Source organism: Solea senegalensis, linkage group LG1 (assembly GCF_019176455.1).
Source record: "Solea senegalensis isolate Sse05_10M linkage group LG1, IFAPA_SoseM_1, whole genome shotgun sequence".
NCBI classification, from domain to species: Eukaryota; Metazoa; Chordata; class Actinopteri; order Pleuronectiformes; family Soleidae; genus Solea; species Solea senegalensis.
In genome coordinates, this window is record NC_058021.1 from 8330407 (window position 1) to 8452436 (window position 122030).

Here is a 122030-nt window from a genome sequence, read left to right on the forward strand (position 1 = left end):
ATGTGCAACGTAGAGTGTCTTATATCCTTTTTTTCAGCACAATCTATAGGCAATCTGATGGGAAAAAAAAAACATTTTCACCAACTATATAAACACACATGAGCAAAAAGTACTCAAAATGTTCAAAAATCGGATTTAATTTGTGAAATTTGAAAATGTTAATTAATTAAATGTATTGTAAATTATTATTTATCAATAATTAGTGAATTAATATCTTATTTTTGTGAATTCTGGCCCACAGTTCGTTCTGGGAGCTGGAAATAATTTAAGCAGTAATCTTCCATTACATTTGCTATTATTATTATCATCATCATCGTTATTATTATTATTATTGTTGTTGTTGTTGTTGTTGTTAAATAGCAACAGAACACCGATGTAACCAGCGGTTTTCCTCCTCCCCAAAAGAGATGACTTCCTCCAAATCTGTGTGACTCTTTCTTCAAAACAGTCTCAGTTTCCTGCACAATCTTCCTGTCCTGATGCTGACGATAATGTGGTGCTTGTGTGACAAAGATATGATATAGTTCCTTATTTGTGAAGCTCAAACCAAAATAAAACTTCACAAAATGTGCCGTGTTCCTCATTTTGGTGACACAGTTGATCTGAGACTAATAATAATTATGACTTCATTCTCGAAAGATTAAAAACTGTTTTCTTCAGTTTGGCCCAAACACTCAAAACTTCTGCACCCACTGATCTCACAATAATCACAATATTTAATATCACAACATTTTAATGAATGTAATATCACACCAATAATTGAAACCCTACGGAAGCATATTGCATTCACTTGAAAAAAAAAATATGGTTTGATTTTCTGAGTAATTATTTCTGTTTTTTGGAGTAATTCATCTTTTAAAGATTATTTTTTTCATGGTTGGTTATTTTTTTCTGATTTACTGAATTTTTTTAGAGAGCATTTGAAACAATGAACACATTCATTCCTTTATTTAGAGTTAGGGTTAGGGTTATTTAGTTTGTTTTAGTTACACTGGGACATAGTCCTGTCCTTAAGTCACATAGGTATTACCATTAGTTTGTTGACTTTAAAAATTATCCAAAAAAAACAAACCAAAAAATGAATTACTCAGTTTTTTCCAAATGAATGCAATGTGCTTCCGTAAAAACCCTGAATATGAAGACATATTGCATTTCCTCTAATTGGAAGGCGTTTAACCTGATATTTTGGCCTCCTGTCAAGAACTACTTACATCACCACTAGTTTCATGTCTTTGATAGAACATGATGTCGATATTGTAAATTATATTCCTGTTGAGTGTGGCTGACAATTGGTATCTGGTTACAGGTGACATCTGTATGAATTTCCATTATGCAAAATGTCAACATGGTGAATCATGAGGCTTCAGAATTAGAGTTTGGTCTAAAAATATTTCCCACCATGACCCTGTCTGGGCTCCGTAGGGTTCAGATTCCTATGGGGAAGTCATACTTGGTTGCCGCTTGCTTGAAATTGAAATAAAAAGGGATTTTTGGCTACCGATCACAAGCTTGAATATTAAATATGAGTCTGGAAGAACGGGTCAGCACAACAGTTGTAGTTGCAGTAAGTCCAGTTTCTCTCTTTACTGCAGTATTCCTGTCCTCTGCTACGTCTGTGACCCTCTGACAAACACTTCTTCTAATCAGGTCATTCAGCATATTTTTAGACAACTGGACCACTGACTCCACTGGACCAGTCTCTGCTAAACTCTCAGGTGAATTACTGAGCATCCGCTGTATCAGGGAAGGCGTGGCTTGTTTCTTCTCCCTCCGCTGTGGAGATTCTGTTTTCAGTTAGTTTGATTTTCTGTTTACAATGAGAATAACTTTGGACGACATTTTGTGAGGATGGTGGTTGTGGCGTAAGGTGGAAGTGATTCTATTTTGCCATTATTAGTCCATTATGGACTGAGCAGAGGTCTGTGTTCTCTGAGTGTCTTCTCTTGTGTGACATGAAACTCTTATTTGTGTCATTTTGTAGTTTCACCTTATAGGAAAAAAGGTCAGAGGGCAATGGCCACACCGTGTTGAAGTAACAGAAAGGTAATAGTCACCATTGTTTACAACCAAGGTATGAAGATGAAGACATCTTTGAATGCACATCATATCAAACCTGGATGCAAATGAGCAACAGCAGCAATAGACCACACTGACCATTTTATTAGGTACATTCATTAAGATTCATTCATAATTAAGAGATAATATCTCATTTTTCTGACTTTGTATCTCATTATTATGACTTAGCATCTTATTATTATGACTATCTTATTATGACTTAGCATCTTATTATTATGACTTAGTATCTTATTATGACTTAGCATCTCAGGATGACAATATGACTTAGCATCTCATTATTATGACTTAGTATCTCAGTATTATGACTTAGCATCTCATTATTATGACTTAGTATCTCATTATTATCACTTAGTATCTCAATATTATCACTTAGCATCTCATTATTATGAATTAAGTTTGAAGCCTGTCAATCAAACCATTATAGATTCAAATCTGCAGCACTCAGTCAGTCGATTCAAGAGTGTAATACACTTAATATACACATAATACCTAGTGAAGTGAGGTGTGTCTGTAGTAAATGCAAACATGACGTGTCTACTATGTCATCATTGCTCACTTTTATAAACTAAAATAACTATACAAACATTATCTCTTCGCCCTAAAATTCAATATTATAAGAGATTATTATAAGACTGGTAGTACACAGTAACCCTTTCATACAATAAGACTTGAATGTATATACATATATGTATATATATATATGTATATACACAGTATGTTTATGGGAGAGAGGCTGAGCGGTCATTCATCAGTAAAGAGGTGGTTTTGTGAAGGACTTTATGATCAACAAATAAAGGATAGCAGTTGCAAAATAGAGGACTGTTTATGAGTTCCAAATGTCAAAAATACTTAAAATGCTGCTTTTGAAATTAGTCATGTTCCATATAATTTAGAAAAGACAACTATAGCATTTCCTGTTTAAAGATGATGTCAGTGTGAATACACTCGTGGCTGTGTCTTACTTTTAAACAAAACAATTCATCATAAATTCCTGTGACAGTCCAACCCATTTTCAGCCTGACACTGAAAATGAACTGATGCTGATCAGGTTATTCCTCCTCCTGCCGCCTGATGAGACCACTCCCACCGTGAGAGACGCAGGAGGACAGACAGCTGCCTCATTTAGAGACACTTCAGAGTCCACGTACTGACGGTACAAGAGGAGGACACCCTCACACCTGATGAGACAGAGACAAACAGAGACACACCCCTCGTCCACACAGAGGGTTTGACTGTTATTCCAGGGTCTGCATGTGACCAGCACTTCACCTCCTGTCCTCTGATGGAGAAGTAAACTTAAAGCGGAGAAAAGGAGCTGTTTATGGCACAAGACAACTGTGCTGCGTCTGTGCTGGATTCACACGGCGATGTTTGATGTTTTGCTGGTGAGTGGACTTGTTCCCTCGTTTGAAACACGTCTCTGTGTGTCTTACAATCTATTTATAAAAATGGTGACCTGGGAAATATGTTAGTGGGGTGGTTCACTTACACAGCGCAGCCGAGGCAGTGAGGTGAAGCTCAGAGAGAATTATTTGCGCTCCAGGGAAGGCTCCCTGTGTCAAGTAAGTACAGTGTTTGGAAAGGAATTACGGTGGAAAATCATGTTTAACTTGTTTACACAACGTTAACCTGACAACACCTTCACTCACCCAGTGAAACAGAACTTCTGCTGTTGCACAGCTGCAATAAGCAGTGACCAAAGCGCAGAGAAACAACACATTAACAGTTCAGATGTATACAAATACACAGAGTTACTAGAGTTTTCACAACACGGTCACCATGTTAACAGATGCCACGTGTAACACGAGCACTGTTTCTATCTGTACATCATCATTACACACTATTGTGATGCTGTTACTTAACAAACAAGATAGTCCAGTATTATACGCACGCAATAACTCTATGTTCCTCGCAGCTTGTTGTTTTTTATGCACATGCAAAAAACAAGTTATCTTCTTGAATGTGAATATAAGCAAGACATTTGGGGACATCGTCATTTTAAGTTTGGAGAAGCAGATTGACATCTGAACGACTCACTTCACACAGATTACTCTGTGATACTGTCTGTAACTGTAGTTTCCGCTGTGGACCCGTATTGTCTCGCGTTTCTTATCCAAACAACATGAAAGTTGGTGCTGCACGCGCTAATAACACCATCAAAGGGACACTTCATCAAAAAAAATATTTTATTTTTTTTACTAATTTTCAGAGATGCATGTGTCACGTGATCATCGAACGGCCGCTCTGACACACGTGTCCTTTAACAGACAACAATACTGAGCCTCTTTCAGGTCTTTCATCTGTTTCAGAATCAGAATACTTTTATTAACCTGAAGGAAATGGTTTTGTTACAGTTGCTCCATATCAGACTCAGTAAGAATCAGAAAGAGCACACAAGTTAAAAATTAAATTTTTTTTTTAAAGAAATTAAGATTAAAATGAAATAAAAATAGCTTCTTACATTATATTACATGTACATGTCATTTAGCAGACACTTGTATCCAAAGCAACTTACAATAGTGCATTTCGACATTTGGATCACAAACAAGAGCTACAAGTAAGTAAGTGCTTCAAATATGCCAAAGTGCTGTCCTGCACTGATCTGAGATGTTGACATGGTTGTAAAAGCTCGTTAGTAGTAGTATGGAAGTATGGAAGGCTGTTTCCGGCACATGGGGAAAAAAATAATGCATACAAGTCATAATTAAGAGATAATATCTCATTATTAGGACTTAGTATCTCATTATTAGGACTTAGTATCTCATTATTAGGACTTAGTATCTCGCTAATATGCTATAGTATCGCGTTGTGATGTAGTATCTCATTATTAGGACTTAGTATCTCACAATTATGATATAGTATCGCATTGTGACGTAGTATCTCATTATTATGACTTACTAATACATATTTTTATGTCAGTGGAGGAAATGGGTTTCCATATGTAGGCCACCTGCCAAGTTTGAAGCCTGTCAATCAAACTGTTATAGATTCAAATCTGCAGTACTCCAGTGTACTGTCTGATTTACTACCATGGTTGCCATGGTAACAGATGAGAGGCTTTGCAGAAGCAACTCATTCAGCTATACCCTTTGCATTTCTCCTACAAACACCGGATGGGCACTGCACTGCACAAGTGTCCCTGGGAAGTCACCTACCAAGTCCGAAGCCTATCAAACGAACTATTGAGCAGCTGACTCAGCATCACGTGCACGTCTCACAAGTGATACATCAGTGCAACATCTGAGCTGAGCTCACAGATCATGGCATCATAGATATGACGAAGCCAAATAATCCAATTTGTTAACAATAGAGGGTTTATTTTGTTGTTTGGGCAAACTAACCCTTACAGGCCGCCATACATCCATCCCTGATTCTATCGTACTCGCATGTTAATGTGAGGTGACAAGTTCATGTATAAAAAACAGGCTTGTGCTGTATGCTATTGCTTTAAGTTGAAGTGAACAAATGTTTCAAAGCAGGAGGCTGGTGTGATAGAGAAAAAGACATTGATGGGCAACAGTGGGACTCCCACATCCTGGGCCCATCATGACCCCCCTCAGCCTTCATTTTAGCCCAAGCGGAAGCAGGCTATTCTTGTCCCACATTGTGCTGCAGAGCTGTTCTGATGCTGTCCATTGTGTCCCAATGGATTTCCATGACTCTCAGCGATTTCAGTGGGTCTGCGCCTTTAAACCCTTCCATTATGGCCGAGTCCGTGTTGCAATATTTGCTGTGTAGGCTTTTGCATTCAGTCCCTTCCCCGGCCACTAACCTTTGACATTTCAGTGGACAGTTGTCACACAGAGAACGCAGAAACACTGAGTATACATGTATGATGCTGCTGATGTCAAATGCAAAAGCACAAGCGATGTTAAATATGCAAACTCCATTTCCACAGAAGCTGCACTCCTTACAAATGCTGAAAAACACTGACAAACAACTTTATGTGTTACACATGAACAAACATGAACATTTAAAGAAACTGATGAATACAACAGTTACACTTTTTAATTACACTTTTTAACTTTTTGGGAATTGTAGATAAGAATTGTTGTAGCTTTGCTATTGGAATGTTTGCCAGTCTTGCTTTAAACAAGACATCGCCAACGTCTGATTCTACTCCTCAGCATCTACATCAATGGTGCGGCTAGAGGTCGACCGATATATCGATATTTAGCATTTGTGCTTTGATAACAACTGTGCTTTGATTACCAACAGTGCATGCTCCGTACACACAGACTGGAGGTTATATTTATCATATTATTTATCGCATATAACAATAAATAGAGTAATAGCTTTGCCTGCTGGAAAGTTCTACACCTCCCACTTGGCCTATTGATTCCTGAGTCTAAGTCGGCCACAACTAATCCAGAATTTTACCTTTCAGATGTAACATTCACCCACAACTGGGTACATAAAGCTACTTTCTTGGGTATGAATGTGTTACACACAATATGGATAGCGAATACGAGTAACAAAAATGGAGGAAATGTAGTGGAGTAAAAGCTGCTAAACTATAAATATGGTCCCATCTTGACACATAAACCACACTTTTGTAGTCATAGTCACACAAACACTGCTCACAACAGTGCACGATAAGGTGCTTCAACGTTTTTGCATTGCAGTGCAGCGATTTAAATAATTTGTCAGATGCGGTGATGAAGAGTACAAGGCTTTGTTTGTTAGCTTCCTCGTTAAACCTGTCTCATTGATGATTATCATCGCATACAAGGCTGTGTAACACAACACATTTATTGTATTAATTGTTTGTTTTTTTTCGATCACAAGACTGTGTTTAATTTGGTTTGTAAAATCTGTCTGTTTACAACAACAATAAAAACATGCCAGTGAAAGGTCGTTGGTTGTTGTATGTTCTCTATTAGGATTATATCATCATGCATTTAGTCATAAACGTTTTTTCCACAAAATGTATTAGAGACATTTTATCTTGCATATATCTCATAAGTGTAGATCACGCACTAAAATCTAAAGTGGAATGGGCATATATGGGCTTTTTTTTTTTGCTTTTCCAACAAGTGATTCAACAAATTACAGATTTTAGTTTGTATTGTTTTTGGAGAAAGTGTCCCAACCTTTCTGGAAATGGGATATGTGTAGTTTAGTGGTTAAAACACAATTTGAATTACCCAAACACAGGTGTTTCCTCTTTTTGAGTTTGTTGAGCTAAAACACACTCAAACTAAGCTAATTTAATTAACACATTTAATATATTTTCCAATTGCAAAATACCAAACAACATGACACACGCTGTTGCTTCAAAATAGAGAAGATGTGGCCTAAACCAACATTTAGAAATAATGGTTTGTTTGCATTTCCTGCTGTTGAAATCAAGGGAAGCAGTTCTTTTATCCTGTGTTTGCACACAATTGTTGTTCAACTCTGACAATATGTGCTCTCTTGTCTCAGATCTTTCAGGCAACAGCTTTATTGGTGAATAATCTGCTGCTCTGGTGACTGTTTCCCAGCAGACCTCGTGGCTCCCATGCATTGCTGAAAGGGGAAAACCTAGGATGGATGAACCACCCCGTGCAGCTCTGAGGCATCACAGTTCCACATTGTCAACCGCAACAACTTCACTCTTCTCGGCACCTCTGCACACACTGACACAACCAGCTGCTTCAAAGCCACTGCTGACCTCAACACCGACACGGGGTGACGCGCTTTCAGAATGTTGTTAAGATTCCGTCGCATACGCCGATGCCAGTTTCTACAGCTGATGACCACCTGCCTGGTGCTGTCCGTGGTGATGGTTTGCTGGGAGCAGCTGAACACAAACGTCGTCAGCCACATCAAGTCCTACTCCTATCGCTACCTAATCAACCAGTTCATGGACATCAACAAGAGCTTCACCATCCCACGTGAGGAGGCGAGAAGGTTCAGCGACTTCCACTACCTGCTGGACCACCCGGATAAGTGCACTGGACAGGACGTCCTCCTCCTCCTCTTTGTCAAATCGTCGCCAAATAACATTGAGAGACGACATGCCATCAGATCTACCTGGGGGAATGAGGCCTACATCCAGAAAAGTCTTGGAGTGACAGTCAAGGTGTTGTTTGCCTTAGGAGCCCCTTTCACAAACAAGGACAAGCCAATGTGGAGTGACACCAGTGAGTTGGGCTTTCAAAAGCAGCTCATCTTCGAGGACCAGCTCTATGGGGATATAATTCAACAGGACTTCTTAGACACTTTTCACAACCTGACCCTGAAGCTGATCATGCAGTTCCACTGGATGCACAGCCGCTGTGCACACGCCCGCTTCCTCATGACGGCCGATGACGACATCTTTGTCCACATGCCCAACCTGGTGAGCTACCTGCAGGACGTGAGCAACAGGGGTGTCACGCAATTCTGGATTGGCCGAGTGCACAGAGGGGCCCCGCCCATCCGCAGGAAAGACAGCAAGTACTACATGTCCTTTGATATGTACCGCTGGATATCGTACCCTGACTACACGGCGGGGGCCGGGTATGTTATCTCCAGCGACGTGGCGGACAAAGTCTATCAAGCCACTTTGACCATGAACGCCTCTCTTTACATAGATGATGTGTTCATGGGCATATGTGCCAACGCCATTGGTGTCACACCGCAGGATCATTTCTTTTTCTCAGGAGAGGGCAAAGCACTTTACCACCCGTGCATCTATGACAAGATGATGACCTCACATGGTCACGTGGAGGATATCCATGGCTTGTGGAAGGCGGCAACACACCCGCAGGTCAAAAGGGGGAGCTCTGGAGTCTTTGGCAGGCTGTATTGCACAGCTGTGAAAATGGCTCTTCTTTGTAAACCTTACTATCTCAACACTTACCCCTGCAAAGCAGCCTTTTTGTAGATTATTCAGGTTTGGATGTGTGTCAGTACGTGCTATAGAGAAACTTTGGACCAGTGCTGCAATTATTACCTCAGTCGTTTTAGCTGGACACCCATGTCTGTCAAAAGACCGCCATGTGGTCCGAGTTGCAGGAAGCGAAGAGATTGCATGATGCGCTTTTCCACTACATAGTCCTGAAACGACACGGCACGACACGGTTTGGTTCGTCTTCCATTACTATAGTACCTCCTCAACATGGGCGGAGTCATCACTGCACGAAACCGCTGTGACTTCCTTTTACACGCGACACACTAGTGACTTGTAAAGCAGGTTCTTGGTGCACTGAATCATTCTGTTAATTAAAAAGATTGGTTCACAGAATCCTTCAGTACTTCCTGCATGACTGGAGCACAGACTCCGTCTGACTCAGTCACTGAACTGAAATACTCCGTGACGACACTGTGATGGATCAGTGGCAGTCTGTCGACGTGTAGTATCGGCTCAGCTCGCCTCATCAGAGCAGGTACTGTCGCTAATGGAAAAGCAACGGTCAAGCTGTGCTGGGACTATGTAGTGGAAAAGCCACATGTTACTGTCACAGAATGAGATCACTGACCTATCGATGACCTCTTGTTAATTGGAGTGAACATATAGAACGTGCTGAAATAGGTTTTAACCCAAGGCCTCATTTACATATTTAATAAACTTTAGAGTGAATTTATTATGCTGTTAAAAGCCCGTTTAACACCTGTGACAATTGTGCAATGATGAGTAACAATGTGTGTGTGGGCTGTGAATTAATAGAACACTCAGGAAACAGACTCTGATTCCATGGGTTTTACTGCATAACTCTACTTAATTTAATCATCATTTACCAAGAGAAGCTGTTGAGTCTCAAACCAGAATTCAGTTCTTTAAACAATCTAAAAGATGGTGCGAGACAAAGGTAACAGAAAGGGTTCCTCTGTGACACTCATAAAGACAAGAGTAAAAGTCTTTATGGATACAGAGAGACCACCCTACAAAAACTCCTACAACTCTTTCTGTGAAGAGTTTGCATGTGCATCATCTCACCTTTTTACTGTTTTATAACCTAATGCTTTAACTTATGCAATATTCTCTATTCAGTGTTTCTTTGCCCTGGAATGTGTTTTTTTTTTCCCACGACAGCTTGGACCGTATTTCTCAAAGTCAAACTAATTTTAATGAAATGTGTCTTTTGTTGTGCTGACATGTGTACGTTATGAGTGACAATCATTAGTGGCACATACTGTAGATTGTGTGAAGGTTTTTGCAGTGGTTGTCAATGATTGTACGGGAAACACTGAATAAAATGACGTTTCATTTATGACTAATGAGAACATGCACCTGCAAAGCAGCACTTCTGAAGCTATATGACATGGTACTGTGTAGGTTAATTTGGTCAAGTTATGTGAGCAGACTTCCTTCTGCCCGTTTTTGCGAGCTGCCTCCAAACTACTGCACATACTGTGTTGTCTTGTTTAACTCCCAACTGGTTGTTTTGGCACAGCAATTACAGTACATTTGGTTGGTTAGGTTTTTCATATCGTTTTCTATTAACCTAATAAATGATGTTGCAGGGCTGCACAATATATTGAAAATGCAATGTTTTGTAATAATAAGTGTACGTGCGTGGGGGGGTAGTTAAGATTTTCAATTTTTTTCCAATAAAATCATGTTGTTAGAATGGAAAGTAATGCATTTCATCATGTTAGCAGCGAACCCAAAGCAGAGATACTCTGCTCACATGAAGTGAAGAGGGTCAACTTTTCCTTTTGGGAGAATGGACCTTTAACTGAGTTTGAGATCACAAAAAACAAGATTTCTTTGTAATGTATAAATGTATATGAAATGAGTGTATGACATGATGTACTGCAGGTGTTGTAGGTGTACACACATCTATATGTGTGTATACATATAGTGTACATACATATATATATATATATCTATAGATATATATAGAGATGATGAACGTCAGAAACCTTCACAGGCAAACAAAGGTGGGTCTCATTTTTCTTTGTCCGTCATCCTTTCTGCTATGGGCACAACCATGTCCTCGCCAACAACACTGGCTGTTTAACCATGTCCTCGCCAACAACACTGGCTGTTTAACCATGTCCTCGCCAACAACACTGGCTGTTTAACCATGTCCTCGCCAACAACACTGGCTGTTTAACCAAACCACCTTCAGTCAAAACACGAGTAAAAATGTCAGCGCCATCTGCCAACGACGGCCTCTCCCCGTCTCTGTCTATATGTTTATTCATGGCACCTCATCCTGAAATGTGACGAGCTCCTGGATTAGCTGTTCTCCAAACATCTGCTCTGTTTCCATGGAAACACAGAGACGAAAAATGTGCACTGTGAATTTAAGGCAAACAGGTTTTCAGTTACTGATGACATGAACAATATGTGACCTGCTGAAGTCTAATTTCACAACAAAGATAACTTTACCTGTTTTCACTCAAGTGATCATCACTGAGAATCAGCCGCTGATTGACAGGTAAGTCATTAATGAAACTCATCATAATTCGCTTTAAGAGCGTGGGGAGGTGGCTGCATTGAAAAATAATTACGTTGACTGAAAGTTGGAATACTAAATATAGTCAATCGCTCACCACCTGAGCCTGAACGTGAAACTATAGCTTGTTCAAAATAACCTTTACAGGAATAAGACCTGACTCCATGATATCAAGGAGGAGTAATAAAAATTAAAATATACATCAATAAAGAATACATATAACGCCAGAATAAAAAAAACAAGTTACACACAAAATGAAAGCAGTATACCGTAAATATTCATACGCTTTCTGATTATGAAAGATTGACATGAAAGACATTAGGGATGTGGCCCATCTCATGTCAACAGATCAATGGTCCACAATTTAAAGGCTCCAGCAGCAAAGGTCTGATCACACTTGGCGAATGTTACGACAGACGAGTGCAGTAGCTGATGAGATGAGGTCATCAGATTGGGAGAGTGGGAGAGAGTAGGATATGAAGAAATGATCAGAGAAGTGGAGTTACAGTGAGGTTGACTCGTCGGATGACTGGATGTTAAAGTCGCACAAGTGGTGTTTGAAAGGAGGAGGACATCTAGTTCATCCAAGACGTCTCCCAATGGGCCTGGTGGACAGTAGATGACAACAATGGTTAGTTTTACTGGATGAGTTACAGTTACTGCATGAAATTCAAACAAGAAGTGTGGCAGTGGGTAAAGAGTGAAAGTCCAGTTGGGGTTGATGAGCAGACCTGTCCCGCCACCTCTGCCAGTGGATCTGGGTGTGTGGGAGAAAGAGTGGGCGGAGCAGAGAGCCTCAGGGGTGGATGTGTTGGACGGTGTTATCCAAGTCTCAGCGAGAGCAAGGAAGTCCAGGCATTGCTCTGTAGCAAAGCCAGAGATGAACTCAGTCTTGTGGGTAGCTGACTGGCAGTTCCACAGGCCCCCTGCGACAAGGTGTTGGGTGTGTGTAGAGATTAACTGTTCAGATTAAAATGAATTACAATCACAGTATTGCATCATGATTTGTGATGATATTTCATGGAATTTCAAAATAAAAGTCTTTACTTTTTTTTTTAGATGAACCAATATTTTAGCCCAGAACTCTCAAATTTTATTTGCAGCCAGGGTTCAAGAATGTTGCACTACTACCTACAGACCTACATCAAGGTACCCTACCCATCTTGATGTAGGTCTGGTCTGCCAGGCTAACAAAATATAGCACATAATGAAAAACATGATCATGACGCAATAAATAAATACATAGGAAAAAAAAACAGGGGCTACTCATAGTCAAGCAGAAGCAGATTAGAGCCCCTGCTAGGTCAAGGATTGGGGGGGTTTGAAACCTCTCCTCTAATATATAACTCTGATTTGTATGTCCCTATAGTCTTGGATAAGGCCTTACTGCTTACATGCCACTAGATGGTGCCAGAACACAACTCTTGTTTCACTCTAATAGGAGTTAATCAATGATGGCTCTGTTCACGTCAGATAGGACAGTACAACAGTGAGTCTGCTTGCACAGTGAATATAAATGGAGAAGCGAAATGGAACTCAGCCATCATTAATGTGATTATTTACCCCTGTGCTGTTTCCCAGTGTGACCTGTCAAAATATCTGACCAGCTCATTATTCACCACTGCCAAATGGCTTCTCAGGTTCAGTAGTAGCCTGAGGATTGTTTTCATGGGTGGATACTTTTAAATAAAATTGGGTACATTAACGCTTAACGCACAATAGATCAAAACAAAGTTTACTTACAGCAATCTGATTTTATTTAAACTATTACCAGGGACTATCTGCATTTTCACCCGTGACCAGGGAACTAAATAGAAGTACCGGGTAGATTTTTTTTTTGTTTCTGCTTCAGGATAGAACTTTGCACCTTGTTGTGCTCCAGCATTTTATTTCAGCCAATCAATCTCCACAATAACATGTAAATTCTCCTGGCTTCACAGCAATCAGAATTGTATTATATACGTATATACAATTGTATTGTATAAAAAGTAGTCACACGTTACAATCTACTACTGTCTGAGAGGGACCATTATATATTGTCATCTCACTTTTAACTTCAATCCAATCAATGTTTGTTTTTTTTTACCCTTGAGTACTGTGAGCACAATGCAGGTGGAAAAAACTACATTACTAATATATATATATATACATACATATATATACATATATATATATATATATATATACATATATATATACACACACATATATATACACATACATATATACATAGATAAAAAGAAAAGAACACTTATTCAAAATATGGGGCTCAAATCAGGTTGGCCACATTCATTGGCATCTCCTCCATGGTTGTGTTGTAAAATGTCGAAATGTCTCGAAGAGTCCTCTTGTCTTCGTCGGTCACAAAGTTGATGGCAACTCCTTTTCTGCCAAAACGACCACCACGACCAATTCTGGAGAGAGTAAAGGTCGAGTCATGTTACACTCACCAGAAGACTGAGCAGCTTATTTGGTGCAACATGTGCAACATTCTGATTTACCTGTGGATGTAGTTCTCTCGGTTGGTAGGAAGGTCATAGTTAATGACCAGGGAAACCTGCTGGACATCAATACCACGAGCCTGGCAACAAACAAAAAAAATAGACTTTCAATTGTGGCATTTCTGCTTTGGAGATAGACAAATGGAACACTGAGCACATGGTGATGTCGCCCAAGAATAAGTAACAGATTCCTACAGTAGAAGAACCCATTGTGGAGCATGAGCTTTACTCTCCCAAAAGTTTGGATTGCCAAGTCATTTTTGGACTGTGGCAGAATTTATAACCTTTTGGGTTCGATTTTCACACATGAATTTAAACTTGACCCAAGCAATCTTTCCACCATATTGCACCACATACTTACCAGAAGGTCAGTGGTGATCAACACTCTGCTAGAGCCAGACCTAAACTCCCTCATTATCACATCACGCTCCTTCTGGTCCATATCACCATGCTGTGAATACAAAGTCATTTCAGTTGGGAAAACTCAGCATGAACATAAAAACAAGCGACGATCTGACTGTCAAAGAACACTTCCTACCAAAGCAGAGACTGTGAAATCTCGAGCGTGCATCTTCTCAGTCAACCAGTCGACTTTTCTTCTCGAGTTGAGAAAGATGACAGCCTGAGTGATCGTGAGCGTTTCATAGAGATCACACAGGGTGTCCAGCTTCCACTCCTGCAGACATCATACAAACAAAGGCAGATTATGCTCAGGAATGCACCATCGACTGAACAATAAACCAGACAAAAACATGATGGAGATATGCAATGTAACGCACAGCACCTTGAGACAAAAGACACTAGACTCGTCTCACAGAGCACCAACTCAGTGTCACATTTCATTACCAGACCTCCCCTCCTCCTTCTCTCACTCAGCTCTCAGACGACTTCTTGGCATTTTTCAAAATCAGGCATTGGGCAAAGTTAGCCTGAAAAGGAAGGGTTTAGTCACTCTGTAGGTAAGAGGTCCCTCCGAGCCTTATTTCCAACACTGTGCCCTTTTCTTTCCTTCTCTGGTGTACCCATGCTGACACAGCGGGTGCTTGAGGGAGAAGGGACATTTATGACTGTCATACAGGTAAGACAAAGGACCGAAAGCGAACTCACCTCTCGTTCTACATTTATGTAGAACTGCTTGATGCCCTCAAGGGTAAGCTCCTCCTGTTTTACCAAGATGCAAACAGGTTCTCGCATGAACTTGTTGGTCACCTCCAGCACATCTTGTGGCATGGTAGCAGATAGCAAGACCACCTGGAAAAACACAACAGTTTTAAAGTGAAACTCAGCATTACACCTCTCAGGGTCCACTGATCAAAACTTCAGTGCAGCCTTTTCAAAAGTATTAACTGTATGACTTTATGGCACTAGACCTTGAGAAAGAGGCCAATTAATATTAAGAAAGAGGTTTGACCACAACTCATTTCTGGTACAGTGCACAACAGTCGCCTTCGACGCAATACTCTAACATTTTTGTGTGAAACAGATGAGATTTGGATCATGCAATCATAGCAGAGTTCTGTTAATGCAGAGAGGAAAACTTACTTGAATGTGTGTGCTCAGTTTCTGGAAGATCTCATAAATCTGGTCTTTGAACCCTCGACTCAACATCTCATCAGCTTCATCCAAGACAAGCATGTTGATCCTCTTTGGGACTATACAGGAAATGTGATGAAGAGGTCACAAGATAAAGTTTATATAAAAGCTTTTCTTGCTAATCAGCACCCATGATACTTACACAGATGTCTCCTGTTCAGCATGTCGAACACACGCCCTGGTGTGCCCACAACTATTTGAGGAGCCTCAGCCTGTAGCTTCTGTATTTCGCTCCGCAGATTGGTCCCCCCGATGCAGGTGTGACAGGATGCCCCCATGTAGTCACCCAACGCCAGAATCACTTTCTGGATCTAATCAGAGGAGACGAGAACAAACAAAACAAAACATTAATTGAAGACAATGAGGCATGATGGGACTTGTGGCTTCAACAGGTTGAAAATCAAAGTGATCAGCAAATGAAGGTAACTCTCCATTGTTATGGGTTTAAAAATGGTACCCTAGCACTTGAATCAAGTGTCCTCACTATGCTGTCTGGGTCTGAGACACTGATGAGATCTACATGACCTCAGGAACAGCATACCTGCTGAGCAAGCTCTCTGGTTGGAGCCAAAACCAGAGCTTGGGTCTCCTTCTTCTCTATGTCCAGCTGCTGCAAGATAGAGATGGCAAACGTGGCCGTCTTGCCAGTGCCTGACTGGGCTTGGGCAATGACATCTTGGCCTAATGGCAAGGGGACAAAGATTATTATTTGTATTTTTTTTGTTTGTTTTTTTTAAAAGCAAAGAAAAAAAAGATGAATTCCAATCCAATCACAACAGAATGTGATAAACTTACAGCAATCAATGAGTTATCCCCATTATTGAGTTGCGATGGATTGTTAAAAATCACTACTAAATGTAGTTTCTGTACCTTGGATGCAAGGAATGATTGCCCTCTGTTGGATGGCAGATGGTTTTTCAAAACCATACGCATATATTCCCCTGAGGAGAGCCTCTTTCAGGTTCATGTCGTCAAAGTTGTCTGTAATCTCATTCTGATTGCTCTGGATAAAATGAAAACATGAAAAGGAATAAAGATGAAAAAAGAACAGACTCACTAAACTCTTTTAAATCACTTCATAACGTCCTTCTCATTCTTCGTCTTTGTTTTTTCATGACAGTTACCATCAGTCATGTTGCATTACCGTCTGACTTGTTGTTCTCACCTTAAAATCCATTGTTTTCTTTGGTGTTTCACATAGGTTATTGTTGTTGGTGTTATACAGCAGTTGAGATTTGGAATATTGTGTTAATGCCTGCCTCTATTTGTGAATTCTTTGTTAGTAGTGGTGGTGGTTAACGGTGACATGAACGTATTTGGGGTTTAAGCAGCTCATAATCAGACATTTCAAAGCCATAACAGTCTTACAGGACATCAAAGCAGTTGACGATGAGATCATGTCCTTTGAAGAAAAGCTGCAGTGCACAGCCGATTCAATTCAATTCAATCTTACCTTTGCAGCGCCAAATCACAACATACATGATGTCATGGCACTGTACATAGTAAGGCAGAAAACTTTACATTATAGAGAGAACCAAACCGTCCACACAATGAGCAAATACTAGGCATCTGTAGAGAAAAAACAAACTCCCTTTTAATAGTAAGAAATCTCTGACAGAACCAGACTCAAAGATGTGTGGCCATCTGCCTCGACAGGTTGGGGTGAAAGGAAAAATGGGGAACAGGAGAGGTGGGGGACAGAAAAGGAGGTAGAGACAAAAGAAAGGGACCAGGTGCAGTTGTGAAAAACAAACAGCTGTATCTTATATTATAGGATTAGACAGGACATTTCTGAATCGGTAATGACGTGTTTATAGTCAATGTAATTTATACAACCAGTAGCAAAGATTGAAAAGAAAAAATATACTGACATAGCACAATACTATGACTGTTAATGATGACAATAGCCTCAGAACTGGATCCTACAGCCTGCAAGATGAGAACAGGGGGAGAGACAGACAGGAAAAAAGGCAAACTAGGGAGAGAAAGAACAAGGTAAATAATCGAGTACCTTTTGTGGTGAGGTTTCATGCGAGCCGAGCAGGTACTGTGCGGGGCGTCACCAGAATGCCGGCCACTGATTGGTAGAGCACTGTCATTGGAAGGGACGTCCACCACAAGAATCAAGTCGCAGAATGCCTTACTGCAGATCAGTTGGAAAGAGTTAAGAATCCTTATAAAACCATGGGTTTATCTAAGAATCACTAGGGTAATGTCTAAAATCTCAATATTTAATCAGAATTGTGTATTTAGCAACAGCACTGGTGATGATTCCACCACAGTTAATAGGCACTATTTTATAGTTGAAAACCAGCCTTAGTTGGTAATGGTGACACCAGTGGCAGCAAATACCTTCATTGAAATAGATAAATTTCTCTCAAAAACAAACATTACTAACAAGTTTACTTGTAATTTCAGTTTATTAAGACATTCATACAATTCTAGAAGGAATTCTGAAAAGTATTCCAGGGGAAAAACAGCAGGGTAAAACCACATCAGCAAAATATAACCAACCAGTGAGGAATTCTCATTAAGCAAGTGGGATAAAAATACATTTAAATTAATGCATTCACAAAAGATAACAAAAGCAAGTGAACCTACAATATAACATGACATGTGTCCGTTAAGCAGACCAAAACCATACCGCATATATGTTAGCATAACATAGTTTGCAGACTTTATACAGCACTTATACCTTTTAGTCCACAAGTAAATTACTAAATGTTGGAGAACATCAAATACACGCATTTTAATTGACCAAGGAAAGATATACATGAAAATAACTTTCATGATTTCAGACTCCATAGCTTTGTAGCTCCAACCAACCATCGAGGTTAGAATCTACAACTGTCCTAGAGGGACCACCATAGAAATCACCTCGCTTTTAAATGCACACCAAAAACCCGATCCAAGCTTTAGCATTGAGAAGTTTTTTCCCCCTCGAATAATAAGCACAATGCAAGTGGACGATCGCTATCACTGCATTAAAAAAATGATCTCAAATGTCGGACTCAAATCAGATCAGCCACATTCATGGGCATCTCCTCCACGGTTGTGTTGTAAAACGTCTCAATGTCTCGAAGAATCCTCTTGTCTTCGTCAGTCACAAAGTTGATGGCAACTCCTTTTCTGCCAAAACGACCACCACGACCAATTCTGGAGAGAGTAAAGGTCGAGTCATGTTACACTCACCAGAAGACTGAGCGGCTTATTTGGTGCAACATTCTGATTTACCTGTGGATGTAGTTCTCTCGGTTGGTAGGAAGGTCATAGTTAATGACCAGGGAAACCTGCTGGACATCAATACCACGAGCCTGGCAACAAACAAAACAATAGACTTTCAATTGTGGCATTTCTGCTTTGGAGATAGACAAATGGAACACTGAGCACATGGTGATGTCGCCCAAGAATAAGTAACAGATTCCTACAGTAGAAGAACCCATTGTGGAGCATGAGCTTTACTCTCCCAAAAGTTTGGATTGCCAAGTCATTTTTGGACTGTGGCAGAATTTATAACCTTTTGGGTTTGATTTTCACACATGAATTTAAACTTGACCCAAGCAATCTTTCCACCATATTGCACCACATACTTACCAGAAGGTCAGTGGTGATCAACACTCTGCTCGAGCCAGACCTAAACTCCCTCATTATCACATCACGCTCCTTCTGGTCCATATCACCATGCTGTGAATACAAAGTCATTTCAGTTGGGAAAACTCAGCATGAACATAAAAACAAGCCGAGACAAGTGACGATCTGACTGAACAGTCAAAGAACACTTCCTACCAAAGCAGAGACTGTGAAATCTCGAGCGTGCATCTTCTCAGTCAACCAGTCGACTTTTCTTCTTGTGTTGAGAAAGATGACAGCCTGAGTGATCGTGAGCGTTTCATAGAGATCACACAGGGTGTCCAGCTTCCACTCCTGCAGACATCCATAAAAATAAAAGTTTACAGACAGATTACAACAGACGTAATCCCAGAGGGGAGACTGTTTCGAAAATCCATCAAAACGCAGCTGACATGTAACACAGCATCTTGAGACAAAGAACACTGGACATTAAGAAAGAGGTCCTTCCAAGCCTCATTTCGGACACTGTGTCTTTTCTTTCCTTCCCTGGTGTACCCATGCTTACACGGCCACATGAGCTAAACCTGCAAGGTTTGGCTCCTGCAGTTTTAGCAGGGTGCTTTAAAGAGAAGGGGCATTTGTGACAGACATACAGGTAAGAAAACTGAAATTGTTACTCATTCAGTCTTAATGAAAAGTGAGCCAACCTCTCGTTCTACATTTATGTAGAACTGCTTGATACCCTCAAGGGTAAGTTCTTCTTTCTTCACCAAGATACGAATAGGCTCCCGCATGAACTTCTTGGTCACCTCCAACACGTCTTGTGGCATGGTAGCAGATAGCAAGACCACCTGAAGAAACATCAAGTTTTACCATTAAAAACCTTGAACTGACAATGAAAAGGTTCAACTTCACTGCAGTCTTTTCAAAAACACATTTCAATTTTGACTTTATGGCACTAGACCTTGAGAAGGAGGCCATCGAACATTAAGAAAGAGGTTCGACCACATCTCATTTCCGGTAGAGTGCACAATGATCTCCTTCTACGCAATACTCGGCTAGCATTAGTGCGTGAAACAGATTCAATCTGGATCACACAATTATAGCAGAGTTCTGTTAATGCAGAAGGGTATCCACCGACTCCTGAACTGAGAGGAAAACTTACCTGAATGTGGGTGCTCAGTTTCTGGAAGATCTCATAAATCTGGTCTTTGAATCCTCGACTCAACATCTCATCAGCTTCATCCAAGACAAACATCTTGATCCACTTTGGGACTATAGAAAAGAATAGCTAGGAGTGGGTCACACGATCCAAGCTCAGAAAAGCATTTTGTGTTGATCAGGTTATACTTACACAGATGTCTCCTGTTCAGCATGTCATACACACGCCCCGGTGTGCCCACAACAATGTGTGGAGCCTCAGCCTGTAGCTTCTGTATTTCGTTCCGCACATTGGTCCCCCCAATGCAGGCATGACAGGATGCCCCCATGTAGTCACCCAATGCCAGAATCACTTTCTGGATCTAATCAGAGGAGACGAGAACAAACAAAACAAAACACTAATTCAGGACAATGAGGGAAATGTGGCCTGAAAGGACCTGCAAACTTAACATGTAGATGTGTTCAAAGTGATCAGTAAAACAAAAAGTTAACTCTCCATTGCATGAGTCAGTCCCGAAAGATGGTATGCCATCATATCACTCCATTTCCCACATCAACACAAAGTGCAACAAATGAAGCCAGATCACCATTTAGACAAATGTAGCCATGGACAGAGACTACACCAGTCTGAAGAGGGCCCTTTGTTTCAAATTCTGAGAATTTTGACAAGTTTAAGAAAAATGGTACCTTAGCAATTGAATCAAGTGTCCTCAATATGCTGCCTAGGTCTGAGACACTGATGAGGTCATCATGACCTCAGGAACAGCATACCTGCTGAGCCAGTTCTCTGGTTGGAGCCAAAACCAGAGCTTGGGTCTCCTTCTGTTCTATGTCCAGCTGCTGCAAGATAGAAATGGCAAATGTAGCCGTCTTGCCAGTGCCTGACTGGGCTTGGGCAATAACATCGTGGCCTAATGGCAAGGGAACAGAGAGAAATAGTTATTTGTAGTAACAAAATAATTTTCTCAGACTTGGAACAGATCAATAACTTGCTGAGATTTCAGGCAGTAGGGCAAATAATCAATGCCATTGTCACAGGGCATTTCTCATTAGGTCAATTTAACGATATTGAGTGATCAGTGAGAAAATAAATTATCCCCATTATTGGGTAAGTCCCGAAAGATGGTAAAACATCATTTCACTCAAATGTATACCGTTAACCTTCAAATAAATTTAGGTTCTGTACCTTGGATGCAAGGAATAATTGCCCTCTGTTGGATGGCAGATGGTTTTTCAAAACCATATGCATATATTCCCCTGAGGAGAGTCTCTTTCAGGTTCATATCATCAAAGTTGTCCGTAATCTCATTCCAATTGCTCTGGATAAAGACCAAAAGGGGAAAGCTTGTGAGGGAAAACAAAAACTAATAGATCCAGTGAACTCTATTGAGTCACTTATTTAAACCCATTATTCTTCGGGGTTTTGAAGCAGTAGATATCCATAACGTATAACTGCCAAGTTTTTTTTCTTTGCACCCTAGCGCCATCCTTTGAACACTTGAATTACTAATTACCAACTACACTAATTCTATTGCTTCCGTTAACGTTACATATTTCACATTCATGTATTCACTTAGTTCCTGCTGTGCCACATTGTAGTAAAGAGTAATACATGCTTGAATCTGGAAGACAGTGACGCAACATTTTGGGACACCAAACTCATTAATTTGTGAAATCATTTTATTTATGAATCGAGTACTTGTTTGATAAGTTAAGTCAGAAAATGTTGATGTGTTTACCAAACCTGGATGTGTTTGCAAGTCTCGTTTTGTCCTCAACTAAATGATTCAGTTTTAATGATTTTGTTATATAGAGCAAAGAAACCAGAAAATATTCACAAATAATCTAAGAAACCGATTAATCAAGAAGCTTGTTTTTAATGAAAAAGCACTAAAACCATTTTATCAATTATCACAATAGTCGACAATTTAATGAGTAATTGTTGCAGCTCCGAATTAAATTATTCATCATAAATTTGAATTTCATGTCAACACTGACAAAGTCGATATGTTGTCCTGTTCTTACCTCGATGACACCATCAGGCTCCATTCCCTCTGGCCCCCCATGGTCTCTATCTCTTGAGCTGTTAAATCACAGAAATGGTCAATTTCACTTGATTTAACCTGGACATGTTTTTCACAGGACGAAACAAGGACTTGTGGTTTAAATCTGTTAACAGTATTTACATCCGATACTTATTCCCACCACGTGTCGACCATGTGGAGGCTGCATATAACAGTCAGAAAACGTGTCATTCCGCATTTAAAGAACTTACTTAAGTTACGGAACAACGCACCAGCGAAAGTACGAGTCACACCCAGCGTGTCTCATTACAGTCCGGGGCTTCGCTGGGCACACGTGTCGAATTGCACGAGTGGAGCTCCACTGCCTGCCCCCTTTATTTCCTAATTATCTCGTCAAAATTCTATATCGGTTCATAGAACAATTGAAAGCCACTTCGTCTATATTATTATATTACTCACAAGGATCAACATGGTGCTTCGCTCCATTGCCCGTTAGCCAACATGTCGGAAAATCGGGCCTGTGGAGTAGCTTCTGCCGCCTCAATTCTAGGCCGAGCTGCAGCCTGTCCCCACAATTCTGAATTCCACAAAAATTAGCCACAAATGCTAAAAACCTCAAGAACACACAGGTCTGAAAAGGCAACTACAACCGCGACAAGGCACACCTAACTACCTGGTGCGCAAAGGAAATTTGGAACTGCGGCGAAGCTGATTAGCTTCACGTCACAGAGCTAGCACCCATTTCGCTCTGACAGTTTAAGTCTTAAAGCCTCAAATAGGGGCCAATTCGGCAGCACACAACGTGTACGTCACCACAAAACGGTCGACCACACATTAACCTCAAGTATAGTTACAAAAACACCTCCACCATGTAACATTTACCTGTTGTAATCCGCAGACTCGCTAGACATGATCTGGTCCAAACCTCGGCATGCGATTGGAAAGATCAGTGATGGCGATGCCAACTGCCTTTATGCAGCCGCACTATTTTCACTGAGGAACTTAATGCTCGGTGGCAAAAACAGTTGAGTCTCAGTTGACTGACTTAATGATTGGATAACATTGCATTTTATTCACCACCTGATATCTACAATGCTGTTGGTTAATAATAACCGATAAAAAGTGAAAAATGTTCCAGACTATATTTCCCAGCGGAAGGATATTGCAGTAATAACTGGTGTTAGGGCTGTTACGTACGGTGTCTCTGATGGGTCAAACCTAGTGACAAGATTGCGCAATATTTCTCAAGCGCGGGTTCAAGTGGGGGCGATAATTAGGAATTCACTTCATGAAAATGAGACGCAGGGACAACGTGAGCAGGCTTGAAATAAATATTATTAAAACCATATTAGATTGGGAGTTCATTAAAAACAGGAAATGTCGTGGTGAATGCAGTATTTTACAATATTTTACCATTTGCCCTGCATTATTAACAGTGGTGTGCGCAGACATTTGGAAGGTCAGGGGTGAAAATGACAAGGTCACCAGTGGGGAAGTCGCCACTAGTATATGTCATTTCCCACATTGTCACACACCTGTGTATACCTACAAAGGGACATCCTTTACAGCAAAGCATCACTTTCTATCACCAAGATTTTGTGAATATCATTTCCTTTAAGGACACCCTTTGGGACACTGTCATGAAGACTGACTGAAAACAAGTTTGTCTTGTCTTCAGCATTTGCCAACAGAAACTAATTCCTCATACGTATGTCATATCTGTCTTTGTCTTGACCCAGTCTCTGTTGGTAAATGCTGAAGACAAGACAAACTTGTTTTTAATGTACTCTCAGTATGATAACTTAAGTCCACTCCACTTAAGTAACTTCAAATTACATTTTCAGTTTTTTCAGCCTCTCATTTCCACGATGTGTTAAAATGACATGTTTTGGGGTTTTTTCAGCAAGTTTTGTGATCAGTCCATATAATTCCATTTCTCAGCCATGGTGGACAAGCACTGTTATTTTAGAACTGCTAACTCTTGAGGTATATTTACTTTGCTGGAAATGTTTTAATGAATAATCCTACCACAATCTTCAAGAATATTTGTCTTGTTATTTCACAGCTACATATTTTTGACAGTGAGTTACTTGTTCCTTTGAGTTAGCTGTATAACCTAGGAGGCACAGCAAATGTCAGGTTTGTGTGCCTTCTTAAAAGAAAAAACACATTTTAATCCACCCATTTCTTAGGTGTATTGTCTACAAAAAACCCTGGATGGCGCTTAACTTTTAATGGGACAGGAGTGATGGTTTTTGGTGGCACCACTGCGACCCTCAGGCACCTTCCCACTCACTCAGGTCAGCTGTTTAGCTGCTTCTGTGTGAGTGTGCCAAGGACTAAATGCAAGCTCAGAGGGGACCGTGCGTTCACTGTTGTAATCCCAGTAGAATGATCTGCCTTTGCACATTAGACAGGACTGAAATTTTAATTTTCTCTTAAAACTCATCTCTGAGACTATTTAAGAAGTGTGCCTCATGTGAGCTCTTTTGCCTTTTATTTATTATTCTGTACAACATTTAAGTCCACCATGGTTGTTTTAAAGTGCCTATCAAATAAAGGATTAGTTTATATCTAAAACATGAGCATTCCCTGACAGTATTAGCTCAAACATCACATGCTGTTAACATATCATGCAGGCAATTACAGTCCAAATACAAATTATAATGTTTTTTTTAGTAATTAACGCTGTATATTGGGCAATTTTATAATTGAGTATATTTTCCAGATAACATATTTGTACCACAAAAACTCACTTACTCATCTTCTACCACTTTATCGTCCACATGAGGGCCACAGGAGTACATTTCAAGCAGTTTCAATTTGATTCTGCTTCTTTCATGTTACAATTAACAATGTGAGACATTTGTTTTGCCTTTATTCTTCACTTTATATTGTTGAGTGTACAAAAGAATGCTTTTGAACAAATAGTTGAATGCACACAACAGGGGGAGTATCTTGATTCTAATGCACAATAGTGTAGTAGTTGGAGAGGAGTTCCTCCCCTGCAGTAATGTCTCTGAGTGACACAAGGACAACACAGCGCAGAGGCCTCCGTGAGTCCTGGCTGTAGTTGATATTAGGAAGAAATTGGTAGAATTCAATAGGGAACTTGTCAGGCACATCATACTCCTGGTAACACACGTTTGCAGGACAATCATTCGAGCAGTTGTTCACATACTGACCCACGGCAAGTGGGTTTTCCGGAGTGGCTGTTAGCCAACTGCTGTCACTCATCAAGAAGGGTCCCATTCTGTCCCTGCCACTGCATGACTTGAACACCATTTTGGAGATTCCCTTGTCATTTCCATCAACCAAGACACCATCGATACACCTGAACACAAACGAGTTTCTGATAGACTGGAGGAGTATTGGCTCATGGGCTTGATAAACTGTGCCAGGGTACATGGCAACTGTGGCTCCTTTGGGTACCAAGCCTTTGGCGACAAACACGCCCGTTCCAGCAAAGGGCAAAGTGCTTGGCTGCCGTTCAATGTAGAATCCCAGAGAGTGTAACATGGCATCACGTCCACACATTGGATTTCCGCCATATTGGTGGTATTCTTCACGTTTTACCTTTGTGAGAAAATGAGTTTGAAATGCCCGGAGATCCCCCTGATGAGCGCCATGACTTGTGGGCAAAAGTCTGAAGAGCTTCAGCAGGCTCTGTGAAACCTCCTCATCCGGGACTACTTTGTCTTTACAGTGCTCCGTCACCTGCCGCAAAGTGTTCTCATTTTTAGACAAGTTCAGTACAACCCAGGGCACAAATCGGTGTCTGTACGATTTCCATATGTCCCGAAATCGTTGAAGAGCGGTTCTCAACATCAAGAGCGAAATGTGACAGACCCCGACGCAGAAGAGTGATCTTGTGTTTTTGCAATGTCTTCCCGAAAAGTGTTTTCAAAATAAAAGAAAGCGCAGGTTAATATTACAAACTGAATGCAATGATGTTTGAATTAAGACAGGGTGTTACAGAACAACTGGTTTAATGATGATTAAATTGTTAGGAACCCAATAAGTAAATACTTACGGACATGGTATCACCGGTGAGCCTTTAACCTTGTGCTTTTATATTTGAAGAGAAACCCTTCAACCGGAAACGAAAGTTTTTAAGTGACAAGTAAAAACTTGACAGATATTAGCTATCTGGATGGGAGGAGAGGGAGTCGGGCGAAGACAAACATGGTAAGAAATCACTCTTTCTTTTACTTTGGTGCCGTGATGCTAGTGTAAATCGCACCCATGCGTGTTAACTATCACGGTTGGCTTATTAGTATAGCTAAGAAACTGCGCCATTTTCTATTTATACCTCTTTTGTAATGAAAACAAATGTATCTCTTTTCGTTAGCTTTAGCCAACTAGCTCACTGTAAGAATAGCCTGCTTGCCTAGTTAGCCCGCTAAGCTTGCTAACATTCAAGCCGCCTAACAAATAACATGACGCTAAGTCAAGTAATGTTAGCTATGAATGGTTGTCATTAAGATTTAGGACTTGGTTTCTAGTCCAGTGTTGTCACATGTGTATAAATGGCAGTCAGGTAACAATTTATATATGCTAATTCCTGCCAGGATCGCATGTTTTTGCTGTTTTTTAAATGTTTTGCCGTGGTTCAGTGTCTATACATTAACTATATGTATGTATATACAGTATAACCAGCTCCAAGTCGTAGTTATCATGTGATATTATGGATGGCAAGCCGTGCGTTATCAATGTTGTGTGCTTGTCTTTGTGCAGAACAAGTTGAAGTCCTCACAGAAGGATAAAGTTCGCCAGTTCATGATTTTCACTCAATCCAATGAGAAGACTGCACTGACCTGTCTGTCACAGAATGACTGGAAACTAGATGTTGCCACGGACAAGTTTTTCCAAAATCCAGAGCTTGATGTTTCACATCTAAAGGGAGCCTTAGACAAGAAAAAGCTTGACCAGCTCTACAACAGATACAGGGGTATGTTATGCTTTATTAATTTCTTCGATAAACCCTTTAGAAGATTAAGAAAACACATGATGCAGTGCTAAGAACTGTCAGAGGTTTATTTGCAAAACACTGTCACAATTATTAGTCCATCTAATCACTCTTCATCTTCTTACTCCTAGATCCTCATGATGACAACAAGATTGGCATTGACGGCATCCAGCTGTTCTGTGACGACCTGGGTTTGGATCCAGCCAGTATAAGTGTCCTCCTCATAGCCTGGAAGTTCAGAGCAGCAACGCAGTGCGAGTTCTCTAAACAGGAGTTCATGGATGGCATGGCTGAGCAGGGGTGAGAATGTATTTTGTACAAACTTGGCTTCTTCTGGAGGAGGTGTATTGAATCATGATTTGACCTTTACCAACACTAAACACACTATCACTCGTGTGCCATTGCCCACTTCATTGTTTTACCATATTTGTTCTCACTCTACTTCTGAGTACATGCATGCCCTGCTAACTACAAATGCAGCTGGCCACTTGAGTGAGTGCACAAATCTGTATCAGTGTGCCAAGGTCAAGCCTATTGGGAGGGTTTCACTGTGGCTGTATCCAAATATACCTCTCGTCTGTGTTTCATGCATTTCTCATGCATTTCACATCAGTGAAAATGAACTTACTTCACAGTTTCAGCATCTATACTGACAACATATCCTGTTACTGTTTGAAAGTTTTAATTTTATTGTGAAAAGCAGATGTGCACTCTTCATTATAAAGAGACCTCCCATTTTAGTTGAGTACAGAGGAGGATTTAAAACTATGTAAAATATAGCAGATTCACTGCAGCAGAAATAATCCCTGTGTGACCAACAGTCATATGAGATTCAGCCAATCAATGCTGAGTTAGGGTTAAGGTTAACCACTTCCCTGGCCTGGATGCTCTGGAGAGTTATGACAATCTCCACCTGCTTTCTTCACGTATGGCAATCTTTGTGGTCCAGAGTTCATGTCTGAAAACAGCTTTAGAGTTTCAAATTAATCTAACCCCAATCTGCATGTGTTTGGTCTGTGAGTGGAAAACGGTTCTATTTAGGTTCACACATAGCTGTGTAAATGTTCAGCTTTAGTATTGAAGATGATGTATTGTGTGTAATTCATTTAAACAATGATCTCTGTCCACTAAAAATAACAGTGTGCATTGTGTTTCTCCAGGTGTGACAGTATAGAGAAGTTAAAAGCTCAGCTGCCGAAAATGGAGCAAGAGTTAAAGGACCAGTTGAGATTTAAGGATTTTTACCAGTTTACATTTAATTTTGCAAAGAATCCAGGCCAGAAAGGTTTGGGTAAGTGTGTCTTATTGCTGATTCATTCTGATTAATGGATGTAAAAAATGAGTAATCCATTATAACGTGTGTACACAAGTGTCTAATCAGACTGAACAGTTTTGTCATGTGCAGAGGCGTCAATATTTCACAGATATAGATATCTGTGAATAGACTGCTTGTCCCTTCACTCTGCACCATTGTTTTCTTGTACTTCTCTCTCTCTCGCTCTTGTCTTCTTCAAACAATACTTGTTTTTGTTTTCTGTAATGGAGCTACAGGCTCAGCAGTTCATACTTCAGCAATTGATAAACAAGGGGAGAGGGCATGAGGACACTTGCGTCAGTCTAATAAGAAAAATGTTGACTCCTGGCTACTGTCTATTTCCAGCAATATGAGTCCAGTCATGATTGGAACAACTGTTTAGATGAATGTTTGGAATTAACACTGAAATAAACCACCCTTCTTGATTGGAATGAAATGTATTTCCAATCAGACCAGAGTATTGAGATTGGTTTGCTATGATGAAGCATTCTTATTCCAATCAGGCTTTAATTGTGATTATTTGTAAACATGACTAATGAGAATGTATCGATATGGTTCTTGTTTCCCTACAGATTTAGAAATGGCTATTGCATATTGGAATTTAGTACTGGCTGGACGATTCAAGTTCCTGGAGTTGTGGAACAAATTTTTAGTTGTGAGTTAATAATCACACAAAAGTCATTCACTCATACGTCTCGCCGTGTTGCTTCAACTTTGCCCTTCACTGTTTGCAGGAACATCACAAAAGATCAATACCTAAGGACACTTGGAACCTCTTACTAGACTTCAGCGCAATGATCACAGATGACATGTCGAATTATGATGAGGAAGGTTTGTACCAGGTTCATAATCAGCTGTGAAACATCATCTGGAATGTTCTCTCACTTTTAGGATAATGTCTTCCTCTGCAGTGGAATGCCTTTTTTTTTTTTTGTAGTGAGTTGTGTTTGTTTGTTTGTTCATTCATTAGGAGCTTGGCCCGTCCTCATTGATGACTTTGTGGAGTTTGCACGGCCACACATCGGCACCAAAAGTACAGCAGTTTAAGGGCTGAGTTCACTGAACCAACATCCATGTGAGGATTCCACAGAGCAGAGGACACACTGAATGGAAGACAAGTGGACCACACTGAGCTGAGAACTATTTTTGCCTTTTCAACCCTCAGGACTGAAATATTTTACACAGCAGAGACTTTATATGTGTGTGTATGTACATATATAAAAAGGCATATCTTTGTTGTTCAACTTGTGGTGGTTTGGAACTTTTATCTCAAGTATTAAGGGTTTTTGTGCGCTCAAGCCAACTACGGAGGAGTCATCGTCTACGCCCATGTGTTAGGGCTCCGCTAGATAACACACTCTTGAATTAAATATAAACACGAGGGGTTTGTGAGGGGATGTTGATCTTTAAATATTCAATTTTAACACTCGTCCATTGCTGATTTTCCTTTCATTTTATAATACATTTGTGTGACAAGTCATTGATTGTAATTTTTTAAGGATGATTCTGTTTGTTCAACACAAATGTTCAAAGATAAAATTAAATGTTTCAATTTGGTATCTTTAAAGTTACCATGCCTCTGTGGGTTTTTGGGGTTTAAAAAGAACAGAAAAGAAGTTGTTTTGGTTGTCTCCTTTTCATTATTGTTTATAGTTGTAACCTGACCTCTCTCCTTCTGGTATCAAGATATTTTTGTCCTGAGAACTGATGACAGGATATTTTCTGGCACCAACACCTATGCCACATTCAGTCACTTAAATCGCCTTTCTTCTCCATTCTCATGCTCAGTTGGAACCTCTTGATCATGTCTACAGACCTAAATGCACATAGTTCTTGCCATGTGAGTGGCTGATTTTATGTTTCTGCACCTAATGTAATGGTCTTTGAGTGTATTTAATCATTCTGTTGCGATTGCAGAAACATCATCAAAATAATTATGTCTCATAAACTTAAAAGTAATTTACAAAGTTTATTGATGGTGTAAATCAGTTCTCATGATCATTATTTCTAAAAGTAAACTGAATATGTGTAATATTGACTTAGGTACTTATCCTACAAACATACTTTAATGGGTTTTTCCCCGTTCTTTTGCTGAGTTTTATATAGAGATTTTATATACACTATAACTTGCATGATAAGAAGTCAACATGAGCAGAGCGCCTCGTGCTGCCTCCTTGTGGCGACAACCATGAAGGACACTTGCAGTTGCTATGGGTCACTGACAACAAAGTGCGTCTTCCATCAAGGTTTACAGCAAAACTGCAGGAGCAGCCGCGGCAGCAGCGACTGGTTTCACCCCGAAATAGCAAGAAATAGCAAGATGTCGAGTTTTGTGTTAAACACAGTTTTCACGGACGCAGGCTGGGACGAGCGCTTCGCTCTGCCCGAGACCAACGCCGAGAACAGGGCGCTGATAGAGGAGGTGAGTGCCGAGACCAAACATCTCATCTCAACAATGGTCATGATCATGGACAACAAACATGGACAAACTTGTTTGAATGTTTGACAAAAAAAAAAAAAACAGTGGTCACCTGTTTACTGAAAAGACCTGACACCAGGCATGTCAAGAGACTCTGCAGGCGCCCTACATCAAATGTAACAACTAGGCTGTAGACACATAAATCTGTTTTTATTTAACAAAACAAAACAAACAACAACATAAAACTGGCCCTAGACGTGCTGTCCACACTGGTGTATAAACACTTTGAAAATGCTGCTGGCTCACATGTGTGCACAAACTCCTGGACGGACAGAAACTGAGACCCTACATTCAGCCATGACTCGACTATCAGCTGTGTTGTTGGTTGAATCGAAGAAATCGTTTCTCTGAATTGTCACAGTTGTTCTTTTTCATTTGTGTTTCATTTTCTGAAACTACACCAGCCATGCGCATCCATCCACAAACACTCTACTCTGTTTTGTTTTTTGTTTTTTTTTGTTTAAAAAATGCATAAATTCTGCTCTGCCTCGGAATACTTCTTTTCATCCTTTCAGCTCAGGCCTGCTCACCTGATGCAACACAACAACATATCATGTTACGTAGTTACAGAGAATAGCCCACACAAGATCATGTGACTTAAACATATTTGATTCTTCTTTTGCTGCATGTTTACCTATTTGTGTACATGATTTGCCTTTTGCTATTTCTTTTCTGTGGCCATGTTTTGTGATGACTATGAACTTTCATTTTTTTTAAAAAATATAATTGATTGTGATTTGAGGCACATATTATTCTGCCTTGTATTCACAAAGTTCCATTGTTATAGAGTGTTTTTAATGTCAGTGCAGCCCCAATGTGTGTTTACATTAGTGTTTACATTAGTACACAATGGGCACTTTTTCAGGTGTATGGTAAATCTGTCCCGGTATCGTCTCAAGACAAAGGTTTCTGAGTATTTGTAGTGATTCACTGCTCACAGGAACAAACAAGCTGCAGATGATATGGTCTTATTTGTCATATAATCTTATAACCTCCTCAACAACAGATTCGTTTAAAGGAGACACAGCTGAAAAGACTGGAACACAAACTCGAGAGCAACAAGGAACAAAAGACGTTAATGAGTGAATTCCTCAAAAATGGCAAACGAGAACTGGAGAATACAGCGGTAGGTTTAACTGGTTTATCTCTTTTGGTAACTGTGTTAAAGTCAGTGGCCAAACCATAACATTTAATGTTTTGACTTTTTTTAGGCTCTGTGTAAGGCCAAGGAAAGAGAAGAAGAGATGGAGAAACACCTGACAGCTCTCGCAGAGAGGGAGTCCGGTCGCCTGGCACAAGAGACTGCCCACATGGAGAATGAGCTCCGGTCTCTAGCTGAGAGGAGAAACATGCTCGAGGTCTGAACCACTGACAACACACTTTCAAAACTGCTACTTTAGATGTGCTAACACTTGTCCCTGCTTCCAGAATCACATCTTCAAGACCAAACAGAAGCTGGAGGAGTTCAGGAGCCAGATGAACTGGGACCAGGAGACCATGGATGCCTTTTTGGAGGAATCGGCGTGCAAAGACGAGCACACGATGGCCATCATCAAGTATGCCCAGCAGGATGAGCAGAAGATCAAGGTAAATAGACAGGACTGTACATCCTGTTTATATATGAAGCCACAAAATGAAGAGCCATTACATGTTTGACTGTTGTTGCTAGGTACACTATTACAACTGTGATCCTGACTCCTGGACTAACAGCTTTATTTTATTTCCTGTCACAGTCACTTTCTCTGGCCATAGAGAAGAAGGCATTGGAGGCTCACGACAAGCGCAAAGCACTCGACAAAGAGTTGACTGAGACTGTATCTGCACAGGTACTACAACAACAAAAACTGGTCTGGTCTGTATTTGCAACCTGAGCTAACCTGTGAGAAAGATAAAACTAGTCCACGGGCCGGATCCGGCTCTGGGGCCTTATGTTGCCCACGTGTGCTCTAAAATGTCACCACGTCAGAGCAACCATGATATTTTTTTTATCATACCACCATAAATTTGGATCCATACTATGTTGTTCTTGATTAGCAGTACCTGTAAGAAACCCTCTGCTTCCTCAACAGCTTGCTCTGGATAAGACTACAGAGAATTTAGAGCAGACGCACCTGGAGACACAGCAGCTCATTCACCAGTGGGAAAACACCATCAAGCTGATGAAGCGACGTGATGCTGACATGCAGCAGTGTGCACTGGTAAAGTCTGTTACTTTGCACTTTGCCTGTAACTGAACGGTACTTTTGACTAACACTCCTATGTTGTTTCTTATTCCATCCAGCAACTTGCCCAAGCCAACCAGAACATACGGGAGAGGAATGCTGCTGTTACAGAGAAGAAGCACCTGCTGGATACTCAGAGGAGAAACAACAAGGAAGCTGAGAGGAAGATAACATTAGCCCAACGCGTGGCTGTCAAACTGCGGCAGGATTTGAAGGAGCAGGAGAGTAACTGCAGCAGGCTGCAGGACGAGGTCGGCTCCTTGAAGAACTTAATACTCGAACAATATCAGTAACAAACGATCAGATCTAAAGGTGATCTGGTTCCATTTTAAGAATGCTTCATTATCATGTGTATTGCAGTTGGACAGTTGCAAGGGCACACTAGACAAGGCTAACTCCAGTGTGGAGTCTGTGACAGCCAACATATCCAAAATGAAGAAAAACATTCAGGATAACAACCACAAGTGAGTGAAATCCTACAACATGTCTGTCAGCAATCACAAAGTGCTTCATGACCATGATCTGTGTGTGTGTGTGTGTTGTAGACTCAGTGAGGCCAGGGCCTACAATGCTGCACTGGAGGAGAAACTTAAAGTTGTCACTCAGACTGTCCTGAGTGAGGAGGAGAGAGCTGCACAGATGGACCAGTTTCTTAAGGGTGAGGAGCAGGCGATCAAGGTGAGCAGCCCGACAGACTCAAAAAACTTCAAAACTGTCCAGTTGCTGTGATGGCAGTTGAAAAAGTACTGCTGTGCACATTAAAAACCTGTTCAGATATTAGATATGTGGCCAATCATAATATTAAGAGTGTTGCATGGTCATTTTGAAACAGCAAATCCAGACAAAATGAAGTTGTTCCAAAATACTCAACATAACCTGTGTAACCATTAAATATAGATAAATATCCACCCGCCCCTGTGCTGTCACTGTAGACACACAAACGCTCCCTCTACAATAGGTAACTGAATTACATCAGAGTTCATTCTATCACATTTTGTGTATATATGAAACAATATAAATGCAGGAAAAGCAAAAATGTGGGGGATTTGAGACCCTCTCCCACCTCCACTCTAAAACTGTACTAATATAAAAGTGACACTGTTTTGTAATCTGGAGTCGGCCTGTGCTTCGCTGTAGGAGCTGGATGTGCAGCTGCATGACTGCAGAGAGGAACTGTTCCGTCATAAAAACCATTTGCAGACCCTTAAGGCCAAGGGGAAGGATTCTGAGGCCCATGTATCGAGGAGCAGGTCCACGATCGCCAGCCTGAAGAGCCAGCTCACAAAAGTGGAGAAGGACTTAATGAAACAGCAGATGACCATTAATGAGCAGGCAAGCTCACAAAAATACAGATAAATATGTGACTGTGTGACGCTCGACTTTACCACGTACACACCTCCTGCATTTCCTCTCACTTTTGCACATTACAGGACTCCAAGATCATCTGCCTGAGTAGGAAACTGGCACGGCTGCAAGGTGACATTCAAGTGGATGAAAAACAAATGCTGGACATGAAGATTGCAGAGTTGACCCAAGCCCTGGAGGAGAAGAAGAAGACTGCACACATGTTAACCAACACACTCAAGGAGTCTGAAGTCAGTCTCACTGCTCTGCACAACGGACACGTGAAACAACTGCTTCTCAATCTCTCTTTCTTTCTCTCTTACAGGATGACATTCGCTTTTTGAGAAAAGAAATGGAAAAGTCTAAATGTCAGAAGAGAGCTATGACAGAGAAGGTGGAGGAGCTCATGCTACTCAGTGACACGAATGACAAGGAGCTGAAGAGACTGCGACTCAGAAAGCAGGTGACTCACGGATGATACGTATAAACATTAGTGAAATCAAATTGATTTTACACTCAAAACAAAGCAGATATCCTGTGGCTGTCTTGTTTTGTTGACTTGGTGTGTTCCTCATCAGGACGACATGGTTGAGCGGAACATGGTGAAGTTAGAGGTCAAACGTGTCAGAGATCTGCTGTACAACAAGGCGGATACTGTGCTGTCTCTGGAGAAGAGGAGGCTGGAGCTTCAGAGAGCCATGAAGGAGAGGGTGGAGGAGATCAAGGTCTTCAGAGAGATGCTCGGCCAGAAGTTCAAGATCACCGAGCAGGAGAGACAGAGACTCAGGTGAAATCACCAGCTTTTGCTTCAGATCTATAGCTGTGAGACCACTGTGCCACCCGAGTCAGTATCGTGCAACTTTGCTGTCAGTTCATGCGGTGAGAACTCACAACATGTTCATTTTTAACCGTCTATCTAATCTACTTCTGTTTTTGCCACGCCCACTCAACACAGTTACACAAAGTGTTTTAACGCTGGAGATCAATACAGTACAGACATTATCTGCAGTGTGTCGCTTCACAGCGTAGCAGCTGTTCCTCCACCTTCGCCTAACAATGGCAACAATGGCTCTCCTTCTTCTTCTTCTTCAGCTAGTGAGTCAGAAAGGCAACACAGTGTTAGCATCAGCAGAGTGTTTTAGGGATGTCAGAAGCACTTTGGTTTATCTGTCCATACTCATGTGGTGAAAGGAGCTTCGGTCGCCTAGATCCCCCAAAACATTTGCAGTTAACCAACCCGAGCTTCTTCCAGAGAACACTTAACACAAATACTGATTCCGTGGCTGATTCTGTTTCAGTGCTGAAATGAACGAGAAACTGTCCAAGATCGACCTGACAAAGAAACGTTTTGAGGTCGCGACACTTTCAATGGCAGCTCCTGAGGGGGAGGAGGACAAGTCGCAGGCTTACTACATCACAAAGGTGAGAATTATATACACACACCCGGGTTACAGCTTTATCACACGTCATGATAAAAACCACTGTGGTGTTTTTTTTTCTACATGTCTAACTTGTAAAATAGTTAAAATAGTGATTTGCCACAAGGGCGAGACTGCATCTTTCCCGTTATTCTAGGACTTTATGATTTATAATAAACTTATTTACAATTTTTTTAATAAAATATATGTACAATATACATTTTTTACTTCAATGTCAGGTAAAATGATTTCTATTAAAGCTGATTTTTACAACTATGGCTATTATTTTATTTATTTTGGTCAAGATAACCTCGACAGGAAACGTTCATGTCATTACTAGATTGTAACCCTGCAGTGCACACTAACTCTTTGACTGACTTCACCAGGCTGCACAAGAGAAAGAGGAGGTGAGGCAAAAGGGAGACAGTCTCGATGCTAAAATACGCAAGATGGAGCTGGAGAATAGAGCACTGGAGAACACCGTCCTGCTATTCAACAACAGCAACTCGACATTTCGCAAATCTCTCAACAAAGTAAATGAATCGAGTACGTACGGACAGGTCGAGTAACGACAGAATAACCTCACCAGAATGTCAGCGGCAGTGATCGTGATGTGACTGAGAATGTTGTTTTTTGTTTTAGGTCCAGAATACCAAGAAAAACTGAAGTTAGAGGAGCAGCTGAGGACATCAGAAGACACACTGAAGTACAAGAAAAGACAAGTCCAAGAGCTCCAACAAGACATACAGGTTAGTCCAAAGTGTCCATACGTCCAAAAAAAAGCAGTGTCTTTGAATAGAGACTTGTGTACGCATGTTTTAAGTGTTGTTTCACTGTCATTTTGGGATTCTTTGTATGTAAAGTTCCGGTGTGTATAATTTATAATATATAATCTAATAGTGAGACTTCAGTTCTTCATGTAAACTTAATGCTTTAAAATAGAAAACACACTCGCTTTTTCTAACCCTTTAAAATAATTACGCTTACACAGACACAGATTCAATTTCTGCCACTAAACCCTGCCTAAATATTACACACTGGACCTTTAATTAACAAATGAATTCAAAGAAATGAAGTGAACTTTTCTGTGACTGGTCCGATGATTCAATTCTATTAATTTCACTGCTTTAGTACAGTCTGAAACAAATGATTTATAGAAAATGAAACTACAGTGGCTTCATTCTCATGTTCTCCAGTTCACGTTTTCTGTCTTTGTCCAAAACCAACTTTCCGCCTGAGTCACCACGTGCAGCTTACCTTCCACTAATCCCCCGTCTACATTTTTACTTTTGTGTGGTTAAGTGTGTGAGTGTTTTTTTTGTCCCCGTTCCTCCTTTTCCAGGACATGAACAATACGTTGGCAGGTCTGCTGCAAGAAGAGCAGCTGGAGAAGGGAAAGATCGAGCACAAACACTCACTCATTGCTAAAGTGAACAAAGAACTCGCTTCACAGCGACAGAAAATGGACAGAGCAGCAAAACAGGTTTGAGCTTCACCTGAAAGAGTTTTCCTCGCACTATTATTTTGTGAGAAAGAAAAGGAGTTAATTAAACATTGTTTAGTGGTAGTGAGACGTCCCTCACACTGGCTGTCAGACGTTTGGACTCTCTGTGTGTCCATGAACACAAGACTTTATTAGCAGTTGCCATGATCCGAATTATCCTCACTTGTGTTTTCCAGTGTTCTAAGTTGACCAAAGAGATCCGCTCAGCAAAAAACACCAAGACTGAGACTTTTGAAGAGAAGGACCTGAAACTGAGGGAATTGAAAGAATTCAATAGGAGCATTGGAAAGATGCTGAATGAGACCCTGGAGGACAAGCCTGATCTCAGATCAGTGATGGAGAAATACTTCCTGCAGGTTTGTTTCATTTGAAGAATGAAGACACGTCGGTCTGTGTTATACTGTCAGTCATCGGGTTTAAGTTAAATGAGCCCTGCGTGTAGACGTGCTGTGGGAAATCGTGTGGATTATTTTCTGGATTACATTACAGTACAGCCAGACACACTCAGAACATCTATATGCAGCACTTTTTCTATCACACATCCATCAGATCCATTTACACAAGGAGCAATTTGCCCCAGGTAAACACTGGCATCTAAAAGAGAAGAACCAGGGTTTGAACCCACTTTACCACTAAACCTCAGCTGCTGTATGCGCGTGGATGAATGGCAAAACTGCAGTATGAAGCATTCAAGACTAGGAAAGTGCTGTATAAACACAGATAATTGTCCAAATTGAGTAGATTGAGTATACTAAATTGAGTATAACATTCCCACACTGCACACAGGAAGTGATTTGCTTTGTGTCAATCAAGACAGAGGCAACAGCACCGTAGCTGTAACTTCTTTCTTGTCGTTTGTCTCAGGCCAATCTGTCTCTTCCGACTCCTTCCTCTACTCCGACCAGCCACCGGAGTTCCAAGGCGAACTCTGCCCGCAGCTCTGCCTCTCTCAGGTCAGACTTCTCCTCATCGTCGTGGAATCTGAAGAGAAAGAATGATGATCAAACTGTACATGAGGAACATGACTGAATACTGGGATATAACCACTCAGCTGAGAAACGCTGGCTGTTTGGTGCACACTCCAGACGCAGTACATTAGAAGAACCTGTTTTCACAAAGATCTGAAGCCTTCTCTCTCTGTGTTGTAGATCTCCTTCATCCTCAGCCAGCAACAGCCCCAGGGCCTCTGCATTTCATTCGCCCGCATTGAAGACAGTGGAGCTGGGCTTGGACATGACAGTGGCCTCCCCTCCTCTCACCATGTCCAGACGTTCCAGCTCTGCAAACAGCGGCAGCTGCAGCAGAAAGCTGAAGAACAACTGAACAACGTTACATGATGGACACGATTCTGAATTTGTATTTAACCAATTCTATTGTTGGCTTTAAATGTGTTATTTGTATCTGATATGAAAACTTGAAAATAAAACATGATACATCATAACTCGCTGCTACACTTAAAACTGTGGTGTGCAACAATTAAGTATATACTATGTACAGTATATAGATATATCGGTTAGAATCAAACTTCCGCAAACTCTCTGTGTTTCTCAGTGTCATAGGACTGGATAATGAAAGGGTGTGAAAATGACTTCTTTAAAGTTGTGTGACAGCAGCAGCAAAGTCTTTCACCTTCTTTAAATTCATATTTCATTTATTTTGTAGACTCTGATGGCGAGGTGAACTTTGTATTTCACTGGCTTTCAATGAAGTAAGTCACAACCAAAGAAGGACCATATTTTATATTCACCTCCGCTTCCTTGTCCAAGCCCTTTTTTTTCTTGAAAGAAAAAAAAAAGAAAGAAAGAAAAAGTTTCCCTCCCTCTGTATTAGGTGTCACTTCCTGGTGCATGACAGAAGCAGCCAGAGATTCTATGGGAGCAGAAGTTGCATTTTCATACAGATTTTATTCTCTCAAAGAAACATCAACATGCTGCTGCTAATGATGATTCTGGTTTCTGGATGTTTGGCTTCATGTGCAGCACAGACATGTGAGTACTCGGAAGAACTCAGTGGAACATTTAGAGTGGCTCAATTTTGTTGTGTACAGCAAGTGTGCAAATGTGAACTTTGGACGTGATCTACTTTATTTCTAATGTTTTCTCCAGCATCTTTGGACACGTCAACCACGGCCGATCCCCCCACGACTCCCTCAATCCAGGCAACAGCTGTCCTGCCCACGTCTGATGTCAGGAACAATCGTGAGTGTGTGTTATGTGACACAGACACCTAAGAGGGGTTTTAAGTGGCTTTACATTTTCTATTTGTCCCACAGCTGTGGCGATCCTTCAGACAGCTGTTCGATCCAGTCGTGAGCTAAATGAAACAGTTGGTCCAGTTTTAAACAAGGTAACTCGTACCCTTACTCACAAAAGGACATGTCATGTCCATAAAGAATCTATAGTCATTGTTTAACCCTTAGTGCTCATGTGGCGCAAATCTGTGCCGCAGGTGCACCCATAATAAAATGCTGTGGGAATAATACACAACTCCTTACATGGACATCCTGTGTGTGTGTGTGTGTGTATATGTCACATATTCAGATATGTACATGTACATATTCATGTTGAGACACAGTTATGATTCCTTTTAGATCAAATCTTTAGTGGTGAAATAAGAAGCAATAATTGTGCAGAAGTCACAAAATATAAAAAATTTTCCAATCTGATTTTAAACATTTTGTGTACTTTTTGCTCAGGTGTGTTTTTATAGTTTATATAGAATTATATGTATGTTTGTTTCCTCTTTTATTTTTCAGATTGTCTAGATTGTGTTGAAAAAAGGATATAAGACACTTTATATACTGTAGGTTTAAGCTCTATGTTCTAATCATACTGTCATCATGAGATGAATGAGGACGTCATGTCTTTAATTGTGCCTTTCAGCTCTATGACATCATCCACCAGCTTCAACCACATCTGAACTTCACCCTGACTGTGAGGAACGTCACTGGAGTCTGAGTGTGTTTCTGAGTTTGCTCACTCGCTCCACGCAACAGAAATCAGACTGTATGTTAGTTCATTGATGATTGATGCCATTCTAGTTTTGGGCACTAGGGGGAAACAAACGGTTAGAGCTTGACGATTGGACCCGAACTCTTCTGTGAAACTTTAAGTGGACTTTCACTATAATGAGACTGAAATAAAAACACTCAGGGAATTACTCTCTCTGAAAGAAAGTTTATTTTTATTTACCTTTCACTGCCCAGCAACAGCTGATGAAACCTCAGTGCAGTAAAGTAAACAACAAACAGCAGTATAATTATTTGTTTTTTCGATTTTTGCCCATTTTCATCTGAATCTTACACACTGTAGCTTTAATGACACGCAGAGCTAGTTAGAGCCGCTTTAAGAATTCTAACTTCTAATATTTCTTTGTTTTGTTGACATGTAATTCATTCATATAAGGAGGTTACATTTCTGTGTGCCTTTTTCTTTCGTTACATTTACGTAAAACAACATTTCCTGGTTAAAAAGAAAAAGTGTAATATAATTAAATAACAACAATATTAAAATATATAGTATAGGAGTTAGTTTTATGGTAATACCATGTTATTTTCTATGCTATTTCTAGTTCGGTAAATGTAATTGTGCAGTAATAAGTGATAACTACCATGATAATGCATTTTATTTAAAGGCGACTTTCAGAACTCAGAGCAATAGAACATGGATGAAACAGGATATATCTAAAATATATAACATAAAACAGAGACGAAAATAAGAACAGATGGGTAGTGTGGAGTGGGATCATGAGTGGACGGTGGATGGGACAATAAGATGGAGAGAGGAAGAGGAGAAAGAGGAGGAGGTGAGGTTATGGAGGACATTGAATGTGTACAGAAGGATTTTGAATTCAATTTCGGAAGTAGAACAGGGGTGACATGGTGAATAAAGGGGGTTTAGGTGGTTATTCGGGCAGCAGTTTGTGTCGTCATTTACTATAATAATCATTAGGTGATAGCTTGGAAGTGAGAATTATTGCAGACTGCCATTAACGTTCGACCGTCACATGAAAGTGTTTCAGAATTGGTAATTACGACTATGATAATGTAAACCTTATGTTTTACGTCCCATTTCCATTAGTATTATTACCAGGCTGTAGATATAAGATGGTATTACCATAATATAACTTTCCTGTTACAAAATGATGGCCTCACTGTTACCATATTATTTCTGTACTTTATTGTAAAGTGTTTCTGATTGTATAACTTTTAGAAATAAATGATTGATGTAGGAATAACAATACTCTGTTAACTCAGAAGACACAGAGCTCGAGTGTTATTTTATATAATGAGGTGATATCTGGTTCCCGGGAGGATGGACTCTGCTACAAAGACATGGTGCAGTGAGCAGTATCACAGCCAGAACACATGGACCTGTTGGTGATCTGCTTATATCGCCTGTCATTAACCAGACCGCTTCCTAAACAGAGAGAGGACAATGACTGTCATGTCGACTATGGTCGTAGATGAATTCATGAATAGATCACAGGTGCGGCTGAACTGAGACAACATTTACCTCTCATCAGGTTCTGCATGCTGCAGTAGTTTGAGCCGGTGTCAGCTGGATCTCCAGAGCGCTTCAACGCCGCCTCACCCTGCACATTAGAAACACAACAACAGGAACGAAACCAAGACTTTTGTCAGTGAGCAAAGCTGATCAACCTTCTAATCTCTGAACTTTCAATACTTTTTTTTTTGATTCATCAGAACGTAGTTAAACTCATAAACTCATATTTTTGTCATAAAAAAAATAAAAAAATACTTACAATGACTTTACAGAGGTCCTTTTGCCCCAAAAGAAAATGAAGTTTGTTCACGCTCTGTGTCGTGGGAGACGTGTGTGTGGCTTCAATCATTAAAGACGACGACGACTTAAGCTGCAACACATAATTCAAAGTCAAGTCTAATGTTTAACTGTTAACTGTGGCATCGTGTAGTGTGTGTTTTAATAAACAGGTAATAGCATTTTTCAAAATGAAACAAGATCAATAATTTAAACAGGAATACAGAAAACTGGTTAATTAATAATAATAACAATAATAATAATAATAATAATAATAAAAAAATAAAATCCATGTAATGTTTGTAGTATCACAGTCAAAATACTATATGTTTGTAACATTTACAACATGTTTACATCTGATACAACTGATGTAAATGACTACTGAATATGTGGATTAATCGCACAAATAAAAATAACAATAATAATGATCATTCAGAGCACTTTGCAGCGTAAAAAAAATCCCAAAATGAGCAAGAACATCACACACAAAACACACCATCATTGACACAGATATCTAAAGAGCTCCTGACCTCGTACACGTCTGGCCAGTCCTTGATCTGACTTATCAACTTCTCACTGACATTGCTGCACTTCGCCCCAAACAACCTGCAGAGCAGAGCAGAGCAGAGCCGTGCGTGTTAAGGTAAAGAACAAATCATAAATATCTGTGAGACACATTTTTTTCTCTGAATTCATTGTCACAGCAGTGAATGACATGCAATCCAAAGCCATTATAAACCATTATCTATAATGGTTTATAATGCTGTATCTGTTCTGTAAAACTGGTTGCAGCATGCAGTTATTGACACAAACATAAAACTAGTTTTACACAATAGAAAAGCACAAATCTACCACAGCAGCACCCACTGTGCTCCTCATAAAGACAGTTACCATATGACTTTGCAATTCCCACTTGGATCTGCCAGTGACGTGGTGGATGTGGTGCCCAGAATGAGAGAAAAATGCAGAAACAGAACTTTCACATCCATCGTGAGCTGTAGTTCAGGCTTTGAGGTCTTCTTCTGAATCACCCCCATGAGTTTATACAGGGAGACCACACGGATCATGCGGAAAATTGGAAAATGGGACGGAATACAATGACTTTAAGAGACAATGCATTTTTTTGTTTTAGCTTGTCTCGCTACGGAATCTACGGATTAATGCCAAGCTCTTCACAGATTTAAAGTTTTCCAGGAAGTGATTTTACTCTTCCTGAAATGTAATGAAAATCATGTAGCACATGAGAGTGTTATGTATATATGAGATTCCTCAAAATTCCTCAAAACACACACACACACACAGATGCTACTCTTTCATTCTTTGTGAGGACACTCACAGACATAATGCATTCCCTAGTCCCTTATTCTAAACCTAACCCTAAAACCAGGTCTTAATCCTCAAAAAGCCTGTTCAAGCTGTATGGACCAGCCAAAATGTCCTCACAAAGAGGTTAAGTTTGTTTGACAATTGGTCCTCAGAGGACATTGACTTACATTCATTTCCTGGAGACTTACTCTAACCTTCACATGACCCCTGACCTCAGCTTTACGTTCTTACGTCTTCACCTTAAAATATAGTCCCCACAACCAGGTGTACACACACACACACACACACACACAATCTTAAAATCTCAAACTTTAAGGACAATGGGAAGAACATGTTGTATTTCTGTGTATTTTACATATTTGCCCCTGTGTGTGTGTGTGTTTTACTGATAATCTGGCCCAGTGGCGATTTTGGTCTGGATAGTCTGGTGGGGCTATGCAGGAAATTCTTCTAATGCAATCCGGAAGTACCACATATTACTCTCATACCCTCCCAACAAAAACACAGGGAGAGAGGGCACCACGGAGCACCTTTGACACAACATTGTAGCTGAATAATGCCATCACACAACAACAACAGTGCCAATCTGACATGTATTATCATATCAATAGCACCACCAAATGGCAGCGCTCAAAATCTCACAATCTATCAAATACTCAAGATCGAAACAACAACAACGTGACAACAATATAAACACGAGCGCACACCCGATATACAAAGCCACCGCACACAATATACCACAGCCAAACAGAGCACTTTATTCCACAATAAAATAAAGTACGGACCATTATCATCATCATCATCATCATCATCCAGACAAAGCTCCTGAATCAGTTACTGGGGGAGAATATTCTGATTTTCCACACACGTCGGTCGAGCAGCACTGCTGCTGTGAGGGAAAAGCTGATTTGATTGTATTTATTTATGTGATAATACATTCAGTGGGGGAGAATCTCTACAACGTCCGGGTTCTGATTGCTTGGTAACGTCAGAAGCGACAGCAGTGTGTGACCCTCAGGCGGTCATGTGTTTTTCATGTGGTGCGCAGGATGGTTCAGGGCACAATGGTCATTACTTGGGGTTGTCAGTGATTTGTAGACATGTTCCACCGAGACAGAGGCGTTTGAAGATGAGCAGTCACGTGGATGATCTACTTTACTGTTGAGACGTGTGACTGTATGGACACGTCTACGTGCCGATTACAGACCCTTGTTTTTTCTTTTTCTTTTTTTTTTTTGCTGAAAAATGAAATGCAATTTCCAGTTGAAAACCTAATTTGCCACATCAGCAGTATTTAATGTCACGTATACACACTGTAATTACTGTAAACCTTATCATGAAAAATAAAAATGTGACTTCTTTCAACATTTTTATTAAATCCTGAATATAAAATATTTCTCATTCTCTGTAGAAAAGTGTATCACATTCACAGTCTTTCAGGTGAGTCTTTTTTGTTTCTTCTTTCTTTTTTGGAAGTAATCGTCACAAATGTTGTGAGTCAACTCCTCGCTGTGCTGTCCGTCTCATCACAGGTCGCGTCTCGACGGCAACCGACCAACCGACCAACCAACCAAACAACCAAACAAACAAGAGCAGCTCTTCTCCTCTGCAGCTCACTGCGTCTTAGTGCCTGCTTGTGTCTCTGTCTCAATGTCGAGTTCAGTCAAGCAGCAATAAAGCAACATCTGGGTGTGTCGAGTGGCAAAGTCTGTGTGAGGAAAACAAAGCGGAGAGAGGGAGGAAATCAGACGGTTTATGGTTCAGATGGAACAGGACAATGACATAAGCGGTCATTTCTTTGTCCAAATACCACACAAGTCCAAAACTTACTGTTTAACTTGCGTATGAATTTGGGCCTCTTTTCCTCGGGCAGGTAAATGGTTACATAATACACTGGCACGCCAGAGAGTGCAATGCCAATTCCTATGAGAGAATTGATGGTGTCTCCATACAGAGGGACAATGACCAAGAACACGCTGCACACGCAGTAGATGAAGGGGATGACCAGAGTCAACTGTGGAGAGAGGAGGAGGAAGAAGAAGAAGAAGAAGAGGAAACACTGGTCCACTTTAGTTTCGGCAATATTCACTTAAAAATAACCAGTGACATGTGCACTTTAATCAATGATTTCAGTGTTAGTTTTATTATGTCATAGTTCCAAAGTGCACTGTCGTGTTAATCATCACTTCCAGCAACTATGTGTGTGTGTGTGTGTGTGATGTTGTCTCTTGAGAATCTTTTCTGGCATAAACACTGACTTTGTCAGTAAGAGGAGGGAGAACTGGTGAAATTTAGGGCTAAGATTTGTCTAGTTGTTAGTTTAGGGTAAGGCTGGAGTTTCAATAAGGCTGTCCAAATTAGGGACGCACAATATTATCAGCACAATATCGGTATCGGCAGATATGGCCTTTAAAAAGTATTATCAGACTAGCTCTTCACAAGCGACCACAGCAAAGGCTCTGTCAAGTAGCACAAGAAGAGACTTTTCTGCAGACCGCACTGATCGTGATGGTGAATAAAGATGTGAAGAGAGAGAGAGAGGGCAGCCTGGCTCACACTAACATAGAGGGCATCACAATAATCCAGTCTAAATGACCCTCTCAAAATCATTAAAAGAATATGTGAGTAGTAAAAGATAGCTGAAGATTAAAGCTTCCTCTCACTGTGTGTGTGTGTGTGTGTGTGTGTCTGTGCGAGTGAGTGAGTGAGTGGCACCTTGACAGGCCTATGTCGGTTTGGCTGAGTAACACGCAGGTAGATGAGTCCGGCCACGGACAAACCCACATAGAACCAGTAACTGAAGCTGAAGTAGTTGATGAGCTGGAACACGTCCTCCACGCACAGAAAGATCAGACCCATTAAGCCCTGCAGACGGACAGAGCAGTAAAACGTCCCTTCTAACAGAAGATTGTGGGATTTGATGTGAACTGGTCTTGAATGTTTATGTTCCTCACGTTGAACAGCAGTGCAGGTACAGGTGTGTAGCGCTCCATGTGGATCAGACTCAAGCTGTTGGGCAGGTGACCTTCTCTGGCTCCAACAAAAAACAACCTACATGATGAATGCAGATATTGTTATTGATGTCACTGACCTAAAGCCAGCGCAGGTCCACACTGTTTGTACTGACCGAGAGGCCGCAATGATTGAAGCGTTGAGTCCTCCATAGCAGGACATGGCCACAGAAACAGGGATGATCCACTTGAATGGTCCCAGGACTGCATTCCCAAATGTCTGTGGATCAAATTCACTTGGTTTATAAATACCTCAGAGCATCACGTCATCCACAGTCCGCAGGCAATTTACTACGGGGAGTTTGTGCTTCCATTTCTGCAGCTTTGTTTTCACCTCAGAGGGAAGAATTTCTCAGCTCTTACCACAGCGACGGCATCACTGGCCAGCAGAGACGGCATGTCCAGAACCACGTAGTACGCCACATTAGTCAGCAGGTAGATGATGGTCACTATGGGCATGGAAATGGCAATGGCCAGAGGCAGATTTCTGCAACAACAAGCACACATAAGGCAGTTAAAGGTCCAGTGGGGTTTATTGCAGTGGCTCTCAATTATTTTCTGTCATGCACCCCCTGGAGGACAGAAATGTTTTCACGGAATTGAACTACTATTTAGGGCTTCCCTTGCTGTCATATCATCACTTAAGAATAATAAATGTTGGAATAAGTGCCTGAGGCAATGGCCTTGCTTTACAGGGGCCACCATCTTGCTCCAGCCTGAATGGACAAACTGGCTTTTCAAATCAGGAAAAACAGCTCAGCCCACATTCACCTGATGCATAAACCTCTGATAAAGAAGGAGACAGATGATGGTGAGAGTGTGAATGTTCCCTGACATGCACGGGAAAGCGTGAGTCACACAGGAGTGAGTCTACAAGTTTAAACACACTGCACCTTTAAATGACTAACTGAAAAATACAGTAATCAAATGACCACAGTTTGATTCATGCTGCTATTCTTTACCTCTCTGGATTCTTAATCTCCTCCGTGACAAAGTTGAGAGTATCCCAGCCAGAGTAGGAGAACAGAGCGGAGTAGAGAGCCAAAGCTATGGCTCCCGGATCTGTGGTTGAGCCCTCGAATGAGCCCTCAAAGTTCTTTGTTTCTCCTGCACAAACAGAAAAGTCAGAGTCTAATGAAACAGGGCAAGATTTATTTTATTGTATATATATATATATATATATATATATATATACATATATATATATATATATATATTGATGAATTCTCTTACCGCAAGATAATTTCATGATGCCGACAGCGATGACGAGGAAGAGTGCCATGAGTTTGGCGTACGTGAAGATGTCCTGGACTAGAGTGCCCCACTTCACATAGGCACAGTTGATAAAAATGAGTATACCTGGACAAAGCAGAGGAATAAAGCAGTGATGAAACTTCCTCTGCATGATTAAAATGTTGAAACAGGTGTGCATGCGGTATCTATGCGTTACATTCACCACGCTGCCTGTTTGGAGAGGGATAATAATAATAATTTACACATGGTTTTGATGTGAAGGGACAGAGGAGAAAATGTGTTATAGCTCAAAAAGAACATTCTTACTGTAAAGTGTTTAACACATGTATTAGACCACCTGTCATAAAACAGGAAAAGTCTTACAAAAACTTTTTTTTTGGCAATTCACAAACTGAATTTACATTTTTATAGCCAATTTGAGCCTGATAAGTTAGAAATAAATAAAGCATAACATTCAACCACAAAAACCATTACAGAAGTCGTGGCTTTGAGTGGTGGTCTTATACATTTGTTAAGCACTGTACACTTCACACTGGATTATTTTTAGATGTTTACCATTCTGTTAACAAAGAAGCTGTGTTACCACGGGCAGATCAGCTGTTTGATTTATACGGTAAATCACTGAAAACATGTCAAACACAGTATATATATATAGAAAGTCATTGATATTTTTCAGTTAGGTTTTCTCTGCTGTCCACATCCACATTCACGTTCACAATAAAAAGAAATGGGGTTCCGATTCTCTAAATGCTCTCCACTGTACGTAACACACTGACCTAAATACCATGTGTGATTCTCCAAAGCACAAACCCCAGCTGTGAAATACTGTAGTATTTTTACAGGTCTGGCAGTTCACTGGGGTGAATGGACATACTTCAGCCTGACGGACAGATTCCTGTGAGGGCTTCAGAATGAAAGCCACCTCATGTTTCCTCAGTGGAGGGCTTTTAAACTTGGCTTATCTAAATGTTGCTGTGAATATTAAACAGTTGAACTAGCATCAAGACATAATTATAGTGGAATTAAGTTTTAGCTGATTCAAATGTAAGAATAAACGGCTGAACTCTCCACTAACGACACCTGCACTGAAAACAAGCTTTGAAAGAACCACATTTTATGTTGAAGCTACGGTGTGAATCTTTTGGTGACATTACAGCATAAGTGCGGCTATCAGAGTTGACTGCGGGAGCGTTTGTGTGTGTGCACAGGACGTCCAGGGGCAGGGAGGGGAGGGAACGTTTCAAACTGCTGAAAGACCAGTGTTTCTGAGCAGCAGAATCCACTTCTGAAACGTGTCTTGGTACTTTCAGTCGTACTCCAACCTGTTCACAACCATCTCACTTTACTGACGTGAAACAAATGTCACCAGGCGACACGAGTCGCGTGCAGCCCAGTGCCATCTGACAATAGTTTGAATGTGACAGACGTTTGTTTATATTTAAATGTTGCTGACGCCGACGTCAAAACAATGGTTGTTTACCACAAGTTAACACTGTCATCTATGTTCCTCCCTGTTCCCGATTACAGCTGTTACACTTTTACATAGTTCACATCAGTCCGCCTTTGAAACTCAGCGACAAGTGAACAACAAGCACTGTTACGTCACGTTGGAAAACACCCACATTTCTTGCAGTCATTTGACGTGACAGTGACAGTGATTGTGTTTAAGTGTCACACACTCATTCAGACACAGGAGAGTTCCTTACACAGACAGGCTGCAGCGATGAGGCGGACAGCATTGTAGGGCGGCTGGCATGTAGGGTAGAACGCCTCCACGAGGTAGTTGGCAAAGGTCAGTGAGATCACAGCCTGGCTGGCTGGCTCAATCAGCAGGATGGACGTCCACAGGCGGATGAAAGCCAGGAAGCCGCCAAAGGACTCCAGGATGTAGGCATAGCTGGCTCCAGACTTTGTGATCGTGGTGCCAAGCTCTGCGTAGCACAGAGCCCCAAACACTGAGAAGACGCCTCCGAGAGCCCAAATCAGCAGCGACAGCCCATACGAGGCGCTGTACATGAGCACGCCCTTTGGCGAGATAAAGATCCCAGAGCCGATCATGTTGCCCACAATCAGGCAGATACCGTTCATGAGAGAGATTTCTCGCTTCATGCTCATTTTCTCTTCCTTCCCCACGCTCGGGGCCTTCAGGTCTTCATCAGATGGAGCCCGTGAGTGTGGGCATATAGTTTGTGACATGACCACCATCTTCTGCCTCAAGTCCCCCATTAGACCTGCAGTGCTGATATAGAGATGATTTAGTAAAAATGAAAAGGGTCATTCCAAATAAGGTGACATGACTAATACACAACTTCAAGCTGAAACATTAAAAGCTGAACACCAGCCTGTCAAAGTCCAGTAAACAAGAAAAGGTTGAAAACAATTATGGATGAAACTTTTTTAACAAGTGCACTAAACCAAACAAGACAACTGTTTCACAAAGAAAATATAACTTTACCTGTTCTGGGAAATCTAAGAGTGTGCTTGTTGTTCTGTAGAGCATGGATTGTCTCTCATGTCAGTGCTGCTCCTCTAAAACCTGTCACATCTGAGAGGCAGCAACAGGATGGTCAGTGTTGCAATCCCTACAGCCCAAAACAACGGGTGTTTTTCCAGCACCAGTCGACCCACACTCTCGTGTTCCCGTGTGCTATTTTCAGAGACGAGCAGCCCTCGTCCCTGCCCCCAGGCAGCTTTCCATGATAAAGACAGTGGGAGCTACGCTGCTTCTCGGTCTGGTTTGATATTGCGATCAATTAATAAACGACAACTGTAACCAGACTGTGATTGAGGCCTGTAGAACCTGATAATGTAATAAATCCCCGATAATGTAATAAAAATTTGCACTTGAGTCCATTGAAAATGTAATAAAACCTGATAATGTAATAATTCCCAAATATTGTAATAATTTAACAGCAGACCACCCGTTACTTGGGTTCAAGTGGTGATACTGTATACATTAACTTTTGATTTGTTCATCCGTTTTTCACAAACGATGTATCACTGGAACCCTTGGGCCACGCCAAGTTCAACGCATCCTTAATTTTTTTTTTGGCCATATTGGATTTTACTTTAACATATTTAAACCAAACATGGTACATAGATTCATGACATCATCCTGGGGATACCACAAAAATGGTGACCTTTGACTTCTGGGGGCGCTGTGTTTAAACTGTTTACTTAATTTCAACACACAACAGTACACACACAACACACAAGTAACTTATATCCAGAAAAGCAACCTCATTTTAAAGCCATCATTTTAGAACTTAGGGATCTGGATTTGAACTCTGGATCTGGATTTGAACTTTCTTTCGGCATCCAGGCCTCCACCACTCCTTGTGGTCTCCTTGAAAAAGATGTAATACAATATGAATGTTTTGAAAAAGTTTGAGATATCAACATATTTACAAAATTCTGTATATAGATATGAACTCACTTGCCTCTTCTACTTCCAGTATATATCTCTGACTTGGTATCTCCCATAACTCAGATACTTGAGCACAAGCCATGGTCTCATCCAATGACAATGCTTGGCAAAGAGTTCCTTCAGTCTTAGAGCCAGACCACTGTTAGGACCAGATTGTTTGTATCACTTCATCATACTTATTGTGCATTCTTCTGCTGAATTCAATCCCAGACTGTCAGACAATGAATCCATGGTAAGAAAGGGCTGGCTAGGTACTTGAAGAGATGAGAGACCCTATTGATGAAGGCGTTACATCAGGTGATGGAGTTACAGCAGGTGATGGAGTTACAGCAGGTGATGGATTGTAACTATTCTCTCGATATTCAGGAATATCAGTAGATGACATGAGATGGTCAGATCCAGAGTTCACTTCATTCCAGAAGAAACAAATGAATGAAGCTGATCCGAGTGACTTTTTGCTTTCTTTTCGCATTAGCTGACTGATTGAGAGTTCTTCGATTTTTTTCTTTACTATGGGTGACACTAGTTACATTAGCTACTGAAAACCATTTCTGCTCAGGGATAGAGGATTCTGACATTTGATACTGGACCTTGTATTTGGAGCATTTCAGATTTCTCTTAATGATGATCAAAGATGGCAGAAAATCCAATGTGGCCGAAAAAAACATTAAGGATGCGCTGAACTCCGCTTGGCCCAAGGATTCCAGTGATCCATCGTTTGAGAAAAACGGATGCACAAGTCAAAAGTTAATGTACATACATGCATGTCCAACTTTGTCCTGTTGCTGGAGCTAGAGCTCTCAAGCTTGCGTTGCTTACATAGTATCACCACTTGAACCCAAGTAACGGGTGGTCTGCTGTTAAATTATTACAATATTGGGGAATTATTACATTATCAGGACCTGCGAAATGAAGGCTAACCTGATAGTGTAATAACCTCCCGTTAATGTAATACTTTATTACGTTATTGGTAAAAAGTGTATTACATTATTGGGAAATGCACTTCATTACATTATCAGGTTTTATTACATTTTCAATGGACGGAAGTGCAAATGTTTATTACATTATCAGGTTCTACAAAGCCTCTCACTCAGCAGACGTCCTGACGCCATGGTGAGAAAACAAGAGCGTTAACTGATAACCATAACCAGCTCACTTTAAGTGTCCCAGGAAAACATGACAGAGGAAACTGAAGAGGTTAAACGCATTATTCACACATTCATTTTGTAACAGTGAAAGGTCAAACTGAACGGTTTTGTGCTGTTTCATGGGGAATTTTGTGTTTGTTGTCATTTTGTCTCCGTTACTGTTTGAAGTTTTTTTGCATCTCTTTAAGGCAATTAAAGATTCGATTAGATTCTTCTTTTTTTAACTTCATTGTGTGTCTTTTGGAACCACTACCTGCCTCTTTCAGAAACATACTGTCCTGTACAAGTCCACGATATTTCATGGTTACATACACATTTTTACAGCTTTCTGGTATTTCAAATCAAATCAGCAGCTTTATAAAAATGATATTACATTATTATTATTATATTTGAATGTGCTACTAACTGATTACAAGTTACATACAAAGTAACAAAGAAAACGAGCAGAAGTAACTACATAGTACCTACTTTAATGATTGTCGCATTATATGGAAAAATCATACGGCTACATGTCAACTAAACCATAGTGATGAGCACTAAATTATCACTCAACTTTGTTCTTGATTATGGGATGGTGTTTTGAGGTCACAGATGAAAACATAATGTAAACCCACAAAACTACCATCTACAATATACAAAAGTATATTATATACTGTATATATATAAAGTCATTTTACTCAACTCCAGAAGCGTGTAAAAGGCTTTTATGTTGAGACCACGAACAGAATGAGGCACAGTTCGAGACCAAGCAACACGAACTATATTAACCTTGTTCTCTTTTTGCTACATCGCATCATGGTTTTCCTCGTCTCTCTCTCTGAGAGCAACCTGCTATGGCTCATCCGTGTTTTAAAGAACAGCACAATAATATGCATCCACATAATGAGCAACAATAAAGTGCTTATTTGTAGAGAAACCTAAATAAAACAAAGATTATTTAGTGTTGAATGTGCGAATGAGTAAATACCACAGCTACAATCCTGGAATCTAAGCACCAATTTCAGGGCATGAAACCAACAACGGAGCCAGAAGGGATTAATGACAAACCTTTTACATCAACAATAAAAATCATTATTCAATCAACAGAAAAACAATAGGTTTCATAACAATGACATAATTAGGCATAGACTTAGTCAACTTATTTGTGCTACAGTTTTTAAGATATGACACTAAACAGATGTGTTAGTGATTAATGAGTGGGCGGAATAAATAAAGAGTTAGAGGAATTAATGAAGCAGAATGCTGATAATACTTTGTGGCTGGACCCTGTATCTGCTCAGTAGGTTCATAAATGTGACGGTTTTTAACCTTTGCCCACAGCATTTGGAAGAAGTGGAACTCTTGAAGTGTCTCAGGTGAACACTATTTCAATTATAATCATAAACACAAAGATATGAGGTCACTACTGACAAGGATAAAACCTAATCAATTGGAAGATCTTTTGTTTAACTTTTCTTTCATCTTCTCACCTTCTTATTATAGGTAAATGCGCTCCAGACAAAAACAGACACTTTATGCCCCAACTTGCGCCACAACGCCACCATAACTTAACATAAGATTACTACTACAGTAAGACTAAACTGTAATGTTGCTGCAGGTTTTCCAACAGTCAACCCGTATCCGTCTCAGATCAACTGAGAACATGGGTTTCTTCTACAAAGAAGGCTGCGCACACTTGCGCACACAAATCCTCAGCTACAAAGATAAAGGTCGCTGTGTTCAAAGACAACGAGGCATCACTTACCAAAAAGGAGTTAAACCCTGTAATACATCCATTCAGTATAAAAACACTATAAATAAGACACCTGATTAACGTTTAACTGAATAAAACTCACAGATTCATCTGATAACACAGAGTCTAAATCCATCTGATTGTTGAGAGGACATTAACACTGTCTCTGTGACTCGTCACCCTGCCGTTCCTTGTTTTTTTGATGTTGCAAACATAGTCCCCATCCTGAGTCTATAGTTTTGTCTGCATTGTTTGACTGTGTCTGCCACTAAATGTTCCTGGGGATATTGTAGGACATAGACAGTGGTGGCGCGTTGGGGACAAGGGTTGTGGTGGGAGAGCTGATTTCAGCGGGGTACGGCTGCAGGCCCATCTGCTTGTTGTCGTGCAGTTTGCGGACGACTATGTGGCAAAAGTCTTCGTCGTGCCTGTGACAGTTGTCCAGGAGCTGACGGACCTTGGCGGCTCGGGTGGGCTGGTTTGTCACAAGCTCGTAATCTTCTCGCATCAGCATGGAGCGAGCCAGGAGGGCGTCCAAGCTCTGGTTCAAACACGCCTCGGTCATCTGACAGACGATCGCCTCGCGGTGTGTCGCAATCCACTGAGTGATGGGGCCCGGTGAGGGCGAAGACTGCTGCAGTGGTGGCAAGTAATCTGTAAGGGGAGGTGACAGAGCAGGAGTTGGGGGGAATAAATGTAAGATAATTAATGACAAATTATTAAAGCTGCAGTGTGCCATGTCTGGTGATTTTTGTTGTTGATGATGTTATTATTATTCTGCCTCCGATTGGTCCTCAAAACAGAAACAGTGTAATATTATTAGTCTGAAAATGACTCCGTCAGGCTAAACCTGACTTTTGAGCTCAGTGTTTGTGTGTATATGTAACAGGGTGAGCTACTGCAGCCTATTTGTTACATACTGCAATTTATTACACAACGGTTAATTATTTCATTTTTCCTTTTCATGTGATAATTACACAAAATGTACTTTAAGTTTTTGTTACACTGACACGGGAGTTTAAGTTGTCATGTGGAACCTTGTAGGATGCCCACCATTTATTTAAGGGTGTGTCCCGCCCTCATCTCTCCCCCTGTGCTGCTGTACACTGAGGGAGATGTGCGCGTCACGTGTGCTTGTGTTATTTCCGTATTGTTTAGCACCGTCATTGAGCACATTCTTGCCAAATTTGGCACACTGTTACGTAGGTTTATTTTAGAGACGGCACATTTCCCTACGTTTCACATGCTGGTGGGACTTTCTTTTTATCTTGTGTAAGGAACGGAGACTGCCTCCAAAGATATTCGTTTGTATGGTGAGTTCTACACAACGCACACATTACACCGGTTACATACACCAGCACTGCAGGGGCGGGTGGGTACACATTTATCCCATCAAAGTGTCAAACGACCGCGTTTTTTTTGAACAGGAGAATTCACTGATGAAACTTTCTGTGGGCACTTTTTGCAGCCATGCTGCTTTACTAGAGCCGTGTTACTGTTGCCTCCACCTGTCGTGATAGAAATCAAAGCACTCCCTATGTGCAGCACAGAATTATCACTGGGTGACACAACTGTAGTAACACTTACTAAGTATTAATTAAGCAATAACTGTATTCTCTGGTGTTTTCTCTCCAGGACAGTTATCCAATTTAATGACAATGCTTATCTACCTTTGTGCACAAGTAAACAGACACCTTCAAGAGCATTTCCCTGAATAACAGAGTGATAATAAGTGCAATCCGATTATTAATAAGCCAGAGAGTCTGTTCTTCAACTTGCTTGTACCTTGTTGCAGGGGCTGCGGCTTGAGGGCGAGTTTGTCCAGTTGAGTTTCACACTCGGGCAGGTCAAGATTGGTGGGACAATTCAGATCATTCATATCCCTGGTGGATTGGAAGCAGTTATGATCAATCAGAGACCCTGGAGGCTCCAGAGAAGGAGCTCTGGCTGAGCATGGCAGGTCATCTTCTATACATGAGAAAGAGCAGAGTAAGATGTATGATCACTACTCATTATATACTGCAAAGGCACAAAATGCCTGTGCTGCAGTCATTACCTTTGGACGAGTCAGTGTTACTGCTGACGAGGGCACCTGGTAGAGAAATGTCTGTGTCCTGGGAGGAACAAGAGCCTGGGCCTGATATGTTGCTCTCCTGTAACAGAACAGACACCGCTGTTACATTTACATTTATACACACTTATACAGTACATTATGAATAACTTAATACCATAACAGCTCTAAAATAAATAACTACCTCACCGATATTTCTACAAACTTATCAGTGCATAAGTACAGCTTATCCTAAACGTAGGTGAGAATGTGTTGACACTGACCGGCCAGGGGCTGGGCCTGTTGTTCAGTATGTTCCGGGGTCCCTCCTCACTCATGTTCTCACATGTCGACTGAGCTGAACAGCAGCCTGATCTCTGCCTTAACTGCGGAGTGAGGAAGAGGAGTTGCATGAGAAAGAAGAGCAGGAGAACGAGCCATGTACTGACATAAAGAATACATGTGTGAAATGATATCAGCCAGCAGTAGTGACTCCAAAATTGTAGTTACCAAAATATATCACAGTATTTAATTGGAGGCTCTTATACACGCACGGTGAAAAAACGTGAAAAACAAACTGTCCATACAAAGGAAACATAACAGAAGACCAAAATAGCACAGTATAGCATTTATCACACGACTGGGTACAGTTCACATTTCAGCCAGTGCCGTTACAGTACTTTGAATTCAGTACTGGTGCCCAGTGATACCCTTTTTAATATTTACTTTACTCTTTTGTATCAAAATCATTCACCAAATGTACACCTCCATCACACACACACACACACACACACACACACACACACACAGCGGGAGAGAGAGAAGTGAAAAGAGGAAGGATGTGTTTAAGGAAATTATGATCTTAACTTTTGCCCTGTCACTGCCTTTTAGTCACAGTAACATTTGCCCCAAATTACACACAGTTTTTTGGATTTTCAACTTTCATTTGTTGTTAAATGTTGGTAAATCACCACTATTTTTAGTTTAACCGCCTATAGTTCTGCTTCAGTTAAACACATTTACAACTTGGACCTGCCCTGTACGATCACAACTGTCCCACAGTCTCCGGCCGACACGAAAACAAAACACTCATTCAGGAAAGATCTTTTCCTGCCCAAATCATCCCCATTCACTTTGTTATCTTCAAAAGTGAAGAAACTAATCCCTGCCTTCGACCCCATTTGCATATCCATAATCTGAACTACAATGAACTGAACAATTGAAATGCAACTGAAAATGTCCAATTTTGTTAATCCTGGTTCATTCAGCTGTCACAGCTGTCACTCTGATCAGAAATAAGTGTGATTTATACTTGTTCATTGACATCTGGATGTATTTTACCTAATTCTATTAGCCTGCAGTACTGTAAATATGTCGCATTAATTCTACTTTTGTGCAACAGCCCTCAGGAAGCAGTATGAGATCTTAGGAATTGTTCTCTTGTTTGCATCAAACTGCAATGAGTAGTCGTGATCCATTGCAAATACACCAAAAATACTGCACACTAGTATTGAATATTTGCTTCTTCATTCTAATGTTCCATAGTGGGTTTGACTCAGCTGTTGTAGCAGATGTAGACAGATAAGCAGATGATGTCATTAAAAGGCAAAACATGACCTTTATGACACTCTTCACATTTGTTTCTGCATTTTTTAGAGCCTGTCAAGTGTTTACTGGGTAACAAAAAAAATGAGTTTAATAGAATGTCACTTGCCTTCGACCTCTGGATCTGCAGAACAGCCTCTAAGAACTCGACTTCATCAAAATTTCTCACCATGGGCTCCAGCTCAATCAAACACTCTGAAATGGAGGAAAAAACGTTAAGTAGGAAGAGGGAAAACATTCCTGCCACCAGTGACTGTGATTCTGTTTAGGAACATTTCGTTCAACTTTTATACTCTGATAGAAGACAGGTGTATGGGCATTTAGAGTCCAGAAAGAGCCACTCATGAGAAATGGTGAAGCCATGGCATAACATGAACATGCATACTTTGAGAAAAAGCTGTTTCTGGGAGTTGACAGGAAGCTGACATGACAGGAAGCTGACAATTAGTCACTGCTTCGTCAGGGAAAAAGTATCTTTTGACTCTTACTTAACATGACCACAGTCATTCTAGATTGTGAAAACAGAAAAAGTAAGGTTTGTAACACTCTGCTGGAAATGACTTCTTGCAGTTGCGCAGTTGGTGTGAAATTACTGAGGAAGGAGGGTCGCTCGTCGGGGTTTGCGGTCCAGCCACAGGTCATTAGACTGATGAGGGTCCCTCTGCTGGGGATGTCCACGGGCAGGCTGTCCAAGCTTGTGTCTGGACGCATCCCATGCAGCACGCGGAACATGATCGTCATGGGGTTTGTCACCTCTGTGACAACACACACATAGATTAATTTATTCTTTGAGCAAATGAAAGTGACACATCTAAGTAAAATGTACAAAATAGCAGTTTAATATAATATAAAATACTGTTACCTTCAAATGGTATTTGCCTGGACAGCACCTCCCACATAATAATGGCATAGCTGTTATGTAATCATGAAGAAGAGAAGAGATTTGTGTCATCAGCGTGCCCGGTATTCCCCCACAGCATAGAGGAATTTTACAACAAGCTAAAAAAAGCTGCTTTAGGGAAGTGCTGACTGATTGACCCGATAGACAATAAACTTATTGACAACTCTTACAACAAAGAGGTTTTATTCCTTTACAGATTTAGTAAAAATCATCTCTCCCTCCCTCTCACAGTTTCCTGAAATCAGGTCATCCCTGGCTGCTTTAGACAGGTTTAACAGGTTTGGCAGTTTTATTTAAGTGGGCTGTACAGTGTTCTGTTTTTTATGTGCAAAAATAAAAAGCCCTGCTGATTCACCTTCAAACACAGAAAAAAGAAATCCCAGGTGCTGCTGACTGTTACAGAAATATTTACTTTATTGAAGTTCACAGCGGTGTGGAGAACTTCCTAAGAGCTCACGCATTCACAAGTTCTGTCCAAAACGGTAACCACTGATCATTTGAACATTATGTACATTGAACATAATTATATGTAACTAATGATATAAAAGCCACACCCAGATTAACGGATTTATTATGGTTCACATCTGCTACCAGTGCAGAGCACGGTTAATGTTGTGGTGGTGACTAGATGAATCAGCATATTCACATGTCAAGATCATGCATCTTCAAACCACCAGGGAATTTTGTGATGGATGTTAATACCAGGTCCAAAGAGGATGTCTGTCTCACCTGTACATGTCGTGCTTCACGTCAGCGCGGCGGCTCTTGGATTGTTCATACTCCTCAGGAGGCATATAGATCACTGTGCCACCCATTTCTGTGGGTATAGGCCCCGATCCTTTACTGACAGACAGCTGTCGCCACTTTGAAAGGCCAAAGTCAGCAATCTGGGCAAACAACAGGATATGAACACTACTTGTACTGTTTGTTTGTTTGTTTTCCAACTAAACAAACTTTAAAAACTTTTCTCTGATTGAACTTTAAATGTCATGATTCAGGTAAGTGACAAAACATTATCATAAGAGCTACAACGTATATATATTGTAACAGAATATGTTTGAAGCAAGTCAAGTGTGGACTTAAATGATTTAAGAAAACAGCATTTTTATATGAATAAGCCTGTGATTCTATATTCATGACAACCACTTGAATTTTTTATTGACTAACAAGACAACATGTCACAAATATATATAGTGTCTTATATGATACCAAGTTCTCACTGATACACACACGCACATACCTTTACGTGAAATTCACCATCCAGCAGTATGTTCTGTGTCTTTAAGTCATGATGTAAGAGGGGTGGGTTCATGTTGTGAAGGAAATTAACCCCAAGAGCAATTTCGTACAGAATCCTCAGTCGCAGAGGCCAAGCCAGAACAGGGTACATGTCTTTCTGCAGGAAAACACAAAAGAACCGGTTCACAAAAAAACAAAACTCAGTAAATGTGTCATTCCACATTATGTTGTAGCATTGCTCTAAAAAACAAACAAAAAACTTTGCTCATTAACGTATACTTAATTGACCGAGTGTACATCATAGAAATGACAATAAATGTGAATATGATAAAGTTGGAAACAAGATTGCATCAGGGTAAAGTTACGGGAAACACATTTTATTTATGTACTTATGTTACATTTAAAGCTCCAGAGTGAAACCTGGAGTAAGAGTAATTAGTACAACAGTGTGGTCTATGACCCTTCAGTCAATGCTATGAGCTTGTTTCATAGCACGCGCACACACACACGCATGCACGATGCTTCAACTCGATGCTTCACTGTAACACACACCTGTGCTTTGTGGCCTGACAAAAGTCTCTCTACAGCAGTGTTTATCAAACTTTTTCAGACCAAGGACCTCTTAACCCAGAAAAAAACACTCACAGACCACCTAAGCCCCAAAACAATATGCCCATGTCAACCGTTCACAAATTACAACCTCCTAAAATGAACTAGTTGATTTGATATTGAAAACAACACATATGTCACTGGCAGTTTGAGAAACATTGAAATTAAAACACTGACATTTTAAATTTTAAAACATGATATGTTACTTGCTTTTCACCTCGGGGACCACTAGGGGTCACTCACAGACCACCAGTGGCCGAGAAAGGCTGCTCTACAGTGAAAGTGTGTTGAACATAACAGAAGATTCCCTGCTCTGACAAAACCAAGATGACGTGTAGGTGGGAATTTCCCCCAAACTTTCACTTTTGGTTGATATACATATCATACATGTTTAGGATGAGTATTGCATGAAAGACAAACAAGAAAGAGGGCATGCCAACAATGAAGTGAGTCCCTCCTCACAGACACACAACACAAGTGGAAAAACAAGATCTGCAATTGGATCAGTGATAAATAAGCAAGAGCGCGTTGCTTTTAGTTTCTGATTAGTCATATATTAGTTCTTGTTTCCTAAATGAAAGAGGAAGATGATGGCCTCATGGATTTGATAGCTACCTCATGGAGCAACAGGTCCAGAGAGCCGTTGCTCATAAACTCTGTGACGATACAGAAGAACTCCGGCTCATTGCAGATGCCAAAGATCTGGATGATGTAGTTGAATCTGGCTTTGTGGAGCACTTCTGCCTCCTTCAGCAGACAATTCCTCTCCCTGAAACACAGAAACAGGGTCAGGCTTCACTCTCACTCTTGATACGACAATGTGATGACCACAACAATGGCATTTAAAGTGTGTGCACAGAGGAACGGGTCGTAACATTAGGCTGAAGCGTTTAGGTGTCAACCATTTTATTATACAAAGTTGCATTATTGTATTATTTACAGATAATGCCACAGTGCGACCTCAATAAAACCCAGCCAGCTTTCTGCCAATCCCCAAATGTCACCACATCATTACACAGTGGAATAAGAGGTTGTAAGGGCAGGTTAGTTGAAAATGTACATCTCAACAAGTTTCAGCTGATGAGGTAATACAGTATACTAAATGGATCACAAAACTAGCTAATATTTACAAAATGGATCACAAAACTAGCTAATATTTACGAAATGGATCACAAAACTAGCTAATATTTACGAAATGGATCACAAAACCAACTAATATTTACTAAATGGATCAGCTAACATTTAATTCTCAATGGGAACCAGACAAACAAGAAAAGTTGTTATTTTATCTCTGGCCACATCTGACACATTTTTGTGAGTAGCATAACACAAAGAGTGAAGGAGGAGGACATTTTCTGGGGAAAAAGGTTATAGAAGGAAGAAATTAAATGAAGATTTTTTTTTTTTTAACCTGGTGAATGTAATACTGGTGAATGTATCATCACCATGGAAAACTGAACAGCTCTGGTGGAGGTTTATGCATCTCTGAGTGCTGCCTCTAATGGTTACTATGAAACATAACTGCTCTCATAGTTCAGTGTATGTATATTTTTGTGTGTGTGTCGTGTTGGAAAAGTCTTTGTGACAGCACAGAACACACAGTGTTCAGCACACATGCCTGTGTGGACAGGGAATGAGTAGAACCATAACAATGTCATGTGTTGATGTCAATGGGGACAGCAGAGAAAACAAGATGTAGAAGCAATTAGAGGAAAACTCTCCATGTGTGCTATTTTTAGGATAGTTAGTAGTGGTTTACCATGCTGTCAGACAGAATATGTTATGGAAATGTTGTTAGTGAGGAAAGTACAATGTATTCCCAACATAGCGTACAGTTTGTGTAACTGTCTCTTATTCAGCTTGTCTTCATCATAGCTCACATCACAACAAGGCCTAACTCGAACCAGGTTCATCAGTCTAGCCTCAATAAAAACATGCTGTGTGCTGAACACTGTAACCCACAAACTAAAAACTGAAGTGTCCCTTTAATAGGATGAGGTATAGGTGGTACCTTTCCCCGAAAGGAGAGTCGAGTTTCAGGCACTTGATGGCCACAGTGGTTCTCCAGTCCGAGTGCTGCGCCTTGAACACGGTACCGAAGCCGCCTCTGCTCAGGTAGTACAGGTCGGTCAGCTTCTGATAGCGGATCACTGGCAAGGTGCTGGTCAGATTGCCCATGTTCACACAGCCTGCGGACGCGCACGACTCCATGGCAGTTAGTGGTGATTTGAATTGGAAGAGAAGCCTATGAAGATGTCTGCTTCGCAGGGTCAGCCGCTGAAAGGAGAACTACCGCTTTTAGGTTTACGCAGCGAGGACGAGGAGCCCTCCCGTCAACACGCGTGCCTAGACAGCGCTAACAGGCTAAAGGCTAACGACAGGCTGGACAAACGGTTTAAAAATCCAGTTAAACTCCGCGCAACTCACGGCCACACTCAAATGTACACGCACGTCCGCGTCTTTCACACAGTGGGGGCTTGTTATACCTGCTGCCACAGTCTAAATGAGAACAACAACAGAACCGCTGAGATCCGCTTCCATGAAAGCAGGTGCTTTATTATTGCTAATGACGACACACTTCCGGGTTTTAAAATGATGCGTTTAGGGCCGCAGGTTTTTACACCTCCACGCAATACGACGTGTTACAACATATAACTCGAATACGACGAAGGAGAGGAATTAAAATGTCTTGCGGAGTTCATTTCAGTTTCGGTTGGAGCAGGGACACGCCCCCCTTTGAGCCTGACAGCGAATGAAACGATCGAAACACCGTGGACTTTCCCACACATGGGACTTTCCTAACAAACGTATGCCTACTCACACTCACGCTTATTACTCAATATTTTTATGACACAAAATGTCACACGAGACAAATTAATAATATAATAGAGAAGGAGAAAAAACACGATCAATCAAAAATAAGAAAACTTTTTTGGAAAATGGGCATTCTGGCATAAAAGCACATTTAATCTTGTTTAAGCATGAGGTTTTTTATATGAATCTATTGTCATTATATTTAATAGTAACATAGCTCCACAATGCAAGTGTACAAGCCTAATTATGATGTTGTATGTGATGTTTTTGAATAATTAAATCAGCATTAACAAGAATAACTTTTGATTTAGTTTCACATAGTTAACCAACTTCTAAATCCCACTCCTGTTCACCAAAGAAAGTTGAACTAATTTCAATTGTCCCCATTGATTATTTTATATTATATATTATCAGGGTTGTAATGTCACAAAGTACAAATACTTTGTTACTGTACTTAAGTACAAAATTCCCATATCTGTACTTTACTTTGTTATTTATATTTTTGGCAACTTTTACTTTTACTCCACGACATTTCCTCAAACCATCTTTGTTACTCCTTACTACCAAATAAAATCAGAAGAGCACACTCAACTTAACCCCACAACTAACAGAGCCAGGAAATGAACACACAACCTCCCAGTTGAATGACATCTCACCCTACCACTTTTAATACTTTTACTTCCAAAACTTAAGCACATTTTATATCAGAAAATAACTACACTAAATGACATATACGTAAGATTTTTACCTGAGTAATATTATAAAAAGGTGACTTCAACTTCTACCAAAGTCATTTTCTGGTAAGATACTTGTACTTTTAATCAAATATAACTGTATACTTAGACTGTATATTATTACTTTCCCTCTGAGATGCAGGTCTGCACTTGTGTGGTCATGGAATGATACAATACAACTAATGGGATATAACCACCAAAAAAAAAGTATATGAAACAAACATTTTATACATCTCAAAGACAGTTATGTGCAGGAGAACTCAGTTTTCCACTAGATGGCGATGACAGAACATTTATGATGAACTTTATTTGTCTTTGACTGTGTAGATCAGAGGTGTCAAACTCAATTACATTAGTGACATGAATGAACAACTCTAGGGCCAGGCGAGATCAAGTAACATAACATAACATAACATAACATAAATTAAACATATATCATATTAAGATACATGAGTTAATGCCATGGACACTTTTTTATATGAAATTAAAAAAAACATATTTACCCATGGAATAGCCTCAGAAGTGCTAAATATCAACAGTGGACTAGTGTTTGACAGTTATATACACAACAGTTGGAGCATAAATGCAGAAGAGTGCTAGCTATTAGGTGGTAAATAATATGCAAATTAGTTCCCATTACATTCAGCAGCATAATAATGCAGGAGAACAGCACATACAGGCCTGTAGTCACCTGTACCTCAGCCAATAATGTTGTGTACTTATGTACGATACCTTTTCCAGATGTTTAAAGCTAAAAGAGAGGAACCGAAATACAGCCCCCTTATAACCCCCTCCGGATACGGTTCTGTGTTTTCAAAGTCCACATTTAATTGTTTGATTTATTTTATTACAGGTCACTTGGCATGTGGTACTAATATGTGTGTCAACAGATTTGCTTTTATTACGATTAGATTTTTGATTATCAGTATGTATTATTACTTTCTGTTAATTAAAGTGTTAGTTTTGATCAGCACATGTGGGTCTTTGTTATTGAATGTGATTGGTTGGGGCATAATGTGGGTGTCACATAAGTTATTTATGTAGGATGGTTTAAGTTTGACTTTGATTTGGATTCAACAAAAACCCACTACAATAATACTGGTCCGGTCTGTCTTTAGTTGGCGTTCATAAATATGTATGTTCAATTACTGCCATCTACTGGAAAGCTTGTGGTCTTTTTTTGTGGTCAATTTCTTTTGTGTGTGTGAGAGAGAGTGGGAGAGAGAGAGAGAGAGAGAGATGTGTGTGTTCAAAGCAACCACATAAATCTCCTCTCATTGAGAAGACTTACAAATGACTGATTTGTAAATTAGAGTTCCAAGTTACCATGCATTTATTGGTTCATAATGTTTTACAGGTTCCATGACTTGACATGACATTTGTTTGTGAGTAATTGTAAGACATTTTAAACACAATAATATCAGCTGCCACATTCATCTGATGCCACGGTTTCCCCTCAACCATTCCAGTTTAGTTCTTCAACAGCTGGTTGTGTGTATAGAGTAAAGCAGGATTTGTCTGTATTCAGCTTTACTGAACACAATGAGGATTTATGGTGAAACTACATTTGTGTCCTTTCTGTTTTTTTTTTTACTTGTGACCACTTGCCTGCGTCATGTCATGATTTGCATCCCACCACTGTCATATTCCATCTACCAGATGTCCCCAGACTTTCTTCCTCTTATTTGTCCCATCAGTCTGAATCAGTTTTCCACCGTCCAATCATTGACACTTCCGTATCTCAGCATACATGTGTTCCTCATTTCCCACATCTGCTCCCCACCATTTATTCCAGATTTGGTTTGCTGAAGGTTTTTTTTTTTCTTCTTCTGTGTTTCTCTTTGCTTTGTGCATGTCATGAACTACTGCTCTTACGACCCGGGTGTATTTTTCTGGACCCCGAATTGAAAGCAGTAGCATTTTCAGTTTGTGAATTTATAGTTTGGACAGATTTTGATTCATTCTTTATAAACAGCCAGTGGCTGTAGAGAAAACACTCTGAGAGCAAATGTCTGCCAAGGCCTCAAGTTCAACAAGTGTTTAAAAACAATCCTGATTCGTATCACCACCAGAATCCGAGAATTTCTTCATGGGCCAAAACCTACATCCCCAAATAACTTCATAACAATCTGCCTCCGATTAGGTTTTGCTACTGACAATTAAACACACCAATGTGGACAAAACCTCCATCAACTTGTTTGATGGAGAATTTCAGTAGTCAGAGTATTCAAAGTGAATATTTAATTCCAGTACACTGAATCACAAATCACTATATAATAAGTAGTTTTAGAAGTAAAACTATTAAAAAAGTGAGGAGTTATGATTGAGCCATGGTAGCTAGGGTGGGTTGTCTTTCATCTGGAAGGTTGTGGGTTCAGTTCCTGGGTCTGCTAGTCCATATGTGTGTGTCCTTGAGCTCTATATAAATACAGACCATTACTAATTCTTCTTCTTCTGATTTTATTTGGTCGTAACGAGTAACAGAGATCGTTAGAGGAAATGTAGTGGAGTAAAACAATTGTCATTGTACTGTATTTTATGTAAAAACATGATAAAAAAAATCAGTTTATTTTGATTTTAATGAATCTATTCTGCTATTTTTTTTACGACACCTGTTTCACATTTATCAGCGTGTGTGTAAGTGTGATTAACCATGTCCAGCTCATTCCAGCCTGACACAAGTCTGCCCTTTGAACTGTGTTTGTAGCAAAAGGGTTTTTGATGTGATCTGAAACTGTCACCTCACAGCAGAGACATTTTTTGACATGTCCCAGTTGGAAATACATATGTTACTAATACCATTATTGGCGGCTCTCAGTGTAACAGTGTGTCAGCATCCGTAACACCAGGACACTGAAATTGAAGAAGCTAAATGGAATTTAGTCAAAATTGCTTTTATCATTTACACCTGTGCCGCGCTGCCTGACGGCCAAAGTGCTTTCCACCGTCAACAATTCAGAAATCTGTAACTAGAGACACAGGTTCCAGAGCAAAGCCACCCAAATGTAGAACGTCCACACTCAAGAACTCCTTCCTGAACAGCCGTCTTGCTCACTGTCCATAGGACAATAATCTCTCGGAATCTTGAATCTTGTAACCACAGCAACAGCAGGGATGTGTCAGGACACACCATGAGTTATGCGCCTAGTGTTTGATGAGTTTTGCGTGTGTGTGTGTCTAAATGTCTTTAGCACATTTTATGGCTTAAACTCCGGTCTTGTCAGGATCAGCAGTCCACATGGAGACCAGAAACCTGGTCTTGATGAGTCAATGAGTGAACCTCATTTCTGTGGTGTGTTTGTGTGTATGTGTGTGTGTGAGACAGCGAGAGAGAGAGCAAAAGCTGCATTTATTATAATATTTACATTTAAACTGAACTGTTTGTTTCTGATTCACTTGTAAGTCTCTCTCTCCTCATAATATGCAGACAATAATAGATAATAGACAAAGTAAATGGAAAGTAATGCAGCATAAATGAATGAAAGTTAGAATTATGTATGGTCAATACAAAATAAAGATGCATAAGCATGCATTCATAGATTAAAATCTATTAGAGCCTTAATAGGGTTATCTTACTGCTTATTATGATTGTTTGTATTAAATCATATAACCAGAAAGCCAGAGTAGAACATGAATCATTCATATTCTACACAGATACACCCTCCTGATGTTTTCTCAAGCTGAGATTTTGAAAGAAAATCAGTCCTTTGGGAAAATGTGCACTGTGGTGCTCGTGCTCTCTCTCTGTCTCTCTCTCTCTCTCACTCTCTCTCCCTCCCTCTCCCTCCCTCTCCCTCTCTCGCTCTCTGCACATATGTGACCTTCATTTTCTGGGCCTTCAACACAAAATTTAGAGCCAGAATTTTTCAAATGACCTTCTTCTTCCTTCCAAAGACTCTTCAAATTTACGACCCTCAGAATCCTGCATGTATTATTATTACTATGACAGTGATGATGATTGTTATTATTATAATTCATAACATTATTAATTATTATTTCTCATTGTTATTTCGTTCCTTTCCTCTTATTTACAAGTTGTATTTTATTTATTTATTATTTCAAAATAAATACCGCTGTCGTTTGTAATATGGTAATAGGCAAAGAAAAAACGTTTCCCTTGGTTTGTTCAAGGCTTGGTTGTGTTTCATTCAGTGAATGTATTATTTAATAGTTTTTTTTGTCAATTGTGTTTCATGCACAAGTCAAGGGGCAACGGGCAGATGTAAATAAACGTGCACATTTTGCAAACAGTCTTGGGGGACAGTTGAAGTTAAACTAAACTAAAGAAGAAGAGATCACAATCACAAACACAACCAACATTTCACCGTGATGCAGCTCTGGGTTCACTGTCGTGGACATTTAGGCAACTTAAACTTAAAAAAAATTTACAATAATTTCCTCCTCCATTTTCGAGTTAGTTGTCTGTTGCCACGGCAACCGACGTTCATCTCCTACCGCGTCTCGAGAGCGTCATGCGGGGGCGGCGCGTGGCAACCTCCCAGAGCGACGGCAGAGAAATATAAAGAAACTAAAGTGAGCGTTTGTAGCAGAAAGAGGACGTGATATATACGTATATATATATTTTCTTTTTTCCCTTTCATGTCATCAACAGATTGATTTAGAATGAAAATCAGCGGCAAACACTTGTTGTGCTTCTTTCTGCTCAGCCTCCCGCTGTCCTGGGCAGAGGACACCAAGCAGAATGAGAGGAACACAGAGAACAACGCAGGTGAGGAGCTCCCATTTAACACACCCTTTTTTATTATTATTGTTATTATTATTTGTTTTCCCAGTATATGTTTTATTTTTATTTACATTTGTTTTGGCTGTGGGCCTTTGAGGAACATCTGCATGGAATGGATTCACTGGAATGTTTAGAGGAAGACTGTGTGTGTGTGTTTGTGTGTTCATATGTATATATGGACATTGTCCCTGTGTCTCTGTCTGTCCTCACCCTCTTTACTCTGGAAAAATAAAAGCACAGAGCTCAGGCAAAATACATGCCACACAATATTCCGTGTATTTGTATTTGCTGCACTTGCAGCATTTGCTAATACCATAATTCACACTGTTATTATTATTAGTAGCACTTAATTATTATTTATTTATTTATTGCACGTTGATGTTATGAGGGATAAAAATGAAAATAAATTCAGGGGAAACAAAAACAGAGGAACATGAGAGCTCACAGACATACAAAAGTCTCTCTCACACACACACACACACACACACCGATATACTATACTCGATATACTGTGTACACACATAGCAAAGTGTTGTTAAATAATGTTAAAGACCCCATGACACATGTTGCACAAAAGAAATACACAGTCTGACATGCTTACTATTATTATGTTTGGTGCATCAATCATCCAGTGGGTGAAAAAAAATGACAAAATTGTTTGCTTACAATTGAGATTTCAAAACTAGTTGGCCGGCATGCGTAAAATGACAAAGAAAAAAATGACAAAGAAAAGAAACACATTTATTTATTCATTTTGAACATAAAACATCAATAATAAATCTATAAATCAGCCCCTTAACATAAACCCCACTCATCTACTTAAAAACTATACTATACACAATACATTTTTTATGTTTACTTTCCCTCCTAAATTATAACCTCCCTTCTTGTCACAAGACATGTTCAGAATATGATTTTTTTTGCTTTTTACATTATTTGTGGCATTTTACATTTAACCCGATCCCCAAAACAGCATTTTTTGTGTAACCAGTAACAGTAAAACAATATAAAGCTGCAATGCCATCTTTGCTTGAACATGATTTATTTGAGCTTCCCAGCTGATTTTGTGGTTCGAAAAATACACTTTTACACAAATATTCTGCATTTGCTTTGTTAATTAAAAGCCTTGGTGGTCATTTTTATGCAGACCACAAAAGTCAGAAGACCCAGATTCAATGTCTTTCTGCACAGAAAGTATGTTTGCATGTTCTCCCCGTGTGTGCGTGGGTTTTCTCCGGTTTCCTCCCACAGTCTACAAACATGCAGTTTTATGGATCAGCTAAATTTGACACTCTAAATTGTGAGAATGGATGGTTGCTTGTCTCTTTGTGACCCTGTGATGGACTGGCAAACTGTCCAGGTTGTGACCCCGCCTTGCACCCTATGTCGGCTGGGATTGGCACCCAATGGGACAGTGATGTTTAACCATGTGGCAAGGTGCGAGTTAAAAGTGTTGTCTCATTGTCTACCACTTTGTCCTCCACATGACGGTCACTGACACAGGGTGAAAGGTGGGTTCACACTGGACAGGTCACCCGTCCATCACAGGACCACAGAGAGACAAACAACCACTCACTCTCAAACTAACACCATACGGTCAGTTTAACCTCTGTGTGGTTTTCTTTTTGACTGTGTGAAGAAATGTACGCACACAAAACATGCAACGCCATACAGAAAGGTCCTCGTTCAGACTGGGTCGCAAACCAGGGGTGTGTTTGTTGCACGGCAACAGTGACTCAAGTGAGATGTTGATGAAGTTAAAAAAAAAAAGAAGTAGTCAAAAAGCTGAGGAAGTAGCAAGTGAATGTCGTGTCTGCTGGGGTCTCTTCTACAGAACAGATCAAAATTACTGAAACCACATCTGAGGACTCTTGATGTAAACATAGCTGATGATTATTAATCAGAGTGGGGTCCCCCCCACAGAACATGTTACACTGTAAGCAGTGGATGATCAAAGTGTGAGTGAGGGACTCAGCATCAGCGGGACAGCGGATGAAATATCAGCCGGTTGAGTGTTTTGGTTTTTGCAAAGAAACAGATGAAATGTACACATCTGGTCAAAGATTAGCTCCAGGATGTTGGCCGGAAAGCGAGAGTGCAGTGTCCACTATCGTTACTTACTTACTTGGCGTTTCCGTTGTGTCTGAGGCAAGTATACTTTGATTTATACTTTGACTAAATCACGTTTGTTTTCATTGAAACACTGACCGACACACTTAGACGGTGTAAAAACTATCACACAGCTTAATGCGTTGAATATTAACGTGGCATTGTTGTGTTTGGGAACAGACCAACGTGGTTCAAAACAGACATCACAGCAAATGATGTTCACCTGGACAGGTTTAGTGGATCTTTCATATTCCGCATACTAGGCTGGAGTTTGTCACGTCACACAAACTAAGGAAGAAACTTAAATAATGTCTGTTTTATAAACCTTTTTTTGTTGCAGCGATAGCGAATTCTGTGTTGATAATATACAGTAATAAAGGATTCTGTATGCTGTAGTGTAAACATTACACACACAGTAAAACAGTGTCACTTATGCTCAGTAGAACATGATGTTTATTGTTTTACTTATTGTCCGATTGTTGGCAAAATAATTGACAAAATACGGACATTTTCATATTTAAAATAGTGTTTGGCACCAGTTAGAAAATAAGATTAAGATAAAATAAGATATCAAACCTGTTCTTGCATGTTCGCCACTATTACTATTTATTTAATATAGGGCTGAAACAATGAATCCATTATGAATGGATTACCAAACGAATCATCAAGTATTTTGATAACTGATTAATAGGTTTGGGTGTTTTCGGATTTTTCAGCTCTGGTTTCTTGCTCCTTATCACAATAAAATAATTACAGCTGAATCACACTGCATCAATATTTTTCAACATTGTATGGACTCAACGATCACCACTGTTTTAATTAATCGGGAAAATAGTTGTTAGTTGCAGCCCTAGTTATCAACAGCTTATTATGACACGTGTTTCCAATTTGAAGTGACAAAGTCCTCGAGTGTGACTTGGTTAAGGAGGGACTAAGGAAAAAGAGCAGCTTGAGATGAAGGGACGGACAAAACATTGGACTGAAACATAAGAAGACCTCTGTTTCTGTGTCTTATAACCAACCAGGACAGTTGTGGAACCCACATGTTTTTAAGATTTTACATCAGACCACAAAAATGATTTGCACCAAATGACTAAATCCTGTTTTTTTTTGGGTGTGGCAGAACTATAGGCGTGGAAATATTCAGACACATGGATATTCTTTGTGACTGACGTGAGACTGAGCTGTGAAAAATGTGTGTGTTGCATGAATGTTGTTGTGGTGCTGACAGGCTGTAAGTGTGGTGTTACTTTAGGGATAAAGTGTGTTGGCCGCAGGTTATGGTGTTTTGTTACACTGTTCCGACATCATCATCATTTTAAAGTGGACGACTGTTCTTTTTCTGATGAAGATGAATTACTCAAAAGCAGAAATGCTGTCAAAATGAGTCAAACTTTAAAAGTATGTATAGTAAGCTCCATTATTTCAGTGGAAACATTCATCATTATGAACCAAGGTTGAATTACTTAGGTTGAAAAAATATATATTTTCCAGAACATGTTCTTTCCTTCACCTAAGGTTGTGATGATTAAAGTAGATAAGGATAATTGTTTTCGGGGGAAACGGAGGAACTAAAATATAATCAAAACCAAGCCGAACGGAAAAAAACCACAACTAAGGGGGCAGAGGCTGGCCGGCTTGCAGGCAGAGCTCTGAGTCCAAGGAACACACGGAGAAGACATGGCACACGGGCGACTGTGGATCCACAAACCAGAGTCCTAAAGAGCAGAAGTAAATGAGGATTTGCAGGTGAGGAGGTGAGTGGCTCAGAAGCCCCGCCCCCGCCCGCCTGAAACTAGGAAAACAAGAACAAGAACAGGAAAACAAGAACTTAAACAAGATATAGGACAGGAGCTGACCCCATGACAAAAGTGTCAGCATTCAAATATACTTGGTCCATTCAAGTATAATTTGTTATTCCATTTTAATAGATATTTGTAATCACAGTTCTCTCTTTCTCACTCAAAATTAAAGAAAATTAAAGATATTCGCAATCACTTTCATTCCTACAAATATAACACGAATGGGTTTTCAGTACGAAGTGGATAGACAGCGACTATGGGCCTTTTACATGGGCCACACTGTCCTGATTTAATGTGATCGGTAACACGTGTGCTTTTGCTGCATGTTAAAATGGCTGCTGTGCAAAAGGCCCACTGTAATTTCAAATATCTGCCCCTTTAGTTGTGTTTTTTTTCTTCCTTTGGCTTGGTTTTGTTTATTTCTGTAGATAAATTACATGTAGTTCCTCCTTTTTTTTCCTAAAACAATCTGGATTTCCACTCATTTTGGGTTCAGTCAGTTTATCCTTCATAAATCATCACACCTCCAAGTCAGTCACCTCTCTCATTCATATGAATTGTATTCCTACTTTTTAAATGCTTTCTATAAATGCAATACAGGCAGACTGTGGTGTTGAAAGTGACCAACCTCACCCACGGCTCCTATAAATCCAAATTCTCAAACGTCAACTCCATGATTGAGTGTGGAGCGGTCAGGAGCATGTAGAGAGGGTCACAGTCATGCTTGCATACATTGCTTTTATCTGCACATGTTTTAAGTTATCCTCATGTACTGTAGCTGTGAGCTTCTGCAAGCTGAAAAATCACAATTTAAAGGAGAATGAAAATCTAATCAAGGTGTCTCCTGAGTGTGAAGATAGATATTCCAGGCACCACACAGGGAGATTCCCTTAATCCAGATACAGAACAGCCATCAACGTTTGTAATTCTCTTCCTAAGCAAGTCCTGTTTGCAGTTCCCCCTTCATATGTATTGGCCGCAACTTTAAATAGAGTGTGGTGAGTGTTTAATAAAACCCTGAACTGTGTTCTACAGGGAACACGCTCTGACATAAGTGTTCTGACTGTTTGTTTATTCAAAGGTAACACAAATGATTCATTTCTTTTCATCCTCAGTTTTGAGCCCAGCAAAATCCAGACGACTGTTTGCAAGGCAAAAGATTTCTTCATCAAAGGAAAATCGAATTCCTGTAAGTTTTCTTTGTTGTTGTTAAACTGTCTTTAAACGTAAACACACAAAACGCCGGAGCTCCACCCCAAAAGATTATGGACTAGAAAATATTTCCACTGCTTTAAGTTAAATTTTTACTTGACTTATTCTTTTTGTTCTTGCTCTCTTGTCTGGTCTCGTTTCACTTAGCAAACCACGTCAATTTAAATCCAAATCAGCAGATTCCTTGAAAGATACAGTGGCTTCCATCAGTGTGTGTGTGCGTATGATTAAAAGCCTGTGGTGAATTAACACCTTTAGTGTTGAAAAGACACTGGGAAATTCACTTAAAATCAACCATATTCATGTGTCGCAGAATTTCAAAGTAAAAGTGTGTGCTGTGATATGCAACGTTACGGTCGGCAATAAAAAATAAACTTTTATGATGCAAAATGAAATAAAAATGAAGTAAATTAATTAAAATGAAGTCAATAATAACATGGACAACTGTAATAAAAAGTTAAACATTTGATATATACTGTATATATAACCTAAAGTATAATTATTATTATTATTTTATTATTCTGTGTTTAATCTAGCCACAGGTATAGAGGAGGTCTTGGGCCTGTTCTCATTACAACTTGATATGAAGGCTGCGAGTTTGAAAACCTCAGGTCTAATTATAGTATCACTAACTAACACTGCTTTTGCTAAAATGTCACCAACACCAAACATTTAACACTTCTCATTTTGCTCGGTGTAAAGCGGGAAATAATAAACTAATAAAATATATCTGTATGTTAAACATCTGATAGAGGGTCGAAAAGTGAGAAAACAGTGTAGGCCTCGGAAACGAGAAACATTGTGAACACCTGAGCTTTGGGTGAGTAATAGAACAAAGAGACCTCCAAGATAAACCGTCTGACCAAAGCTACATGTCTTATTGAAACAATCGATCACAGATAAAGATATTTATCCACATCCAAACATACAGTTATTGTAGAGTTGTCAAGGAGGTGCAGCAGAGGAGGATCTCACAAAGCATTCAGCAGATGTCGGCGAGAAACAAACACATTTTGTAAATGTTTCGAGACAAAAGAAAAAGAAAAAAACCTTCGGGCCTGAACTACATTCTCGTTGGTCTTTAAAACACTTTCACTGTGTCATCATCGGCTTGACCCTGTAAGAGTTTTCAAATAAAAGTTACAAAGTGCTTCACAAATACATGCTAATAAAATAAAATGCAGAACAATTCAAGTATGTTTAAAGTTTTAATTTAAAAGAGTTCTAGGATCTCAGGGGCTCTCACTTCTCACAGGATTTTACGATCTCAAGTTACAATCGGGATCACACTGTGACATAAGATTGCCAGACTGTGTTAATTGACTTTTCAATGATTGAAAGAACCTTTCAAATGAATTCTAACCCTGGAAGCCGCAGTAAAGAGGCTAAAACCAGGGTTATTATGTCTCTGACGAGAGCCGAGCGGCGAGTGTGAGCAAAAACCTTCACATTCCAGGCTGTTAAACAATCAGAAAAGCAATAATTGTGGAGCTGAGGCGGAGGAGTCACAATAATCTTTTGTGGGCTCTTCACCAGGACCATTACATGGTAAATTGACCCGTTGTGTGTGAACACATTAGTGATGCTATAAACTTTATCTCTCAGTGGTTAAATTGTGTTTATTTTACTCACCGTAGAGTCAAAGGGTCAACAGGCATTTTACCTACTTCTTTTATTTCCCACAAGTGCTGTGTTTGTTGTGATCACTGCAGAAGCGCAGGTCAGACTCCGTGAGCCCGGCTCGTCGATGTGGCCACTTGATGGACAGCTGCTCCAGCCGCGTGCCGTGCTGCGACCCCTGTGCCTCCTGTCGGTGTCGACTCTTCAACAGCGTCTGCCACTGCTGGAGGATGAGCCACGTGTGCTTAAAGAGGGCATAGATGTCACACACAAATGCATTTTGCCATGTGAAGACACCACAACACATCATTTATAGCATTATATTGGTGTTTTATACTGGGGAAAATGCCAAAAAATGTGCTGCCCAGTACATAGCATGTGTGGGTTTGTCTCTTTGTGCAGCACCAGTGCAGTTTCGGCCGCACGATCACATTTCAGTGAGAATTAGGAACAAAAACAAAAAGTCTAGGGTGAAAGGTGAGGGTTCTTCCTGTTTTTGGTGGCGTCCACATCACTGCATGTGAAAGAGAGACAGATGTGAATTGAATAAACTGATGACAATGGATTTCTGTCAGGTTTAAATATATTTGGAAAAACAAGAACTAAAACACACACACAGAAATGCTTATAACATATTGTTTGCAGGTGTAACAGGAGGAGTTGTTGCCCCGAGTGTTTTCTGCACAATGCTGCTGCTTTTGAATACCTCAATCTTTATAAATCCTGCTGGACACCAACGACTGGTGAAATATACTTTTCTGTGTCTCCCTTTGAGTTGAGCCTGAGAGAGAGAAGTTGTTCTGCGATCCAAAAAATGAAGATTTTCTAATTATTGTTCGATTATTATCATTTTAAAGTATCTTACTTTGTGTAGCTTTATGAGCAAAGTTATAGTTCAAATGTTGTGCTGTTAAATAAATACTTTAGAAGCCTGTATCATCCTTGTGTTTTATTCTTTTCTTTATCATTGTTCATCCCAAGTTCATCCTTAACATAAAGCAGCTTCATTTGAATGTTTAATAGAAAAAGAAATGACTTATATGTGAGTATATTATTACATTTTATTTTAGAAATGTACTATACAAGTAAACCTGCTGTGAAATCAGGAGACTGAATCACTCCTCTTTATGCGATAACGAATTTTAGGGGCACAGTTATTTTTGATTTGGCATGTGGCTGGAGAAAATGCTGAGAAAATAAGATACAAAACAGAAACATGAAAAGAAGTGACACAAATGTGCAGTTTAGGTGAAAACACAAGACACGTTGAGTATTCATACATGCTTCTTCTCTGTCATTGTGCACCACTGTGGTGGTCTTCTTCCTCTTCTTCAGTAGATGCAGAATTTATAAGAGGGAAAGGAACTGACACACGTGACCCCGTGCTCCCTTAGGACCCATCCATCTACAAAGTTTCATGGAGACAAAAAGAGACAAAAAGACAAATGGCATGAAAACAGAATTATTATAAACAGACACGGATCAAAACAAAGCAAAACACTTTGAAAATGTTTGCTAGAAACTGTCCAAAACAAATATGTTTCTTTCATGATTTTGTGGAAAGCACATAAATAAAAACCATTAGGCAGGTGGTGGTGGCGTGTTTTAAATTGCGAGCATGTAAAGGTAAAGCATTTCTTAAATCGTAGCCAAGCAATGTTGCAGCATGTGGTGCACAGTATGTGGTACAGTGAGCTGTAAATAACTACCATATGTTCCCCAAAGCCGTGAACATGAGGGGGTGCAGGACAGAGAAGAGTCGTATTACGGCAAAAAGCTTAAATATGATTATTCTTTGAACACGTGCTTCATCATGTACACATAAATGACTCTGATTTTACTAACACAATCCCAATTGCAATTGCATGCAAGCGGCACTTGATTATGGAAAATCTTCAGTAAATAAAAGATACCACAAGGTAGTGGTGTCAAACTCATGTATGTGTGTGTGAAAGGAATACATTAAGTAATGTGATAATTAAAGTTTTTTGTCATTGTAACGCGATATTTAACGTTCACAGCGTCTATTTATTTCACACTTCTCCAACTTGTATACGATGTGCAAGTTATACGTATATTAGAATGATTGTGATTATCAACAATTATTTAAACATTAATGAAAACAAATGTAAACATAGATATTGTTCTTCTCCCCAAATAGTGCACCCTGAAAAAGGATTATTCTGGGCTATAATAATGAATTGGACAGCGTAGCGGCATCTTGTGAGAAGTAGTCAAAATTAAGAAAACTGCATTTGTCTGTAAGCAAAACAAATGAAATTAAATTTTACAAAGTGCCTGTACAAACTGAGTTTTGATCATTTATATTTGAGGTTGAGCTCCTCAACACAAAAAAATAATGTTTTTGAAAACTGAACCACACCAATTATAACTCAAATAACGGCACTAAAAATGTAATGTTGGTATTCACATATATAGTTATATGCATGTATACTGCTATAAAAAAACAACATGAAGGTAAAACTGGGACTGAACTCAATAGTTAGTTTTGAAAATCGAGTGGACGATACCAGCTGTCAATCACACGTTTGTTGGTCAATAGAAGGGAAGGAGGCTGTGGTGACAGATGTAGCATCCTGATGTTCCTGATGAAACAGCAGGAGCAGAAGAAGCTTGAAAACATACCAAGGACTGATAGAGGAACTGGAATAGTTGTTGTTTGAAAACACAGCTTGTGACCTTGTCTGTCGAATCTGTTTCCTTTGTCTTTTTCCTCCTGCATAATACGCAGCTAAAGAACAACATGTCCTTGGGACTTTTTTTCTTTTTTACATCTGTCTGTTATTACATCCCCCAAAAAAAGTGTAAATAAACTGCCTGCATTAAGGACCTGGATGTGTTTAAGAGCAGGAACTGGGACAGGAAACTCAGCCGTGGAATTTCTGTGTATCAAAAATGAAGTAATAACTGCATGGATGTTAGTCAGTGGGGAATAATGCAGAAGTGGCTTTATAAATAAAGAAGAAACACATCCCAGCATCACTTTTAACGTGCCGTCTGGCTCTCTGGTAACTCATCTGGTGTCATGGCAGAGCTCAGCTTCAATGTGGATCATGGTTATCTGGAGGGTCTGGTTCGAGGGATGAAGGCTGGGATTCTGACTGTAAAGGATTATCAGAATCTGGCCCAGTGTGATACACTTGAAGGTAAGACTTTTTATTTATTTATTTTATTTTTATCGTTCAGTTTTGAACAGTTGTGCTAATTAAACTCTCCCACAAATGTAGCCCACGCTGCATTATGGTAGAGCTGACAGGGACATATGTGCCACACGTTTTCCCTCTGGTTGAGTGTAATGATTGTATCCTCCATACAGCTTAATTGTCCAGCGGTTACATCCAAATCTGGAACAATTTCTCGTGCACCACACAAAATCTCCGAATGAAGATATTTCTCAACTCAGACGAAACTGAGGTTGGGAAATACTACCCCTACAATACAAAGCAAAATGCAAATCGGTGAAGCATTCCTTTAAGCTGTGAGTAAAGGGCATATAGGACAGGGCGTGTTGAAGGTGGAGCTGCTGGGCAGGAGGGACACAGAGAAAGTTCATGGATGTTGTCAAGGAGGACATGAAAAGAGGACACAAGGGATAGGGCAAGATGGAGGCAGATAATCCAAATAAGCCAAAAAGAAGAAGAAGATTGTTATCACTGAAGGCAGGATTTTAATTTAACACAGTTCCTTAGTCTCTGATGAAATCATGGTCACATATGTTATTTCTGACATACAGTATTGTCCATTTAACAACTTGGTTAGAGGCAAAGATAAACATATGTATTTGTTTACACTGTTTTAATTTATTTAGACTAAGGTCTTTCTGACTTGAAAAGGAAGTTGCTGTGGAAAAGGTCTGATTTTAGTTCCTCCTCTCCTCTCCTCTCCTCTCCTGTCAGACATGAAGCAGCACCTGCAGAGTACAGACTACGGTCAGCTCCTGTCATCATCTGAGGAGGAGCTGACTGTGTCTCTGGTGGACAACCGGCTGAGGGAGAACCTGGTGGCCGAGTTCAGCTGCCTGCGCTCCAACGCCTTGCCCCCTCTCTCCACCTTTCTTGATTATGTAAGGTATGGATGATCACATAAAGAAGCACACTCATTGTTCTCTCTCCATTCAGTACATTTTACGTCAACGTCTGCAGTGCAAAACTATTTATTTTCCCATTGACTATGTCCTCTGTGTTGCCATAGCTACAGCTACATGATCGACAATGTGGTGTTGTTGATCACCGGGGCCCTGAAACAGAGGGACGTGTCAGAGCTCCTCCCACGATGTCACCCACTGGGCGCTTTTGACCAAATGGCAGCTGTGGGAATCGCCCGCACTCCGACTGAGCTCTACTCAGCTGTGCTGGTGGACACGCCACTTGGTATCTCGTAGTTTTACACCCATCTAATAATCCTTTATTCCCAAAAGACAATCAGTTATGAATATATCAATATTGATTGTCTCTTCCTTTTGTTTTTGCAGAGACTGAAATGACAAAAAATATGAAACAATTAACACCTGAGTCTAATTAATTGTTAATTAATTCTAATTAACAATTAGATTAATCAATAATCTAATTGATTATTTCAATCAGGTGATTGAAATAATTTCACCTAAGCTTTACACACTGGACCTTTAAGTCATGTACTGACAATGTTAAACCAGACCTTTACATGGCTTGTGATTGTGTCAATCTTAAATTCTAATCTGTTGAATCGGATGTTGAAGAGCTGATGACCACTGTGTTGTTTGTGTAGCTCAGTTCTTCCAGGATGCTGTGTCCGAGTCCAGCCTGGATGAAATGGAGGCTGAGATCCTGAGAAACAAACTGTACAAGGTGAGTGCTATCACTAACAGCGCGTGTGTGTGTGTGTGTGTGTGTGTGAATTCCTTATGTTGTGGGAACCTAAATCTGTTTACACAGTCACATTGTGGGGATCCCCATAACGTAACGATTACTACATTTTAAGGTGAAGACCTGGCTGAGGTTAAGGTTGGGGTTAAATGGGGATTGGGTATTTAGTTGTGATGGCTCAGATCAGGGTAAGGGGTTAGGAAAAGCATGGCATCAAGTGTATGTGTATGTATACATATGTAGGTATGGTTACATTAAAGCTTACGCTGTAAAAGCTTTGACTGAGTTCAAAGCTGAACTCCAGTGAACTTGAGTGCATAAAGTCTGGAGATTCTTGATGTTTATTTCATTATCCAGCCGCTGTTTGATGATGTAACATTATTTCTTCTATAGTGCTTCCTTCATCTGAAAAGTTAATCTAAAATCCAAAAAACACTATTTGTCCCCAGGGGGCAATTGATTATTTTGTGAGAGCTTCTGTTATTTCAGTCATACTTTAACCATTTTTGCTTTATTAGCACAATATTGCCGCTGCCTTCTTCTGTCTAGCCATAAAACAAATCCCTTCCTGTGTGTGGTGCAGGAATCCCCAGGGTAAACACTGCCTATACTGACTAACACAGAGAGGCTTAATTTGACAACAGTTTAAATGTGGTGGACTTTCTTTTTTTCATGTGTAAGTATAAGATCTGACCTCCATGTTTCCTGAAAGTCATATTTAGAGTCCTTCCACTTCATCTGCAAAAACATTGGCGGAGCCACTAAAGACATAATGTGTCCAGTCCTGGAGGTAATGTGCCGTTTTACACTGCATGGCTAATGTTTTTACAAATGAGTTTTTGCTGAAAACGCTGACATGTTTGGCTGCCGCAGTTTGAGGCAGACCGAAGGGCCTTCATCATCACAGTCAACTCCTTTGGGACAGAGCTCAGCGGCACAGACAGAAGCGCTCTTTATCCGTCATGTGGCAAACTCAACCCTGAAGGATTGCAACTGCTGGCCAAAGCCGAAGACCACGAGCAGGTCAAAGCTGTGGCAGACTGTTACCCAGTGAGTCCAGGATCGTCTCTGTGGATTTCATAATGCAGGGCCATGTTGTCATTGCACTTCACAAACATGTGGTTAACTTTAACCTTAACCTCCCTTAGGACTACAACATCATCTTTAATGACCCAGAGCCAGGATCAGCTTTTAAGACTTTGGAGGACAGATTCTTTGAACAAGAGGTAATACAAGTAAAATAATGGTGTCCCATTCATCTTCGGTTGCCTCCAAGTAATGTTTTGTCAAACGTCACATTGACTAAAATGTATGGAGCCCCAGAGGTCACACAGTGTGCACAGGAATTATCTTATATTATCTTGAGCATATTATAAAAAGCAAAAGACAGTTTTCAGAAACATGGAAGTGGCCGACGCCGAGTGAAGACAAGAGTGTTGCTTTTCGTTAGCTCATCAGTGTGGATGTTATCTTATCCCGCGAGCCAGAGCATAGCAGTGAGGCTGTGGTCCAGTGACAGCCACACGTGTCCCTACACACAACTGTTTTGGACATGACGTTGACGTTTAGCACTTTCAAATGTATATAATAGGGGCCATGTGTTGCCTTACAGCAAAAGTCACAGGTTCAAACTTGGACACTCGAAATTGATGATAGGTGACTGTGAGAGTGACTGGTTATTTGTCTCGATACAGAACACTGAGTCGCAGGTATCTGCAACTGAAAAATATTGTGTCTTTTTTAGTATTTAGTAACAAATTCATCCTGCGGGCCGGATTGGACCATCTGGTTTGACACCCCTGCTCTATATGTTCGCCCTGCGACATACTGGCATCATGTGGAGGATAAAGTGGGAGACAATGAGTGAGCAAACAAATATGTGCCTCCAACAGGCGGACATGTTCATTTAACAAATTGATTCAGCATGAAATTCCAGGACACTGGGCCTCAACAGGGAAACCCGTGGACACAGGCCAAGATGTAGCGCACACACTATCATAACGCATTCACCTTCATATGTGCACAACCTCAATAAAGCAGTGAACGCTGCCGTGTTTCAAACTCACATACAAAATCAACAGTCATGAATACAGACAGATGCGTTCCAACAAAATCAATACCTTGTCATCCAGATCTTGTATCTAAGCACCAGCCGCTTTAGGGGCTCCATTTAAACTAAGATCACCACCCAGCATTGGCATGCCTCCACTGACCAACAGTTTCAACAGTTGCTGACATTAATTTACAGATTTAACAGATAAAAGGCCAAAAATGTGTTCCATTAAGCCACCGTGACCCTTGTCCTCCATGTCAAAGGATTTCCTTAAGGCGTTCTTAAGATATCATGTTCAAAACACAAACATGATGCCTCTGCACGTCGCTGCCACTGCCACAGAAGCCACGTCGTTTTCAAACATGAGAACCGGAGTTAATTTCAAGTTAATCTTTTATTGACAAAATGAGAAACTTGCAAGGTTAAGGTTTTTGACAGGTCAATGGGGGTGCTGAACAGGATAACTGTACGGAAATCTAAGAAGGTCATAAATTGAGTTCATGTGCAGCAGGGGGGGCCTATAACTTTCATCTTTCCTCAGGTTAAGCTGAACGCACTTGCTTTCCTGCAGCAGTTCCACTACGGTGTGTTTTATTCGTACATCAGACTGAAAGAGCAGGAGAGTCGCAACGTCGTGTGGATTGCCGAGTGTGTCACCCAAAGACAGAAGTCCAAGATTCACAACTACATACCCATCTTCCAGGGCTGAGCATTAAAAATAAAATAAAACATGTATTAAAAAACAGCTTAAAGCAGTTTTAAAAAAAAAAGAAAAATGTAATAAATGCACACAAAATAGTCATGGACGTCTTTATGATGATTTGGATTTGGATAAAGTGAGTGAGTGTGTTTCAACAAGTTACTACAGTTAGTACGTACATGTTCACATAGGACAAACATTACTAAACAATAATGTATCAAATACAATAAAAATAAGAACATGTGCATGTGAATGATGTGGCGCAGTGGTATTAGAGTGTTGTTTCAGCAGCCTAATGACGTGAACGTGAATGAACGTGTTTGCTTTTTCAAAAAATGGGTCCGAGCTTCATACTTTCGCTGAAACGAAAAGAAACACAAGAAGTTGAAATATTGTTCTTGTAGAAATGTAAAAAAATAAATAAATATGACAGCACAGTACTTCACAGTGTGACTGTATGAAGTTGGGACTCACAGCACTGGACGGGGACCTCCAGGGGAACGTAATTCTGCTGGCACAGATGAACGAAAGCTGACGCTAACCTGCAGGGAGCTCGGGAGGAGCTCGACTCGCACACCGACAAGAACTGCGTGGGATCCACCTGAACACACAGAAGGATTTTACATTCTGCTGCCACTTCCCAATGTTTTTCATCAAGTCCTGGGAACCTTTTCACATCATGTCACACGTGACAGTGTAACGAACCTGTGTTTTTACACCTAACGAATATATAAATAGTGTGTAGTACACCAAGTTTATACAAGAGCATAGCATACACATGCTGTATGAGTCAATATAAGACAAACTGTAACGTATCTAAGATGACACATTTCCAATGTGTGGTTATTACGGTCATTTCACTCGCGCTGCTGCACGAAGGCGGCAAATCAGCCTCAATTTGGACATTGAGACAAAGACTCAGACAAATGTTGTTTTAAATATGTGTTATACTGTTCAAAGTTCAAATTTAACGTGCAAAATCTGGTGTTTGTGTACAACTACAGTGTTTTTTCTACGTTCTTCATCTCAAATCTATTTTTACGTGCAGTAAATTTTAAATAGCTGCCAGATATTGAAAGTTATTCTGGAAAAAACAAGCAAAAGCACTTACGCACAGGACATTTTCTGGCCCTTTTATGGTTAAACTAAGCGAAAAAAGGTCAGCCGGACATTTTAAGGCTTAGGTGTTAAAGGGTTAAGTCACATTATTACAATCCAAATGCTGACGATGACAGAATTTGACAAACATAACAACGTAACATGATGGTGCCCTAAGACTTTTGCACATTATCATCTAACTGTGGCATTTATAGCAACATCGCTCCCTTTGAACTATGTTCATTTTTTACAATGTTCTATTTTTCTCATCGTCTCCAGCCGAAGAATTCCTTATCATCAAATCTTTGAAAAACAGGAAACAGGTCAGGAATGTTTGGTTCAGGACACGTGTTTTCAGTGTCTTCCATAACGGTTTACCTTAATCCTGATCTGTTATCGTTCCTGGAAAGACATGCAGTAAAATGTCATCAATGTGAGTTTTGAACTCACTACTCTGAAACAGGAGCCCAGCGGAGAGTCGGGAGAAGAAAACAGAAAGTCACAGCTCACAGGGCTCCAGGCTGCTGTAGCTGGTGGTCTGATACACTCCTGTGTCATCTGAAGAAAAACACAATGTTAGTTTAAGATAAGTTGCTGCATTTAGTCTGCACTAAATGTTTCCATTTTCATTCTTGTTCATCTAGTGAAGCTACTTTTCTCTCAATTTCAGGTGACATATTTTTATAGTGGGACGTTAAAATTTGATTCCTGGTCAATTCCTGTGTATTTTTTAACATTTTTCTGTTAGTTTCTCTATTTTTTAACGTCAGACCATTAATTGTTTCTGTATGGGCGCATGTATTCTTTTATTTCATTGAACATAGACATAGATTGCGGGATATAAAACAAAATAGTTTGTTATATAAAGATATATGCTTGCTTGTCTTCTTTTTATTATCACGTTGGGGAAAAAATAAATGTTGTGTCAAGCATAACTGTTTATGTCTTAATAGTAAATACAATGACATGCACATTTTAGACATTTTTTGCATCACAGAGTATAGTAAAGTACTGTTTGCCTCAGTCTGCACACAGGGAGAGACACAGTTCATTGAATCAACGATGCATCAGGACAGTGCATTCCTCCTTTAACGACAGTGTGAATGTGCAAACTCATCGTACCTGCCAGTTGAAGAAAAAACTGTCCATGTTTTCTGCTTGAGAGCCGTCAGGCAGAGGAAAATCGTTCCCTGCTTCATTGTCGTTGATCCCTAACAGACCAGTAGACGCACCTGTGATAAGAAAAAAACTGTTATTATTTTTTTTTTTACGTTTTTCCAAATTCAGTCCAACCTCTGGGAACAGGGAAGTCATAAATCCCACAAGAACGTAATGCACGATGGCTAATGGTTCTTTGTAGCAGAGAGCATAAATAATATGACGGAAGCCAAGCCAAGATAAGCCTCATATTCTCAAAGAAGGCCACTCAGCTTTGGCGTACAAATTCCAATGGATGACGTATGTCTTTAAGTTCCAGTGTTTAATAACTAATGAAGCCTTGCGTTACGTCATGTGGGACACAGTAGTTATGCGTCCCAGCTGTAATCAGCCGAGTGGATCGCACTCCGATCACAGCAACTCTCACACCGAGGCTCTCAAAACCTTTACCTGTTATTCCTGCTTGGGTTCACTTTTGAAAGGGGGTTTCCTGCATTGCATTGCATATAAGTAAGAGTTTGTTTTTTGCAGTTTTGTAAGTATGTAGACGTGTATATAACTGCTTTAAAATACACATCTTTTTTATGTACTCTGGGCAAAGCCTTGGTTTTACAGAGGGCGCTTTCTTGCACTGCAGCTTCTACAGCCGCTCAAACACACACACGTAGTGAGTGTTTCCCACAAACGAAGAACAATATTTGCTCTGCTATGTGGAGGCCACCGTAGTTCCTTTGACATGATTAAATGTCACTGATTCTTACTCACTGTACCTTTGAGACACTGTATGAATACAAACCATAGCTCTCTTACCATGTAGCCATCCATCCAAAGTGAAGCTGCACAAGTCGAGTGATCGGTCACATGACACCGACACCCCGTTCTGATTGGTCACCTGCACAATGTTTGACGCTCTCCTGACAGCGACTCCACTGTCACTGTGGAACATGTGTGTCACAGTTTGGTTGCAGTTGGTCCTCACCTGTGATACAAACATCTTTTTTTTTTTACATAAAGCCAAACACAGAAGCCTCTACTGTTTGTATCAAAACTACCACAGAATGCTGTGGCAAAGGAGTGAATACCTGTCCACTCTGCTGAATGTGAATGGTGTCGTTGTTCATTTCTACCAGGAGGAGGCTCTGCGCGTCGGAGCGCAGCAGCAGCGTGAATGAAGGGTCAGTGCTGACGTCCTGGGCGAGGAGCAGTGGACACGAGCCCGGCAGCTCATACAGGTGACCATCGAATGTCACCACGAACTGATCTGCCACCAGCAGAGCTTCATCTTTTTGGAGGGAGGCAACGATAAAGACACTTATAATCCATCATTTTCCAGACTTCTGTTTTATACATTTAAAGCTGCGCTACATAGCCCATGGCCAAGTGGAAAGGGAACGTGGCTTGTAACCGGAGGGTTGCCGGTTAAAGGGCTGGGGTACCTTGCTCCTCTGCTCCCCAGACACTGGGAAGGTTTTCTAGTAAAGGATGAGTTATAGGCAGAGAAAGGACTTTCCCTAAGGGGATTAATAAAGTACAAAATACAATACATAGGTCTTGATGTTATTATTCTGCCTCTGTTTGGTCTTCGTTAACAAAGACAGTGTAACATCATAATGTGAAATACTACTAGACCTGAATAAGGGAGTGTTTGTGTGTATACAGCAGCAGCGCAGGGGCAGGCGGGGGCAAGAAGCAAATTGTACATGTTTAATCAGTATTTTGTGGTACTAATCATCTAATCTAATTATAATATTTTCCCAGTAATTAGTCCCTAAGTAAATTTTTTTTATCATCTGGAAATAATGGACGTGTAAAATAAAATGTTAGCAACCCATTTCTATTTAATAGGTTGTTGTAAAAAAGTGCACTTGTTTTACGTTTAAACGGGCTGTCCATGAGCTTCCTCTTGAGGCGGTTGAGTTCAGCACCGGGTCTGATGGAGACGAGGGTCTGCAGCGGCCTCAGGAGCCACTCCTCCAGGAGGATCTCCACCAGTCCTGCCTTGGCCAACTTTGACTGGTGGAGTGGCGACAGCGGCACAGACACAGTCACTGAGCAGCCACTGGGAAAACCATCAGAAGAAAACTTTGAAGCTTGCGCTCAAACTAGTGTTTTTTTAACTTAAAAAAAAAAAAAAGGTATCTATAAATCACCGTGTTTGTGAAGATTCTCAGTCATCCACATTATGTCATTTAAAAGAGCTACTTAAGGCAGCAGGACCTCTGGATTCCTGAAGACGCTTCACGTCTCATCCTAAAGGTTTCATTTCAAACTAATGGGCAGTCCAAGGTATTTAACCTCTTAAAGGGTTAGGCTAGGCCACTGGGTCAACGACTCACACATGAGCTTCAACAACACTCAAAGTGATTTTGTTTCCTCTGGCACTAATTAAACCGTAAAAGAATGTCTTCTTCTTCCTAAATTTTAAAAGTGTAAAAACACTTTCATACCATCTTTACATAGCTTCAATTAGTATTATTCCAACCATCTGTGTTTTGGCTCGGTCACTTAACCACGTTCGCTTAACACACAAACATCTTATAATTCCGTTTCTATTGGAACCGTAAGCCGCTGATCGGAAAAGTAATGACAGATGATATGAGAATGATACTGTCTTTTAACCTGGCTGTAGTTTCTCAAGCGTTTTTGGGTCCCTTAGAGCAAAAAAAGAAAGAAACCCTCATAAACCTAACACCAATTCAGCATATGCTTCCTGACATTTGTTCTCCTACGCTGTAAAGTTCTCTCTCTGCGACACTCTTACAACAGTACGGTCAGACACCATCATATCATCCATCTTCCTACAACATCATTCAGACAAAATGTGATGGCAGTGTTTCCTCGACTTCACACACTGAACTACAGTCATGGTCTGGTTTCATGGACGTGAGCGTAGCAATCGACTTAATACGAGCATTTTAATGATGTGTCGTGGGTTTTTGATCTCCGTCTATGACTTATCTACAACAGCTAAAAATAATTAACACATGGCCAACACATGTACACCATAATTTGACTGTATGATGCTGTTTGTGACTTGAAATTTCAAGGTGGAAAAACTCAGATATGACACTGGCTGCCTGACTCATGATATGGCTTCTACTCAGGAAGAACCAACATGTGGTCATATTAACAAGGCTGTCATTAAAAGTGGTCTTTAGCAAACCCACAAGAGGTTTTTAGTAAGTTAGAAGAGAATTTTAAAGAATTCCAAGCAAGTCTTGCTGCCTTTGTGAAGAAACTTGTTCCAAAAGCTTCTTTATGACTGTGTACAAGTCTGCAGTTATGCAACACAAACTTAAAGTAAAGATTATTTTCATAATCAATAGCTTTTCATATCAAATGTTCTTGTTTTTGTCCATAAACCAAAATGATTCCGTTTTAATGATTTCTTTGTCATACGAAAACCAGAAAATATTCACTTTTAAGAAGCAGAAAAATCTGAAAACTTGTTGAGTAAATGTAATGAGTTGATAATTGATGAATAAGCAGCTCTAACAGTATATATTCTTCAACATCTAACCAGCTCATATTCAAAAATGTTAATACACTGTTATATATACATATATGTACACACATTTAAAATGTTTCCCTGCTGCACAGACCAAGATATCTATTGCAGTCATTTAATGACTCCTTCTCCATTCCTATTCTTATGTCACATTAGTAAATTATTATACTTCATTTATGTGTCAGTCAATTGTCCGTTTACTGTCCTTGTCACGTCTTATTTTACTGTTTTAAATGTAATCACACAGACAGTCAACTCCCTTGTATGTGCACTCATACTTGGCCAATAAAGCTGATTGTGATTTATTTAGGTCTTGGAAAACGAACCCTACCTGGGGGAGAATTTGTAGACAGAGGCCAATCGTTTCCTGAGTCCAGACAGAGCTGTGGCCAACCTGGTCTCCGTCCAGTGGTAGGTATGCTGTCCTGCCTGATTCAAACAAAACCTCATTTAGAACAGATTTGTGAGAATGCTGTCATGCATATTAGTATCCTGGATTTTATTCTAGCAGTGGATTCTAATAAGCTTGTAAACTAATATAGGGGCCGTTTAGCCCCTGGGACACACAGAGGACAAAAAAATCTCTAAAACAGCGTGCAGCAGGAAATGTTTATATAATTTGTTCATTATCTCCTGCTAATCCTTTGAGGATTCCCACCATTTCACACCCACAGTCAATTTAGTATCTCTACTTAACCTAAGCACAATCTGCATCAGAGCTACTGAGTCACTGATGAGTATAGTATATATAGATTAATGGCTTTAACAAATTCTTGACAAAGTTTCTTCTTGTTCATTTGTTTCTATCATCTGACAGCTTGTTTTTATCATCTTTTTTTTTCTTTCTTATCTTAAGAGTGAAGCTACATCTTCAGCTTGTCTCTGCCTCAGAAGATAAAGCGGACCTCCGCTTGATAAAGAGGTCATTATCAGTTCAGTGTTTCACTAGCACAGACTTTGTTCAACATTTGTTTTTGCTCTTTGACTCTGGACACAAACGTTTCTTCTTTGCAAAACTAAATGCATTAAACATGTCTCCATGTGTTTACCCTCTCCCCCACTGTGACATGCTCAGGCCCTACTCCACTATCACCACCTTTCCCAGAAGGAGGTCAATGACCTTTTTGAACTTCACATCAAGGCCATTAGCTCTATACGCTGTGTCAGATGAAGCCATTGATACCAAAGTAGAAACTACTTTGACATGAGGAGAGGCGACATGGACAAATGTGGCTGGAACCATGTGTGGACTTCACAGCAGACTTTGAAATACTCAATTCAATTAGCATGAATGGGATGTGTGATCATGTCCCTACAGTGACGCACACAGTGGACATCAACAGTACATTTCTGAGCCTGTGAACACACGTGCCTGTGAGTGCACAACAACACTGCATTCTATTAACATGTGGATTCTGCATTTGTTTTACAAAGGTCGATCAGTTACTGTAATTATGCTCTTCATCTACTCATCAGCACCAAGAATGTCTTCAGGAAGTAGCAGTTAGCCACCAGGGGGCGACTCCTCTGGCTGCATAAAGAACTGTGTTTGAATGGAAGATCATGGGAAAATGAGCTTGCCTTCTAATGGCAATGTCTCTCTGACCGAGTAGAAAATGACTATTAATGGTCTCAGTCGATAGTATCAGGTCTTTTTTCAATAGATCACAGTGTCAAATATGTAAATGATGTTTCTATTTATAGAAGAATAAGTGTGATTGACAGCTAGTGTCATACAATGCAGGGTTGCAATACGAGTTCATTTTGCAACTGGAGGACTACGTCAATTTCATATACAGTCCATGTGAAATACAGAGATGGTCTGAGAATTCAAAAACAAATACAATCTGCTGCTCACTGAGTACAACAGTGTTACAGACAACACAGCTTCAGTCAAGTTACTGATGTGAATATCACAGACATCAGTGGAGGTAAACGGTCTGAAATCAAACACTTTACATGACAGTTTTGCCATTCACACATACAATCATACAGATGTATCTAGATGCGGCAAGTTTCCTATCGCATATCCATCACACTTTTGGGGTGAACTCTTTTGGCCATATAGCCTAGCGGAGTCATGCAGTCCAAAATACCTTGGGCTTAAACTCAGATTTGACAGACGTACGACAGACATTCAAAAACAAAGCAACCCAACTGTTCGTCATCCGCAAACTAAAAGGACTCATCTCTACTGTTCCACATGCTCCCGATCCCAACATCCCAGAACATCTCACGCATCACAAGACACCACCCTCCCACTCCTCACACGCTACTCCATGATCCTTCCCTCTGAATACAGATACAGAACACTAAGATGCAACAAGGCCGGTTTAAATAACAGCCTGATCCCCTCTGCTATAGCAGTTTCAAACAAAAAACAAATGGCATGTGATGTTCTAAATGTTGTATTGTGTTCTAAATGTGGCATACGTGTACAGAAAAGTCATTTCCCCCTGAGACGATAAACTAACACTGATCCACAGTCACTAATAAAGGTGTATCATTTAACAAGGCGAGCGGCGAGTGATCAAAATTAGCAAGAGAAACAAAGCTGTTCATGATTAGGGACAAAATGCATCTGAATGGGTGCTGAGAAACTTCAAGGAAACATTTGCTAGTTTAGCAATTGGCTCGTGTTGAGCTTAAAACACATGTGTCCATAAGTCTCCTGTGGTTACACCATTCATGGATGTAATGTTTGTGTTTTTGCAGGGAATAACGCAGTCATTTGGTGTTATGTAATGCATCTCCCTGAGGAGGGCAATATAGAAACATTATAGAAGATCAAACGGTGCCTGAATGTCCTGTTGATGCCTCGCTGAACCGAGCGCTAAGTGCGGGAGCATCTGTTTGCTATTGGCAAGATTTGAGACTAGGCTGTAACTGCATGTGATGTGGATGACTTCAAACAGGGCACACAGAGTTTCTTTTGTAATGCACTATCACAGATCAATTTTCTAAGCTGAATTAATAGAGTGGCCCAAACACATAGATCATTACTGGGCTGGGAAATAAGACACCCATTTTCACGAGAGACCAGATTCTGCAGGCTGCGGCGCAGATGTAGCGTTTGACGCTATAGCAACCTAAAGTTCTGAACGTTCAACACTTTGGCGAAGACTGATATTTTTTAGAAGTGTGAGTAAAGCAATGAAAAAAAGGTTTCTCATCTGAGTTTGTCACCCTATGGGTCAATGTGCTACCATCTTTCCAAATATGAATGATTTTTAAAAAAAAAATAGGGGGCATGTCCACTGGAGGAGTCACACACACACACACAGGATCCAGACTTTCTGTTTTACCATCTTAGTTTTGATAGATATGTTTTGTTTTTACCATGTTTTGCCAAAGTTTAATGGGATAATACTTCGAAAATTCCCATTGATGTGAGGAAGTTGCTAACAGAAGGACGATGGAAACATAATCTCCTTGACAGACTAGAAAACTACTGTGAATGTTTCTTACTGCATCCAGGGCAACAACAAAGGTGGTGATGCCGGCCTGGACAAGTGGGCTCAGGTGAGGTTTTCCCAATAGACCATGTAAGACCTCCACCAGCCGGTCAGTCCACAGCAGCACAGTCTCCCTCCACACTGTGTCCAGTCGATGGCCATTCACATCGTGGTACACAGCTGCCAGAGTGGCCAGTGGTCCTGAGGCCGAGGCACCAAAAAACGAGGACAGACATCAGAATGAACTGGACATGAGAGCAACAGCAACCTATTTAGTTCTCCATGTCAATAATGTTACAGGACACAAAACAGTGAGGAGGTCAGAGGTCAGCGTGTCCTTTCATTCTGGGATCATGTAAGAAAATGAAAAGTAACTCATGACAAAATGACAGAAAAGATTTTCATGCAGCAGAAAAGAAAGGAAAAGAGAATTAGTTTATGATTCAGGGTTGATTGAAAATTGGTGGTTTTTGCCTTTGAGGAAAGGCATGGAAATAAAACGTCCAAATATATCATGAATACATTGCAGCTTCTGTGTCTGTCTGTCTCTCTGTACTCACTTCTCAGTTCCTGTTGTCCGAGCAGCGAGGCGTCCTGCAGCAGACTCAGAAAGCGAGGCAAGCTTTCAGTCAGCGTGCGCCTGAGGCGGCTGTTCTGCCACAGAGGCAACAAACCTCTGTCTCTATGACCGAGCAGAGCCTCAGCTCGCTGGGAAACATGGAGGGACACAGCGCTCAGCTCCTGGAGCAACTTGCTGTCTCTGGACTGAGATGAGAACCAGTGATCACACATACACTTTAAAACCCATCATACAGCTTTATTGCCTATGTTGAGATAAGTATTGTCCTCATTGTGTTTACGTTTACCTGCCGCCTGAATTCAATGAGGAGATGCTGTAATGTCTTGATTCTTTCTAACACTTTCTTCCACATTCGAGAGCTCAGATACTGAATCCGTGCCTGTTTTGAAAACAACAACAAACACGAAATAAAATGTCTCTCATCAAATGTTATGCTCTATCGAAGCTGAGATGATGTTCCTCTTTATACTGGTGCTTTACGTGGTGGTTATACCGGTACCTCAGCTGAAGTCAGACTCTCCAAACAGCCACTGGCTCTCAGCATCAGCCTCTGATCGAGCGTTCCCACAGACACACGGCCCAGACTCACAGATTTACTGCCGCTGTCTCTTTTTTCGACATCAACCATCAAACTGTGATTTGTCCCTACACATGCCATCAGCGTGAGGTCTTCAAAAAGGCCTGGACCTAGATATGAGATGAGTTTGTTAGAATCATAAAGTTCAGTTGACATTTTTTGATGAATGTACTGCACTTACCATTCATATAACCAGCTGTGGTGTGAAGACATCGTCCCTCTATTGTCCCATTCAGCCAGATCTTCTCTGTGTGGTCTAGTCTGGCCTGCAGCTGGAGACCAGAACTCCGAGGCCAGGACAGGGCACTGGCCCCCACTTCCACACTCCAGTTACCGATCCTAGACTGTGATGTACATACAAACATTAGTATTTCAACTCACTGATAAACAAAGGAAAGACACTGCCACACTGTTTGTTAAACCAAACTTTCATCATTTGTTTTCAGCCAAGGATCATCTACATTGTCGTATTGTGAAAGACAAGCCAATATACACTAACAGGTCACTTTATTAGGTACACCTGTTCAGCTACTTGTTAATGCAAATATCCACTCTAAGTGGTCGGTGAGTGTGTATAATGTAATGCCATTGCACTTAATACAAAATCAAAGTAAGATGATAGCTGCTACATATAAAGAAGCAGCAAAAATGAGAAACGTAACAGGATTTAACCCTGTGAAAGTAATCTTACAGGGACATGTTCGTGTTGTTTTTGCTCCAGATGGTTTTTACGGTCGTTTACCTCAGAGAAAAGAGTCATGTTGGTGACCTGAGAGGAGGAGGAGTTGATGAAGGCAAGGGTGAGGCTACATTGGTCGGGGTGTCCTGTCACAGAGAGACGAGACTGTGTGTATAACAGCTCATCTCCTGAGATCACTCTGTGGGTTCCTGACCATGAAAGAGTCTTAGACACACACACATACACACACACACGCCCACAGAGAAACAGAGACACACACATGTTTATTGAAACGGGTTGTTAGGCTTCTCCCAGCATGCCTCTTCATCATGTTACCTGTCCATGACAAGACAAGCAGAGACAGAGTGTTTGTGGACTCACGGGCTGTGGGGGGCAGAGGCCCAGGAGCATTGTGTGTTCCACACGATCCCTGAGGTTGGTTTGGACTTTGGCCAGCAGTGTGTGTGAAGGACAAGGTGCGGGAGACACTTTATCCAACACAACATTGACCTGCAGGGTGTGGATTCCCCGAGGTCCCTTCTACAAATGACAGTCGCACAAACTGAGTTTGTTTGTTTGTTTGTTTGTTTGTTTATATTTGGTGTGTGAGCCAAGTGTGGCAAGGAGTACCTGGTACTTCATGCCTTGTTTGACACTCCTGTTGTTCCATCTTAGCTCCGCATTTTGTGAATATGAGTTTCCCTCCAGACCGACTGACATGCAGCCTTTAACAGAAGACGCCACCATCTACACACACACACACACATCCATCATAATCTGGCCATAATCTGTGTATCAATGTCCATGATGATATTGCAAAGGATTGACTGACCTGTTGTGTTGAGAACATGGCACATGCCTGACCCCTGCTGGAGTTGGTCTGCCACTGTTTGTTCAGGCTGAGCGAAACATTGACAGGGACGGTACTGTTCCATGACAGATGTGTCTGCATGCAAAAATAAAAACCCATTAGACTTAAGCACACAACTGTCTCACAGAATGAATATGCTCTAAATAATTAAATGCTTCTTTAGTTCCCCCCTCCAGTTTCCTTTGGTTGAATGATTGCCTCTTCTCAGGAGGTTATGTTTGTTATGTTTTTGGCAGAAGTTTGTCTGTAAGTGACAAGGCTAAAAAAAGAAAAGGAATTTTCTAGGAATGTCGCTTATAAAATTAAGAATTTCATATTGGGTGGTGCTCAGGATATGGATCTATAGTGAGTATTTTTATAAAAACATCTGGTATGGAGTATTGCTTGTTAGTTTCTGACTTTGTTGTTCAAAAGTATAAAATATTTGAATGCACAGTGCACTTCAGGGATTTTTTTTATCTCCAACAAGCCAGACAAAATGAAAATAAGATGTAAGGAGTATTTGGAAGCAAAATTTTGTCACATTGTGCAAAGATATCCGAATAAAGATGTCCATTCGTATTTAATACAATTAAAAATGAACAGAATTATGCATAGCATATAGTATACCATATAGTATACTGTCGTTGCATGGGTATGCACCACTATGAACTCTATTCTAAAGTGATTTCGTTGGCAAAAGTCTTTCTTACTTCTCTTTTAAAATGAAAACATAGAAGTCATAGTCTATGAATTATTGTTCATCATGTTTGAACTAAATTGGGAAAGAAAGTTTTAGGGCACCTGGTTTTTGGTATAATTCACAGTATGATCTTCAGCTTCAAAACCTAGTAACCCTAAACAGGTCGCCAATATTGAAGTGTTTTAAATTAGCAAGGTAATTTAAGTATTTCTGACTAGAAATGTAACTGCTCCTATCTTGACCAGGTCTCCTTTTAAAGAAAATCCTTGACCTCATTGAATCAAACCTGGTTAAATGAAAAAAAGGGGAATAACATGTTATAGATAGTTATCTTATCTTCCCTAATAAGTTAAAATGCATATACTATGTGAACATCTGTACCTGGTGGCTGCTGCGCTGTTGACTCTGCGAGCTGCGGGACACGGTGTGAAGGAACAGCTGACTCAGTGTGAGGGAGAACGGCTGTTCCAGCTCAAGTCTGGTCTCATTGATCTTCTCTGACTGACTCCAAGAGCTGAGCGCTCTGACCTTCAGAGGAACAATCATCACACCTCATGACCACAGACAGCAGAAGAGACATCTTCACGTTTGATAAAGCTTTTTCATTAACGTTCATTACAGCAGCAGTTTCTGGTGTGGTCAGGACTGTCCTCACATATCAGGTGATATGTGATTTTGTATTTTTGTAGTTTAAAGGGGTGATGTAGATAAGATGGAGATGAAAGACAATGTTAAAAGGCTTTTATTGGCTGCCAGCCGTTTTCAGCGCGGGACTGCCAAGCGTTTTACAGGCTTTTGAATGATTGTCCACGACTCACAAAACAGTGTGTTCTATGACTTTGTAAACACTGAAACTACCAAGAGAATTTGAATTTGAATTGCAGTCTATAGATGAGTTAAGGTTTTACCTGCTCCAGTCGCCCATGTCTCATCCAGACCAGTGACACACTGTCTAGTCTGCCCTGTAAAGAGTGCTCCATTGTCGCCTCCAGGCTAGTCCACCGAGGAATGCATTTGATATGAACTGAGAAAAGATTGAGACCTCAACAATCCATCCACAATGTCGCGCTGTGATTTTATCACCAACATGTATGATGGGAATTGTGGTGTAGCTCTTAGCACAGTTGGTTTTGCAGTGGTTTACCCTTCAGTGTATGGTTTCCCATCTCCAGGGCTGGAGGAGCAGAGTACAGAGCAGACAGGCTAAACTCCTGATTGCCCCACACAGCTCCATGTTGAACTTGGTAGCTCCAGTTCCTGGTTTCATACACTGTCCTCACAGCTACAGACCTGGGGAGTGGCTTTAGCTAAAATAAAAAAACAAATGACATCAATGAACCACTGATTATGTGGATTTCTCTCTCTCTCTCTCTCTCTCTGTTCAGGTTGTGGAAAGACAAACATACCTGCTGCAGTTTGGTCAAGAATTATAAGGAATTACATAGGCAAAGAGCAGAATTACAGAGAGGTGGATCCAATATACCTGTGGGTATGAATGTTTGAGATCCAGTGCCTGCCTGTATCCACTCTCAATAACTGCCAGTTCACCCAGAGCCCACAGCCTCCTCCTCCCTGACAGCACCTCCAACAAACCCGACACACTGGACTGAGACTGGTTCAGCTGGAGACAGAGAGATGGTGACGTACAGTTTGATGTTTCCATGATATGCTATGTAATCGTACCATATTACAAAGTATAAAAAAATCATCATCATTATCATCAAACAAGAAGGGAACAGGGTGATGTTAACAGACTCCAAATGACGCACAGGTTTTGAATGGACAAGGATAAAAAAGCAACCTGAGAGCGGACGTTGAGCTGAGAGGGCAGGTACACCATCATCTTTGGGATATTCTGGACAACCTTCACCATCAGGTCCTTGCTAGACAAAAGAGCATCTACCACTTAAAGTGCATGTGTTTGACAGACAGGAAGCATTATTATTATTTTGTACAATACTCATTTTCCCATTTTCTGTGTGTGTATGTGAATGTATCTCTTCGTAAGGATAGGAAGTGAGGACATTTACGCTGGTCCTCACAACTCTTAAGGGCTTTTTCAGGGTTAAGACCTTGATTTTAGGGTTTGGGTTTGTAGAATTAGGATTATTTTAGGGTTAGGTTTAAGGTTAACGTGATAACCTGAGTGGTTTCATTTGCAAACAATAACGCACGTAGACTTTGAGGACTTAGGAAGAGTTTACTGAACTTCTTCTCAGCAGTTATATTCATTACTAGCAGCCACAACAGAGCCGGAACAACCAGATGTCCTCCTGCTGTTTTACAGCCCGAGAAAACAGGATTAAAAAACAACTACGGTTCTGGGGGGAAATCCTCTTAAGAAGTAATGACACAATATTGACTCTGTAACATTTAATGTTAGGCATTTAGTCGTAATGGTTAAGGTTAGGGTAAGGGGCTAAGGAATGCATTACGTCTGAGTGTCCTCAATAAGGATGTGTGTGTGTGTGTGTGTACCTATGAGGCAGATGGTGTCCCTGGATGATGAGTGCAAGCGATGAGCTGCATTCAGGGTTCACAACCATAGAACACCTGAGCTGTGACTCAGTCAGTCTTCCCCAGGCTTCCAGCTGCAGTCACAGAGTTGGTTAACACACAGAAGCAAAGTTGGTAGAACTTTTTTTTTTAAACGAGACGCTATCATCACCTGTAGAGCAGGACTGACTTGTCCCTGCACAGTATGTCTGAGTGTAACTCTGGCCTCCTTTGACCCTCCATGTGCCCTCCAGCCTCCTACATCACCGACCACTTGCACTCTCCAGTCTTGACAGTGAACGTCTACTGTGACGCTGCGCAGAGGACCTGCAGGTAGTTATTGTGGTTGTTACAGGTTAACAGTCAAAACAGTAACTTTTAAAAATAAACAAACGTCTGTCACACTCAAACAACTGTCACGTGAGTTCATACACTGCTGATTAATCCTACACAACTCTCTTATGTCTCTCAGTATGGTGGTGTCAAGAACTTGTGCCACCCGTGCTGCACACAGGAAGTGGTTTGTTTTAAGTTAAGACAGACAGAGCAATAGCAACACTGTGCTATTAAAGCGAGACAATTCGAAACAGGTTGGATGATGATTGAAAACGCAAAGAAGTGCTTACATAAAGTTTCAAAATTCAACAGAACTGCTCAAAAAAACCCAATTGTTAAGCAAAACTAGTAATCGAGACCATTTACTCCTTATTTTCCATTAGACTGTTCTTCTTGCACCCAGTGGAGTCACCTCTGGCAGCTATTCAATATATTCTTACTGACAATGGCGTTTATGGTTTATATCAAAGATCACTTAATGGTGGACCCCAGTCCAGACCATTTTATCCAGACCATAATTCAGAGATAAATGATAGTGTAAAACAATTGTAGGTTCTGGGAACAATTCTGTATTAAAAAAACCAAACAAGATAAAGCAACACAGTTCAGCTGGTAATCCAATCTGACCTTTGAACTGAGCAACCAGTGCAGTGCCCAGACTGAATGGTGCCCTTGTGTGATTTGAAACTAGTGGAGAGTAGGAGAGCTGCAGGGCCAGGCGTCCATCGCTGACACTGACATTAAATCCAGAGGTGAGCAGCTTGTATCGGTCCACAATGAGCTGAGCCCTGGACTGAAACTGGGGAAACACTCCCTGGATGGAAGAGAAACCCTGGAGAAACAGAAAACACGAGGCAGACAAAATAAGAACAATCGAGTGGGTTTAAAAACCGCAGGGAGAAAAGAAGACGACCTCATAACCTCTGCTACCTCTACGGTGAGTGGTAGTCCTCTGTGCTGCAGCCATGAGCAGCTGTGCCAAATGCCTCCACTTATCTCTTTGGTCATGGGGAAACATTTCATCTTCAGCCTGAGTCCTGCCTGCTGGTCCCCAAAGTGAGACTGTATGGTGAAGGCCTTTCCCTCAAGAGAACCCAGCTCTACCTGCACACACAGTCGTTGTGATCGTACACCGTTATTAGCTGATATTTCTTGATAACTGACTAGTTTGATCTCTCTGAGCCTCATACCTGAATGCTATTGTTTCCAGGAACTCCCAGTTTCTTCAGGTAGTTCACTGTGTGTCTGAAACGAGTTTGCACGCCGACTGTTTGGTGCGTCTTTGACACCATCATCTCTTGGATTATCTGTAAGACATTCAGAATGAGTGTGGCAGAACATGCAGCAAACGGAGCTCAGTAGTTGCGATCAATTTGTGACAAATATACACAATAAAATGAAAAAAAAAGACAAAACATTGGCTAACTAGTAGAACCTAATACTTACTCGAATGTTTCATAGTGTATTTGCCAAAAGGTTAATGCAGAGACAGTAAAGTGAATGACATTAAAAGGTGACCAAAATGAAAATTTGTGTTGGAAATGAGTGTTAGAAACATTTTTACAACATTTCAACAAAATAGTCTTGTCATTTTTAGATATTTTGATGCAGAAATGTTACATATTATATATTTAACTGACCAGACTTCCTCTTTTTGCCCCTGTTTGATTGTTTTAAATGTTTTAGATGATGATGCGATATTTTATAAATACATCATTATGTATTCAGGACATTTTTGCCAAACTGTTCCACTTTGCATAGAACTGCTCTTACATTTTGATTCCCTGCACTGCTGTTGAACATGTAAAAGAAAGAGCCATTGCTGGAACTCCCACAATTCAGTGTCACTGTGGCATTTGTAGGTAGACCAAGCTTCTTCAATACAGGCACAGTGTGGTTTAGATGCAGCGATGCTTCATTTTTATCCTGCAAAGACAACAACAGCAAAAGAAATGTCATCATCTACAATTCCTCCAAACATAAGAGCACAAATATTTCTGTAAAATACAACACCTTTGTTTTCTTAAGAGCCAGTGTAGTCTGTAACTCCGCTTCATCTATCGCCACGGAAACCTGAGATTCAGCAAAAGTTGGGGATACGACCAACAGCCCAGAAGCATGAATCCTGTGAGGACTACTCCACGCCTAAAGACAGAAACAGGTGATAGCTTTGGTTTCTTTAGCTGATAAATGATTCATGATTCATGAGGAGAAATGATTCAGTCCCGCCAGTACCTGAATCAGTGTGCAGTTGTTGTGATACAACACTGACCCCTGCAGGCCAGAATATGACATCACCGCTCCACTGACACTAACAGCACAGCCGTCCATCTGAAGGACGGCGTCTGTGTTGTATCGTTGCTTTCCAGCCCTGCCGGTCACGCTCAGTCTGCTGTGCTCAGGTAAACCCCTGAGAGCAGGAAGGTTGTGACGGAGCTGACACTCAACACTCAGCTCTGGCCATGGCCTTGCCTTCAGCCTAAGGAAACCCCTTCTGCCCTCCAGATCAGTGTCCAGCACGGTTGTCCAGATGCCCTCAGAGTCCTGCAACAATGACCCATTCACCTGCGCCTGGGGGAAATAAGAAGACTGCTGTCATTTTGTCAGATTGTAATAGCAAATAAGTACGAGTATGAGCACAGGGCACCAATAACATTTCCTGTATCTTTAGAGCAAATATGCCCCCCTGTGCCCCTCATGTGGACTATAAAGCAGTAGAACATGAGAAGATTCAGCCACTCCATTAAAACAGAAGTGATTTTAATGTTGGGGGTGAATAATCCTTTAGTGTGGCAAAAAAGGCTAACGTTGTATGCATGCTTAAGTTACTGGTGTCCAGATGTCAGTGCGCCTTGTAAAAGTCAATGTTAATAATGTGTCAATACCTCATATTACCACATTCAAAAACCAGAACTACATAATTCCACATGTTCGTCTCATGTTTCAAAACAACCTAAAAAGTCCTACCTGTAACAATGGGCACTTTGAATCCAGAGCCCAGAGCCACTGTGGCCCTCCTTTGGCCTCCGTGACTCGACTGGCTCTAATATGACAAGTCCCAGCTTTGATCAGCACAGTCTGGCCACTCTGCCCGGGGCCTGCAGGAGCCGTGGCCTCGATGGAGATGACGTGTGGCAGACCTCGACTCCTGAGCTCAGGGAAGGAGTGTGCAAGGTTTCCAGAGAGATGCCAAGGCCTGCAGGACTGCGCCAAGTCCAGGGTGAGGTCACGGTGGTCTACATTCAGAGAGGAAGTCACCATCAGCTGGCAGGTGGACACAGACAGGAGACCCTGAAGAGCCAGGGACACTGGCAGGACCGTTCCCTACGAAAAACAGTTGATTATTTGCATTTTTTTTCCCACTATGCAGCATCTGCCTTGATACTGTTTGAGTTGACATACACAATATTGCAATATTTCATGGCATGATATTGTACTACTTCTTTGAGGTACTGTATGCTAGTGTTCCAACAGGCTGGATTCTGTATTTCTAAGTGTTTTTTAAACATAGTTAAATCCCAGTGATTCTGACAGTGACTGACGTGGAACTGTCGCAGTCAAACATAACAATATTTACACCTTAAACACATTATGTTTGAAACAGTATCTTAAGAAAAATTTTAAAATATTTTCTTACCTGTAGAGCAGGACAGACGTGTGTCACATTAACAAGATAAAGAGACTCGTGCTCGTCACTTTCTTTGGTCTCTTTGGCTAATTTACTCCTGAAATAACAGCGTCCCAGTTCAAGGGCAACATCCACACCAGGCAAATGTGCAGATGAAGCATTCAGAGTTAGAGATCCAAAAGAGGGAAATCCCAGAGTCTGCAATGCTTTTATAGAATGCTGGACAGACGCTTTTAGACTTAGACCAGTGAGACAAGTTAGGTGCAGAATAAGACTTCCTATCTGTTCATCCTCAACCTGGAGAATGGTACTGAGATTTGTGGAGCAGCCAGAGCGGACAATGGACACGTTGGCCGAGGTATGTCTGGACACAAGAGACTAGGGGGGAAAAGAACAAAAACAAAGAACTAGAATTATTTTTCCTTCATTAAAAACTAATATTATCCCATCCAACAGTTTATCCTGCAGGATTAAATATACACACATTCTTGTTACATCCGTATAAACAGTAGTATTTATAGCGCAATTTATAGTGTTGGTGTTATTATTGGGACAATGGAAAGACAAGAGTCATCTCCAAGGTGAAGATGTTTCTTTTGCTTTCCCTCTGCTGGGAAACAAGTTTCCTGACGTGAATTCCTTGTTTCCTCTCTAACCTTGAGTAAGCCACATCTCTGCTGGACAAATAAAGTCCAGCTGGTCCTGTTGTCCCGTCCTCCTCTGTGTTGATTGGCCAGGAGAAGCCCTGAGCATGCATCACTTTCAAACTCAAACTGGGCTTGACCAGCCATGGTTGACAACCTAACAGTGAGCCCCCCTGGGAAACCGGTAGAGGCCAAGTTTTGCTTAAATGTGGCCCTAAAAGAGGTGGAGCGTTGCCAGGCAGCAGCCACGTCCAACTCAGCAGAACGGGTGTTGACGGAGAACCGAGCACTTCCAGAGAGAGCGGTGTCATGGAGCAGAAATGAACCCTGGAGGTCCACTCTGTTTGGAATGATGGAGGCAAGCGAGGTCCAGTGGTGCTGGAGCGTCCAGCTGACTTCACCCTTTTGTTCCTTCAGCAGTACAGACAACAGGCACTGGAGGGAGTCCTGATGATTTTCTAATCCCAGTGATCCTTTTAGTCCATCTTGCCCTGCTTGTCCACTCACAGTTAAAGAGGTTTTATGTGGTGCACCCCCCTCCATAGTCCTGACCTGCTCCCACACCAGTCTGCCCACACCTGTACACCGGACAGACACCAGCAGACTGGCGCTGACTGAATCCCATGCTACGGTCACATCTGCCCAAATGTGACACCAACTTTCCACCCTCATCCGACCTGTCACTTCAGCTCTGTGGGTAATGCTGCGGGTCCCATACTCAAGTAGCCCATGACAGCTATACAGCCCGGGCCTCTCCAACCTCAGTCCAACATTCAGGTGGGTTCTCCTAGGGCCAGCTACCACCCCGATACCCAAGGCCCATCTCTGAGGCCCTGGTCGGAGCAGGAACCGGACAGCAGATTTGTTAGGTATGCCCAAATATGTCAGGAGTAGCATAGAGGAATGAGTGAGGTTAGCTCTAAGCTCCTTCTGACCACTGGAACTGTAACAGCCTTTAGCTTGAGCACTGAGGCTCAAGTGAGTGACTGACAGGCCATAACAGAGCCTGTTGTGTGGTCTATAGGAGCGAAAGCCTTGTACCTCCACAGGGCGGCCTTCCACATTGCCATAGCACTGGGCTGATAGTCGCTCTGCAGTGGCGTCCCCTGTGCAGTTCATCTGTGAAAACAGAACCCCCATTGGTAAAGTTTGTTTTTTCAAAGGAGAAACTCTGAGGAATTAAAATATTATGGTTCACCAAAGTGCTAATCTGAGCCCTTATAATAAAATATGACATGTTTAGTAGAAGTTGTTTTATTCTTAGTCACAATATGGCAAAGACATAGTGGAAATGTGGGTTGACACGACATTTTGACAAAGAGTTAAGGACAGATCTTTATCACTCTTGTGTCTGAGTCTATAGCCAGCAGCCAGTTACCTTCACTTAGTATAAAGACTTGACACAGATGTAAATAGCTGAGCATTGCTCTGTGTAAACTGAACTCACATACTATCAACTATAACGCTTGTTTTTAATAGATCGTGCAAGAAAGGAGAAGACCACTATCCCGAGAGCGAGAACAGAACTTGGGGAAAAAAATGTGCTGAAGGATCGAGAGGCAAACTCCCTTAGTGGATGTGACTCCTTCTAAATTCTTTGCAAGATCATTTTAGAGACTGCGCCTGGTTTTGCCTTCTTAGATTTATATATATACACACTTTTTTAACCAGGTAAAAAGCCTCATTGAGAGTATGTTTAGTATATATACAGAAGAGTAAATGATGTCAGATTTACCTGTAAAGAGGTGGGTATGACGCCTTGGAAAACTTTCATCTGTTGCCATAGAGACACGGCCACTGTAGCAGTGCTGTTTTTTGATCCAACGTTGAAAGCTATATCAGCCGTTCTCTGATCATCCATGTGAAAGATCAAACCAGTATCTATTCCCCCGGTTTTAAGCTAGCAAAGGAAACATTAAAATTATAAAAAATTTACAGGCATATAAATGTAGATTTTCAGTATAGTCCCAGTTACCTGGTGATGTGCCTTGGCTTGCATGGAGCTTGAAAGGCCTCTTTTGAGCAGAGCTTTGACTTGATGCTGCAGCCCACAGGAGTACTCCCATCCTGGAATAAGATGGTCTGTTTTGCCACCATCAAGTTGAGCCTTTAGATATTCAGGTCCAGCTTGCAGATCTGCCAAAAGTGACAGCTGACGTCTATCCTGAGCCCACCTGACCTGACCACTAATGTTAGCGGGTAAACCTGTATCCAGAAGACAAACAAACTGAGAGACAGGGAGGAATGACACTGAATTAAATGTAACGTAGGTTAACGGCTATGATTACCTGTGAGATTAAGCAGGTGGAAAGAGTGAGAAAGCTGGGTGTAGACCTCACCCCGTCCATGATTTCCGAGTCGGTGGCTCACATTCACGAGCAGGTGTTCCTCCCCCAGGTGAACACAGAGCCAATCATAGGCCCTGCTGGATATTTTTCCCATGACTTCTTTGTTGTCACTGTACAAAGCCTCTGCATGATCCTCCTCATGTCTGAGCTCCACACTGTACAAGGTCTCCATTACTTTGACTCTCAGGTGTCCTGCAACACACACACACACACACACACACACACACACGCACACACGCACAGCACGACATAAGAATCTCAGCATGATTAAGTAGAGACGACCTTGTACTCCACACTTCTTGATTCTTGATACTCCAAAAGTTTCTTCTATATTTACTCTCAGAGCCCTGAGACTGAGACCCCATGTGACTAAAGAGCAACATAACATATTTTTACAAGATATTTTACTGACAGCAGCTTAAAGTCATATCCATGTCTCATGAACTCAATTTTGAGCTTTAAGTTTAAGTCATTTACATGTTCTAAAGCAGGGGGTTTCTAAACTTTTATTTTTAAAGAGGACCAAATTTGGTAATGTGAAGATTCCCAGGGGCGAATGGTCCCTTCAGACCTTTTATTTTCATTGTCACAATTATCCTTTTTAAATGGTAATGTAACCAAATCTAAGCCTTCTAAACCTCTTTCTGTCACATCTGGAGTCAGATAACATAATGATGACATAATAGGAGACAAACGCATGTATCTGTCTGTCACAGATGGGTTGCAAACCCCAGACTCTGGTTCCAAAGTCCGACAACTCCTTGCCAGATGAGCTTATCAGGATGACATTGAAGCCAATTTTCTGTTTGATTCTGTCCCTGGCCATAAATAATACATTATAAAACCAAAGCTGTGGGCCTACAAAATCTGACCGAGGGTAGTGATTGGCCCACTAGCCGGACTTTGGACATGCCTGTTCTATAGTAATCTATCTAAAATGGCGTTGACTGTTAATCATTAATCATCATGTAATATTAAGAGAATTGATAAACTGCTGGAGCAGGGCAACATCTAAAACATGCAGGGCAGTGTTGAGGACCAAAGGAGTGTAAAGCAGCTTTGAGGGGTCATCAATATTAGAAACCCGCTATATAAATACAAACATTTACGATCTAAGGGCCCATCCATACATTCACAGTTAAGTCGCTGCGCATGAACTGACGCTGTAAGACGTCTGTGGACACGCAGACACAGAGACAATAAAGCAGCCTCCATCTCTCTGCAAATTCCAGCTTTTTTCATGTATGACGGAAATTCTTTTCAAACGTACAATATTTTCACATGAATTTCTACCTTCTATGAGCGTGTCAGACTGTCCCAGTGCCCCATGCAACGCCAGGGCTGGAGGAAGAATCTGAAGGTTGGCCATCGAGTGCCCCAAGTCCCCTGACACAGCCAGCTGCCGACCGTGGGTGTTTTCTACAGATCCATTAATCTGGACAAGCAGACGCTCCTTCCCCTGTGTATAAGAGCCGCGCAAAGACGCGCTGAGTGAGTAAGAGACAGGCAGAGGACAAACAAATGAGATCATATATCCACAAGGAGGCAGTCACTATTGTTTAGCACACGGTGACCCCACAGCTAAAGTGGACACACACACCTGTCTGAGGAAATGTTGGTGTCCATGTTTATACTCAGCTCAGTGGCTGTAGGCAGAAGGTTTTGGGATAAATTCATCCTCAGCCCAACGGCTCTGTGCTCCCTGCGATGGGAATGAGACATTTGTGCATGCAGCTTGACCCTGTCCTTCCCGTCAGCCTTCACATGCACCACACTTCTTCCTTCACCAGCCACTGTGTCTGCAGTGGCCTTAACCTTAACATAGAAAACAGGGATATTATAACAGACACCTCAAACCCTGGAAGCCCAAAACTAAGACCAAATATTTGTTATATAAAAATAACAACACTTCTCCTTAGTTAATGAAACACAAAAAAGTGAGTACCTCTAGTGTTTTGGGAATCTTTGACTTGAAGGGGTGACTGAGAGATGAATATAGTCCCACTCTGTCCGATGTTCCGTTTAACTGTACAGAGATCTGAAACGGAAGAAAGCGAATGGATATCGCACTTTTGCCAAAATCACTGCTGATTAAACAAGCAGTAATTAAAAAAGTCGATTCTGCTTGACTCACTCTGCACTCCTGTCGCTCTATTCTCAGTTTGCCTCTGGCCTGATAATCAAAGTCAGTGTTGTTTCCTGGGTTCCAACATACATCTCCCTCCATTATAGCAAAGGAGGGGAGCTGCAGCTGTAACAGCAATGACAGTTAAACTCGCCAAACGTTTGACCTCTTTACTGTACACAGTTGACTGTTGGAGGTGGACTTACAGTAAATCACTTCTTACATACATACAGAGGCTGTTTTACCTGTAGCTGTTGTGTAAAGTTGCCTCTGATATTTAGAACTTGATGGTTTGAATAAATGTGTCCAAAGAAACTCAGTCTGTCCTTCCTGCCGACCCGCAACCTCCCGTGAACATTCTTCTGCGTCTGAAATAGATTGAACCATACAGCGACATTGTACAACGTATGAATGTTTCCAATGTTTCTACTGACGTTAATGTAGACGAGTAAGAGTAACTACACAAATAACGCTCATCACACAGAAAGGAAACGGAAAACCACTGGTAATCTATGTCCTCGTCTGTAGTCTCTGAATTCTGCATTTTCTCATTTACCCGCAATGTCATGAACTTCTCCTGGAAAATAAAACATTTTTATTCCACCACAAAGATTGCCTTCTTTAAATTGTTGCACCCAAACTCTGTCTCTATTACTATGATTGCTCTTCTGTTCAGCTCTAACTAAATATTGCTGATTTGACTGACTTTTCCACAAACACCAAAACTGCAGGATACTGTGAAACACAGGGAGATTTAGTGGCCGACTATCATTACGTTTACACTTCACAAAGTGTTCCTACCCACCCATCAAAGGCATTTAGACTGTTTGTCAATGTATGTGCTGTACATGTGTATATAAAAGTCCAACAGTTTACCTTGTTACTGGTTATGGTCACACAGAATTCTGAGTTGGATGGAATCGTGTCAGAAATGAAAGGATGGACCAATGCAGAGCAAGCCTGAGGATCAAAAGAGACACTAATAAATCACTGCCCTGGCTTCTCTTTAAGTATAATGCATTGAGCTAATAAATCAATCTTACAAAAGGACTTGGTGGTTGGTAGCCCAAAGTAAGGGTGTGGATGACCTCTCTGTTGCCAGGGAGAGAGACTTTAGAGTCCAGGATGTAGAGGCCTTTGAGGAGATCAACAGTGAAAGTCTCTCTGAGGAGGAGCGTCTGCGGAAAGGTCTGGAAGGGCTGTCTGTAGGAAATTGTTGAAAGTTTCCTCATACAATTCTTTTATTTACATAGTGATCATCCAGAAACACACAGACCTCAGATGAAGAACTGCTGTTTTCTGATGCATCCTCTTGTCCTTCCTCAGCTCCTCCACCGTGCCCTCAAACTCCAGCTCTGTGGACGGACTCTTAGGACTTGAGAAAGTCATCTTCACCAATGCTTGCCTCTTTTTCAAATTCTTGAACAAAAAACAATCATGCAGTCATTAGGGCTGGGTGATAAAACAATAACAATAATTATCGACAGCGACTCAATGCATTGAGGCATGCAGACATGATAGAGACGACCTGCTGAATTTCAAACCGAGCTTCAGGATGGAGAAGAAAGGTGATTAAGTGACTTGGAATGTAGCATGGTTGTTGGAGCTAGACAGGCTGGCCTGAGTGTTCCAGAAACTGCAGATTTTCACGCACAACAACCATCTCTAAACGTAACAACCAATGGTCCAAAAATATCCAGTGAGTGGCAGTTCTCTGGGTGAAAGGCCTCATGACGTCAGAGGAGAATGATAGAAATGATAGAAAATAACTACCAAGGTATGCAGAGGACCTGTGTACCTGGTAAAATAGCCACTGAGGGCATATATCAACATAGTTTGTATGCATTGTTTACAACTTAAATCTTAACTGTTTACAAGTGTTTTTGTTTAAAACCACAATGAACTGGTCTCTTTGACTTAAACTTAAAAAAGTGGGTTTTTTGAACACAAGAATAGTAATAATCAGTGTCATATAATTAAAAAGAATTTAAGTGATAACCTTTCTGGATACATCGTAAAAGCCCCAGCAGCCCATGTGTGTCTCCACCCACCTTGTCTACAGTATTGAGCACAGCAGCGAGGCTGATGTTGTGCTGGGCGTAGGAAGAGGCCATCTGCAGGGACTGGCTGAGTTTAGAGGCCTCCAGAGAAACTTCTCCTCCCAGGGGAGGAGTCCACAATGAGCTCAATGAGCAGGAGGCCTTCACACTTCGCTTCCCCACCACACCCCATCCTTCTGCCTGGGGCAGGGTGGAGGAAGAACAATTCATTAAATAGATATATTCGTTAAAAGACGTTAGTAGTGCAATTTCAGTTAGCCCTTTACAATTTAAACTTCAAATAGAATCGTCAGATGGATGGATAAAACAATATACCTAGTTTTCATTTAGATAACAAAAATGCAGACTTTTTTTCAGAAATGTATAAATTTTTGGAAAAAATTAATCACCTTCTTATATTACGACGTTTTTGAATTACATATCAGATTTTCCACCTCTAGAAAGATTGACTCATGTACAATTTGTGAAGAGTTTTGGCAGCTACCGTCTCCCGATCTGGAGGGTTTGGTTGAAGATGATTAGGAGAACAATAATGACAAAGATATTGTTATGGACCTTTATGATTGGAAAAGCATGTTGAATTGCGTATATTAGGTTATTGCCGTGTTGTATGTCAGTGCATGTGTTGATGTTTTTAGCTTTGTTATCTCTTTATCTATTAATCTGTTATCTATTTTGTTTTCTGTTGCATATATTGATTGATTTATCATTGTCATACACCAATAAAACAAATTTAAAAAAGGAATTAAACATCTTGTACCTGTTAGTTTTATTTATTTAACCCAAAGAAATTTGAGTTTGACTGTGTCAGATACTAACAACAGATGTGTGTGAATGCTTCAAGGACACCACCTCTTCTCTACATACCTGAAGGTAGGTGACAGCTGGTGTGTAGAGCTGTAGACGAGCCTCCCTCCCTCTGCCTCTGTCCCTGTAGAAAGCCTCCAGGATGAGGTTACGGATCGTCAGCCACTTGCTGGCAGTTAGCTCCGATGTGAGCTGGAGTGTGTGGCGCTGAGGGCGGCTAAGCTTGTGGGTGGTGTAGATGTACAGCCATGGCGTGTCCATGTTAAATGTGCCTGAATGAGAATAAGACGCACTGATGACCGGTGTCTCAATGCAGGTGAAGGTTGTAACTTCTGTATTGACCCCACCCCCCCAGGACGACTCCAAGTTCATATTCCAACTGTTCTCTTTCAACGTTCATTTCGGCATCTCACTACCTCACAAATGTTTCGGAGACTGGAGGTTAATTCCTTAACCTAAAGCAATTTTTCGACATTTGTTGCACTTCACTCATGTTTTAAAGAACTGGTGTCCCCCTGTGTCACCACAGACACAAAAACAAAACACTTTAAATACCAAAGAGAAATATTTTTACCTTCCCACTTTTTATGCACACCATCTTTGGGAGGGCTTTTCCAGTGCAGCCCAGCAACCAGCGGCGTCAGATTGTTGTAGTTGATTTTTAAGTGAGAGCTGCTCTCAGACCCAACATGTCTGATGTGCGAGTGCAGAAGCTGGGTCCTGTAGATTAAATTTTTCTCTGGCACCTTGAGGCTGAACTGGAATAAAATAAGCACATTTTATATTTGACTACATAGAGGAATAACATAAATCATTTGAGCCAGGAAACAAAAGAGAATCACATATTTAAATGTGCGCCTTTTCACCTCCAAAGTGTAGCTGGTGTGGTTCTGTGTGGACTGGTTTTTGAAGGACTGGCTCAGAAGGACTGTACATTTGTTGTTAATCTCATCCCAGTGTTTGCCATAGCTCATGTGCAAGGCTGAATTAATGTGTCTGGGGCTCTCCTCATGCCTTAGCTGAATCTAAGAAGAATAAACAGCATGAACCCGTTACAGCACAGAATGAAACTGAAGACACTGAGCAGCATCCTGTTGCTACTACTGCTACTCAGTTTCTTTAGTTTCTTTCTCTGGATATCTACAGGACAGATGAACAAAACAAAGTAACTGGATCTAATCAGTTTTACAGTAAGCATCGTATTAGCCGCTTGAAAATAACTGTGTCAGGCTGTGTGGTTACTTTGTGGTTGATAGGAGCAGTGCTGGAGCAAAAGAATTCATGATCTGCTCTCATGATGTAGGTGGAGTTTGAGTCTCTCTCACTCTTCAGCCTCTGAGATGCGTAGCACTCCTGACGCAGGTGTCGGGCATCTACTGTAGGAGGGAAGACAGTCTGGTGATGGTGAAGCATTGATGAAGAACATATAGGCCACATGGAAGAAGGTCACAGGTTTGCATGCTGGTGCGACCAAGAGCCTCTCTGTCAGGAGTCTGCCTGTTCTACTTGTGTGTCATTAGTCTCTCACACGGCCAATATACAGTAAACTAAGCAGCCACTTTATTGGCTACAAAGGACACCTAATAAAGGGGCTCCTGGTGTGATCTTCTGCTGCTGTAGACCACCATTTTCAACGTTTAATGTATTCAGAGATTCTTTTTTCCATATGCATCACTGTACAAGTGAAATAGAAAAAATGAAAAAGATAAATGAAACGACTTCACAAAACAGTATTTTAGGGTCCACTGCTTCTTTACACCCAGCATCAGTGTTAACTCCTGTATCTTAAACTGCATTGCACCTTTGTAAATGTACCTTTTTTTTTGATGACTCACCTCCAAGACCATACTTGAGCCTGAGCGCAGAGCTCCACAGTGAGCCCTTCTGCTCCATCAGTCCCAGCATCCTGCTGCTGACCACACCAGGTAACAAGAACTCCATCTCCACAGAGTACTGCCTGCTGCTGCCGTCACGCCTGCGCTCCAGAGACACTGCAGACGGGTAACACATATATTATGTCTACACCCATATACAGTGTCAGCAATGGTCATGCTAAAACTTTAAAGTAATATAAAAAGGTCCAGTGCGTAACATTGGACAAAAGTTGACATAAAGCGAATTGAAGAAGAGGGAGACGATGACAAAAGTACTCCCAAAATGACTTTAAATTCTAAGTATAGGTTTTATCCAGATTTCTAGATGCAATTTAATCAAATATAGTTATAGTTATATACCAGACAATGATGCAGTTTCCCTGAACACATTCTTCACTGAAGCAGACAGACTCATCTTCCGACCCAATCCACGAGTAACATTAGCAGAGAGGATTAAGGGATGTCCATCACCGGCCATCTTGGCCTCAAGATGGTAACGTGTCCTCTGCTCGGACATGAGGGTCTGAGTGTCAACCAAACCCTGTAGCAACAATATAATTAACACGTTAACATATTTGATACTTACTCAATGAAGTTCAAGAAGTTCAGGACATACCATAATATAGTAATGGACGCCATCAATGATCAGCTCCAGCTTTCCTGATTTTTTACTGCTCTCTTTTTCAAGTTGCCCTGAGAAAACAACACATTTTCAGCATTAAAGACTTTTTTTTATATATCTATATATATATATACATATATATATATATATATATATATATGGATATATATATTTATTTTTGGGTGGGGTGTTCAGGTGTTCCTGCTGGAAAAAAAACCTTGCATGTGGATGGTTTTCAGAGGATGTGTGATCCTCAGCAGCAGGCTCTGTGGGTTAAAGGCAAGGTCCAGAGACATGTCTCTGGAGACGGAGGACTGAGGACTGGCCAGGAGGAGGTGGATGGAGGCCTCTCTGGGAAACCAGGTGCCTCTCTGTAAGACAAAGTGTGACATGTTTTGTTTGTTTGTCACTATGAGACTGGATAAAAAGGTCATTGTCATGCTTTGAGGCCCTTGATGTGAGACCTCGCACATGAAACACACTGATTCTTCTCAGAATAAAGAGAAAAATCTATTTTGGAAATTCACTGAATAATTTTTCAATTCCTTTGCACCTGAGGGAGCAGTGAGTAAGCAGCTTCCAACAGGTAGTAATGAAGTCCTCTGTCCAGCTTCAGCAGTTTGACAGAGAGATGGATGGGTCCAACCACAGGGAATAAACTCCCCGCAGCAGGGAATGGATATGATGCATTGGAGCACAGCTGCCAGCCGACTATCTTAGACCCTGCAGGAGAACAGATCACTGTTTGGTAAAGACGACAACTGTAAGCCAAAGTATAGTATGCTGTAAAATATTAAACCATTTTCACGTCATGTCATAAACAGTGTACAAGGACTCACAGGTCTTTGGTGAGCACGTGGTCTTCTGGATTCGACTCTTTGGCCCCTTTATCTCATCTCTGTGGTCTCCGCTGAGCTGAAACACTGTGGAGCTGGTGAACACAGAACACACACAGACACTCGTTACGATGTTGTTATTTGTGTTTTACTGAACACGTTCACGCACGCCTAACCTGAGAGAGATGATGTTCATGACGTCCTCAGGTGTGTTAAGCATGACCCTGACATCTCGCCCCTCCTGCAGCTGAACACTGCCATCCAGACTGGTGGAGCTCCTCAGCTCAGAGACCCAGTCCACTGCAGCCTGACCAAGGACGCTGTCCACACCCATCCTGACTGACAGCCCCACGTAGGCACTGAAGAAGCAGAAAACAGTTAGACACAGTTTGTAACCAAAAACACTGAACACTTTAGTCCCTTTTACACACGACGATGAGTGAATACTTAGGTTTGATATATCCCGTCAGGGAGAAGTGAGACGTGTCCCTGTAGTTGACGTTGCCCTTCAGACGCAGTGAGAGGAGGGAGGTCATATTGATGCCCAGTTTGAGGGGCAAACCAGAGAGTGATGGTAAAAGCAGCTCCTCTGTCATCAGCACCGCTCTGTGGTTCAAGTCGACCTCGTGACCCTGGAGGACAAAGGGAGAGGGGAGTGTGAATGAGAGTGTGTATGAAAATGAAAAGGTTTAGAGACTACAACAACAAACAAACACCTTCATACCTTGAGCAGTTTGACAACCAGTCCAGCTAAACTCAGTGACAGCTGGTTGATTTGATTGTAAAGATCTTCACATGTGAACACACTGAGCTCATTCCCAAACACCTTCACACCGACCCAGCACTTAGGCCGGTCTTCCACAGTTTTCCTTCTCCCAAACAACTGAAACAGACAAGTGGTGGTAAACGCATAATTATCAACTGATTATATTATTATCTACTCTCAATGGAAAAGAATAAACCTTCAATTTTCCAATATATGTATTATTATTATTATTATAGTAGTAATAATAATAATAATTATTATTATTATAATAACAACAATAATAATAAATGTAAATGATGTATGCATTTAAGTATATATGTACATATCTGAATATGTTATAGAATATGATATATTTGCTTGAGATGCTGGTCATTTATAAATATTATATTAGTCAGTAATTAGTAAAAAGTTAATCATTAAGAAAAACGATTGATCTTTTAAAGCCTTTGGCTTCTTAAGTGTGAGAACAGGACACTTTTCTTTGTCGCACGTTATTGTAAACTTAAGCAGCTTCACCAAAACTTTGGAAAAGACGACTTTGGCTTTGGAAATAAAAAAAAAAGATATTTTCAGATTTGTAAAGATGAATTAACCAATTTAGATTAATCTTTCGGCAGTTTACTTTAACCACTATATGTCAGTATTTTACAAATGTACCAAGATAAGAATTCTGAACTAGAGCTTAAACTCTAAACTGCACTGTAAATGTGTTGCACTTCATAGACCTCTTCACCTAACAACAGTATGGGTCTTTGTCTGGTCTTAAACCACATGACCAAGATTACATGTTAAACCTAACTACTGGCCTGAGATAAGCGCAGCGAGAAGCTGACAGTCTTACAACTATCACAGTGACCTCACCATGGCCCTGGCCTGGTTCAGATAACTGCTGGTGCTGGATAAACACTTTTCTTTTGCTTCTTTGTGGCTCTCATCTGTTTTTCTCCTTGTCCTGTAAGCGTTGGTTTCTCCGCCTGGGTTTTGTGAGTGGTGACCGAAAATGTTCTTCAGAAGTGGTTCTGCGTTTTCAATGTGAAAGTCCAGCTAAAGTGGGAAACACAATTTTCATTCTGTCATATTTCCAATATTAACCATCAGAACACGGAGCCTTTAGGCAGTATTTTCCCCTCCCCCATTACTGTGTTAAACATACACTGTATGTATATACAATACAGAGGCTATAAGAATGTGCAATATAGAGTTTTTCATTTTGAAATTTGTCACAGATTCATTGGCTCATTTTTATGAAAAAAAGGGTATATTTTGTGACTGCTGCACAATTATCACTACTCCCAGTTTTTTTCTTTTTTAAAAAATCATATGCGATATAAAACTATATAAAATGAATCATAACTTTGACTCAGCAACACATAAGAAAGCAAAAAACAGCCTAAAGATGTGACCTATAAACACACACAGAAGTTGTGCATTATTCCCACGACTGTGGATCCGTGATGTGTGGACACTACCGGTTAATAAAAACTGAAAGAACATGAAACTCACTTCCAAAAGGTTGTGGGCACGACCGTGGAAATACACCGTGAGGTTGACGGTGGCAGATCTCGGTATAAACGACTTGGAAGAAAAAATCAACGATGTTTCAATATTCGTAATTCCTATGCCTGAAACAAACAAAAAGAAAGAATATTGTATCATGCAATTAGAAGTATTATTTATTATTTTTTTGTGCATGTTAGTGCAACTGGTTTTTTTCATAATCCTAATAAGAATGCTTAATTCTGCATAATTGAAATCAATTTTCACCTGAGGCAACAGTGTTGTCTGAATATGAGGAATACTTTAAAAACTCTGCTTCGAAGTCTCTGCTGATGATGTCATCAGGAAGGGACTCGATTAGGGGCTGCTTCATGGGGTCCTCGCTCCTCAGGACATTTGTCAGGTGACTCCACACAAACGCGCCGACTGGAAAACAGACGAGCAAATGCTAATGACTTACAACAGAAAATGAGTGGCACATCGGAAAGGTGTGACAATGAATAGTCTGTCCTTACAATTGGTGACAAAATTGTATGGTCTTTCTGGCCCTAGTATTTGTGGGGATGTATTCATATGTTTGTTGACCTTGACAAATCAGTCATATGAGATTATATGCATATGTGTGCAAGATAATCAGACCTTGGCTGGAGGTCTCCTTTCTCAGTGTCGTCTTCACTACTTCAAAAACATTGTGGTCAGGGCAGTGCATGAGCTGCAGGTATGCAGCAATCCTGACCTCAGGATCCTCCTGGGAGGAGCGGTACAGCTGCAACAGCACAGAGCGCTGAAGAAAAGACAACCTCTGTCAGTCACTGATGTCAGACTCACACTCTCGCCTCAACTCATCATGAATCAATTACTGCGTCAGTGAAACGTTTAGCTTGTTTTTACATATTCATTCAATTGCTAATAACTGATTTATTTGTCAAATACAATCACCCTCACGCTGACATTTCATAGGGGGTTTGTCCTGGAAGTTATAGCAGAGACGGTAAAGCGAAATAAATCTGTTTGAGTAAGAACACTCACTCAACAAAATACATTACATTAGTCTCCTTGTTTTTACAAGACATTTGAATGCAGAAATGTTATATCTTAAACTGTATTTGACAGTTTATGACTTGTTATTTCACCACAGACTAAAAGAACAGAGTCAGCATTAACTCACATCGGCTGAGCAGGGAAAACGTCTGAAGGCTTGAATGGCAGCAAGTCTCAGCTCAAGTGCTGTTGAGTGAGTGAGTGCACAGCGCTTCAGCAGGGGAGTTAAGGCTGGAGCAGACAGACCAGTGTTTCCCACTGCCTTCAGTGCATACAAAACCTGCCAGGCAACACAATAAATGCAAACTGAGAGATTAATCTGTTGGCTTTGGTTGAGCCCAGTGCAGTATCAAGTATTTGCGTCTCTCACTCGAGCGTGTTCTCTTCCCTCGCAGCCTTCCCTGAGTGTTTCCTCTAGTGTCTGCATGAGGGTCTGTACAGGGGGGAGTTCACTGCAGGAGATTCGGGACTTGTGGCACAGCTGATGGACCAAAGACGATCCAGCCAACAAGGCTTTGGTCCACAACTCTGGGACCTCGAGTAAGGTCTACACAAACAGGAGCAAAGGAGTACACTTAGCACACACAGCTCTTTATCTTACAGTAAGACAAACACTCATGATCTGATATGGCTTTGACGAGGGTTAATTGGGACCATTATTAATGACACCCAGAGGTTCTCACATTGATGGAGTTGATGGTCTTTGGGGACGGATGAGGGATGAGGGTGATGGTGGTGAGGAAGGTGTGAGCCTGTTCCTCCTCCAGCTCTCTGTTTCTCATTAGGTCAGTCAGTAGCACGATGCAGTTTTCAGAGCCACACACTGGTAATGCCTCTAACAATGGCTGCCTGTCCAAACAGTCAATCAACATCACTATACGGCAGAGAGTCATGGACAAGATTACAGAAGTCAATCTTACCCCTGCATTGTGTCTCCTGAATAGTCTCAAAGGACACAAGGGAATAAGTAGGAAAAATGCCCAGTGGCTGAAGGTGGCGCTCACTAATGCCAAGAGAGTTATTCTGAGACACTGGGCAGAAAAAAGCAACTCAACCTACTCGGACTGGTTCAATGCCATATCAGCGACGGCCTCATATGAACGTTACTATGTAAAATAAGTGGTAAATTGGACATCAGTACAGAAATCTGGGAACCTTTTTAACACAGATCAGAGCTCTTTAATCCAGACCTGTCTGTGAATGACCTATATGACAAGACTATAAATGTCTATCCTATTAACATTATGATTTTAAAAACACAAATATAATCTGTTAAATAGTTATGAATATGAATCTGCAGCCGAGATCCAGTTAAATTAACTAAGAAGAAAACAGGACACTAATGGGAACAGTGCTTCCAGCTCTGTCCTATGATAAAATCTGCTTGCGCCAGCACTTCTACAACACACTGTAACTTGTTTGTCCACCCCCAACAAAACAAGAGCCCATATGTAAGTTATCTCAGGGTCACTGTGTAACCAAGTCTTTAAATTATATATTCTTTAAATGTTGTGTCCTACCTAAAAAGCCATTATCTTTTACTGCGTGTTTCAAAAAGTCATATCAAACTGTCGCTCATATTGAGGGCAACAGGTTGCTTGTGGTTTAATAAAATAAATAAAAGGAATTTGAATTGCCTACTAGCATCAAATTAATTAGGCATGAAATGGTATGATGTGGTCAGGTGTGTAAATATTGTTGAGTGATGCGACTTCCTGAGGGGAAAACAAAACCCACAACGCGTTGTTCAGTCCGTAAGTGCTGCTGGAGGCTATGTTACACGAGCAGTTTCCAGCTTACAGTCGCTACAGAATCTGCAGATCTACAGACACACAACACAAAGAGTGGAATCACTGTTCTCAAAATGTTTTACTTTATCTTTAGCGTTACCTCCATTCAATTTAGTTAAGCCAGTAAATATGAGGTTGCAGCTAAATGGAATCCGTCAGTTGAACTCCATGTCTGCCGTGTTCCCAAATGTTGTTATGTATCCATTGCATTAGTCTTGATGCAGTATTTGTTCATGCATGGTCATCCACTGCAGTGTAGTAACTATTCAGTAAATACTGACCAGTCGTTGCGACACTTGAAAGATGCTTCTTCCCAGAGAGTCTTGAGTTGAGGGAGAGTCAGATGTTTCAGTAGAAAAGCCAGGTGCAGGAACTCCTGTGACACCTTTTATGATCAGATATAATACACACAGTATATGATCCTGCTTTACAGTTATAACACACGCACAAGCTGCCTCCTGTGAACATCCCCACACAATAATTACATCACAGACAGTTGGCCTCTGGCTCTGAGGGCCTCTTTTTCAAAAAAACTCCCAGGTAAATAGAGCATAATTATGGTTACCGCATTGTGTTTAACTAACCATCTGTGCATGTGAGTCATTAAAATATTTGGCTTATACAGGCAGCAAAATCCTAGGGGAAGTACAACCAAACACAAATACGTCAGTGCAGTGGGCGCTACTCAGAAATTCATATTCTGATGAGGGCGCAACAGTATTTTAATTTTAAGTAATTTTTAAGAATGCATATTGCCTAAAAATAAGTTACAAGCTGACGAATCAGTTTCATTTGAGGCCTACCTGTTGTGGGTTTGAGGTGAGGCTACATAACATCCTGAGAGTCTGACGGGCTTGTTGTGGGGTTGACAACCTGGATTTTCCTGGTTGTGCTCTTCCCTCCTCCTCAAACATCAGGTGTGTTTGCACACTATGACTCAAAGAATCTGCAAGAACAATCAGGAGTGGCGGATCATTCACTGAATTTAGGCCAACACAGGCATGAGACGTGATTTTAATGTGTTCCTGACCTGCTCCTGAAGGAGATCCTGGCTGGGCTCTGAGCAGAAGGAGCATTGACACCGTCTTTGTCCTCACCAACCCTGCATTACTGGACCACAGTGCCATGGAAGAGGCTTCCGTACAGTTGACCTCCTCCATCACAGTAGATCCATGTCGCTGAACACAATGCAGTTCGGACTGCACTGACTGGCAAAAAGACAAGAATCAATCCTTGTAAATCAAACCAGATTAATGATGGTACTATATTTACAATAAGGATGGAAAAGGAATTTTCACTTACTGTATCTTCAGTCAAAGCTACAGAATGAGGCCAGAGGTTTGCCATCCTGGACTCATGACACTGTTTTAGATCCCTGGTCTTCAGCAGGACAGGGCCTCGCCTCTCATACCTGCTGGTGCACATCCCGTACACGTCTGTCTAACAAAGAGGCATTAAAGATAAGTCAAAAAATGACTGTATATACTATATACTATATACTATATACTATATAATAGTATAATGGTGATAATGACGGTTGTTGTTAGTGGGAAGAGTAAGAGGTATTTGTCAGACAAGAGGAAGTAGTTGTTATACTTCTGCGTAAATTGGGGATAGACCCACATCAGTCCTTACCTCCTTTCTTAACTCCTGTTTGGGAGACATGTGGGAGGTCTGGAGCATGCTCAGTATAGCTCTTTTAATGTTTAGGGCCCACACCTGCTCCCCTTCCTGGAGACACAGAGCCGTGACCTTTCCCCCCTGGAGGGAGAACTTGAGGCGCGTCCTCTCCAGTGACTCCCTGGGACACAAAAACACCAGATGAGCCCCCCGAGACCCAACAACAGACAAGCGGAGCATCTGAACAGAGTATCACATTCAAAGGATAAACATTTGTAGCATTCCAAAATGATCCAGACTTTAACTGTGATCGCTGCAGACAGAGATCACATACACATCTGCAAAATAACCGAGCAGATAAAAGTGATATCCATTAATTCATTCATTTCATAAAAAACGTTTAAAAAAAACCTTTGTATTACCTCAGACTTTTTAAGCGCTGCACAGAGTGCTCCTTCTGAGGGGAAAGCCTCTTAATCTGTGGATTCCTAATCTGTTGGACATACATGAACTCACACCCATCAAGCACATTATTATAGACCTTTTGGGTATGTTATTGACAATTTTGAAAAAACTGACCTGCATCATAAGGTGACACTTGGAGACCACATCGATATCAACCACACAGTCCAAAGCCAGTCCATTCCTGCCAGCATTAGAGCCATAAAGGGTGGTGGTAATTGTTGTGCTATATCTGTAAGTATACCTCACCCCTCTCTGAAAGGATAGATCAGGGGTAGGAAATCCTGTGGATATGAAATAATGCGAAATAAAGTTTCATTTATTAAAGTAACTGAAGAAATACCTGAAGCAACCTACACGAAAAAAACAAATTTGATGTGCATCACAGAGGAATAAACAAAATCCTTACCAGCACAACTTGAGTCACAAAGATTTGGTTCCACCTGAGAACAATCACACACTGCACAGAAACAGGGGAATGAAAATCTCAGACATACAACAAAGACATGTAGAATACTTCTATAAAACAATCATGTCAGCACAACGTTGTTTTCAACGAAAAATGAAAATGGCACAAATTACAAAGCCATAAAAGCTCACCTTGCAGGAGGAGAAAAGTCAGTGCAACATGCAGACAGTGAAGCCATAATATGAACACAGCCATAGCAACCTAAAACTCACTGCAGGTCTGGCTGCCTCTATGCAGCCTCATGTATGTGAGATGAAAACGAAGCACTGTTCTGAGCCACTGAATGACCACACTTGTACGTGGGCTTCAACAGTGACCCGTAACCCTCGCAGCAACCAATCAGGAAATACCTTCCAAGCTGGAGCTACAAACATCCAAAAGGCCAATCACTTGACACAACACTGGGCCTCTGAAAAAAAGAGGGTTTTTCTACACCCCCACCGAGTTGGACCGACATAAGACATGAGCCACATATGGAGAGAAAAGTCAGTTAACTGCAGGGAAGTTAAACCATAGGAAAACTGATAGACTTAGTATGATATAAAATATGATAATAATAGTTTTATTACTTTGATTAAATTTTACTTGAGTAAAAATATAATTATCAGTCTAAGAAATGACCCAAGTAACAGAAAAAACAGTAAAATCCTTCTTCTTACCTTTGATGTTCTTCATTTGTATGCTTACAGCCCTGGCTGGTTTGTCCATTTTGGGC

The 122030-nt window shown here is 40.8% G+C and overlaps 11 protein-coding genes, 1 long non-coding RNA gene and 4 other non-coding genes across 18 annotated transcripts; 5 read left to right on the plus strand and 11 right to left on the minus strand.

Moving 5' to 3' along the window:
- The first annotated feature begins 3162 nt into the window (after positions 1 to 3162).
- LOC122765522 (lactosylceramide 1,3-N-acetyl-beta-D-glucosaminyltransferase A-like) lies at positions 3163 to 9189 on the plus strand. Of its 2 annotated transcripts, none has more exons than XM_044019835.1 (2): positions 3163 to 3461; positions 7566 to 9189. In XM_044019835.1, exon 2 carries the CDS (start codon positions 7766 to 7768, stop codon positions 8927 to 8929), a length of 1164 nt encoding a protein of 387 aa, XP_043875770.1. In that variant the 5' UTR covers positions 3163 to 3461; positions 7566 to 7765; the 3' UTR covers positions 8930 to 9189. The 2 variants fall into 2 exon arrangements, with proteins under 2 accessions (XP_043875770.1, XP_043875761.1); XM_044019826.1 differs by having other exon boundaries at positions 3164 to 3461; positions 7504 to 9189.
- A 1663-nt stretch (positions 9190 to 10852) lies between these two features.
- LOC122780549 lies at positions 10853 to 12315 on the minus strand. Its single transcript, XR_006361706.1, has 3 exons — positions 12182 to 12315; positions 11384 to 12055; positions 10853 to 11290 (listed from the first exon to the last, which is right to left on the minus strand). It is a non-coding gene; the product is annotated as an uncharacterized LOC122780549 (long non-coding RNA).
- Positions 12316 to 13689: 1374 nt separating this feature from the next.
- LOC122781812 (eukaryotic initiation factor 4A-II-like) lies at positions 13690 to 16721 on the minus strand. The gene is made up of 10 exons (XM_044045844.1): positions 16710 to 16721; positions 16415 to 16607; positions 16086 to 16225; positions 15687 to 15855; positions 15494 to 15603; positions 15059 to 15202; positions 14490 to 14627; positions 14313 to 14402; positions 13952 to 14031; positions 13690 to 13864 (listed from the first exon to the last, which is right to left on the minus strand). The coding sequence occupies exons 1-10, from the start codon at positions 16719 to 16721 to the stop codon at positions 13720 to 13722; spliced, it is 1221 nt and encodes a 406-aa protein (XP_043901779.1). The 3' UTR covers positions 13690 to 13719.
- Positions 16722 to 17945: 1224 nt separating this feature from the next.
- eif4a2 (eukaryotic translation initiation factor 4A) lies at positions 17946 to 23265 on the minus strand. Its single transcript, XM_044025054.1, has 11 exons — positions 23182 to 23265; positions 22301 to 22358; positions 21462 to 21594; positions 21047 to 21186; positions 20469 to 20637; positions 20280 to 20389; positions 19822 to 19965; positions 19331 to 19468; positions 19139 to 19228; positions 18779 to 18858; positions 17946 to 18700 (listed from the first exon to the last, which is right to left on the minus strand). The coding sequence occupies exons 1-11, from the start codon at positions 23208 to 23210 to the stop codon at positions 18556 to 18558; spliced, it is 1236 nt and encodes a 411-aa protein (XP_043880989.1). The 5' UTR covers positions 23211 to 23265; the 3' UTR covers positions 17946 to 18555.
- LOC122782736 lies at positions 19565 to 19748 on the minus strand. Its single transcript, XR_006361960.1, has one exon. It is a non-coding gene; the product is annotated as a small nucleolar RNA SNORA81 (small nucleolar RNA).
- LOC122782739 lies at positions 20063 to 20244 on the minus strand. Its single transcript, XR_006361961.1, has one exon. It is a non-coding gene; the product is annotated as a small nucleolar RNA SNORA81 (small nucleolar RNA).
- On the minus strand, positions 20741 to 20817 carry LOC122782746. The gene has a single exon (XR_006361964.1). It is a non-coding gene; the product is annotated as a small nucleolar RNA SNORD2 (small nucleolar RNA).
- LOC122782751 lies at positions 21346 to 21419 on the minus strand. Its single transcript, XR_006361965.1, has one exon. It is a non-coding gene; the product is annotated as a small nucleolar RNA SNORD2 (small nucleolar RNA).
- Positions 23266 to 25160: 1895 nt separating the features above from the next.
- On the minus strand, positions 25161 to 26179 carry setd9 (SET domain containing 9). The gene has a single exon (XM_044025067.1). It carries the CDS (start codon positions 26125 to 26127, stop codon positions 25264 to 25266), a length of 864 nt encoding a protein of 287 aa, XP_043881002.1. The 5' UTR covers positions 26128 to 26179; the 3' UTR covers positions 25161 to 25263.
- Positions 26180 to 26429: 250 nt separating this feature from the next.
- dcun1d1 (DCN1, defective in cullin neddylation 1, domain containing 1 (S. cerevisiae)) lies at positions 26430 to 30154 on the plus strand. Its single transcript, XM_044025081.1, has 7 exons — positions 26430 to 26487; positions 27037 to 27250; positions 27400 to 27568; positions 28429 to 28559; positions 29156 to 29238; positions 29318 to 29414; positions 29554 to 30154. The coding sequence occupies exons 1-7, from the start codon at positions 26485 to 26487 to the stop codon at positions 29628 to 29630; spliced, it is 774 nt and encodes a 257-aa protein (XP_043881016.1). The 5' UTR covers positions 26430 to 26484; the 3' UTR covers positions 29631 to 30154.
- Positions 30155 to 30776: 622 nt separating this feature from the next.
- On the plus strand, positions 30777 to 41807 carry ccdc39 (coiled-coil domain containing 39). Its single transcript, XM_044041123.1, has 24 exons — positions 30777 to 31005; positions 32069 to 32188; positions 32274 to 32420; positions 32491 to 32649; positions 32796 to 32888; positions 33132 to 33260; positions 33344 to 33535; positions 33645 to 33748; positions 33830 to 33962; positions 34422 to 34616; positions 34715 to 34879; positions 34954 to 35091; positions 35207 to 35415; positions 35927 to 36050; positions 36433 to 36592; positions 36689 to 36795; positions 37389 to 37529; positions 37727 to 37906; positions 38415 to 38503; positions 38699 to 39258; positions 39381 to 39538; positions 39656 to 39748; positions 39823 to 39896; positions 40433 to 41807. Exons 1-20 carry the CDS (start codon positions 30904 to 30906, stop codon positions 38871 to 38873), a joined length of 2862 nt encoding a protein of 953 aa, XP_043897058.1. The 5' UTR covers positions 30777 to 30903; the 3' UTR covers positions 38874 to 39258; positions 39381 to 39538; positions 39656 to 39748; positions 39823 to 39896; positions 40433 to 41807.
- Positions 41808 to 44392: 2585 nt separating this feature from the next.
- LOC122774307 (Y+L amino acid transporter 2-like) lies at positions 44393 to 50533 on the minus strand. 2 transcript variants are annotated; one of them, XM_044033462.1, is made up of 10 exons: positions 50378 to 50533; positions 49629 to 50153; positions 47902 to 48027; positions 47631 to 47775; positions 47032 to 47155; positions 46785 to 46888; positions 46612 to 46708; positions 46373 to 46522; positions 45488 to 45671; positions 44393 to 45365 (listed from the first exon to the last, which is right to left on the minus strand). In XM_044033462.1, exons 2-10 carry the CDS (start codon positions 50146 to 50148, stop codon positions 45271 to 45273), a joined length of 1545 nt encoding a protein of 514 aa, XP_043889397.1. In that variant the 5' UTR covers positions 50149 to 50153; positions 50378 to 50533; the 3' UTR covers positions 44393 to 45270. The 2 variants fall into 2 exon arrangements, with proteins under 2 accessions (XP_043889397.1, XP_043889389.1); XM_044033454.1 differs by having other exon boundaries at positions 49629 to 50161.
- Positions 50534 to 53532: 2999 nt separating this feature from the next.
- On the minus strand, positions 53533 to 63320 carry LOC122774301 (receptor-interacting serine/threonine-protein kinase 2-like). The gene is made up of 11 exons (XM_044033442.1): positions 62645 to 63320; positions 61249 to 61402; positions 60026 to 60181; positions 59515 to 59672; positions 58747 to 58796; positions 58478 to 58639; positions 57994 to 58079; positions 56564 to 56665; positions 56286 to 56382; positions 56015 to 56197; positions 53533 to 54883 (listed from the first exon to the last, which is right to left on the minus strand). The coding sequence occupies exons 1-11, from the start codon at positions 62842 to 62844 to the stop codon at positions 54498 to 54500; spliced, it is 1734 nt and encodes a 577-aa protein (XP_043889377.1). The 5' UTR covers positions 62845 to 63320; the 3' UTR covers positions 53533 to 54497.
- A 5382-nt stretch (positions 63321 to 68702) lies between these two features.
- On the plus strand, positions 68703 to 76604 carry asip2b (agouti signaling protein, nonagouti homolog (mouse) 2b). The gene is made up of 3 exons (XM_044036957.1): positions 68703 to 68910; positions 73952 to 74025; positions 75761 to 76604. The coding sequence occupies exons 1-3, from the start codon at positions 68805 to 68807 to the stop codon at positions 75926 to 75928; spliced, it is 348 nt and encodes a 115-aa protein (XP_043892892.1). The 5' UTR covers positions 68703 to 68804; the 3' UTR covers positions 75929 to 76604.
- Positions 76605 to 78691: 2087 nt separating this feature from the next.
- On the plus strand, positions 78692 to 83335 carry LOC122778284 (V-type proton ATPase subunit d 1-like). The gene is made up of 8 exons (XM_044040002.1): positions 78692 to 78835; positions 79586 to 79757; positions 79881 to 80059; positions 80436 to 80515; positions 81246 to 81323; positions 81407 to 81583; positions 81682 to 81759; positions 83128 to 83335. The coding sequence occupies exons 1-8, from the start codon at positions 78715 to 78717 to the stop codon at positions 83293 to 83295; spliced, it is 1053 nt and encodes a 350-aa protein (XP_043895937.1). The 5' UTR covers positions 78692 to 78714; the 3' UTR covers positions 83296 to 83335.
- LOC122778275 lies at positions 82962 to 121527 on the minus strand. The gene is made up of 74 exons (XM_044039993.1): positions 121447 to 121527; positions 121256 to 121306; positions 120964 to 121130; positions 120807 to 120877; positions 120400 to 120565; positions 120067 to 120204; positions 119795 to 119972; positions 119568 to 119710; positions 119046 to 119149; positions 117658 to 117823; positions 117345 to 117521; positions 117102 to 117254; positions 116573 to 116717; positions 116201 to 116359; positions 115940 to 116058; positions 115298 to 115480; positions 114395 to 114553; positions 114118 to 114302; positions 113847 to 114029; positions 113674 to 113765; positions 113388 to 113557; positions 113052 to 113205; positions 112829 to 112905; positions 112573 to 112753; positions 112174 to 112329; positions 111581 to 111714; positions 111205 to 111363; positions 110913 to 111096; positions 110399 to 110610; positions 109523 to 109711; positions 108748 to 108890; positions 108515 to 108674; positions 108348 to 108431; positions 107717 to 107839; positions 107481 to 107597; positions 107292 to 107384; positions 106947 to 107161; positions 106640 to 106833; positions 105287 to 105538; positions 104974 to 105203; positions 104734 to 104898; positions 104040 to 104117; positions 102364 to 102732; positions 101694 to 102050; positions 100962 to 101297; positions 100740 to 100871; positions 100500 to 100652; positions 99917 to 100033; positions 99657 to 99830; positions 99354 to 99558; positions 98563 to 98717; positions 98373 to 98485; positions 97696 to 97777; positions 97378 to 97515; positions 97039 to 97201; positions 96803 to 96918; positions 96276 to 96422; positions 95174 to 95287; positions 94972 to 95088; positions 94723 to 94881; positions 94405 to 94566; positions 93844 to 94006; positions 93585 to 93772; positions 93372 to 93464; positions 93066 to 93270; positions 92519 to 92706; positions 89382 to 89479; positions 87417 to 87601; positions 86625 to 86824; positions 86353 to 86521; positions 85507 to 85616; positions 84835 to 84942; positions 83761 to 83887; positions 82962 to 83645 (listed from the first exon to the last, which is right to left on the minus strand). Exons 1-74 carry the CDS (start codon positions 121508 to 121510, stop codon positions 83635 to 83637), a joined length of 11427 nt encoding a protein of 3808 aa, XP_043895928.1. The 5' UTR covers positions 121511 to 121527; the 3' UTR covers positions 82962 to 83634.
- Positions 121528 to 122030: the final 503 nt, after the last annotated feature.

What these genes read in the sequence shown, in the direction of transcription:
- LOC122781812 (XM_044045844.1), bottom strand. An exon ending in GCTGAACAGGAGACATCTGT is followed by an intron (nt 15,604 to 15,686) that starts GTAAGTATCATG and finishes TTTCCTGTATAG; the next exon opens with TCCCAAAGAGGATCAACATG. An exon ending in AACTGAGCACACACATTCAA is followed by an intron (nt 15,203 to 15,493) that starts GTAAGTTTTCCT and finishes GTGTTTTTCCAG; the next exon opens with GTGGTCTTGCTATCTGCTAC.
- asip2b (XM_044036957.1), top strand. Translation starts at nt 68,805, where the DNA reads ATGAAAATCAGCGGCAAACACTTGTTGTGCTTCTTTCTGCTCAGCCTC. An exon ending in GAACACAGAGAACAACGCAG is followed by an intron (nt 68,911 to 73,951) that starts GTGAGGAGCTCC and finishes TTTCATCCTCAG; the next exon opens with TTTTGAGCCCAGCAAAATCC. An exon ending in CAAAGGAAAATCGAATTCCT is followed by an intron (nt 74,026 to 75,760) that starts GTAAGTTTTCTT and finishes TGATCACTGCAG; the next exon opens with AAGCGCAGGTCAGACTCCGT.
- ccdc39 (XM_044041123.1), top strand. Translation starts at nt 30,904, where the DNA reads ATGTCGAGTTTTGTGTTAAACACAGTTTTCACGGACGCAGGCTGGGAC. An exon ending in GAGAACTGGAGAATACAGCG is followed by an intron (nt 32,189 to 32,273) that starts GTAGGTTTAACT and finishes GACTTTTTTTAG; the next exon opens with GCTCTGTGTAAGGCCAAGGA. An exon ending in AGGCTTACTACATCACAAAG is followed by an intron (nt 36,051 to 36,432) that starts GTGAGAATTATA and finishes TGACTTCACCAG; the next exon opens with GCTGCACAAGAGAAAGAGGA.
- LOC122778284 (XM_044040002.1), top strand. Translation starts at nt 78,715, where the DNA reads ATGGCAGAGCTCAGCTTCAATGTGGATCATGGTTATCTGGAGGGTCTG. An exon ending in ACCTTTCTTGATTATGTAAG is followed by an intron (nt 79,758 to 79,880) that starts GTATGGATGATC and finishes GTGTTGCCATAG; the next exon opens with CTACAGCTACATGATCGACA. An exon ending in GCTGGTGGACACGCCACTTG is followed by an intron (nt 80,060 to 80,435) that starts GTATCTCGTAGT and finishes TTGTTTGTGTAG; the next exon opens with CTCAGTTCTTCCAGGATGCT.
- dcun1d1 (XM_044025081.1), top strand. An exon ending in TGTGGAACAAATTTTTAGTT is followed by an intron (nt 29,239 to 29,317) that starts GTGAGTTAATAA and finishes CACTGTTTGCAG; the next exon opens with GAACATCACAAAAGATCAAT. An exon ending in GTCGAATTATGATGAGGAAG is followed by an intron (nt 29,415 to 29,553) that starts GTTTGTACCAGG and finishes TTCATTCATTAG; the next exon opens with GAGCTTGGCCCGTCCTCATT.
- setd9 (XM_044025067.1), bottom strand. Translation starts at nt 26,127, where the DNA reads ATGTTGAGAACCGCTCTTCAACGATTTCGGGACATATGGAAATCGTAC.
- LOC122765522 (XM_044019835.1), top strand. Translation starts at nt 7,766, where the DNA reads ATGTTGTTAAGATTCCGTCGCATACGCCGATGCCAGTTTCTACAGCTG.
- eif4a2 (XM_044025054.1), bottom strand. Translation starts at nt 23,210, where the DNA reads ATGTCTAGCGAGTCTGCGGATTACAACAG. An exon ending in CCAGAGAACTGGCTCAGCAG is followed by an intron (nt 20,638 to 21,046) that starts GTATGCTGTTCC and finishes TCCTCTGATTAG; the next exon opens with ATCCAGAAAGTGATTCTGGC. An exon ending in GCTGAACAGGAGACATCTGT is followed by an intron (nt 20,390 to 20,468) that starts GTAAGTATAACC and finishes TCTTTTCTATAG; the next exon opens with TCCCAAAGTGGATCAAGATG.
- LOC122774307 (XM_044033462.1), bottom strand. Translation starts at nt 50,148, where the DNA reads ATGGGGGACTTGAGGCAGAAGATGGTGGTCATGTCACAAACTATATGC. An exon ending in ACCGACATAGGCCTGTCAAG is followed by an intron (nt 45,672 to 46,372) that starts GTGCCACTCACT and finishes CTCTCTCCACAG; the next exon opens with TTGACTCTGGTCATCCCCTT. An exon ending in ATTCATACGCAAGTTAAACA is followed by an intron (nt 45,366 to 45,487) that starts GTAAGTTTTGGA and finishes TTCCTCACACAG; the next exon opens with ACTTTGCCACTCGACACACC.
- LOC122778275 (XM_044039993.1), bottom strand. Translation starts at nt 121,510, where the DNA reads ATGGCTGTGTTCATATTATGGCTTCACTGTCTGCATGTTGCACTGACT. An exon ending in TGCTCAATACTGTAGACAAG is followed by an intron (nt 108,891 to 109,522) that starts GTGGGTGGAGAC and finishes TTTTTGTTCAAG; the next exon opens with AATTTGAAAAAGAGGCAAGC. An exon ending in GGGAAACCATACACTGAAGG is followed by an intron (nt 96,919 to 97,038) that starts GTAAACCACTGC and finishes ATCTTTTCTCAG; the next exon opens with TTCATATCAAATGCATTCCT.
- LOC122774301 (XM_044033442.1), bottom strand. Translation starts at nt 62,844, where the DNA reads ATGGAGTCGTGCGCGTCCGCAGGCTGTGTGAACATGGGCAATCTGACC. An exon ending in GACTCTCCTTTCGGGGAAAG is followed by an intron (nt 61,403 to 62,644) that starts GTACCACCTATA and finishes TCTGTGTTTCAG; the next exon opens with GGAGAGGAATTGTCTGCTGA. An exon ending in CAGGCAAATACCATTTGAAG is followed by an intron (nt 58,640 to 58,746) that starts GTAACAGTATTT and finishes GTGTTGTCACAG; the next exon opens with AGGTGACAAACCCCATGACG.